This window comes from Gobius niger (genome assembly GCF_951799975.1).
Source record: "Gobius niger genome assembly, chromosome: 1".
NCBI classification, from domain to species: Eukaryota; Metazoa; Chordata; class Actinopteri; order Gobiiformes; family Gobiidae; genus Gobius; species Gobius niger.
In genome coordinates this window covers 73,352,410-73,496,588 of record NC_136852.1, presented here as the reverse complement: position 1 = coordinate 73,496,588, position 144,179 = coordinate 73,352,410, and the positions used below count along the sequence as shown (strand labels likewise).

Genomic DNA, 144,179 nt, shown 5'->3' with positions numbered 1-144,179 from the left:
TAACGCCGTGGCCCCGACCAAGGACGTGGACGGCTTCCATGTGGTGAACGTGGGGCGGATGTGCCTGGACCAGTCCACCATGCTGCCAGCCACGCCCTGGGGCGTGTGGGAGATCATCAAACGCACAGGTGTGGCCCGTGTGAGGCCCGTGTGAGGCCCGTGTGAGGCCCGTGTGAGGCCCGTGTGAGGGATGAACCCCCCCCTGTGTGTTATTCATCAGACCCCCCCCTGACTGTCTCTCCTGTCCTCAGGGATCCCCACACTGGGGAAGAACGTGGTGGTCGCCGGCCGCTCCAAGAACGTGGGCATGCCCATCGCCATGTTACTGCACACAGACGGGACCCACGAGAGGCCCGGAGGTGAGGGGGGGCACGTCAGTGCTGTGGGGGGGCCATGTTGTTGTGAGTTATATTTCACTGTTGTTGTTCGCCTCGGCCGTGGAGCCACAGGCCGTTACATTAAGAACTCTGAGAGGACAGATTTACAACAGAACAACAGAGCAGCAGGTTTCACTGTGTCACTGTGTCAAAGCCTAAAGAACCTCCCGGTTATTATGTTTAAAAGATTCAGGATATAGAACCTTTTTCTCCAAGTGTTCTCTTTCTGATCAGCTGTTCGACAATGTACGAACAAACAAAACAGAATGTGGACAAGTGGGGTTAACGTCCAATTTCTCTAGTGGGAAGAATTAATGTTCTTCCAAAATTTAAATTTCAATGCATACCTTTTTTATATTACTAAATCTTTTTTTATTTATTTTTTTATTTACTAAACTGTACAAAAAGACTCTGAGGATTAAAAAAGCTGTTGTACAAAGGAACTCGATAATGGGATTGCCTCACTTCAGATTCTACTGCTGGTCGTGTAATATCAGATCTTTGTCTTTTATATATTTTTTCTGTACTGTAGACCTTTTGTGCAGCACTTTGGTTTTCTGTTAAGTTTTAAAAAGAACAAACAGAAGTTATGATTGTGAGAGCCGGTTTTATATCTGACCTTTTGTCCAGAATCGTTCCTGTAGTTCAGAACAAAACCGTGCAGGAGGTTCTTGTTTGCACATTAAACATACTGGAGGCCGTTACGTAAACCCAAGTACTGTATTTGCATTCAAACACAAACAAGATGGACGGGAGGCTCTGGCCGTAGCTATGGCGACCTGCCGCCCGCCCTCCCCTCACTCGGCCCGTCTCGGCCCGGGACACGTGGCCAAGGCCCTGTCACTGCACAGAATGAAACCAGATTAATGTCTGACTGTCCTCAAACATGAGCCAGCGCTGCTCAGTGATTCACCTCACACGTCTGCTCAGCTACAGTTACCCCTGAAACCGCGCTCGCCGGGTAAACGCTCCAGTCACCGTCCGGCTGTGAAGAGCCGCCCTTGTTTTTTAAGTTTTAATGGTTTTGTAAAGCCCAATATCACAACAGAAGTGGCCTCACAGCTGCACCAAACATTAAGGCAATAAAACAGAGCAATAAATGTGACAATTTAAAGTTCAGGTGAATCCAGGCAAATATAATGTCCAATAGGAGGTAGCGACGAGCGGCGTGGGCGTCCCCCGTCCTTAGACTCTCCAGCACGGAAAGGAAAAACTCAAAAACCCGGCAGGAGGAAAGAGAAACTTTGGGGAGAACCACAGAAGGAGAGATCCACTCCCATGGACGGACAGGCTATAGAGACCCAGGGCCGAAGGATCCCTCAGCAGACGGGCCAAGATCACAGACCGTCCAGTCCTCAGATTCCAGAATGCAGGGTGACAAATAATTTTTAAAAATCAACAAAAAGTGACAAAAATTAAACAACTCAACAAAAAAGTGGGAAAAACTCAACAAAAAAGTGACAAGAAAAGTCAACGAAACAGTGACAAAAACTTAAAAAAAAACTCAACAAAAAAGAGAAAATCTTAAAAAAAAAAAAAAAGTTACAAAAACTCAACAAAAATCATTAAAAAAAATCAACAAAACACGACAAACTTAAAAAAAGTGACAAAAAAGTGACAAAAAAAAAAAAATCAACAAAAAGTGACAAAAATTAAACAACAAAAAAGTGGGAAAAACTCAACAAAAAAGTAACAAAAAAGTGACAACGAAACAGTGACAAAAACTAAAAAAAAAAATTCTTCAAAAAAATTACAGAAATAAAAAAAACTCTACAAAAACGTGACAAGAAAAGTCAATGAAACAGTGACAAAAACGGAAAAAAAAAATCTACAAAAAAGTGAGAAAAACTAAAAAAAAAAAAAAAAAAAGTTCAACAAAAAAGTTACAAAAACTCAACAAAAATAATTTAAAAAAAAATCAACAAAAAGGTGACAAAAAATATTTTTTTTTAAAATAAACAAAAAGTGACAAAAATTAAACAACTTAACAAAAAACTGGGAAAAAATCAACAAAAAAGTGACAAAAAAGTGACAATGAAACAGTGACAAAATAAAAAAAAAATTCTACACAAAGATTCCAGAATGCAGGTTCCTCCGTTCACCCAGATTCCTCCGTTCGATCTAGACGGGCACTCCCGAGGGGGGGGGACACGAGACACCATGTGAATAGTGATGAACAGACTACAGATAAATTAAATATTGTATCATGATAAGACAAAGTCTGCAGTCAGAAGAAGAGGATAGCGCTCAGTGGACCGTACTTCCCACAGCAGAGTTTCTCCTGAGGCTTCACTTCAGGCTGTGGGTCAGAGCTTTACTTCAGGCTGTGGGTCAGAGCTTTACTTCAGGCTGTGGGTCAGAGCTTTACTTCAGGCTGTGGGTCAGAGCTTTACTTCAGGCTGTGGGTCAGAGCTTCACTTCAGGCTGAGGGTCAGAGCTTTACTTCAGCCTGAGGGTCAGAGCTTTACTTCAGCCTGAGGGTCAGAGCTTTACTTCAGCCTGAGGGTCAGAGCTTTACTTCAGCCTGAGGGTCAGAGCTTTACTTCAGCCTGAGGGTCAGAGCTTTACTTCAGCCTGAGGGTCAGAGCTTTACTTCAGGCTGTGGGTCAGAGCTTTGCTTCAGGCTGAGGGTCAGAGCTTTACTTCAGGCTGAGGGTCAGAGCTTTACTTCAGGCTGAGGGTCAGAGCTTTACTTCAGGCTGTGGGTCAGAGCTTTGCTTCAGGCTGTGGGTCAGAGCTTTACTTCAGGCTGTGGGTCAGAGCTTTACCAAACTGACCTGATCATAAGCTCATTCTCAGAGGTACGTTTTGAGCCTAGTCTTAAATGTAGGGACTGTGTCTGCTTCTTTAACGTGGGCTGAGAGTTTATTCCATAACACCGGAGCTTGGGGCTAAAGACTCTGCCTCCTACAGGGATTTTGGAGACTCGAGGAATCACTAGTTGCCCTGAGTTTTGAGAGCGGAGAGCTCTGGTTGGCTGATATGGAATGACAGCGGAGCTAAACCCTTTATGGATTTAAATGTGAGGAGCAGGATTTTAAATTTTATTCTAAACTCAACAGGAAGCCAATGGAGAGACTTTAGCACAGGTGTAATGTGTTCTCTTCTCTTTGTCCGTGTTAACAATCTTGCCGCTGCATTTTGAACTAGTAGAAAACGTTTCAGGGAGCTTTTAGGGTGTAGTTGTTGTTACAAAGTACAGAGCCTTGTTGAATATACAGCACAGTCTTTAAAAACGGTCTCGTCAGTACCACCTATTTTGGTCTTGCCCATTATTACAACACTTTTGGAATTCTGTTAAAATTGAATTGAAAATCACGCTAAAGCTACAAACAACTTTAAACTGGGACGAATTACTATTTGGCTCATTATATTCTATTGACGCAGATAAAGAGACGCAGCTTTTGTTTGGTATGTTGAGTTTAGTAGCACGGAAATCGATTACAAAAAGATGGTTGAGTTCAATATCCCCGAACGTGGAAGATTGGTATAATCTTACATATGCAATATTTGTTATGGAACGAATTACATTTCATAAAAGACTCCAAATGGACAAGTTCTGGGCAAGATACAAGTTCTCCACTTCGCCCATATTTTGTCGGAGACCTGACTTTGTATGATTCTCTATATCACATGTATAAATAGCACAGTCATATAATTGTTGCATGTACACCTCTTGTTTCTTGTTTTTTCTGTATGGAAAAATTCTGAAAAAAATAAAATTATAAAATAATAATTTAAAAAAAGCGGTCTCGTGTTGTGCTGCAGGCGACGCCACCGTCACCATCTCGCACCGCTACACGCCGAAGGAGCAGCTCCGCCAGCACACTCAGATCGCCGACATCGTCATCGCCGCCGCAGGTTTGGCCACGCTCTGACCACGTTCTGACCACACTCACCAAAGGTTTCCCTGAATCTCACTGTAGGTTTTTCTTTTTTTTTTGTGTAAACTCAGGGATCCCCAACCTGATCACGGCCGACATGATCAAAGAAGGAGCCGCCGTGATCGACGTGGGCATCAACCGGGTTCAGGACCCCGTGACCGGGAAGAGCCGGCTGGTCGGGGACGTCGACTTCGAAGGTGCGTCTTCGTCTCTTACACAGGAGATGGTTTTTATAGTGGAAACAAATGAGCCCCAGCAGATCAGGCGGTAAAGTGAAATATGGCCTAAGTGGAATATTCAGATTCAAGATAAAACTCCCACAGATACAGACGGAAACTCATCATACAAGGGGGCGTGGTCTAAGCAAGGGAGAAGGAAACCTCACGGGATTCACCATTTTTCACCCTTTTCAGCCGCTATTTGGGGATTGTACAATATCGGCTGTTGGCCGATCTAGCGCCGAAAAAAGACGATATCTGCAGGACCAAAAGTGTGGAAACCTCTCGTTGTTTGTTGCCGGGCTCTGCCGTACTCTTCCCTGTCCTCTCCACACAGGGAGTCAGTCAGGTCATAGATACAGACGGCATCTCGTCATAGAAGGGGGCGTGGCTTCGCCGAGGGGGAAAATAGAATCTTTAGAGAAACACAATTTTTCACTCTTTTAAGCCATTTTCTGGTGGAATATGAACTTATTTATCACATACATAAAGTCCAGTGTAATTCTGGCCCATTTGGATATTTTCTCACAGCAGATTGTTCAGTAGAAGTGAAGCAAGCGCTAGCTAACCGTTAGCATTAGCCCGATGCTAACATGTAGCATGAAGTTAGCATTCTCCGTTATTCATGTATTTATGGGCTGTTGAACCACTTTGCTCCTCTCCATGTCTTTGTTTCTTTATTTAGTAGAAACTATATTCATAATTCAGCATTTGTTAAAGTAGTTTTTGAATAAATAGAGAAAGTTTAGATTTTTCTCCAAATTGTTTCCCCCTTAACTGTTTTCTAAACTTTCTCTAATTATTCAAAAACTACTTTAACAAATGCTGAATTATGAATATAGTTTTCTACTAAAGAAAGAAACAAAGACATGGAGAGGAGCTAAGTGGTTCAACAGCCCATAAATACATAAAAAACAGAGAATGCTAACCTGATGCTACATGTTAGCATCGGGCTAATGCTAACGGTTAGCTAGCGCGAGCTACAACTGCCGTTTTTTCACTTCTACAAAACAATCTGCTGTGAGACAATATCCATATGGGCCCGATTTACACTTGACTTTATGTATGTGATAAATAAGTTCATATTCCACCAGAAAATGGCTAAAAAGAGGGAAAAATTGTGTTTCCCAAAAGATTCTATTTTCCCCCTTGGCGAGGCCACGCCCCCTTCTATGACGAGATGCCGTCTGTATCTATGGGGCAGTTGGAGCAGTTTGAAGGGGCGGGGCTTAACACGCACAGATTGTCAGTGAAATAAACCAATCAGCAATTAGGACGTGACGACAGCCGTGTCCAATTCACAAAATATGAACTGAATATAAACTCACACAGAGGCAAAATCCTCGACTTCATGCATTATTAGTTTTGTCTAATGTTAAAGTTAATTGGACTAACAACATGGCGTAACCTTGTCATTTCTCTGTGACGGTCGTGATTGGTTCGGCCTCAGCCAATCAGACACTTGTTTGCCGTGTATGGCCACACCCACCTTCTTTATCTTTATCAGGCTTGTGGCCATGAAGCGCCAGACACTTTCTCGTGACTTTCTCTCTCCCTTCTGGAAGATGCCTCGACATTTGGAAAAATCTGCCAAAAATATCGGTCAAAAATATCGGCCGAGCATATCGGGAAAAACCATAGACTGTAAAAAATAATGGACGTCTCCTGCTCACTCCTCCCCGTTTACCATAATGACCACGGTCGAGGGGGAAGTCATGGAGGATTTACAGACTCCTCCTCCCCAGCTCTGACGAAGCATGTTCCTAAAAAGGGCATAAGGGCGGGATCTTCACCGTAGACTCCGCCCTTGCGTGACGTGTAGCTCGTGCTGCTCCAATGCTAACAGTCCGACCCTCATTAAGTACCAGATTTCAAAAATTCTTCTTCTCCAGCCTGGTTTCATAAATTGTGACTAACCCTGCGTTATCTCAGGAGGAAGATCGAGCCTAGTCTAGTGTTGAAACAATTAGAACCAGGCGTTAAAGTTGTTTTTAAGGCGTCTAAACTCCAATGCTTTCCAATGGGGGCCTAGTGGCAATATGGAGGTACTACAGCAATGGCGGCCCCCAGTGTCGCGGTCATAAAGCAGAGCAGCCGGCGGCCATTGGGAAAAACCTGTATCGGTCGACCTCTAACGTGGATGTTTATTCAGAGCAAAATTGTTCATTAGAAGCGTTAGCCAATGTAGCGTGAAGCTAAAGTTAGCTTTCTGGTTAGCATCGTCCGCTTTGCTCCTCTCCAGGTCTCTGTGTCTTTACTTAATAGAAAAAATCTATTTCAAATTGAGCATTTATTAAAGTAATGGTGGTTGTTTTCCATCTGACTTCTTCAAACATGACCGTATATGGGCAAACCCAAACATACCGTCTGTATCTGTAGCCTACAAATAGAATTTAGACTACTATCCTCATGATGGCGGGATATTTAGAAACAAATCTTGTCACAAAGGTTGAAATGTTGCGCTAACGTTGATCAAAACTGTTCCATAATCAGGTTCAAACCTATAAATGATGATAAATGATCTTTTTTAATAAATCAAACGCATGTAGGAATCCCCTTCATGCTCTACAACTCATTTCCCCTCATTATTAAACTATTAAAGGGGGGGTGTAAAGCAAAATGGACTTTTTCAAGCTTTCCATCATGTTATTATATCACTCCCTCATTAAAAACATGCCTGAAGTGTTGCCTTGGCACATTCACGTATCTTTGAGTCATCTGTAAAAACTCTGATGGCGGCCATTTTAGGGATAGGTTTGCCTGAGTCCTCCTAGGAACGCCCCCACCTCCTGGAGACGCCTCCGAGCTTTCGTCACCAGCCGAGTAACCAACCACTGCTCCTCAGCAGAACCCCCTCCCCACTGATGCCACAGACAGCGTGTGGAGGGGGCGTGTCTAAAGGCTCAGAGGTTCTTAAAGAGACAGAGGCCTAATTCAAGACATTCACTACAGCCATTTTGAGAGAGACATTTTATACAAGGCAGTTATTCTGATTTACTGCATTTACAGACCAACAGAAGGTTTGTCATCATGAAGCAGCTCTGAAGCTCCGAACCCTTACGAGACATTTTACCAAGAAAGTCACTTTTTTGTCATGTTTTTGAAACTTTCTTGATACTTTGTTGTCACTTTTTATGTCCCTTTTTTTGCTACTTTTTCGTCACTTTTCCGTAATTTTTTTGCCACTTTTTGTCATTTTTTTTAAAAACCTTTTTGTTATTTTTTGACACTTTTTTGCTACTTTTTTGTTAATTTTTTGAGACTTTTTGTCATTTTTTTGAGACTTTTTTGTTCTTTTTTTTTATTATACCTTTTCGTCATTTTTTGTAATTTTTTTTTACACTTTTTTTACACAGGCTCAGAGGTTCTTAAAGAGACAGAGGCCTATTTCAAGACATTCACTACAGCCATTTTGAGAGAGACATTTTATACAAGGCAGTTATTCTAATTTACTGCATTTACAGACCAACAGACCATTGTAGTGTGATATAGACTGGTGCTATGGGACTGGCAAAAGCAGAATACCCCCTCTTTAAAGTTGAGCATAAACCTTTAGCAGCTGCCCTAACTCGTTTCTAGCTCTCGCCATACCTCCCGCTCATGGCCGACACTAATACAGCGCTGCTTTGTGGACTTTTGCAGGTGTGCGTCAGAAGGCGGGCTTCATCACCCCCGTGCCCGGAGGGGTGGGGCCCATGACCGTGGCCATGCTGATGAACAACACTGTCAAAGCTGCCAAGAACAGGCTGCCGTGCCTCCCCGAGAGGCTCCGCATGGCCGCCGCGTCCTGAGGGCCGCCGCCGCCACGCGCCTTCTCAATGACATTCCACCCCCCCGCCCCGCCCTCCTCCTCGCACCCCCCGCTCGCCCCGGCAGGAGGACTCCACCACGGGCTCCTCCTGCGCCCACGGCCCGGGGAGGAACGCCACGCGAGGACGGCCATGTTGAAACTGTTACTCACTCGAAGCAGCTCCAAGTGTTACGCAACGTTACTATTTATCATCTGACGGGACCTGTGGAACGAACGACACAGGTGGATTTTACAGATTTATTTATTTCTGCAGGAAGTATTTAAGCGAGCAGAGAGAAGACGCAGACCTGTCGCTTTTTTTAGTTTTTTGTTTTGTTTTTGTTTTTAATGCAGGTGGTTGAGCCTGATTTACTAAGGGCTGCCACGATCAGGTCTGAAGACGTGAAATAGAATACCAGCTTTAAGAAATCACAAATGCCTTTGTAAAGACTTTGAATAAATATTACATTATCTTCTCAGACTGTTGTCCCTGTGTTTTTAATCATAAGCACTTTGGTAAACGTTGGTGATATGAACAACGGGAACCAGACCACACGTATTTCTATTTGCTAAATGCCAGAAGAATGAGAGAGAGAATTTCCTACACGTTTACATACATCTCATTAAAGGAACAGGCCACCGTTTTTACATACTGAGATATGTTCTTACCTGAGCTTTGACGAGTTCTTTAGGACCTGTCTGATCTTCCCCCGTGCCTTCAGTCACGTAAACACAGCGCAGACGGCGTTAGCATTTAGCCTCTCCCTCTCTCCACTATAGCTCCAAAACAGGTCAAGATAGAAGCTACCAAGCTCTTCCACGTTTTCCCTATTTAAGGGGAGACACTACAGGCAAAACTCATTTTTTTCAGTTTTCAGGTTTTGGGTCTAATTGGTCTCTGAACATACAAGCTTTCACCCGGAAACAGAAAATATGCCTAATCTTCACAATAACATGTTTAAATATTGCGCTGATTCAATGTTCCCCCATAGACTTATATGGGAGAACACAATTTCAAGGGCCTTTTTCTCAAAACACATTTTTCTGTCATTGTGGCGACACTATGTCCACGTCAGTCGGACCTAATGACTTCACATTTTACAGCCTCGGACTGAACAATATTTGGAAGATTTTTTCAGAGGGATTTTTTATTATTTAATCCCTTAAGCCCCATTTATTGAGTTTTGAATGTCAAAAAATAAGGCGAAATTTTTTTTTTTTACAAATGTTTCCACTAAAAAACAGATAATTTTGAAACTAAACAAGAAATCCAAAATCCCCTCTGAAAAAGTCTTGGTAACTCATTCATCAATAAAATGAAACCATAAATTTGAATGTAGCTCTATATCCATTATTCAGATTTCGTCGCCGAAAAGATGGGAAATTTGGGGCATTTTTAGGCATAAAACACCTTGTTCTTATATGAAAAGATAAAATTACAGAAAACTTGCCATGTATTTTTTTCTCACATTTATGCCAGTTAATCTACAGCAAAAGCTTCAAATTGATATCTGTAAATATACATTTTTTCCCTATTCACCTGCAGTGTCTCGCCTCACTGTAATAAATAATATAGCAGTTCAACTTAAAATTCTATGTTAACTTTCTGCCATAAAGATTTGAGCTCATTGAAGGAACCGATATTGTTTCAATCAAGTAAAACCAGTAAGTTATAAATGGTTCATAAAGCATTGCTATAAATTGTTTCAACTTAACAGTTTCAGTTTTAACAAACCAACATGTTTTGTTGTGCCAACCATAAACCTGTATTGCTTCTTCATATTAACGCAAGTGTGTGTGTTTTTTAAACTCACGAGGCTAAGTTAAAAACATCTTTGACTTATAATTGAATGTCAAAAGAAAACAATGTTTTGACCTCTATGAACATATCAGGTTAAGTTATTAACAGATTTCAACTCATTCACTGTAGTTGAATGAAACCAAATATATTTGCTACTATAACACAAAATACTATGTTTTTAAACAATGGTACCACTTACAGTCTAATGTTAAAAGAACTCAAATGTTTATGGCAGAAACTTCACAAACAATACTAAGTTAACAGAACATCTACTTATAATTCCTGTTAACAGATAGATACAAGTGACAAGAGACAATTATAGTCAAGGCATTTTAATTTTCCAGTAAAAAAAAATATACAAGTGCTTATAAAGTTACAAATGTTAAAATCTGATGAAACTTACAAATTTTGTTTACACATTTAAGCAAATACATGTATATTTTTTGTATGCTCTTGTGTAGGCCTGTCACAAAAGTTCATATATCTACTTCATATAAATCTACAATAATTTAGCATTTTACCTAAGTAAATGTTAATTGCAACTCGTGTTGAAGATCTCTTAACATGTACTTTCAGAACAACTGCTTACTGAGATTTTGTTTTAGTGGTTATTTTGTGATTGTGACAGGCCTACACTTATGTTGTAGACAAACTTGGAGGCATGGCAGTGCCTCTGATGCCGCTCTGACAAAAACTGTAATGTTGGTGTTAACAAAAATAACTCATTTTAAAATTACTTCTAAAAGTGGCCAATTAAACAGGCCTGTTACATATCAAAAATGGTTCAGAAGAGTGAGCGAGGATGAAAAAAAAAATACAACAGCATTTGCCTATGGTAATGGTTTGTATCTTGTACCTGTGCAGTCCATGTACTCCAGCGGAGCCTGTTCTAGTTTGATTTTCATGATGACCTTTAGCAGAAACGTGACGTTGATTTTCTCACGCTGAAGCACGAGGCTTTCTGTGACCACAACTGCTACAAAGTCCTGATGTGCAACAGCATCCTGCTCCTCTTCATAGATATTAAGCAGTCCAAGTTCCATTCGCTTCATCCAGATGGTTTGAATGGTCCTTAAGAAAGAAAAATCATACTATAAGTGTCAAAACATCAAAGCGTCTTTACCTTTCATGATGATGTGTGAATTATTTATGTCTGGGATTAATATAGTGTAATTTAAAGTGTTTACCATTAACCTTTGCAATACATTGTTCTACATTACTTTTTTACTTGACCATTCAACATCTCTCAGAGCTAGTAGGGCTGATTTACTAAATATTTAAATAAGCTCCAAAATTAGAGGAAACACCCTGTAAATCCTACCCATAGACAATAAATCAATAACCAGAAGGATACGTGTGAAAATAAAAATAGCGACTGGAAAAACAGGACGATATAGTGTGTGTTGGGACAAACACATGGACACATGAATGACAGCACAATACTGTGCGATACCACACATTTGATAACACCGCAGCAGAATGTAATTGGGGGGAAATGTGTCCATGAAATTGTTAGTGTGTACCTTTAACGAACATGTTTCACGATGAAAGCCAGGAACTAACAAATATGCATGTAATTATTTTTGTTGTTAATATTTTAATTTTAGATCAAATTTAGTGTACTCACCGCACACATTCAAAAAACACTGGATGGATCTTCTCGGAGGCAGTGCTGATCCCACCACCTTAGCAGCAGTCCTGTTCCTCTTGTGTTCTGCAAAAACTGACAAATGTTGTTTATGAGCACTAGACACTGAGGAATAAAATGGCATCTACTGCATTTAGAAGTTCCAGAGTTTTAAGGATTGAGATTACTCTACAGAGATTAATAAAGGATAACTTAATTTCCCACTATACTTACATTTTTTACATGACACAAGGAGAAACATCTTCCAGGAATTGCTAGAACATTCGTGAAGCTCTAGCAGTTGGGGAAAGCTTCCTCAAGGCCGTCCAGAAATGAAGCCAGCAGTTCAGTTACAGCCACTCATTGAAATTCAGCTTTTATCTGAGAACAAAATACAAATAATGTATATTAGCAAGCGCGCAAAAAAACAAAACAACAAACAGTAAACAGTTACACCACCTCATCACTGACAAGCTCTCTCTTCCACTGGGCCCAGCATCGGTTTTGTCATGAATGGAGCTGTTTTTACGAATTTCTCTCCATATTCTTCCAGTTTTCCTCCATTTCTTCTTCACAGTCACCTTCTTGAGGCTCCTTTTGAAATATGTTAAGATAAGACCTGACATTAATCTCAAACATACGGCATAAAAAGCACACAATCGAAACTAATACGTTTGCTACATATCCAGGTTGACCCAAATTGTGGAATTTTATAATCCAAGTTTATATGCTAACACATTAAAGTAATTACTTTTTGTCATGTGCCAATAAATAAAACCATGGGTTACTCCCTCAATTTCATTCCCATACTTTATTAGGCATTTTGAAGCACACCAGATGTATTTAAAAGCAGTAAGTATGTATACAATGTATTAGTATAAAAATACATATTAAAACACATTTCCTCTTTCTGCCTTTACTGCTAGCCTGGCATCCAGACTAATCTCCGATGTTTATTAATTAATAAACAGGAGACTAGTCTGGCGACCCTGTCGTAGAAAAGCTACTGCTTGAGGCGGGACTAATGTGGGACAACCGAAGCGCAGAGCAGCCAATGAGAACATAGCGGATGTGACGACAGAAACAGAGACAAGAAATTTGTAGTCATTCGGACATTAATAATGGCGCTCCCTGCCACACAGAGTTCAGTAAATGACTTCTGTCAGCACACACTACACGACTTTTATGCCCGATTTCGCTCTTCTCGAGTCGCGTCTAGTCGAAGGCGGTCACACAGAGTCGGGTCGTGTAGTTTGGGCGACTGTTCAAATCGTGTAGTGTGGGCGGTAGAAAGACGTGACTAGACTTCAGTCGTAGGAAATCAAATATGTTTGATTTTTAAGCCCGATTATGGACGCACGGGAGAAACGTGGGTGATTTTACCCCGAATGTGAATGACAGAGTGATATAAAGACAGAAAAACACCGCCGCGCCTCCTTATTTCACTTCTCTGTTAAACCAGCGGCACAAACAACTCATTTCATGGCCACAGCCCCACACACGAAACAGCACAACTTTATATCACCAAAAGTTCACGACAGCCACCCTTTTCAGCTACATTTCAACCACGAACAGAGTTTAGCGGCACTTACTGTGTTTGGAGACGAACTGTTTAGCTTCACCTCCCCGCTTTCTCCTCCGTCTCCTCCGTTATCTCCTCCATCCTGAGATTGACGCCCGTCTCCTTTTCTTATTAAATCCACTGAAATACGTCCCGCTTCTTCCTCTCGCCAACTTTTATCTCCATTTGACAGGCCAAGTTGAAGGCTTCGTAGTAGCGTTAGCCTGGCGCTGCAGTGTTGTGACATTGTTGACACCGTTGACCAATCGGTACCCGCACACGTTATCCCACGCTCACAAACACAGACCTATCTTTGCGGATTTGGGGTCAGTTTTCGAAGCCGTAGAGAGGACAGACAGTGTTATAAAACATCAGCTGTTTGTCAGAATCGTGTAGTGTGTTCGCTCTTACGATTCTCAGTCGCTAAGTGTGAACCCCAGACGTTCGAAAATCGCACTGAATCCAGTCGTGTAGTGTGGACCCCCCATTCTATATAAAATCGTTTACGACTGGAAAAGTCGTGTAGTGTGTGCTGACCTTAATGTCAGAAAAACTTAAGAATACAAGCATACCGGAGCATAACGTGAAGTCGTTGTGTTGAAAAACTACAAAACAAAGGCGCAACAACGTGACGCCCGTTCAGGGAGCTGCTCTGATTGGTCGGTAGGCTCCATATCGCTGCGTCACTTCCTTTGAAAGCGCGCAATGGAGCGTTGCCAGACCCTCTTCTGTAAAGAAGCGGGGTCTGGTTGGCGAGACTACTTTACTGCACTAGTGCCACCTCTCTCATCCTCCCCTGACAATGCAAGTGAATGTGAATCTATAATTATTATAGTACTGCATTTCCAGACCTTCGTGAACGTGTGTTGTCTCCACCTCATGTTCACGGAGACACGCACGTGTCATAAACACACACTTAGCATTTACTCAGAATGACAACAGAATAATCATTTCATTTTAACAGTGACGCACAGACGTTTGACGAGCATTTAACGTAAAACTGGGCCAAAACGCAGATCATACTGACAGTGGAAGAATCACTTGGTCACGTTCAAACCTCCGTACGGGGCACGGGGCTTTACCAGCCCAGTGACCGAGACGGGTCTGCGGCCAGAGACACTTGCAGTGACCGCAGAGCGTGGCCTGTTCTTGGGCTTGAACTGCGCTAGCTTAGCTTAGCACCGCCGCTCCACAAATCAGAGAAAAGTGGCGCGCAGCGTTGTACAACACAAACAATAACGTAATGCGGAAATTATCGGTAGCAAAGTCATTGCTTGAGCGGTTAAAGTACTTGCTAAACAGTAAACTAACAGCCTTAGTAGTTTACCTTTGCACAGACACGAACTCAGATGAAACCTGTGGCCTGGCTAGCTCAGTAGCTCCCTCTTCCTTGTCTCTCTCCTCGTCTCTCTCCTTTCTGGGAGACTGGCCTGGACTTCGCCTGCTGCCTGCTGGGCTACACGAGAAAATATTACCACGATGAAGCTTTTAGAGCAAATTAAAAACCCCACTCTAAGACAACTTTCTTCAAATAGCCCACCCCTTTTGAAGCTAGCTTTACCACCGCATGGCTTACTTTACAAAAAAAAAAAAAATCCACATATCCATATATGGGCAGGACATTGCTTAGGATGATATTGAACATATATTATATTTGGCTAAAACACAAGTGAAAGATTGTTTCCTTACTTTAGCGCGATCCTCAGCGAAGAAACGTTCACTCCATTTGAAAAAAAAAAACTGTTGAAATGTACCGCAGGACGGACTGATGTGGATCGTTTTCTTCCGCCAGTTTTGTCCAGATTGATTTTTACCAACAACATTTCTTAAGCTGTTACAGTAAGAGTTATTATTAAAAATACGTATTCACTCTCAAAAAAGCTGAATATTATTTTATACTATTTTCTAGCACTATATGTGTGGCGCAGTAATATGGTTGTGGGCAGTGTTGGGAAAGTTCATTTTCTACATGAACTAGTTCAAAGTTCAGTTCACAAGGTTCAAAATGAACTAGTTCGTTCATAGTTCATAATTGTTTAAAGTAAATAGTTCGTTCATAGTTCCAAAAATGAACTAGTTCATAGTTCTTTTTTTTCTTTTCTTTTTTTTGCTGCGAGCTATTATTCAGGCATGAAAACGGATCGGGGTGAAAAAGGTGAGAAGTATATTTCCCCCTTAAAGCAACGATCTTAAGTATTTTGAGATGCATTTTTGCCAACCTTGGGAGAGCTGGAGAAAGTTGACTTCAGCCATGAGTCAAAAATATTATGGCCTCCTCACTTAGTGTTATGCAGCTCTTTCATGTCAGCCTGTCACTGTTTTATGAGTGGATTTTGGATATCTTTGCTAATCATATTTTATTTTATTATTATTATTATTATTATTTTTAGTTTAATTGGAAAATTCTTAGTGGAAAATGAGGCTACAAATATTGAATTGCATGTGTGTTAATTTGGTAAACTAATCATGTGAATAAAATTGTTTTAGGAGCTAATTTGTAGTTAAAAAACTCCACATTGTGGCTTTATGCAAATGAGTGCGCACCGCGGAGCAGAGGGAAAGGGAAACTCGCTTCGTAACCTCACACTGTGGCTGCTGCGGGCACTGTGCGGACGCGCTGGTTACCGGTGTGCCAGGGTCTGTGCCAGGGCCATAAACACCGCCACAGAACTGGACACAGTCGGGCCGTGGCCGCGGGGGCGGAGCGGAGCTAGCGCGAGCTGCACCGTGGACCCGCCAGAGTTTAGACGCTGGTAAACTCTGACGGCGCAGCGGGGTTTTATATTCACCGATATAAGAAATATGGCACCATAATGAACGAACGTAAAAAGAACGGGAAATGCCGTTCACGGACACCAGAATGAACGCGTTCATGGTGTCGTTCATCAGGCAGTAATCCGGTGCGTTCAGTTCACGTTCGCCCAAAATATGAACGCGTTCATGAACTTTCGTTCAATGAACGCGTTCAGGTACATCACTGGTTGTGGGGTTACAAGATCCGGTCTCTTTCTAAAACTTACCAAACTAAGTCAAGTTCATGTAGAAATGTTACTTCAACACACCTCAAAGAGTTTTTCACCTTTGAACTTACTGACATAAGTTAAACATTTAAAACGATCATTGTCATGTGAAAACAAACTACACTCTTACGTTACAATAACAAAATGGGCATACGACTTTTAACAGTGCTTAAATATGGTTACGTGAAGTGTTCCACTACAAAGTATAATTACACAAAATTAAACAATGTGGATTTTCTAAGCGGATAAAAGGGGGAACTATATTGTAAGGCGTAGTAATACCAGGAGTGGTTCGAAATCCGCGCAGTAATCTTTTATCCGCTTAGAAAATCCACATTGTTTAATTGTGTGTAATTATACTTTGTAGTGGAACACTTCACGTAACCATATTTAAATAGGCAAAACGTGGAAGAGCTTGGTAGCTTCTATCTTGACCTGTTTTGGAGCTATAGAGGAGAGAGGGAGAGGCTAAATGCTAACGCCGTCTGCGCTGTGTTTACGTGACTGAAGGCACGGGGGAAGATCAGACAGGTCCTAAAGAACTCGTCAAAGCTCAGGTAAGAACATATCTCAGTGTGGAAAAACGGTGGCCTATTCCTATTCCTTTAATATTCAGTAGCTTTGCCTTTAAACTGTATATTTTGGATCAAAGGTTTTGGATTTCCTTTCACAAACCTCTCACAACAGTTGGATGAGTTTTGGTCCATTCGTCCAAACAGAACTGGTGTAACTGAGACACATTTAGGCCGCCTTGTGTGCCTATGCCCTTTCAGCTGTGCCCAAACATTTAAACTGGACTGAGATCAGGACTTTGTGACGACTTCAAAACATGGACTTAGTTTTCCTGAAGCCACTTTGTAACAGTTTGGCAGTACGTTGGTAAATACGTACTACATGAGTAGGGCTGGGAACCGTTACATGTTTTTACAATACAAGTACTTTAAAGGGGGGGTATCATGCAAAATTGACTTTTTCAAGCTTTACCTCATGTTATTCTATCATTCCCTCATTAAAAACATGCCTGAAGTGTTGCCTTGGCACATTCACGTATTTCTGAGTAATCTGTAAAAACTCTGATGGCGGCCATTTTAGGGATAGGTTTGCCTGAGTCCTCCTAGGAACGCCCCCACCTCCTGGAGACGCCTCCGAGCTTTCGTCACCAGCCGAGTAACCAACCACTGCTCCTCAGCAGAACCCCCTCCCCACTGATGCCACAGACAGCGTGTGGAGGGGGCGTGTCTGAAAGGCTCAGAGGTTCTTAAAGAGACAGAGGCCTATTTCAAGACATTCACTACAACCATTTTGAGAGAGACATTTTATACAAGGCAGTTATTCTAATTTACTGCATTTACAGACCAACAGGAGGTTTGTCATCATTGTAGTGTGATATAGACTCGAGCTATGTGACTGATAAAAACATAATACCCCCTCTTTAACGATACTTTTTCCATAACTATACTAAAATATTTGTCATCTAGAGCCAGAAAAAAGAATAATGTTTGAAAGATCTGCAAATGTGCAATACAGGGTTCATCTCCAATGTGAAGAAATGTGGGGAAAATGGGAATAATTTGAAGAAAAATTGGGGAAAGAACTGGGCAAAAAATTTGAAAAAATGGGGGGAAATAAGGAAAATATGAGCAAAACTTGGGGGAAAAGTTAGGAAAACAAGAGGAAATTGGGGTAAAATGAACAAAAAAAATGGGGGAAATGGGGCAAACATTTATTTGAGCTGAAAAAATAAAACAAAAAATCACTTCCTTTAAAGTGCATATGACACATTAGACACAGTTTTTGCAAAAACATAGTTAACACGATTATATTTAAAGTTTAAAAATGTTTCCTCCCCCAACATGTTCCTCCATGTCCTAATGTGTAGAATGAGCTCAGACCTGTTCACCACAACTGCCTCTAAAATCCTGCACTGTCACTCAGAAAGGTTTATATACAAACTGCAGTTACACGTATGACCTGAGGAGGCAGTAGTGAGCATGAAATGACCAACTTGCATCGAGTCCCTTTAAGGTTTTGCTAAAGATTGTACCCAGCTTTCTTTAGTTTGGCCATATTTGTGTTGTTCATAGTTTCACTTCCTTATTGGAAACCAACAGGAAGTGACATAGAGGAAGGTAAACAAATTTAAATGAGTCAAACCGCTCTTTATTAATGTCACTTCCTGTCAGCGGCTTAAAAATAAAAACTTTTCTGCCCAACATTTCTTCTGTAAAATTGCTGCTTCACTGAATTAAAATGATAATTATGCAACTGATATAAGTATTGTTATAGGTATTATATTTTAAACAAGTATGTAAGTAAGTATCCATCTACAAATACATGAATTAACCTCTTACCACCCGCCTGAACCAAATGCATTCTGTCCTCTTTGGCCATTATATCGGTCTGTGTAACACCTCATTTGAAAGCTAAGACCCACAAAACTGATCTTTTTCCTCGCGTTGTTGCTGTGTTGTGTCACCTTTTGTATGTTTTTTTTTGTTTTTGTTTAGAGCTTAGAGTTTTTGTAATTTTTTTGGTCACATTTTTGTTAAGTTTTTGTCACATTTTTGTTGAATTTTTGTCACTTTTTGGTTGAGTTTTTGTCATTTTTTTTGTTAAGTTTTTATCACATTTTTGTTAAATTTTTGTTAAATTTTTGTCACATTTCTGCTGAATTTTTGTCACATTTTTGTTGACTTTTTGTCATTTTTTTGAGACTTTTTTGTTCTTTTTTTTTTATTATACCTTTTCGTCATTTTTTGTAATTTTTTTTTTTTTACACAGGCTCAGAGGTTCTTAAAGAGACAGAGGCCTATTTCAAGACATTCACTACAGCCATTTTGAGAGAGACATTTTATACAAGGCAGTTATTCTAATTTACTGCATTTACAGACCAACAGAAGGTTTGTCATCATTGTAGTGTGATATAGACTGGTGCTATGGGACTGAAAAAAGCAGAATACCCCCTCTTTAAAGTTGAGCATAAACCTTTAGCAGCTGCCCTAACTCGTTTCTAGCTCTCGCCATACCTCCCGCTCATGGCCGACACTAATGTAGCGCTGCTTTGTGGACTTTTGCAGGTGTGCGTCAGAAGGCGGGCTTCATCACCCCCGTGCCCGGAGGGGTGGGGCCCATGACCGTGGCCATGCTGATGAACAACACTGTCAAAGCTGCCAAGAACAGGCTGCCGTGCCTCCCCGAGAGGCTCCGCATGGCCGCCGCGTCCTGAGGGCCGCCGCCGCCGCCGCCACGCGCCTTCTCAATGACATTCCACCCCCCCGCCCCGCCCTCCTCCTCGCACCCCCCGCTCGCCCCGGCAGGAGGACTCCACCACGGGCTCCTCCTGCGCCCACGGCCCGGGGAGGAGCGCCACGCGAGGACGGCCATGTTGAAACTGTTACTCACTCGAAGCAGCTCCAAGTGTTACGCAACGTTACTATTTATCATCTGACGGGACCTGTGGAACGAACGACACAGGTGGATTTTACAGATTTATTTATTTCTGCAGGAAGTATTTAAGCGAGCAGAGAGAAGACGCAGACCTGTCGCTTTTTTTAGTTTTTTGTTTTGTTTTGTTTTTAATGCAGGTGGTTGAGCCTGATTTACTAAGGGCTGCCACGATCAGGTCTGAAGACGTGAAATAGAATACCAGCTTTAAGAAATCACAAATGCCTTTGTAAAGACTTTGAATAAATATTACATTATCTTCTCAGACTGTTGTCCCTGTGTTTTTAATAATAAGCACTTTGGTAAACGTTGGTGATATGAACAACGAGAACCAGAGAATTTCCTACACGTTAACATACATCTCATTAAAGGAACAGGTCACCGTTTTTCCACACTGAGATATGTTCTTACCTGAGCTTTGACGAGTTCTTTAGGACCTGTCTGATCTTCCCCCGTGCCTTCAGTCACGTAAACACAGCGCAGACGGCGTTAGCATTTAGCCTCTCCCTCTCTCCTCTATAGCTCCAAAACAGGTCAAGATAGAAGCTACCAAGCTCCTCCTCGTTTTCCCTATTTAAGGGGAGACACTACAGGCAAAACTCATTTTTTTCAGTTTTCAGGTTTTGGGTCTAATTGGTCTCTGAACATACAAGCTTTCACCCAGAAACAGAAAATATACCTAATCTTCACAAAAACATGTTTAAATATTGCGCTGATTCAATGTTCCCCCATAGACTTAAATGGGAGAACGCAATTTCAAGGTCCTTTTTCTCAAAACACATTTTTCTGTCATTGTGGCGACACTATGTCCACGTCAGTCGGACCTAAAGACTTCACATTTTCCAGCCTCGGACTGAACAATATTTGGAAGATTTTTTCAGAGGGATTTTTTTATTATTTAACCCCTTAAGCCCCATTTATTGAGTTTTGAATGTCAAAAAATAAGGCGAAAATTATTTTTTTTACAAATGTTTCCACTAAAAAACAGATTATTTTGAAACTAAACAAGAAATCCAAAATCCGCTCTGAAAAAGTCTTGGCAACTCATTCATCAATAACATTAAACCATAAATTTGAATGTAGCTCTATCCATTATTCAGATTTCGTCGCCGAAAAGATGGGAAATTTGGGGCATTTTTAGGCACAAAACACCTTGTTCTTCTATGAAAAGATAAAATTACAGAAAACTTGCCATGTATTTTTTTCTCACATTTATGCCAGTTAATCTACAGCAAAAGCTTCAAATTGATATCTGTAAATATACATTTTTTCCCTATTCACCTGCAGTGTCTCGCCTTAAATATGGTTACGTGAAGTGTTCCACTACAAAGTATAATTACACAAAATTAAACAATGTGGATTTTCTAAGCGGATAAAAGGGGGAACTATATTGTAAGGCGTAGTAATACCAGGAGTGGTTCGAAATCCGCGCAGTAATCTTTTATCCGCTTAGAAAATCCACATTGTTTAATTTTGTGTAATTATACTTTGTAGTGGAACACTTCACGTAACCATATTTAAATAAGGAAAACGTGGAAGAGCTTGGTAGCTTCTATCTTGACCTGTTTTGGAGCTATAGAGGAGAGAGGGAGAGGCTAAATGCTAACGCCGTCTGCGCTGTGTTTACGTGACTGAAGATCAGACAGGTCCTAAAGAACTCGTTAAAGCTCAGGTAAGAACATATCTCAGTGTGGAAAAACGGTGGACTATTCCTTTAATATTCAGTAGCATTGCCTTTAAACTGTATATTTTGGGTCAAACGTTTTGGATTTCCTTTCACAAACTTCTCACAATAGTTGGATGAGTTTTGGTCCATTCGTCCAAACAGAACTGGTGTAGCTGAGACACATTTAGGCCGCCTTGTGTGCCCATGCCCTTTCAGCTCTGCCCAAACAGACTGGACTGAGATCAGGACTTTGTGACGACTTCAAAACATGGACTTAGTTTTCCTGAAGCCACTTAGTAACAGTTTGGCAGTACGTTGGTAAATACGTACTACCTGAGTAGGGCTGGGCACTGTTACATGCTTTTACGATACAAGTACTTTAAAGGGGGGGTGTTATGCAAAATGGACTTTTTCAAGCTTTCCATCCTGTTATTATGTCATTCCCTCATTAAAAACATGCCTGAAGTGTTGCCTTGGCACATTCACGTATTTTTGAGTAATCTGTAAAAACTCTGACGGCGGCCATTTTAGGGATAGGTTTGCCTGAGTTCTCCTAGGAACGCCCCCACCTCCTGGAGACGCCTCCGAGCTTTCGTCACCAGCCGAGTAACCAATCACGAACCCCCTCCCCACTGATGCCACAGACAGCGTGAGGAGGGGGCGTGTCTAAAGGCTCAGAGGTTCTTAAAGAGACAGAGGCCTATTTCAAGACATTCACTACAGCCATTTTGAGAGACATTTTATACAAGGCAGTTATTCTAATTTACTGCATTTACAGACCAACAGAAGGTTTGCTCATCATTGTAGTGAGATATAGACTCGAGCTATGTGACTGAAAAAAACATAATACCCCCTCTTTAACGATACTTTTTCCATAACTATACTAAAATATTTGTCATCTAGAGCCAGAAAAAAGAATAATGTTTGAAAGATCTGCAAATGTGCAATACTGGGTTCATCTCCAATGCGAAGAAATGTGTGAAAATTGGGGAATACTTTGAAGAAAAATTGGGGGAAATTGGGAGAAAATGGAGAAAAAACTGGGGAAAGAACTGGGCAAAAAATTTGGAAAAAATGGGGGGAAATAAGGAAAATATGAGCAATAAAAATATGAGCAAAACTTGGGGGGAAAAGTTAGGAAAACAAGAGGAAATTGGGGTAAAATGAAAAAAAAAATGGGGGAAATGGGGCAAACATTTACGTGAGCTGAAAAAATAAAATAAAAAATCACTTCCTTTAAAGTGCATATGACACATTAGACACAGTTTTTGCTAAAACATAGTTAACACGATTATATTTAAAGGGCCTATAAAGAGTTTAGAAATGTTTCCTCCCCCAACATGTTCCTCCATGTCCTAATGTGTAGAATGAGCTCAGACCTGTTCACCACAACTGCCTCTAAAATCCTGCCCTGTCACTCAGAAAGGTTTATATACAAACTGCAGTTACACGTATGACCTGAGGAGGCAGTAGTGAGCATAAAATGACCAACTTGCATCGAGTCCCTTTAAGGTTTTGCTAAAGATTGTACCCAGCTTTCTTTAGTTTGGCCATGTTTGTGTTGTTCACAGTTTCACTTCCTTATTGGAAACCAACAGGAAGTGACATAGAGGAAGGTAAACAAATTTAAATGAGTCAAACCGCTCTTTATTAATGTCACTTCCTGTCAGCGGCTTAAAAATACAAACTTTTCTGCCCAACATTTCTTCTTTAAAATTGCTGCTTCACTGAATTAAAATGATAATTATGCAACTGATATAAGTATTGCTATAGGTATTATATTTTAAAGAAGTATGTAAGTATGCATCTGCAAATACATGAATTAACCTCTTACCACCCGCCTGAACCAAATGCATTCTGTCCTCTTTGGCCATTATATCGGTCTGTGTAACACCTCATTTGAAAGCTAAGACCCACAAAACTGATCTGAATTTTTGTCATTTTTTTGTTACGTTTTTGTCACATTTTTGTTGAATTTTTGTCACTTTTTGGTTGAATTTTTGTCACATTTTTGCAGAGTTTTTGTCACATTTTTGTTGAATTTTTGTCATTTTTTTGTTAAGTTTTTGTCACATTTTTGTTGAATTTTTGTCACTTTTTGGTTGAATTTTTGTCACATTTTTGTAAAATTTTTGTCACATTTTTGCTGAATTTTTTATCACATTTTTGCTGAATTTTTGTCACATTTTTGTTGATTTTTTGTTGATTTTTTGTCGAATTTTTGTCACATTTTTGTCACATTTTTTGTCAAGTTTTTGTCACATTTTTGTTGAATTTTTGTCAAATTTTGGTTGAGTTTTTGTTACGTTTTGTTGAATTTTTGTCATTTTTTTGTTAAGTTTTTATCACATTTTTGTTGAATTTTTGTCAAATTTTTGTCAAATTTTTGTCACATTTTTGCTGAATTTTTATCACATTTTTGCTGAATTTTTGTCACATTTTTGTTGATTTTTTGTCGAATTTTTGTCACATTTTTGTCACATTTTGGTTGAATTTTTGTCACATTTTTGTCGAATTTTTGTCACTTTTTGTTAAGTTTTTATCACATTTTTGTTGAATTTTTGTCAAAAAATTTTTTTTCCAATTTTTATCACTTTTTGGTTGAATTTTTGTCACATTTTTGTTGAATTTTTGTCACAGTTTTGTTGAATTTTTGTCACATTTTCTTTTTAGTTTTTGTCACTTTTTCGTTGCGTTTACATCCTTGTTTTCTTCTCATTTTTTGTGGCTGTTTTGGTGCTTTTTCCCCAAGAAGCTTTTTGATAAGGGTAAAGCCAAACTGGAGAAAATGGGATCCGTTCAGGTGGGAGTTAAGAGGTTAACAAAGCTGGTTATCATTTAAATAAATAAATGACTGTCAAGCGCATTCAAGGGGAACCAAAAATACCAGATGCGTTGCGTTCTTTCCGGACTCATTTCCGGGACGGACCAAAACAAACGCTGTTAGCGGAAGCGGCTGCGGCTCGTTCCTTTGTGCTTCGTTACATTTGGGAAAGAAGACATGGATGTTGTCGGCAGGTCTCAGGACAGACTGAGCAGAGATGAGAAGCAGAAAAAGAAGAAGAAACGGTCACGATCTTCCTCCTCCTCCTCGTCATCTTCATCCTCCTCTTCATCCCGCGACAGGAGCACGAGACACAGCAAGTCCCAGGGTTCGTGACGGGATTTTTTTTTAAAAATTAAACACCACACATTTTAGTTTGGCCTAAAATGAGGTTAACATATTTGTGTCTATCAAATTTATATTTTAATTGTTTTTTTTAACCCCTTAACTCCCACCTGAACCGAGCACATTTTCTCCAGTTTGGCTTTACCCCAGTCCAACAGCTTCTGGAAAAAAGGTGTGAAAATAGCAACAGAACTAAGACGAAAACAATGATGAAAATGTGACAAAAAGTGAGAAAACATTGACAAATAAGTGACGAAAAATTGACCAAAAAATGACAAAAATTGGTGAAAAAATGCCAAAAATGTCACAAAAATTTGACCAAAAAATGACAAAAATTGATGAAAAAGTGCCAAAAATGTCACAAAAATTTGACAAAAAAATGACAAAAATTGATGAAAAAGTGCCAAAAATGTCACAAAAAATTGACAAAAAAATGTCACACAAAAAATAACAAAAATGTGACAAAAAGTGAAGAAATTTTTTTTTACAAAAAACTTAAAAAAAATGAGTTTAATACCCCAAAAAAATTGTGGAAAAAAAATCTGATGACGTGAGGAAAAGGATCCATTTAGATGAGTTTTGTAGGTCTTAGCTTTCAAATGAGGCGTTACACTGGCCAACAGGATTTGGGTAAAGCTGAACTGGAGAAAATGTTCTCAGTTTAGGCGGGAGTTAAGAGGTTAAAATAAATTAATAGATGTCTTTTGTAAATGTGTTATGGTATTCTTGTATTCTTTACTGATTATCAAGTGATATGCAGCTACAGATCCACTCATATCAAAAGTCATAACAGTTTAATCAATTTCTCACAGACAGAAAAGAACGGCGAAAGAAGCGGAAAAGGAGCTCCTCGTCGTCTTCCTCTTCCTCCTCCTCCAGCTCCTCTTCGTCCAGCGAGGAGGAGCGGAAGAAACGCAAACACCGCAAACACAAGAAGAACAGCAAGAAGAAGAAGAAGGAGAGAAAGAAGCTAAAGAAGGAGAAGAAGAAAGAAAAGAAAGCTAAAAAGAAGAAGAACAAGTCCTCTGGTGCGGTCAGTGCCCTGTCTGCTCAAGGTGGGCCCTTAGCTCTGGTCAAGGGCCCCCAGGCAGGACCCTCGCTTGTGGTGAAGGGCCCCCAGGCAGGACCCTCGCTTGTGGTCAGGGGACCCACGACTGGACCCTCGCCTCTGCTCAGGGGACCCACGACTGGACCCTCGCCTCTGCTCAGGGGCCCCGCGACTGGACCCTCGCCTCTGGAGGTGTGGCAGAGCGAAGACGCCGCGGAGGAGTTTGGGCCAGGTCAGAGGAACGTGGTGGAAATGTCAGAATCTGGAAATGTTAAAGGGATTTTTGACACAGGGCCTCATTTCCTAGTTAATTTCCTAATGTAATTCATGCAGTTGCAAGAGTTTCGTGGCGCTAGGCTAGTGCTAGGCTAGTGCATTTCTATGGTATCAGCTAGCCTGCATTAAAAACAGTGTGACCCGCTCCACAGAGCACCTGAGGCAAATCACTTATAACACCAACGTCAGGCCCGGGGGCCAAATCCGGCGCTCCGGCACAGAACCTGTGGCCCTCAAGATGATTTTGAGAAACACTATTACACAAATCACAGAGCACTTTTAACATTATTAGAGTTAAACGGGAGAAAATAAGGTAGAAATACTGTCAATGCACCCAATGAGGTCATATATTATGTACAAGACTGGCATTTGAAGGAAGTGCACTGGAAAAAGAATAATCGTTTTCAGGAAGAAATGACATAAATCTACTTGAATTAAGAGATTAAATCTAAGGTTTGAGTAGATTTGGTCTGGTCTGAGACGAGATAAAACCTCTAGTAGTCGTTATTCTCTTAATTCAGATAATTTTGTGTCATTTCAAGTGAAAAACAATTATTTGTCTGATTTTAAGTGGGTTTTATTCTTGTTCCATTGGCGCTACAGCATTTGTATCTTAGATTAGTTCAAACCGACTCAAATTCAACATAGAAGAACTTTAATTCAAGCAATTTTAAGTCATTTGTCTCATGATAGTAATTTTTCCAGTGTTGTGCTTTACTTTGGGCTAATAATCAGCGGCTTCGGCCCTCGGTCTGTTTACAATAAAGAAAATCGGCCTTGCCTACCCCTGCCCTTTGTCAAAAAACCTGAAATATCCCTTTAATGATGGTTCCCAAACGTTTCACACCAAGTACCACCTCATTTTATAGTTAAATACGATCAAATCAGAACTGAAATGGGTTTAAAACAAACTATGTCTAAACTATTGACTTTCACATAATATATTGACTATAATTTAAATATATATATATACCATGGTCTGGGTGAATACTTGATTTTGATTGGCTGGAGGGCTGGTGCTATTCTTTTTCCAGTCCCATAGCACCAGTCTATATCACACTACAATGATGACCAAACCTTCTGTTGGTCTGTAAATGCAGTAAATTAGAATAACTGCCTTGTATAAAATGTCTCTCTCAAAATGGCTGTAGTGAATGTCTTGAAATAGGCCTCTGTCTCTTTAAGAACCTCTGAGCCTTTAGACACGCCCCCTCCACACGCTGTCTGTGGCATCAGTGGGGAGGGGGTTCTGCTGAGGAGCAGTGGTTGGTTACTCGGCTGGTGACGAAAGCTCGGAGGCGTCTCCAGGAGGTGGGGGCGTTCCTAGGAGGACTCAGGCAAACCTATCCCTAAAATGGCCGCCATCAGAGTTTTTACAGATTACTCAAAAATACGTGAATGTGCCAAGGCAACACTTCAGGCATGTTTTTAATGAGGGAGTGACAGAATAACATGATGGAAAGCTTGAAAACGTCCATTTTGCATAATACCCCCCCCTTTAATAAATGATTTAAACCTAGTCCGGAAATGATTAGCTCACAGTTGCTCCGTTGAACAACAATGTAATTGACAATAATACATAGTTATATATGTTTCATCATTGCAGCGATGACGGATGAGCAGAAGGCGCGTCTCTCCACGAAGAGGCCTCTGACCAAAGAGGAGTACGAGGCCCGGCAGAGCGTCATCCGCCGCGTGCTGGACCCCGAGACCGGACGAACCAGGTGACCCTGAACGCACCACAAGCTTCTCCAATACGTATAATATTCTCTCACAGCAGGACGTTCTTCATCGTGTTTAATCACGTGTCTGACGGAGGTTTAGATACAGACGGCCTCGCGTCATAGAAGGGGGCGTGGCCTCGCCGAGGGGAAAATAGAATCTTTAGAGAAACACAATTTTTCACTCTTTTTAGCCATTTTCTGGTGGAATATGAACTTATTTATCACATAAAAATAAAGTGAGGTCTAAATTAAAATGCATCGTTACAGTTTTAATTAACATAACAGCTAATTATATTAATTGACCTCCCAACTCAGGTTCTTAACGGCGACCTGACGTCAATAAACGTCACTACACTTGAATACTGACGGCACCTGCCTGCTCACAACACACACACTCTCTACTCATACGGTTTTTCAATATCTATGAGAAAGTTCAAAGCATTTATTTTTTACTACAGTCTCTTTGATGAGACGTCTGCGTTAAACTAAACGCTAAGACGTCCAGCGTATTCTAAGTTGCATTAACCTCCCTACGCTGTTTCAGTGTCACACTGTAGGTGCCTTTCCGCCTCCACTTAAATCACAAGGACAAACTTACGACTTGAAACTAACTTTCGTTGTTCACAGTACAAATTTGGATTATTCTTTTACGCTCTAAGATATATCGTAGCATATACTCACTCAGTTTTCTTGGAGACCTCTCAGTGAAGAAAACCAGACCCTGGAATATCACTTTCTATACCTTATGGTGTGGATAAAGTATAAGAAGAGCGATACCCGACAAGGAACAAGGACCGGAAGCAGACTTAGTCTAAACAAATTTTAACTCGAAGCCAGGCGCTGCGTTTTGTGGATTTATTAAAGATATTACAAAAATGGAAAAAGTAAAACAAGAACACAGCGGTTACAGCCTGTCCGAGAAGGAAGGAAGAAGACCTCCTCTCGGTTTCAACACAACTTCTTATATACTCTCTGACTTTGTCGTCACAACCTCGTGTCTATCATTTAATCAAATTATACACGCGTCACATGTCGAAAACTCGTGATGAGCAGGCCTCATGCTAAAAACATAGGATGTCATTGTTATCTTGTCCTGCATTGATCATGTGCCTTTAGGCATGTGATGGGACTGTGAAAGAACCAATTATTTGGACAAAAAGGGCCTTGTTTTAAGTCACCTGCCTGGCACATGCTCAAGTCACGAGTTGCACACAGTTGTGCCATCAAAAGAAATGCAAAAATTAGATTCAAAGTCTTATATGAATAAGGTAAAATAAAAGTCTAACATTAGTAATCCATGCATATATGTGAATACTTTTTAGTATAACAACATTTTCATTACATTTCTTTCATTCTAAATCTACTTCTGTGTGCTTTGTATCAGTAACCATACACATCCCATATTTAAATTCAAATTTTAGTTAACTTTATTTAAATTTGAATTCACATGTTTAACACCCCCTCCTGGGATGTGTATAAAGACTCGTAGCACCACAGGTTTTAGCAAGAAAACATTACAAAAGCATTTTGCAAAAAATCAGCTATAGAGAAAACACAAAACTATCTAAATGTAGAATATATCAAACATTGAGGTAGAATAGCATCAGCAAACATGTACATGACAAGGCTCTAAACAAGAAACCATAGTGTTTCCAACGTATTAAAAATGACATTCAGTCTACCTCTATAACGTCAGAGATAGAGGAACGACGTAAATCCCGAAACAGCGTTAACGTTGTAGGCACTTCATCATTCCGAAAAACATGTATGACACGCCAATCGGTTGGTACTGCTTTGGAATCAGATCGAAGGCGAAACTGCTGTCCAATACAAGTATACCAGCCCGGGAGATCAGGGCATTGGCGTGAGGTAAAGTGAAGGACCAATTCCGAATGTTTCAGCCACATATCTTTTACTTTTGGGGGCATACGTGTAATTACTCCCAGGTAGGAAGGCAACAAGGACGGGAGGTAACCATTTTGCACATAACACATTTTCTCCCACAAACAAGGGTGTCTTAGCAAACTGCACAAATCAAAAGGCTCACGGGTAATGGATGAGAAAGTCAGTAGCCCATCTTCAGGTGCATTCCTCCGGATAGGTGCCATTACCACGTGAGGTATTGACGTTGGCACAAATAGAGGAGAGAAAGCCGAAGCAGGCACCACTTCTCGCTGAGTACTCACATCCCCGTCCGAACAAACGGGGCCCCTTCTCACAGGCAAGACCTCCGCCAATGGAGGTGCAGGACGAGTCTCATCCGGTGTAGTAGGCCTGGGATAATCCGGCGACGTTGGAGAATAACTTGAAGACCCTGTAGAGTAATCCACAGTGTCATCCAGCATCTCTTGACTGTCGTCCGGCATCTCCTGACCGTCGTCAGGCATCTCCTGACCGTCGTCAGGCATCTCCTGACCGTCGTCCGGGGTAGAAGTATTCCCTCGCGATCCGGAGGCAGTTGTAGTTGGGTCTCTCGGGTCACCGGCGTGAAGTCTCAGCAGTTGTTCCACCCCAGAGTAGTAGGCCACGATGTCCTGCTGCGAGGCCTCAGTTGTGGCTGGCGGTGATCCTCTTGAAGGAAATCCCCCAGGGGAGGAGAGTGAGGAACCGGCGCCAAGTTCATCCTCAGCAGAGTGCATTCCCCCAGTGGCATATCCAGCATTGTGGTCTCCCAATGTTGGAGGCACCAGAGGATACGTACTGTCCGGTAGCCAATCAGTGTTTACAATCAGATTGTTGCCCCCTGTCGGAGGGTATGGGAATCGAGGCAGTAGTCTCAACACTTCCCACTCTCCACGCATATTAACATAATCATTAAGGCTAAAAAACAATTTTGGTTCAGTGTCACTCACAGAAGCATTTTGTCCATCAAAAATAATGCGCGCGTACGTACTGGGTTGTACGTACATGAATACGTTTGGAGCTAAATATGTGAGTCCAGTCGCAGCCCGAGTATTGTCCGCGAAAGCCATGTTAGCTGTGAGGGACAGGCAGAGAAACGAAAGTCATTTATTTGAGAAGATCCTTTGATCTACAGGGATCCAGGAAGGGGCGGGGGATAAAGGCATTATCAACGGTGTCGTCCCGCTACCAGAGTTAGTGACAATGCCTCCTTTTCCTGTAACTTCTACTTCACATTTCTCCTGATATTTAGGATCACACATATCTCTCAAAACATTTTCTATTTCTATACTCGATTTCAACTCTAAATCAGTTGAGTTAGCATAAACAAATGGTTTCTGTGGTATAGTCCTGAGAGTACACTGATGGAGCTCAACATTATCAAAGCTATCGTCTTCCATAGGCCTGGGGGCTGAGGCTCCTTCCTCTTCAGATGCATCCCCCCATAGTGTCCTAAGACTTCCCCCCCTCTGCCATTTCTGGAGTTTTCGACCCCGGTCCTTGTACAAATAGTCCGGATTCTATTTCCCAAGCCTAACCAACGCTCGTTACCCTTCTGCGGGCGTACGAGCTGGGTATCGTTCCGACTGTACTGCGGAACACAGACGTTATTTTAAGTCAGAGTTGACAAACCCTCCGACTGTGCGCGTGTCTGAAGGACGCACGTGAGTCCAGCTTTCACGGAGGAGGGGCTCGCTACTTGCCTCTAGCTACGGCTTAAGTACATACAGTCTGCAGATGAGCATAATCCACAACAAAGATCATCTTATCCTCGCTATCTCAATTTCCCAAACACCTTTTTACCAACTAATGCTTCTGATAAAAAGCCCCGTTTTTCCATTGAAAAACAACTATAACGTGATGGCCACTACCATCACGTATTTAAGACAAAACTAATCAACAATTTTACGCCTGCGTAAATCAATTAGTCGAGCCCCACGTTGGGCGCCATAAAATGCATCGTTACAGTCTTAATTAACATAACAGCTAATTATATTAATTGACCTCCCAACTCAGGTTCTTTACGGCGACCTGACGTCAATAAACGTCACTACACTTGAATACTGACGGCACCTGCCTGCTCACAACACACACACTCTCTACTCATACGGTTTTTCAGTATCTATGAGAAAGTTCAAAGCATTTATTTTTTACTACAGTCTCTTTGATGAGACGTCTGCGTTAAACTAAACGCTAAGACGTCCAGCGTATTCTAAGTTGCATTAACCTCCCTACGCTGTTTCAGTGTCACACTGTAGGTGCCTTTCCGCCTCCACTTAAATCACAAGGACAAACTTACGACTTGAAACTAACTTTCGTTGTTCACAGTACAAATTTGGATTATTCTTTTACGCTCTAAGATATATCGTAGCATATACTCACTCAGTTTTCTTGGAGACCTCTCAGTGAAGAAAACCAGACCCTGGAATATCACTTTCTATACCTTATGGTGTGGATAAAGTATAAGAAGAGCGATACCCGACAAGGAACAAGGACCGGAAGCAGACTTAGTCTAAACAAATTTTAACTCGAAGCCAGGCGCTGCGTTTTGTGGATTTATTAAAGATATTACAAAAATGGAAAAAGTAAAACAAGAACACAGCGGTTACAGCCTGTCCGAGAAGGAAGGAAGAAGACCTCCTCTCGGTTTCAACACAACTTCTTATATACTCTCTGACTTTGTCGTCACAACCTCGTGTTATCATTTAATCAAATTATACACGCGTCACATGTCGAAAACTCGTGATGAGCAGGCCTCATGCTAAAAACATAGGATGTCATTGTTATCTTGTCCTGCATTGATCATGTGCCTTTAGGCATGTGATGGGACTGTGAAAGAACCAATTATTTGGACAAAAAGGGCCTTGTTTTAAGTCACCTGCCTGGCACATGCTCAAGTCACGAGTTGCACACAGTTGTGCCATCAAAAGAAATGCAAAAATTAGATTCAAAGTCTTATATGAATAAGGTAAAATAAAAGTCTAACATTAGTAATCCATGCATATATGTGAATACTTTTTAGTATAACAACATTTTCATTACATTTCTTTCATTCTAAATCTACTTCTGTGTGCTTTGTATCAGTAACCATACACATCCCATATTTAAATTCAAATTTTAGTTAACTTTATTTAAATTTGAATTCACATGTTTAACAAAATCAGGTTCATATAGATGTTTATTCACAGCACAGATTGTTCTGTAGAAGTGAAAAAACGGCAGTCGTAGCAAGCGCTAGCTAACGTTAATATAAGAACAATGTTTTTTTACATTTACACAACTTTTTTTTTTTGTGATTACTCTCTTATACATTAACCCCTTAACTCCCGCCTGAACCGAGTACATTTTCTCCAGTTTGGCTTTACCCCAATCCAAAAGCTTCTGGAAAAAATGTGAGAAAATAGCAACAAAACTGCGACGAAAACAATGATGGAAATGTGACAAAAAAGTGAGAAAAGTTTGACAAAAAAGTGACGAAAAATTAACAAAAATGTGACAAAAATTGGATAAAAAAAATTGATGAAAAATGACAAAAAATGACACAAAAAAGTGATAGAAAATTGACAAAATGTTGACGAAAAAATGACAAAAATGTGACAAAAAATTACAAAAAAATGAGTTACAAAAATGAGTTGAATACCCAACAAAAAAATGATGGAAGAAAAATCTGATGACGTGAGGAAAAAGATCCTCTCGGTTCAGGCGGGAGTTAAGAGGTTAAGAAGGAAGGCTCTGATAACAAAAAAAACTATCAGTATTTGCTCAAAATACAATATATTTGTAACTGAATAATTGTATTGTACAATTCTGTTACCCCTGGCATACTCTGTACTCTGTATATTCATATACTTTTCAATATGAGCGATCGCGATGTCGTCACATCCGTTAGCCGTTGTAGGCATTTTACATTTTCATATTTGATAAACTGTTATGGCAATCTTTGAAGGTAATTTGCCATACTAAGCAGCCTGGGCTGTAGCCTTAGCTTGATGTGTGCTTTTTGGTAAAACAAAAATAAATGGAATGTCCAGACTTACAGGATACTGAAGAGGTTTGGCTTTAATATATTTTAGTCCAAGTTCCACTAGTACACTTCTTGACAGAGATCCATGGTTCCACAGTTTTCCACAGGTTTCCACAGTACATAGCACAGTCAAAAAACTGTTGGGCCTAAAACCCAGGCCAGCTTCCACACCACTAAGGGTTCCCCCACCTGTCCATTTAATGTACTGCATGGCACCTGGCCCCACCCAAACACACAAAACATAAATATAGCTGATGCCTTTAAAACAAAACAACTTAGGAATATCATATTTTAGCAATTTTAAAAGGAAACTAAAACGGCCTTCACAAACCCGGCCCCTAATTATAAGGTAAACTTATAATTACCATAAACAACATAAATACATTACATTTCTGAATGTCCTTCATAGCAGTTCTGGTACTGCGTCATTTTAGTTCATGTCTGCGACCTCATTATAAGGCACAGTTTATCCACTGGTCTTTCAAGTGTACTTGTTTTTGTCTTCACCAGTACTCGTCGGACTAGTCCTTTGTCATCTGTAATTGCTTTTAGTATTCTTCCAAGCAACCAGGAATTTCTTGGTGCGTTTTCATCTAGAATGAGCACAATGTCATCTGTAACAAGATTTTGTCTTGTTTTGATCCATTTTTGTCGCTGTTGAAGGCTCGGCAGGTACTCTCTTACCCACCGCTTCCAAAAGAGGTCTGCCATGTATTGGGTTTGCTTCCATCTACGCCGTGAGTAGGAATCATTGATGCTGAACAGACCTGGAGGCAGTAATGGTTGTTTCTTTAATAGCAGCAGGTGGTTCGGCGTGAGGGGCTCCAAGTCATTTGGATCATCAGAAGGTGTGGTTATTGGTCTGTCATTAATTACAGCTTCAACTTCACAGAAGAGTGTCTGCAGACATTCGTCATCCATAGTTTGTTGTTGAAGGACAGACTTGAGGATTTTTTTTACCAGCTTTACTTGGCTTTCCCATATGCCACCAAAATGTGCTCCAGCAGGAGGGTTAAAGATCCACTGAATCCCTCTGTTTGACAGCATATTTTGTATTTTTTCTTTATCCATTTTACGTAGCGATTCACGTAGCTCTCTTTCAGCTCCCACCATGTTTGTGCCATTATCAGATCGGATAAGCTCCACTTGCCCCCTTCTGCACATGAAACGTCTGAGTCCGTTTATGCATGAATCAGTGTCCATTGAATGAGCAACTTCAATGTGCAGAGCTCGGGTTGTCAAACATGTAAACAACATGCCGTACCTTTTGACGAGGCTTCTTCCTCTTTTTACTTCATACGGTCCAAAGTAATCAAGTCCCACGCTTGTAAAAGGTGGTTTGTCAGGGAGCAGTCTTTCCAATGGAAGATCAGACATTTTTTGCTCTTGGACTTTGGCATGATGTTTTCTGCATGTAACACAATGAGACAGGAGCTTTCTGATTGCTGAGTTTGCAGCAGGAACCCAGTAGCGCTGACGAAGGCGAGAGAGCATGTAATTACGCCCAGAGTGTCCTGTTTTTTCATGTATGTTCCGTAGTAATAGTGATGTAACATGGTGGCGTTTTGGAAGTATAACAGGATGCTTTTCTTCCTCTGGCATTGCAGATCGACCAAGATGCCCGCCTACCCTTAGAACATTGTCCCGCAGAACAGGGTCAAGCTTGTAAATTGAGCTTTTTCTTGACACCTCTGTGTTACCACTTTGCAAAGTAAGGATTTCTTCTTTGAAAGTAGAGAGCTGACTGTAGCGAATAATCTCTTTTTCTGCTCTTTTTAGCTCATCCACAGTTAGAGGCTTGCATAGTTTTCCACCACGTTTCTTTTGAGCTTTAGCTCTGGTTTGTCTTGGAGCAGAGTCTTTTTTCTTCTCGAGCAAATAGTCTTTAACTCTGAGAATCCAAGCAACAGCTCTTCTGAGACGTGTCCAACTTGAATAATGACTGATAAGCTTCTCCACAGAACAGACGTGTATGGATGCCTGTATGGCATTAATTTTCACCTTTCGGACTTCAGTGTCTTCTTCAGAGAGCTTATAGCATTTATCAATGTCCTTCTTTTCATTTACGCCCTTCAGAAATGAAGGACCTTCAAACCAGGTGGGGCTGTTCAGGAATTGCTTTACTGTTAGCCCACGTGATGCAAAATCAGCTGGATTCCTTTTTGTGTCAACATGATTCCACTGACTCACATTTGTTGCATCTTTGATTGTAGCAATTCTGTTAGAAACAAATGTCTTCAATCTCAGTTCATCATTCGCAATATATTTTAACACTGCTGTGCTGTCTGTCCAGAAGGCAGAGGGTAGAAGTTTGAGTGTAAGCTCTCTTCTCAATGTTTTGTCCATATTGACAGCCAGTACAGCTGCTGTTACTTCCATGCGTGGGATAGTGGTTGATTTGAGCGGCGCGACCCTGGACTTCCCCATCATGAATGCACAGTGAACATGTCCCTTTTCATTTGTTAATTTCAAGTAGGACACAGATCCATATCCACTTTCACTGGCATCTGAAAAGTGGTTGAGCTGAGCAGATGTGATCTGTCCAAAGTTTTCAGGTTTTATACATCTTGGTATTTTAAAGTTGCATAGTTCAGACAACTGACTCAGCCAATCAGACCACACATGTGCAAGGTGTGGTGGTATGTCTTCATCCCAGGATAGTTTATCTTTGGATAACCTTTGCAAAATGTTCTTAGCAGGGAGGACTACTGGAGAAAGGAAGCCCAGAGGGTCGTATATTGAGCTCACGATTGACAGGACTCCTCTTCTTGTATCTGGTTTTTGTTTTATACTGACACTGAATGTGAATGTGTCTGAATTTTCACACCAGAGTACCCCTAGAGCTCTTTCGACTGGAAGTGCATCTTTAGTGAGATCGAGAGTCCTTATTTCTTTGGCTCTTTCAAGTTCAGGGATAGTTTGTAGTAGAGCACGACTGTTACTAGTCCATTTGTTGAGAGTAAATCCTCCTGATGCACATAGTTTAGTGAGATTTTATCTGAGTGAGATTGCATCATTCTCACTTTTTACTGATTTCAAGCAGTCGTCCACATAAAAATTTCTCATCACTGTGCCCACAATTTCGGGTGATGAATTTGTCTTATTATCTTCTGCAGTTTTTCGAAGGGCAAAATTGGCGCAACTGGCAGATGAAGTGGCCCCAAAGAGGTGAACAACCATTTTGTATTCTGTGAGTGGCTGTGAGAGGTCCCCTTCTGGCCACCACAGGAATCGCAATAAGTCAGTGTCTTCTTCAGGAACCCTGACTTGATGGTACATTGCTTCAATGTCTGCCATTACTGCCACATTTTCCTCTCTAAAACGAGTGAGTACTCCAACAACCGAGTTAGTGAGGTCCGGACCTTGCATAAGTTCTTTGTTGAGAGATACACCCTGAAAGCTAGCACCACAATCAAATACAACACGAAGTTTTTTCTTTTGCGGATGATATACGCCATGGTGTGGTATATACCAAAGCTTTCCATCTTCTCTGCGTAGCTGTGACTCTTGAACTTTAACAGCATATCCTTTTTTCACCATATCTCCCATGTACTCTGTGTACTCTTTGTGAAATTGACTGTTTTTGCTTAGCTTTTTCTTTAACGTTAGGGCACGTTGAACTGCCGTCTCTCTGTTGTTTGGCATGTTCAAGTCCTTTTCTCTAATTGGCAGTTTGATGTAATAATGTCCATTTTTATGGTGAGCAGAACTTGAAACAGAATGTAAAAACTTCCCATCTTCTGTGGACATTTCAGTTTTTTCATCATAGTCATGTTCAGGAAAGTCTGCCTTATATTGTTGCATCAACATGTTTTCAACATTGGTTAGAGATATTCTGTTGGACATTATCATTTCCTTGTCATCATGATCTCTTATAGGCCCATTCACAATCCAACCCAACATTGTTTTTATAGCATATGGGCCATCATCTTTACTGTTTACCACTTTCCATGGTTCAAAAGCTTCATACACATCGTTACCAATGAGCAGTCCAATTTCCGCATCAATTTGTGGCAAAGTAACTTCTTTGAGGTACTGCCATTTCTCAATGTCTCTTTTGCAGGGTATGTTCTCCCTTTCAACAGGTATGCTTTCTTGTATGTACAGCTTGGGAATAGTGATGTATTTGTTCTCATTAATCCCACTGACTTCCAAATTCTTTATGACACTGCATTCAGTTTGTAATGTTGAGTTAATAGTTTTCAACACAATCATTCCCTTTGTCTTTTGTCCACAAAGGTGTAACTGCTCTGCCAGAGCTTCAGTGCAAAAAGATGCAGAGCTTCCTGAGTCCAAAAATGCATATGTTTGTATTGTTTTGTTCCCTTTTAGTGATTTAACATTGACAGGAAGTATTGAAAGGACACAGTTGTCCCCGGCCCCATCAGAGACAGTTGCAACTTGATTTGCGTTTATCAAAGCCTGAGAGGACCTTTGTTCTGTACCTTTGAGGTCTGTTTGGCAGCCTGCATTCACTTGTTTTCCACCTTTATGTATGTGTAACAGTTTTGGATGCTCCATAGAACACACTGAGCATCTTAGTTTCTTTTTGCAATCTTTTGCCATATGTCCCTGTATTAGGCAACTAAAACAGAGTCCCACCTTTTTCATAAAGTCCAACTTAGTTTGATGCAATTCCCCTCCAAACCTGTAACAGTCTAGTAGGGCATGTCCTTTTTTGCAAAACAAACATGGCTTAGTTAGAGCTACATCTTGAGATTGTGGAACAGGGTGGTTTGTTTGAGTCTGTGGGGAGGTCAAAGTTGTGGCAAAGCTACTTGCATTTGATTTTTCCTTTTTTGACAAATGCTCAGAAAGGACTGGTCTTTTCTCTTGTTTTCCAGCTGGAGTAACTTGTAAGTGTCCAAATACGGGGTCATTCACTATTTTTGCCTCACGTATGATATATGAGACCAGATCCACAAACTTCACCCGCCTTTTGTGTTTTTCTGTTATCTCGTATGCACATGTTCTCCACTTATCTCTTGTCCTGTATGGAAGCTTGGATATAACTGCCCTCATATTGGTTGGGCTATCAAGCTCGTCCATATAGTCCACATCTTGCATTGTGTTCTGGCAAGAAACCAGGAATAATGAGAAACTGTTTAGCGCTTTTGCATCCTCAGCTTTGATATTTGGCCAGTTGTAAAGTTTTTCCAATAAACCAGTGGCAATTGTTAAAGGATGTCCATAATGTTCTTCCAATAGAGACATTGCATGTACATAACCAACGCGTTCAGGCATGTGTTGGCAACTCTTCACTAAAGTTTGTGGTTCTCCCCTTGTGTATTGCTCTAAAAAGTGCAGTTTATCAGTGTTGTTGTTTGTTTTTGAATCAACAACAAGTCTGAATGCCTTAATAAAAGATCTAAAACTGAGCGGGTCACCTGTAAACACAGGTATATCACGTCTGGGGAGTTGTGTTGTTTGTTGTTGTGTTACCAGAGTTTTAGATATTTTGGTTTGTTCTCTCATAATGTTCACAAGCTCTCTTTTGTAGTCAACATCCTCATTGATCAACCTAGAGGTTGTTGTGGGATAAGGCGTTTTGGGCCTGGCACCAGTAGCTTGGATTACTGGCTGAGGCCTGTATTTTGGTGCAGGTGGAGGTGCTGCAGCATTGTCCTCATAGTTTGTTACTGACACCACACTTGCATTTGATTCCAGGTCATCAAAAACATCTTCTGTATCTGCATATGCATACCCCTCGTACACTTTAAGTTTTGCATCTGACATTGCAAGAGCTGTTTGAATCTGAAGTTCCTCCTTTTCTATAGCAAGAGCGGCCTCCTTTAATGCAATTGTTTTCTTATGTTGTATAGCAGCTGCTTGTGCTGCCAAAGCTGCCCTCTTTACCTCCTCTTTTAGTCGTATTGAGGAAGATGTTGAGCAGATGGAGCGCCTGCTTTTGAAGGAAAGTGAGACTGATGGGGCTGTAGGGCGTGGCTCCTTGGATGCCAGCACCAAAGGTAACCCTTCATTGTCCTTGAGCAATACATTCTTTTGTTCCTGGAGAATTAACTCAGTTTGTTGGGGTGCAAGTATAGGTTTGGTGTCTGAAATTATTTCTTTAGTGATAATTTCCTTTTGTTCCATTTGGTTTTGTTCCACATTTTCATTCTTTTCATCCACAGGTTTATTTGACAGAAGCCACGAATGCATTTGCTTCTTGAATTCCACAAGATCTTGAAGTTTTGGTAGAAACCAACTTTCCTGGTCCACTGAGTGTTCATCTTTGTTTAAGTATTTTAGAACAGACAAGTTTATTTGTTTGAACACCACAAGATGTGCTTCAAAGTCTTTAAATCTTTCTTGTATTTCATCATAAGGTGGATCATCGTTCAACAGTTCGTCTGTAACTCTTAATTTTGCTTGCAATTGTTTATACTTGCTTCTCCTTCCATTGATGTAGTAGGTCAACTTTGCCTCGATTGCCTTGTCAGTGAGCTTTGGCTCCCTCTTGTGGACATATCCCGCCACATCCACTTCTGAAGTTGTACCAGCCATTTAACATTTGGGTTAATCCAACAGTCAGAATAATCCAGAATCCAGAGGTGCATCCACACAGCAGAACTCAACGTTGATGGATGGACAGACACTTCTGTGTTCAAAAGAAATGGGATTTAGTCCGATGGTATACCAAGTGCCTCAAACACAGTGGTTGGAAACAAATAGTCCATGACGAAAGCAATCCACAACATCGTTCATAAATGTTCCAGTGGGTACATGGTAATCCTTGAACGTGCAACAGTTTTTTGACCAATTGTTATGGCAATCTTTGAAGGTAATTTGCCATACTAAGCAGCCTGGGCTGTAGCCTTAGCTTGACGTGTGCTTTTTGGTAAAACAAAAATAAATGGAATGTCCAGACTTACAGGATACTGAAGAGGTTTGGCTTTAATATATTTTAGTCCAAGTTCCACTAGTACACTTCTTGACAGAGATCCATAGTTCCACAGTTTTCCACAGGTTTCCACAGCACATAGCACAGTCAAAAAACTGTTGGGCCTAAAACCCAGGCCAGCTTCCACACCACTAAGGGTTCCCCCACCTGTCCATTTAATGTACTGCATGGCACCTGGCCCCACCCAAACACACAAAACATAAATATAGCTGATGCCTTTAAAACAAAACAACTTAGGAATATCATATTTTAGCAATTTTAAAAGGAAACTAAAACGGCCTTCACATAAACATTTTATTAAAATCCTATAATCAGCAAAAACAATGTCCATAAACAGGGCATTGCTTCTCTTGCGCTGTAACAGATCTATCATTTTATAAAACCGAGTTAGAGGCCTGTCTGCATCAGCTGAGCCGACCATTCACCAAAACATTGCGGAAGTAAACAATAGCAGCGATCGCTCCTATGCAATAAAAAAAAAAAATTAGTATAAGCACAATGCTAACATGTAGCATCGTGTTAGCATTCTCCGTTTTTTATGTATTTATGGGCAGTTGAACCTCTTTGCTCCTCTCCATGTCTTTGTATCTTTATTTAGTAGAAAACTATATTCATAATTCAGCGTTAAAGTAGTTTTTGAATAATTAGAGAAAGTTTAGATTTTTTTCTAAATTGTTTTCCTCCTTAACTGTTTTCAAACATTACCATATATGGGCGATTCCAGAGATGCCGTCTGTATCTTTGTTTTTTTTAATGACAGGAGAGGTTTAGTCTCAAGTTTACTAGATCCATTTGAACAGTTCTGTTTCACTAATAACCTCTGTTTTTGCCTCGTGTTTCCAGGCTGGTGAGAGGAGAGGGGGAAATCATTGAAGAAATTGTGAGTCGGGATCGACACAAAGATATCAACAAGGTATGAAGTGTAACGACGTCAACGCACTGGACAAAAAGGCAAACACGGCCTCAAACTTCACCGTTTTGAGTTGACACCACTGATGCACTGAGCTCTGTTTTACCTCTGCACAAATTCTATTGGGGAAAAACTCTGCGCAGTCGCTGCTAAGCATTAAAGGGGCTAGATGCAAGTTGGCTATTTATACTCACTACTGCCACCTCAGGTCTTATGCGTAACTGCAGCTTCTATATTAAGCTCGTGCATGACGGCACTTCAGACCAGTGTTAATTTTGACAACATATTTTCTTTTAGTTTTAGTTTTAGTCTTTTGACGAAAATTTATTTTGATTTTAGTCTAGTTTTAGTCGACTAAAATTGCAAGTAAATTTAGTCGACTAACTTTAAGACTAACTTAGTGGACTTTGCATTGATAATATTCATTATAATCATATTTAATGTTGTTCCTCTGCTTCATGGAGCTGCTCCACATGAACAAAGCTCAGAGCTGATCCTTTAACAGAATTTACATGATCTGAGGCTCTTTCAGACGCTCAACAGAAGTTTGGATGATTTTAGTCTGTCCTTTTCATTTTTATTTAGTCTCATTTTAGTCGACGAAAATATCTGGACATTTTAGTCATAGTTTTAGTCTCATGAAAAACTTTTAATTTAGTTTAGTCCAATTTTAGTCACAAAAATATCACTTTGACTAAAATTAAGACTAAATATTTTAGTCGACGAAATTAACACTGCCTCAGACCAGAAGTAACACCTTTCTGAGTGACAGTGAACAGGTCTGAGCTCATTCTACACATTAGGACATGGAGGAACATGTAGGGGAGGAACATACAGAATTTTAACATTTTTAAACTCCGTATAGTCCCTTTAGGATAAAAACGGTTTCCTGATTCTTTGTTTGTGCTTTAGTGACAGTGGAATAGTTCAACCTACATTTCTCTCCCTCTCCTGGATGTTATTTTAATACGTGTGGGTTTGAGTGCAGTACCTTCTGTCCAGCGATCATGTCACGATCAAATCCCACAAAAACATGTTGTGCTTTGTTAAGGCGAGACACTGCAGGTGAATACGGAAAAAATGTATATTTACAGATATCAATTTGAAGCTTTTGCTGTAGATTAACTGGCATAAATGTGAGAAAAAAGAACAAGGTGTTGTTTGCCTAAAAATGCCCCAAATTTCCCATCTTTTCGGCGACGAAACCTGAATAATGGACAGAGCTACATTCAAATTTATGGTTTCATTTTATTGATGAATGAGTTACCAAGACTTTTTCAGAGGGGATTTTGGATTTCTTGTTTAGTTTTAAAATAAGCTGTTTTTTAGTGGGAAAATGTGTAAAAATTTAATGTTCGCCTTATTTTTTGACATTCAAAACTCAATAAACGGGGCTTAAGGGATTAAATAATAAAAAATCCCTCTGAAAAAATCTTCCAAATATTGTTCAGTCCAAGGTTGACTCGTGTCTTTTCGAACTGTCAAAATGCACATTTCTAGTCTTACTTTTTTATGCTAATTTCTCTGTCATTTATGGGCCAATTCACATGAAACAAAAACTGTCACAAGGGTCAAAATCCTCTCTCATATGAATCTAATTACTCCCTTATTAAACGTGTCCAAAAGTGGAGACAATATTCAAAAACATGTGTATGATGTTGGTAGAACGGACTTTCAGCCATAAGAACAACATGGCAGGTTTATGAATCCAATCACTGTCAAACAATGATTATAAATGTATCATAATAATATAATAATAAAGATTATATTATTATTTTAATTTAGTTTCTCTCCCATTGAGTTGTATCGGCCGCTCCACCTGAAATGGAATTCTCCAACACATTGCAATAAAAACATGACTATAAAGTAGGGCTGAAACAACTAATCGATTAATCGACAACTAATCGATTATTGAAATAGTTGTCAACTATTTTAGTAATCGATTAATCGTTTTCTAGTAAACACAGACTTAAAAAGAGCAAAAATTACATGAACATTTTTTATTTTTGATGGAAACCTACTTTGTTTTTCAACTTAGGGTCTGTAGAGTTTTGTACATTAATAATTTCATAGATATCTGTCTGTGTCTCATCCAATTAATAAAGCAGAACTGGCACTACAAAAACACTTTACAACACAATTTAAGTTTACTCCATCAACATGTCCTCAAGAGATGCCACTTTAGCTTTATGTGATTCAAAATTAATGAAAAAATACAATTTTCATACACCATTCACAGCCAAGCGATTAATCGATTAATCGTAAAAATAATCAGTAGATTAATCGATTGCCAAAATAATCGTTAGTTGCAGCCCTACTATAAAGATAACTATAATTTGCTGCATTAATAAGGGAAGGCCTGAATCACTGCAAAACGATCTTTCCAAATTAGGAGCTAAAACTTTTTTTTTTTTGTCTTACAGCAAGCCACCACAGGAGACGGAAACGCCTTCCAGAGAAGACTCGGCATGAACCGCTAGAGGAGCATCGCCGTGAGCGCAAACTGGACGTGGTCTTCATCGCACAGACGGACTCTGGATTTAAGTTTTGTGAAATAAGCTCCAGATGATGATATTCAAATATTCAAAAGTCCTGCGTAACTTCTATAAAACCTCATAAAAACTCCAGATACATGTTAGAGAATGGTTCTCTTCGCCAACGCTGACCGTCTGTGTGAGTGACCACAGATGTTTCCTCAGGTCCTCAGACTCATACTGTGTTATAAATATACTGTATGAGAAGTCTGGTGGGGAAAGTGCTTATGCAGGAGTTTGTATATAGAACAGATACAAGCGAGGAAAGAACATGCCCTTGTGGAGAGCCGTTGTTTTTTATACATGCGTTTCCAATGACATCACGCATAGTTCTGGCGGCCATTTTGAACACCAAAGTACATCCAGTACAACAACATGTAACGATCTCTCTACTCGGAGTGAAAATGAAAGATGACTGACTGACAGCAGCATTTTTATGACTCGTGATCATCGCTCATGAAGAGACGCACGTTTATATGAAGAAACCAGCAAACGTGGCTCAGACGTGGAGCTACAGCAGGATTTACTAAAGATCTGCTTCACTCTGAACAGAAAACCTTTCTCTGTGATTTTTACAGTTTGTCATGTCCACAGAGTCTCAGTCTGAGTCAGTGTTTAAGCTGCTCAAGACGTTAGCATGCTACCGGTTAGCAACTGTCATCAATCAACTGTCAGTGGCTTCAACACGATAAACACACGTGTGTCTCACATGTATGAACACTGAGGAAATACTACAGTAACAGCTCTGACCTCTGTCACATGTTGTATCCAAGTTTGTGGTTCAGGACATTCTCTTGGAGAGGTCAGAGGTCAGAGCTGAGCTGTTGAACCTACATGCTAGCCAGTAGCATGCTAACATCTTGAGCAACTTAAACACTGACTCACTGGTTTCTTCACATAAACGTGCGTCTCTGGGGCCGTGTTTTTACTCTTATCTTAATGAGTACATAAAATATCGGTATTCAAAATGGCCACCATAACAACAAAAGTCACATGACTGAAATGTATAGCTCTTTAAAAATTTTTTTTTTTTACAGATATTTCAAACCACTATCAGGGCACATGTTTCCTAAAGTATGAAGTATTCTGTGGGACCTTTGACAAAGAACTTGAAAATTTAAATGGGACGATCAAATAACGTCTCTTTTTAACCTCTTCTTAACCTCTTTTTAACCTACCCAAATCTCAAAGCTTCTCGACTTGAATTGAGTGAAGAGGCTACGTTTTAAAGCAGGTGTCTGTGTTTTATGTTTACCTTAAAAGTTTTTAATCCGAGGCTAATCTGTATCACGTCCCGTTACGTTGTGAGAAACATTAAACTGCTACAAAAGACGACGCCCACACATGTTTTTTTTGTTTTATATATTCTTTATACACTGTACATGAAACACAAGAGGATGGATAAATGAACTTATCCAACAGCGATCAGAAACACACCAGTGCGAGGAGGAAAAAGTCCGGGGGGTTCTGGGAGTTTGAGGAGGCAGTTTGACCTCGTGGACCGGTGTAAGGCAGAGAGGGGGGAGTAAGGCCACAGAATGGGAATGGGCAAACTTTACTACTTTACATTCAAATATTCAAATACATGAACCAGCGGCGTCTCCATCCAGGGCCTAAAAACATGATCAAATGGGTTTGCAAGGTTACAAGTTTGGTTGTAGTGCTGGGAAAAAAGAAAAGCAGAAGACCAAAGGGTGAGACGTTACTGATGGAAGTACCGATGTTAAAACCATTTAACCTCTTAACTCCCGCCTGAACCGAGAGGATTTTCTCCAGTTCAGCTTTACCCAAATCCTGTAGGCCAGTGTAACGCCTCATTTGAAAGCTAAGATCTACAAAACTCATCTAAATGGATCTTTTTTTTCCTCACGTCATCAGATTTTTTTTCCATCATTTTTTGGGGGGGTTTTCAACTTCTTTTGGTAACTTTTTTGGTCAAATAGTAAATTCCTTTTTTGTCAATTTTTTGTGACATTTTTGCCACTTTTTCATCATTTTTTGGTCAATTTTTTTGTAAATTTTTCGTCATTGTTTTGTCCCTTTCTGTCATTTCTTTGTCCTTTTTGTCCTTTTTTTTGTCAATTTTTTTGTCACATCTTTTGTCATTTTTTGCCACTTTTTCATCATTTTTTTGTCAAATTTTGGTCAATTTTTTTGTCAGTTTTTTGTCCATTTTTGTCAATTTTTTGTACATTTTTTGTCATTTTTTTGTCCCTTTCTGTCATTTCTTTGTCCTTTTTTGTCAATTTTTTGTCACATTTTTTAGTAATTTTTTTGTCAATTTTTGTGACATTTTTGCCACTTTTTCGTAATTTTTTCGTCAATTTTTTGTCATTGTTTTTTCTCTTTCTGTCATTTTTTTGTCAATTTTTTTGCCACCTTTTCATCATTTTTTGGTCAAATTTTGGTCAATTTTTTGTCTACGTTTTCTCACTTTTTTGTCACATCTTCATCATTGTTTTCCGTCTCAGTTCTGTCGCTATTCTCTCACCTTTTGTCCAGAAGCTTTTGGATTGGGGTAAAGCCAAACTGGAGAAAATGTGCTCGGTTCAGGTGGGACTTAAGGGGTTTAAAAACTCCGGGCCCTTGTTACAAACAGACTCTCACCTCAGCATCAGGAAGGGTTAAAACGTTTTAAAATGTCCAGTTCCTGTTCAGACTTTACGTGGCTGTAGGAGGGAGGCGGGAACACGTGGAGTTGAATAATACCAGCCTGGGGAGTGATTGTCAGCGTTCTGGGGACAGATATTGCACGTTCGCCCTCACGAGCACTCGCCGAGTCTGGGATCGGTCCAGGCAGCGGCGACTTTAACGTGCAGGTTTCCAAATATACAGCGGGAGGTCGGCTCGGCTCTGTTTCCACACGTGTGCAGCAGATCGATAAGAGTGGAGAGGATCTCAGAGCACGTTCATGTACAGCACAGTCCTCACATCTGGGACGCACAGGATCCAGATGTTCAGAGTAATATCAACCTTATCCAGTCACAGTTCTGAGACTGCGGTGAAAATGGTTTGAAAAAAAAAAAAACGGTTAAAATAAGTTAAACATCGTCAAAAGTTTCCAAACACAAAGTTGGATCCCAGAAGTAATGATTGTGTTTCTCCATGTGGTCCTTTGTGTCTGTGTTTAGAAGAATCAGCTGCAGAAAACACAAATATCACCCACTGGCGGAGTCCGGTCAGTCCAATATGTGAGTCTATAATGGCAGGAGCAGATCCTGAAGAAGACACTTGTCTGAGACCCGGCGGTCACGTGTGGTCACATGTGCGGTCACATGTGCGTCCACATGTATGTTACAGTATGTTACAGTATGTACACGGCTCTGAGGCCCCTCACAAGGATCAGCTCCTCCAGCTCTGCACAGACACAGGCTCCGCACGGCCACGTCCGGCTGGTTCACGCCAACTTCCTGTTTGTGAGTTACTGTTTCCTGTCCGTGTTTAAACCTATGGGGAGTTAGTCATGTCTGAAGTAGATGATTTATAACGGCTAAGTGTAACATGTCCCTCAGTTAAAGGAACAGGCCACTGTTTTACACACTGAGACATGTTCTTACCTGAGCTTAGACGAGTTCATGTGGACCTGTCTGGGCTTTGTGCGTGCGCTCAGTCACCAAGGCCGGATTTAAGTAAAAAAAATAAAGTTTTTTCAGGATCCCCCATATACTGAATCAATTAATATTTATATAGCACCTAAACAACCTCTGTACTTACACTATCTGTCTGTTGGATTTCTCTCTTTCTCTTTCTCTCTCTTTTTTTAAATGAAACATGCAGAAGTAATTTCTTAAACATAGGACTATTTAAAAAAAAAATGTCATTTTTTAAATTACAAATATTTGTGAAAAACAAAACAGTTTACCATAATGACCCCAGTTTGAGCTCTGTGGCCCTCGCGGAAGAACCTTTGCTACTGGCAGACCGGTGGGGGTGGACATATGTAAAGGGGGGTCTAACGCTCCCACAGAGATCTTTTTTTATTTTAATGGTGCATTTTGGTGCATTAATAATAAAGAAATGAAATGAAAGATCCGCACAAGCTTTTTTAAAGCTCACGAGTGATGTTTCGGGCTTTAGCCCTTCGACTTCTATGACCCGAAACGTCACTAGGTGAGACTTAACCTCTTACCACCCGCCTAAACCAAATGCATTCTGTCCTCTTCGGCCATTATATAGGCCTGTTTAACGCCTCATTTTGGTCACATTTTTGTTGAATTTTTGTCATTTTTTTGTTGAATTTTTGTCACATTTTGGTTGAATTTTTGTCACATTTTTGTCACTTTTTGGTTAAATATTTGTCAAATTTTTGTTGAATTTTTGTCACATTTTTGTCGACTTTTTGTCACTTTTTTGTTGCGTTTACATCCTTGTTTTCTTCTCATTTTTTGTGGCTGTTTTGGTGCTTTTTTCCCAAGAAGCTTTTTGATTCGGGTAAAGCCAAACTGGATAAAATGGGTTCCGTTCAGGTGGGAGTTAAGAGGTTAAAAAAAGCTTGGGAGCCACACAGTTGTTTATCATTCCTGCTTTTTCTGATCCTGCACACCGACTCAGACCTGTGGATGTGCGTGTTTTTAATGTGTTTTTAATCCTGGTTTAGTCCTGGTTTAGACCCAGATTAGTCCTGGTTTAGTCTCAGGTAAAACATCCTCTGATAAAGCCTTATTACATGTGAATGAGTCTACAAAGAGAGAGGGAACTCATCTGACATGTTTCTCCTTATGCCCAGGGGCCCCTCAAACCTGCTGGGCCCCCGGGCTTAGCCCCTGTGAGCCGCTGCATAAATCCGGCCCTGTCAGTCACGCACAGAAAGAGTTGTTGGCACTTGGCCTCTCCCAGTGTCTTCCTATGGCTCCAAACGGGGGTGAAGTCGGGCACAAAGACCAGACAGGTACGGATGAACTCGTCTAAGATCTCAGAGGAGAAACGGTTCCTTTAAGTCCCAAACCTTCTGCCTTTGGTCACATGTTGTTTCAGGAAGTTGGTGAGAAGTCGTGTGCGGAGCTCGAGTCTGAACCTTCACTTTGGCAAACTCTAAAGTCCCTCCTGGGGGAAGCCTGAGGGACCGGTCAGGCTCTCGCGGCTTCCCTCTTGTGCTATTCGATCCTCTTTGGTCCAGACTGGCCGCCCCGGACCGCCCGGCGCGGCGCCTCAGAGTTTAAAGGGTGGTCTCCGGTTTGTGGAGCGGTGCGTTCAAATCAAAGTAGCAGCTTGGGTTCGCTCGTCTCACACATTTGGCATCGTCCGACAATACTTACAGGAAATACACGAGCGCTTTGGCTAACACCCCCCCGGCCCGCCCCCCGCCCTCAGGGACCACAGACCGCTCTGGTACCACACACACTTGTGCTTCAGCCCCGCAGCGAACCACTGGAATCGTGTGTGTTCCGCTGCACAGGGCCCCGTGGAGGAGGGGCCCCGTGGAGGAGGGGCCCCGTGGAGGAGGGGCCCCGTGGAGGAGGCCCCGCCCCGCAGGCTAACGTTAGCATGAGGTAATCATAAAAACTAGAAAACACCGACAGGAGCAAGATTTACTAAAAACTCAGATACAAAGTAAAAGATAAAGTTAAAGTTTTCATGTTTAATCTTTCATGAGTTAAGACGCGCACACAGAGTCCCAGAGTCCCAGAGTCCCAGAGTCCCAGAGTCCCAGAGTCCCAGAGTCCCAGAGTCCCAGAGTCCCAGAGTCCCAGAGTCCCAGAGTCCCAGAGTCTGTCCCGGACCCCTGAACGCACCACGATTCACCACGATTCAGCACGAGAGGAAACGTGGCTCTGGAGGCGACTGGACCGGGTTTATCCAACTCTGCTGCAGCTCGTCCAGGTCTGCAGGGTTTATAACAGTCCCTCTGTCAGGGCCAGACCCAGGCCAGACCCAGGCCAGACCCAGGCCAGACCCAGGCCAGACACAGGCCAGATCCAGGCCAGACACAGGCCAGACCCAGGCCAGACCCAGGTCAGATCCAGACCAGACTCAGGCCAGACACAGGCCAGACACAGGCCAGACCCAGGTCAGACACAGGCCAGACCCAGGTCAGACACAGGCCAGACCCAGGTCAGACACAGGCCAGACCCAGGTCAGACACAGGCCAGACCCAGGTCAGACACAGGCCAGACACAGGCCAGACCCAGGCCAGACCCAGGCCAGACACAGGCCAGACCCAGGTCAGACACAGGCCAGACACAGGCCAGACCCAGGTCAGACCCAGGCCAGACCCAGGTCAGACACAGGCCAGACCCAGGCCAGACTCAGGCCAGACCCAGGCCAGGCCCAGGCCAGACCCGTCTGCGTCACTGTGGGCGCTCTTTAAGAAAATAAGTCTCAGGGCGGCTGTGGCTGATGGAGCAGAACGAGGATCAGCCTTTTGTGCTTTTGGGTTTAGGATGTTTTACAGGTCTCGCTATTGTGTTGATTCTCTCCCGCGGCGTCGGCGGCTGCAGAGCTCAGGCCTGGGGGGGGGGGGGGTTTAGGGCGGGGCACCGTTAAACCACACCCGGCTGGTGTAGTAAAAAAAAGGTTTAGGTTCTACTGGTATAAAAAAAATAATAGCATTGGAAGAAAGAACCGAGAAGAAAAATAAAATCTTCATGAAAAGATTCGTGAAAAAATGTGGGAAACATTTTTAAAACTTTGGGGGGAAAAAATGTGAAAAATGTGGCAAAATTGAAATAAAGAAATTTTGAAAGAAAAAAAAAAAGTAAAAAAAAAAAATTGGGAAAATTTGGGAAAAAACACGTACAATTTTTTTGGGGAAAAACATGGAAAAAATAGTCAAATTGGGGGAAAAAAATAAGAAGAACAAACAAATGATACAAATGCAAAAGAAATGAAATGAAAGTCAAAGGAAAAAACATTATTAATCTGTTTTATGGTTTTATATGACAAATAATTAAGTATAGGTATCAAAAAAGTATTGTTCAGGGATCTGTATGGAAAACCAAGTATTGTTAAAGTATAAAACAAGGTAACGGTGCCCCGCCCTAACTGGAAAGTGAGGCTCCTCCCCCTCCCAGGGCCCCGTCATGGCCGCCCCGTCATGGCGCCTGAGTCTGCCGCGGGTCCCTGTGGTGGAAAGAGCCTCTCCTGTCCTGCAGCCTCACCGTCCTGGGGTGGGGGGCGGGGGGGGGCGGGGCTCACCTCAGGCTCCCCCACCGTCATTTGGGGCTGAACAGTCCGGACTCGGCCTTGGTGCTGCCGCTGCGGCCCCAGCAGTTGGCCGTGATGCTCATGCTGCGCTGCGTGGCCCCCTGGTGGGCGTGGTGGCCGCCGCGCTCACTGTCCGACTGGCTCTGCGTGCGCTCGGGCCGGTTGTGGCCGTGCACGGCGGCGCTGGTGGGGGAGGTGGGCGCGGGCTGGGACGAGATGGTCCGCAGCAGGTGGTTGCGTTTCCTCAGGAACTCGCTGTTGGCGCCCAGGCCGAAGCTGCTCTTCCTCAGCACCAGGCGCGTGCTGCTGGACTTGACCGGGCGCGAGCGGTGGGAGTACTCCAGCTGGGACAGGTGCGCCGCGTAGCCCTCGGTGATGAACTGTGAGCAGACAATTACTCAAATCAACTCAAGCAGCAAGAGGAGAAGCAGAAAAACCTCTGTGTAGCTAACGCTAGCTAACCGTTACACTAACAGCAGTTGAAGCTACCTGTTGAAGATTGAAAAAAAATGGCCGAAAAAATGACAAGAATGGGACTATACAAAAATGGGACTAAATGTGACAAAAAATGACAAAAATTTTATTAAAAAATAGACGAAAAAATGACAAAAAAATTGATAAAAAAATGGCCGGAAAAAAAAGACAAAAATGGGACAAAAAATATACAAAAATGGGACTAAATGCGACAAAAAATGACAAAAATTTGATTAAAAAATTGCCAAAAAAATGACAAAAAAATGACAAAAATGTGATTAAAATTTGCACACAAAAAAACAAAAAAATACAAAAAAATGACAAAAATGTGACAAAATTGGACAAAAATTTAATTAAAAAATGTACAAAAAAATGACAAAAATTTGATTAAAATTTGACCCAAAAAAATACAAAAATGTGACAAAAAAAGAAAAAAAAAAGAAAAAAAAGTTACAAAAATGAGTTGAATACCCAACAAAAAAATGATGGAAAAAAAATCTGATGACGTGAGGAAAAAGATCCTCTCGGTTCAGACAATTACTCAAATCAACTCAAGCAGGAAGAGGAGAAGCAAAAAAACCTCCGTTGTAGCTAACGCTAGCTAACCGTTAGTGTAACAGCAGTTGAAGTTACCTGTAGTTCATACATCAACCACTAGGCGGAGCTGTTGCTATGCTAATGACATTTAGGACTTTTACATTGCGCATTTATGTATATATTATTATTATCCCAACATTTAAGTACAATTTATAGGGCCATGTAATCAGTAATATTCGATTTAGAATTAATTTAAATTTAGTAATTTTGGTAAGTCTAGTTTAACCCCTTAACTCCCACCTGAACCAAGCACATTTTCTCCAGTTTGGCTTTACCCCAATCCAAAAGCTTCTGGAAAAAAGCTGTGAAAATAGCGACAAAACTGAGACGAAAACAATGATGAAGATGTGACAAAAAAGTGAGAAAACTTTGACAAAAAAGTGACGAAAAAATGACCAAAAAAATGGACAAAAAATGACAAAATGTGACAAAAAATGACAAAAAATGACCCCAAAAAGCAACAAAAAACAGCAAAAAAAAAAAGGAAAAAAATGTACAAAAAGTTGACAAAAAAAGGACAAAAAGGACCAAAAAAATGACAGAAAGGGACAAAACAATGACGAAAAATTGACAAAAAATTGATGAAAAAATGATGAAAAAGTGGCAAAAATGTCACAAAAATGGACAAAAAAATTACGAAAAAATTAGAAAAATGTGACAAAAAATGGACAAAGAAATGACAGAAAGGGACAAAAAAATGACGAAAAATTGACAAAAAAATGACGAAAAAATTATGAAAAAGTGGCAAAAATGTCACAAAAAATTGACAAAAAAGGAATTTACTATTTGACAAAAAAAGTACAAAAAAGTTACAAAAATTAGTTGAAAACCCCCCCAAAAAATGATGGGAAAAATCTGATGACGTGAGGAAAAAGATCCATTTAGATGAGTTTTGTCGATCTTAGCTTTCAAATGAGGCGTTACACTGGCCTACAGGATTTGGGTAAAGCTGAACTGGAGAAAATGCTCTCGCTCGAAAACTATATTCATAATTCAGCATTTGTTAAAGTAGTTTTTGAATAATTAGAGAAAGTTTAGATTTTTCTCCAAATTGTTTTCCCTCTTAACTGTTTTCAAACATGACCATATATGGGCGAGTCCAGGGTCTGTATCTATAGATAAAGGTAAAGTTCCAGAGCAGTTTGACTCATTTCCCATTGACAAAACATGGTCGGCACGGCAACAGTTTAAAATGGTTAGCCTTCATCTATGTCACTTCCTGTCAGTGTCCAATAAGGAACTATGAACATCACTAAAATGGCCAAAATACAGAAAACTGGGCACAATCTTCAACAAAGTCTTAAATATAATTGTGTTACTATGTTTTAGCCTGGACCCACTGGCTGCTGAGCCACAGGAGATACTTTTACTGTTTTTATGTGTGGCTTTTTCTTTTAACATGAACCATCATTCTAGTGTCCGGAATAAACTCAATAATAACAATAGTAATTCGCAAAAAAAAATTCTAGTGTGTCATATACACTTTAAAGGCCCAATACCTCTTTTTTTTTTTTACAGAAATGATTACAAACAATGAAAGAGTGAGCCACTAAATTAAAATGTTAGATATTAGTTGTGCTCCAAACTCGTTTCTAACTTTCCTAACATGTTTGTAGCATCACAGTTCTTCACAGGGACGAGTTTATCGGTGCATTTCACATCTGTCAGGGTCACTTTCAGAGAAATCCTGAGAGTTAAAAAAGCTGATACAGAGTTTTCTATAATCTAAAGAAGACCAGACACCGCTCACCCACTCACACTCTGATACAGACACTGAGGGCCAGATCTTGTGACTGGCGCAGTCCGTGCGCAACTCTAAACGCAACATGGTGCACGCGCGATCTTGCATGTGGTGCAGGTTTAGCGCTCAAGGCTGCGCTGCCAGGGAGAGGGCGTTATTTTAGAAAAAGAGGCGACTGAGGCTGGTTCATTACAGCAGCACTTGGAGCCGCTCTTCTATGGCAACCTTCACATTATGTTCCTCTTACATCCCACTGCCTTGTCTTCTTCCTTAGAATCGATGTCAAATTGAAAACAACAGTGAAATTGCCTTGAAAAGTCTGTTTGAGCGTCAGTTACGCACGGGTTTACTTTGATACAGTAGATCAACGCGCACCTCACACCAAAACAACAACAGTTTTCCATAAATAAACCACACACGCCTTCAAGTGCCACAACACCAGGTCTGATCTGAGTTTTAAGGAGACGTTTCCATCGTGTGTCAGTCTTTACCTCCTGATGATGCTCCTTGTGGAGCCACAGCTCAGTCCAAAAGAAAGAAGCACATTTCACAGGGCGCAGAGCAACTTTTTTTTCTTTTTTCCAATTCAGCCACTCCAAGAATCCTGCAGCTGTGGCGCAAATGTTCCAATACACTACAGTTTTCTTGCAACTGCTACATCACTCTGTAACTCCTCCACAGCCAAGTTTCTGATCATTTAAATCCTTTACATTTCGTAACTTTGCGCATTCGAACGGTGTCCAACGCGAGGCCTCTCTGTCCTGCCCGCTCATCTTGGATCAGCAGTGAGTGGCTGCAGCAGCGGAGGGACAGTTTTATTTATTTATTTTCTTTATTAAACATTGCGCTGCATCATGCATGTTACGCGTTTGCAGGAGAACCCCCCCTCACAACCCACCACCTTCTGCAGGTCTGGGGAAAGCATGGGGAGGGGGCGGCACCACAACATCGCTATGCGAGTCTGTCCCCCGTCCTGTCCTGCCCACTTTTTGCGCCAGGTATGACACTGAAGATATACAAGGAGCGCCACCGTCTGCGTACTCGTCTTCTCTACAGCCTGCGCCATGAACCACAAGATCTGCCCCCCTGTCAGACACTGGGGGGGGTGTCTTTCCAAAATGACAAAATGACAATGTGCACCTGCGGGATTTGAACTATCAACCCTCCGGTCACAAGACGACGCGCTCCACTGTCTGAGCCACTGTCGCCCCAAAGAGCTGAGAATAAGAAGAACCGGGTTCTCCTCAGCTGAGTCTGTGTGAGGTTTGTGTTTGTGATACATTTTAAACCAGTCAGTGATGGAGGTAAAGCTGCTCATCTCTCATCTCCTCCGCTCAGATTTCGATTGTGGTTAACTGTGACTACGATCTAAATGACCCAACACGAGCCAAACAAAGTGAAACCCTGTGAGAGTGAGGGGGGCGTGTGGGTCACCTGGCACTGCTGCTGCATCTTCTTGGTGGGTCGACCCACGATGTAGATGTGTGAGGGGGGCAGGCCGATGGCGGAGTACACGGAGATGTCTTTGGTGGAACCGTAACCGGCGAAGATCTTCATGTGGGTCTGAAATCAGGAAGCAGAGGTTCAAAACGGCTTTACTGTCAGACTGAGGAAAACCATCTGGGTCAGGGTCCTCCATTTTTACTCAACAAAACGTCTTTTATTAAATCTATAATAAATAATCTATAATAAATAAATGTATAATAATTTCCTCAACCAAAAGTGTAAAAAGTGTCTCCACACTGCATGACTTTACTGACCTTTAAGCAAATATACAAAACACCAGACTCGCTCTACTGACCTCCTCAGGTCAGAGCTCAGTTAAAGGAACAGGCCACGGTTTCTACATACTGAGACATGTTCTTACCTGAAGAATGCCCGCAGGCTGCTCTGCTTTATACTACGACACTAGAGGCCATTGCTCCGCCATTGCTGCAGTACCTCCATACCGCCACTAGGCCCCCAAAAGCATTGCACTTTAGACACGTTAAAAACAACTTTAACGCCTGGTTTCTATTTTTTCAACACTAGACTAGGCTCGATCTTCCTCCTGAGATAACGCTGGGTTAGTCACAATCTAAGAAACCAGGCTGGTTTTCGTAAGAAGAATTTTAAAAATCTGGTACTTAATGAGGGTCGGACTGTTAGCATTGGAGCAGCACGAGCTACACGTCACGCAAGGGCGGAGTCTACGGTGAAGATCCCGCCCTTATGCCCTTTTTAGGAACATGCTTCGTCAGAGCTGGGGAGGAGGAGTCTGTAAATCCTCCATGACTCCCCCCTCGACCGTGGTAAACGGGGAGGAGTGAGGAGGAGCTGTCCATTTATATATACAGTCTATGTACCTGAGCTTAGATGAGTTCATGTGTACCTGTCTGGTCTTCACGTGTGTCCTGTGTGCTGTGTTTACGTGACTGAGGACACGGGTGAAGACCAGACAGCTACACATGAACTCGTCTAAGCTCAGAACAGATCTCAGTGTGTTAAAACGGAGGCCTGTCCCTTTAAGACTCTGTTGCTGTAAATCAGGGGGAGGCTGGTTTGTTTGGCGGGGGCCGATTTTCTTCATTGCAAAAAGACCAAGGGCCAAACCTGACAATTTTAGCCCAGAGTAAAGCACCATTTTCCTACGAACGCCGGCATTTCTGTACATTGTGGTCATACCGTTAAACGATGGAAAAAAGTTTAGGTTCTACTGAAATCTAAAGCAGGTACGATTTGTTTTTCCCATCTTTTTTCTCTCCATTTTTTCAATTTCTTGCCCAAAGTTTGCCCTATTTCACCCAATCCTTTTTCTTCTTATTATTTGTCCCCATTTTTTTCCTTGTTTTCACAATTGTTTTTCCTTCTTACTATTTTTTCCTAAATGATTCCCTATTTTTGCCCATTTTTTCCCCCAAAACAATTTTAACCTGATTTTCCCTAATTTTTTGCCATATTTACCCAACATTTTTCCCATGTTTAGAACTTTCCTGTCATTGGAGCTGAACCTGATATTGTAAACGTGCAGATCTTCCACACATTATTATTCTGTTTCCTGGTTCTAGACGACACATATTTTAGTATAGATGTCGGATAAAGCATTGTTCAGATATTGAACGGTACCTGGCCCTGTACACGACCCAACCGGGTGGTTTTTTAGACATTTTTGAAAGATTTGACTGTATTTTGCACATTTTTAGAGTATTCAAACAGGCATTTGACCTCTGATTTGTGTAATAATATCCTCTGTAAATGCTTAAACATGTGCACCTCGGTCAGAGCCTTGAGGAAGTTGGCTTTGTGCCGCAGCGGGTCGTGCACCAGCCCGTCGCAGAAGGACACGATGCCGTGGGGGAAGTTGTGCTGGGACAGCCAGGCCACCACCCTCTGCTTCTGCATGTCCGGGCGCCCCGTCACGTAGATGATCATGTAGCCCAGGTCCTGCCAGTGCCTGAGGTCACGCAGCACAAGCACAGAGGTGAAGGAAATCGCCCCCACAGTGCTGATGATGATGATGGAAGAGCCCGTACCTGACCACGTCCACCGCCCCGGCTCGCACCTTCGGGTCACTGCCCATGATGGACACACTGGCCGCAAACGACCCGTCGATGCTGAACACCACGAACTCTGTCCCGCGAGGAACCACCGTCAGGTAGCTGTCCGCAAACGTGTGGTCCCCCCTGCAGCAAAACACAACGTCGAAACTCAAGAACAGAGAAAGTCGACGGGAAACTGACCAAATACTTTGTTTCCCCACATTTATTGATTATTCTGATTTTGTTTACCACACATCCAGTATTACTTCTCTCAAAGCTCTAGATCTCTCACTGAATTCCATATGTAGATTTGTTTTGACCCCTTAACTCCCACCTGAACCGAGCACATTTTCTCCAGTTTGGCTTTACCCCAATACAAAAGCTTCTGGAAAAAAGGTGTGAAAATAGCAACAGAACTGAGATGAAAACAATGATGGAAATGTGACAAAAAAGTGAGAAAACATTGACAAAAAAGTGACAAAAAATTGACGAAAAATTGACAAAAATTGACAAAAAGTGTGATAAAAATGTGACAAAAAATGACACAAAAAATTATATAAAAAATGACGACAAAATGACAAAAAATTGACAAAAAAATGACAAAAATGTGATAAAAAACTGACAAAAATGACAAAAAATGTGACAAAAAATGAAAAAAAATGAATGAATGAATGAATCCAAAAGCTTCTGGAAAAAAGTTGTGAAAATAGCAACAGAACTGAGATGAAAACAATGATGAAAATGTGACAAAAAGTGAGAAAACTGACAAAAATATCACAAAAAATATACAAAAATTTGACGAAAAAATAAGAAACATTTATGAAAATGTGCTAAAAATGTCACAAAAAATTGACAAAAAATGTCACAAAAAAATGACGAAAATTGACAAAAATGTGATAAAAATTACACAAAAAAGAACACAAAAAATGACGACAAAATGAAAAAAAATGACCAAAATGTGATAAAACTTTGCAAAAAAGTGACGAAAAATTGACGAAAAATGACATAAAAATGACAAAAATTGATGAAAAAGTGCCAAAAATGTCACAAAAATGTCACAAAAAATGTGACAAAAAATGACATAAAAATGATGACAAAATGACAAAAGTGTGACAAAACATTTACAGAAAATGACAAAAATGACCAAAAAGTGACAAAAAATGGACGGAAAAAAGACAAAAAAAAGACAAAAAAAACGACAAAAATGTGACAAAAAATTAAAAAAAAAAGAAGAACAAAAATTACAAAAAAGTTACAAAAATGAGTTGAATACCCCAAAAAATGATAGAGAAAAAAAATCTGCTGACGTGAGGAAAAAGATCCATTTATATGAGTTTTGTAGATCTTAGCTTTCAAACGAGGCGTAACCCGGGTAAAGCTGAAGTAGAGAAAATGGCCGCTGACCTGACGACCATCTTGACGGGGTAGACTCCGATGCCCAGCCGCTTGTCTTCGGGGACGGTGAAGGACACGCGGCCGCTGCTGTTGGTCACCTCCGTGCCGTAGTACAGCCACTCTCCTGAAGGGGGCTGCGACATGATGTGGAGGTCCACCTGAGCGCAGACGGCACAATGAGAACCGGGAAACTCCAACGTACATGATGTTTAACGTGGAGGACGGACCTTCTCTCCGGCCAGAGTCACCATGTCCAGGGGGCCGTACATGAAGCGGCCGCTCAGCACCTGCGGGCTGTCCTCGGTGAACACGGCGTCGTTCACGCGGTGGTTCGCCGTCACGTTCTGTCAGGGGCAACAGGGAGACAGTTACAGGGGCTGGATGCAAGTCGGCCATTTTATACTCACTACTGCCACCTCAGGTCATACGTGTAACTGCAGCTTCTATATTAAGCTCGTGCATGACGGCACTTCTGAGTGACAGTGCAGGATTTTAGAGTCAGGTCTGAGCTCATTCTACACATTAGGACATGGAGGAGCATGTAGGGGGAGGAAAATACTTAGTTTGAACATTTTTTTTACTCCATTAAGTCCCTTTAACCTCTTAACTCCCGCCTGAACCGAGAGGATCTTTTTCCTCACGTCATCATTTTTTTGTCACATTTTTGTCATTTTTTTGTCATTTTTCGTCAATTTTTTGTTATTTTTTGTCAATTTTTCATCACATTTCTTTATCATTTTTTTGTCATTTTTTTGTCACATTTTTGTCACATTTTTGTCATTTTTTTTTGTCATTTTTTGTCCATTTTTCATCACATTTTTTTTAATCATTTTTTTGTCATTTTTTTGTCACATTTTTGTCACATTTTTGTCATTTTTTTGTCGTATTTTCATCACATTTTTTGTCATTTTTTGGTCATTTTTTGTCAATTTTTCATCACATTTTTTGTCATTTTTTTGTCATTTTTTGTCAATTTTTTGTTATTTTTTTGTCAAATTGTCATTTTTTCATCATTTTTTTCTTCAATTTTTCATCACATTTTTGTATTTTTTGTAGCATTTTGTCACATTTTTGTCATTTTTTTTTAAATTTTTCGTCAATTTCTTTTTAATTTTTTTGTCATTTTTTTGTCACATTTTTGTCCCGTTTTTGTAATTTTTTCGCCAATTTTCTGTCAATTTCTTGTGACATTTTCCGTCACTTTTTTGTCAATGTTTTCTCACTTTTTTGTCACATTTCCATCATTGTTTTCGTCTCAGTTTTGTTGCTATTTTCACAGCTTTTTTCCCAGAAGCTTTTGGATTGGGGTAAAGCCAAACTGGAGAAAATGTGCTCGGTTCAGGTGGGAGTTAAGAGGTTAACTACTCGTTAAGTACTTTAACGATACTTGGTTTTCGACACCCATACCTGAACGATCCCTATACTAAAATATTTGTCATATAGAGCCATAAAACAGATTAATAATGTTAATTTATTCCTTTTCCTTTTAATCTCTTTTACATTTGTATCATTTATTTGAGGTGAAACAACCAAGACACTTCCTATATATATTTTCAAATATTTTTTTATGATTTTTTTTTATTTAATTATTTAATTTCCCCCAATTTTTCCCAAATTTTCCATAAATTTTCACTTTTTTTTTCACTTTTTTTTTTCAATTCCGCCCTCAAACTCTCTGTCAGCCCTTTTTGCCCCTAATTTTTTAACTTTTCCCCAATTTTTATTATTTTTTTCCCTCCAATTTCCCCCCAAATTTCTTCCAATTTTTCCACTTTTTCCCCCAACCTGTCTCAGATTTTTTTCTCTTCTAAATTTAGATGACCAACAGCATCAAAACTAAAGATTGTATTACTATTATTACTTTTCGATTCCTGCTTTTATTTTAACATTAAAAGTCTAAAGTTGATTTCGTACGATACGTCTCCTCTAAACTCTACTTCAAACACAAACGGGTAACTTTACGCTTCACTCCAGGACAGGCGTGACCGGAACTCTCCAGAATGAGACAGAAACGTCAGGAAGCACCTGCGACGTCGGCCTCACCCTGATCTTCACGTGCGTCCTCTTGCGGAGCCACTTCTCTCTGGGTTTGGACGGAGTGAACTCGGACACTTCCTTCCCGTCCAGCTCGAGGATGCTGGAGTTCTCGTGCCTCATGACCTGCAGAAAACACAGGTCAGTCACCGGGCGATTATATACACGGCAAAGAATCAACTAACATGACCTGCAAGAGTCCAGTGCATTAACCGCGTGGACGATCTTTTACCCTTTAGATTCTACAAAATGATCCTTCTCCCAAAATAAAAGCTCAAACACTCAGCACCATTTAACCTCTTAACTCCCGCCTGAACCGAGAGGAGCTTTTTCCTCACGTCATCAGATTTTTTTTTCCATCATTTTTTTGTTGGGTTTTCGATTCATTTTTGTCACTTTTTTGGTCAATTTTAATCAAATTTTTGTCCTTTTTTTGTCCTTTTTTGTCACATTTTTGTCATTTTTTTGTCATTTTTTCGTCATTTTTTCGTCATTTTTTCGTCATTTTTTTAAATTAAATTTTTGTCATTTTTTGGTCACATTTTTATCACATTTTTGTCATTTTTTGACAATTTTTTGTCAAATTTTGGTCATTTTTTTCGTATTTTTTTTTAATTTTTGTCACATTTTTGTCATTTTTTGTCACATTTTTGTCATTTTTTCGTAATTTTTTGTCACATTTTTGTCATTTTTTTGTCACATTTTTGTCATTTTTTCGTCATTTTTTCGTCATTTTTTTCATCACATTTTTATCAATTTTTTGTCAACTTTTTGTCATTTTTGTGTCAAATTTTAATCAATTTTTTGTCATTTTTTTGGTCAATTTTTTCATATTTTTGTCACATTTTCGCCATTTTTTTAATCAAATTTTTGTCATTTTCTTGTCACTTTTTTGTCACATTTCCATGTTTTTTTTTCGTCTCAGTTTTGTTGCTATTTCCACAGCTTTTTTCCAAAAGCTTTTGGATTGGGGTAAAGCCCAACTGGAGAAAATGTGCTCGGTTCAGGTGGGAGTTAAGGGGTTAAAGCAGTACTTAGTAACTTGTTTACCTTAATAAACCCTCCCCGTCGTCCCTCTGGGGGTAATACAAGTGTTAAAGGGATGATTGGGGGGTCTTTCATCGCCCCCTGGTGTCTCTGGCCAGAAAACCACAACCACAACCTTACCTGCCTCTGGGTCGGAGTCACCAATACACACTAATGGAATCACGCAGAAGAAGCTAACAGGCTAACGGGCAAAGCTAACTGTGGGCTAGCGCCACTTAAACAGTATTTACAGCCAAGTTTGAGTTAAAACAAATGATCTCAATTGTGTAGACCACAGAGGGACCGCAGAGGGACCGCAGAGGGACCGCAGAGGGACCGCAGAGGGACCGCAGAGGGACCAGGCCGAGGCTGACCTGTCTGAGGAGGAAGGACACCACATCAGTGGACTCCCAGTACGAGGCGTGGAACAGGTGAGGCAGGGCGAACGTGGGGAAGGCCGTCAGCGCGTCCGGGCAGTACAGGGCGAAGTCCAGGCGTTTGGTTCCCCACCAGCGAGCTGCAACTGTGACAGGAGGACACTCAGTGCACGGGACACACACAGACGGGACACACAGAGGACAGAGGGGCGTGTCTAATCATCCCCGACGCCGCAGCCACTGAAGGAAAGATGGACCAGCGTCATCCGACCACTGAGGGAAAGACAGGGGATTAGAAGAGTGAAAGATCTGTGATGCTTCTCTAGAGACGACCAAGAGTGCCCAGAGGTTAATAGAGGACAGATGCTCAACGTTCATGAGAAAACTCAGCTTCTCCTGACACGGTATGTGGTTCCTGCGGGTCAGTGCGACCACGGAAACTTTCTGACCAATACGTGAATGTAAAAAGATCTAATACATGTATCCAGGCTCCTGTCGGACACCTTAGCCTGGATGTAGTAACACATAATGCCAGCAGGGGGCGTTCCAGAAGATTTAACATTATTACATGGTTTAACCTCCAAACCCCCACTTAAACTGAGCACACTTACTCCAGTTTGGCTTTACCCAAATGTAAAATGAACAGCGACGGCAAAAATGGGATTAAAAAAAGTGACAAAAATGTGATAAAAAGTGACAATAATGTGATGAAAAAGTGACAAAAATGTGATGAAAAATTGACAAAAATGTTATAAAAAGTGATAAAAATGTGATGAAAAAGTGACAAAAATGTGATGAAAAAATGACAAAAATGTTATAAAAAGTGACAAAAATGTGATGAAAAAGTGACAAAAATGTGATGAAAAACAAAAACAAAAACATGAAAAAGTGACAAAAAAGTGGGAAAAAAGTGACAAAAATGTGATGAAAAAGTGACAAAAATGTGATGAAAAAGGAACAAAAATGTGATAAAAAAGTGACAAAAATGTGATGAAAAAGGAACAAAAATGTGATAAAAAAGTGACAAAAATGTGATGAAAAAGGAACAAAAATGTGATAAAAAAGTGACAAAAATGAGATGAAAAAGTGACAATAATGTGATGGAAAAGTGACAAAAATGTGATGAAAAAGTGACAAAAATTTGATGAAAAACAAAAAAAAATGATGAAAAAGTGACAAAAATGTGATAAAAAAGTGACAAAAATGAGATAAAAAAATGACAAAAATGTGATGAAAAAGTGACAAAAATGTGATTAAAAAAAGTGACAAAAATGTGATGAAAAAGTGACAAAAATGTGGGGAAAAAGTGACAAAAATGTGATGAAAAAGTGAAAAAAAAAATTGATGAAAAAGTGAAAAAAAATGGATGAAAAAGTGACAAAAATGTGATGAAAAAGTGACAAAAATGTGGGAAAAATGAAAAAAAATGTGATGAAAAAATGAAAAAAAAAATGATGAAAAAGTGACAAAAATGTGATGAAAAAGTGACAAAAATGTGGGAAAAATGAAAAAAAAATGTGATAAAAAAATGAAAAAAAAATGATGAAAAAGTGACAAAAATGTGATGAAAAAGTGACAAAAATCTGATGAAAAATTAAAGAAAAATTGATGAAAAAATTAAAAAAAATGTAATGAAAAAAAAAAGTGAGAAAAACTTGATAAAAAAAGCAATCAAAAGTGATTAAAAAAACAATTTAAAAAGTTATAAAAAAGTGATGTGATGAAAAAGATCTATTTAGATTCTAGTCCAGAAGCGTTTTAGATTTGGGTAAAGCTGACCTGGAGGAAATGCACTGGGTTAAAGCGGGAGGTAAGAGGTTAAACTCCTCTGCAGGTGGTCCTCATGTTTCATTTAGAGAAGCTTTTAATTTATGCTTCATTAGTCTGTGAGTCCTGGAGGATCAAACGCGTGTCTGACCATCACGTCACGTATGTATTTGGAGGCGTGTAAACCTGCCCTCACTCCTACAACCACATACAACGGTCCAGAAGAAGCTGAATTTAACTTTTTAATTCCAGGTGAGTGCTTTTTGAATCAGTGTTAGTTCCCATTGGCCGGGCCGTGGCAGATTTGCTCATGCAGATTGGGAAGCCCCGCCCCCGTCCGTCCGTCCTCCAGAATACCTTGGTCCACCTCAGTCTGAGAGTCCAGAGACACCAGGTCAGATATAGCGTGGTCCAGGCAGTGCTCTTCATCGTCTTCGCCAGCCGGGGGCGCACTCTCCCCGTCCAGCACCGGGTCCAGGGACGGAGTGGGGGACTCGGGGGCGGGGCCGAAGCTGGACTGGACCGGTCTGGCTTTCTTACGGGATTTGGGAGGGTTCCTGAGGCGGAAGGACTTTTGGGAGGTGAGGGCGAGCTGGGACAGCAGGCTGGAGCTTTTGGACTGGGTTATTGGTCTTTCGGCGGCTACAGGGAGAAAACACAGGACAGCAAACAGGAAAACGGACGAGGTTTTAGCCGGACTGTGGCGGCGCGAGGGTCAGTCTGCTGTGGAGGTGGCTCAACCCTGTATAGTAACGCTCTAATACACTTATTTTTGTTATTTTCATTCATAACTGCACTGGTGCTACATTAATTGATAATATTTTCTGAAATGTCCTAAACAATATGACAAGTGGAATACTGATTATTGGCATTAGTGACCACTTGTCTTCTCACTATTTGAAATACTACAAAAAAGTCAGAAAAACAAATGTGAAATTTTGCCTGCTCATGCGCTTCAAAAATATTCATCTTATATTTCTACTGTTTGTTTTCTCTTACAGAAAATCCTGAAGCGCATAATAGTATCTTGGGGTAGGAACATATAAGCTTTCTTGCTTCGGCCGACTCCCTTTGAGTTATTATTTTTTCTTTGGCTTCATGTGACATGAATGTAAATATATTAACCTCTTAACTCCCGCCTGAACCCGCCTGAGAGGATCTTTTTCCTCACGTCATCAGGTTTTTTTTCCATCATTTTTTTGTTGGGTATTCAACGCATTTTTGTAACTTTTTTTGTCAATTTTTGGTCAATTTTTGGTCATTTTTTTGTCAATTTTTATCACATTTATGTCATTTTTTTGGTCAATTTTTGATCACATTTTTGTCAAATTTTTGTCATTTTTTTGTCATTTTTTGTCATTTTTTTGTCACATTTCTGTCATTTTTTTGGTCAATTTTTAATCATTTTTTGGTCATTTTTTTGTCAATTTTTTATCTTTTTTTTGGCACATTTATGTCAATTTTATGTCATTTTTTTGTAATTTTTTTTGTAATTTTTTGGTCCAATTTTTATCACATTAATGTCATTTTTTGTCACATTTCTGTCATTTTTTTGGTCAATTTTTTAATCATTTTTTTTCCTTTTTTGGTCAAATTTTGATCACATTTTTGTCACATTTATGTCAAATTTTTGTCATTTTTTGGTCAATTTTTTGTCATTTTTTTGTCACATTTCTGTCATTTTTTTGTCATTTTTTGGTCATTTTGTGGTCGTTTTTTGGTCCAATTTTTATCACATTTTTGTCATTTTTTTATTTATTTTTTGTCATTTTTTGTCACATTTCTGTCATTTTTGTGGTCAAATTTTAATCAATTTTTAGTAATTTTTTTGTCAATTTTTTATCATTTTTTATGGCACATTTATGTCAATTTTTTGGTCATTTTTTTGGTCATTTTTTGGTCATTTTTTTGGTCATTTTTTTTGGTCATTTTTTGGTCATTTTTTTGGTCATTTTTTTGGTCATTTTTTTGGTCATTTTTTGTCATATTTGTGTCATTTTTTCATCCATTTTTCTTCACTTTTTTGTCAATGTTTTCTCACATTTTTGTCACATTTCCATCATTGTTTTCGTCTCAGTTTTGTTGCCATTTTCACAGCTTTTTTCCAGAAGCTTTTGGACTGGGGTAAAGCCAAACTGGAGAAAACGTGCTCGGTTCAGGTGGGAGTTAAGGGGTTAACGTAAATAATGTAAATAATAGCTCAAATAAATCAAATATCCGGATCTAAAGCAGACTGTTCCCTCCAGGCCGAGCACAGTCCGACAGTTATCGCTACAATATGCGCCGTTTAGAAACCCGGGGAGGCGTCTGGAGTCTGCACAGGCTCACGCTGAAAGAAAGAAGAGAGTGAAAGAGGGGAAAAAGTGCAAAGTGAGAATAAATCTGCCTAAAGCCGCTGCGGATCCTGACGGGATGAAACACACGGACCACGGGGTTCCAGAGCGGGCGGATGCACACACGGCTGAGGTGTTGCATGCTTCAGGAACACCGCGCGGGGTTAAATGCGCTGGCTCTCGCTGCATTTACATCGACACGCTGGACAAAGTGACAGGGTGGAGTTTGTGCGTCCGGCCACAAGGGGGAGACAGACTGTGGGAGGCCGGGAGCGCAGCAGAAGTCGGAGGTGGCCAGTGGGAGGTGAGTGAGAGAGTGAGAGAGAGAGAGAGTTTGGGGTTTCAAAGTCTGATTCAGCTACAATGAAACTTTATTTATGTATTATTTATTAGCATTAGATAGATCTAGGTTGACTTTTTATATTCATCCTATTCAACACAGTCTGGTACTGTTTTCTGTATTGCTCCAATGTCACTAAAGTGGGTCCTACACCGTGATGTTCGGGAGACTCCAGAGGCACCAGCAGCTTCAAGCACCTGTTTTTGTAGCAGCTGTTCTCTTAATCTGATGTGTTTGTCTGGTTTGTCTGAATCATCCACAAATCTCTTAAAGCCGGGGTACCGGGTTTTCACTGCTCAAATTTAGAAATGTTTGGTTTCATTTCTAGCTCTCACAATCCCTCCTGCATATCCAAATTGTTCAAGGAAATTATTAAATGCAAGTTTCCATTGTTCTATTGCTCCATAAACATTTAGACACAGGACTAAGGTCTGTTATTTGCTGTGATTACAACATACTCTTAGGTTACAAAAATTGAATCGAACCCGGGACCTTCGAGCTGTGAAGCTGAGGCTCTAACCGCTGTGCCACCGAGCCGCCCACTTTAAAGAATGGAATGTTTTATCTGTGAGAATCAGTTCTTACATTAAGAGTTGTTGATCTTAGTTTTTCTTAAAAAAAAGAAAAAATGTTCTGTGTCTGAAGCTGAAGAAGATTCAAAGTTTTTCTTTCTTGTTACAAGAAAAAATATCATGTTTTACAGCAAATTTATCTGAACAAGAAATGGCTAGATTTTAATTCCTAAAATAAGATTTTTTTTTCTCAAGAAAACTTTGCTCGGCAAAACATTATTACTTTTTGGGGAAAAAATAAGAACTTATTTCTTAAAGTAAGACATTTTTTACTTGCTTAGAATCCACTTTTTGCAGTGCACAGACTGAGATTAATGTCAGTGATTCAGAGCCTGAGACACAAAACCATCCATGAGTTCATTTATTTATTATTTTACCTTCATGGCACTGAAATACAATTAGCATAATAATTGTTAGTGGTGTAGAAGTGACCACTCCTATTTAAGACGGCCCCTCTCCACCTCAAAGCCATCTGCCCGTGGAGGCCGAGTTATATATACGAGCTCCACACACGACGATCACACAGAACCAGACGGTCTCACTCTGTGTTGTGTTTATTCACTTATGTGTTGTGTTTATTCACTTATGTGTTGTGTTTATTCACTTATGTGTTGTGTTTACTTACAATAGGATAAGTCTGTGTTGTCATCGCAAAATTAATCCCAACAAAATCGTCTGTGAGAGCAACTCGCCTGATCAACCAGATGATGACTTTAACTTGAGAAAATGATGTTACTCTTCTTTACTATTACCCTTTTTATCCGAGCTCAGTGTGAGTGTTCAGAGTGAGAGAGTGAGAGAGTGAGCAGAGTGAGAGAGTGAGAGAGTGAGAGAGTGAGAGAGTGAGCAGAGAGTGAGAGAGTGAGAGAGTGAGTGGAGCCGTGCGAGAGAGAGAACAGGCTGCGATAGGCACTTACTGTTGGCTATGTTGGTGGCTGTGTAACTGTCTGCCATCCCTGAGACCTGGCTGGCAATGCTGACCTCACTGGCCCTCCGCTGGCCCCGGGACAGGGGCCCCGTGATGGGGGACGAGGGGTACGAACTGTCCATGAAGACACCACCATGAGACTGAACAACGTCTGCTATTGGCCCAAACAGAGAGCATGTTAGACACACGGTCAACGAGGACACAGAGGACAGAGAGAGGGCAGAGAGAGAGGACAGAGAGGACAGAGAGAGAGAGGACAGAGAGAGAGGACAGAGAGAGAGAGGAGAGAGAGAGGACAGAGAGAGAGAGGACATGGAGAGAGAGGGCAGAGAGAGAGGACAGAGAGAGAGGGCAGAGAGAGAGGACAGAGAGAGAGAGAGAGAGAGAGAGAGGACAGAGAGAGAGAGAGAGAGAGAGAGAGGACAGAGAGAGGACAGAGAGAGAGGACAGAGAGAGGACAGAGAGAGAGGACATGGAGAGGGCAGAGAGAGAGAGGACAAAGAGGACAGAGAGAGAGAGAGGACAGAGAGAGAGAGAGGACATGGAGAGGACAAAGAGGACAGAGAGAGGGCAGAGAGAGAGGACAGAGAGAGAGGACATGAGAGGACATGGAGAGGACAGAGAGGGGGCAGAGAGAGAGAGGACAAAGAGGACAAAGAGAGAGAGAGGACAGAGAGAGAGAGGACAGAGAGAGAGAGGACAGAGAGGGGGCAGAGAGACGACAGAGAGAGAGAGGACAGAGAGAGAGAGGACAGAGAGGACAAAGAGAGAGAGAGGACAAAGAGGACAGAGAGAGAGGGCAGAGAGAGAGGACATGGAGAGGACAGAGAGAGAGAGGACAGAGAGAGAGAGGACAGAGAGAGAGAGGACAGAGAGAGAGGACAGAGAGAGAGGACAGAGAGAGAGGACAGAGAGAGGACAGAGAGAGAGGACAGAGAGAGAGGACAGAGAGAGAGGACAGAGAGAGAGGACAGAGAGAGAGAGGACAGAGAGAGAGAGGACAGAGAGAGGACGGAGAGAGGACAGAGAGAGAGGACAGAGAGAGAGGACAGAGAGAGAGGACAGAGAGAGAGAGGACAGAGAGAGAGAGGACAGAGAGAGGACAGAGAGAGAGGACAGAGAGAGAGGACAGAGAGAGAGGACAGAGAGAGAGGACAGAGAGAGAGAGGACAGAGAGAGGACGGAGAGAGAGGACAGAGAGAGAGAGGACAGAGAGAGGACGGAGAGAGGACAGAGAGAGAGGACAGAGAGAGAGGACAGAGAGAGAGAGGACAGAGAGAGAGAGGACAGAGAGAGGACAGAGAGAGAGGACAGAGAGAGAGGACAGAGAGAGAGGACAGAGAGAGAGGACAGAGAGAGAGAGGACAGAGAGAGGACGGAGAGAGGACAGAGAGAGGACAGAGAGAGGACAGAGAGAGAGAGAGAGGACAAAGAGGACAGAGAGGACAGAGAGAGAGAGAGAGAGAGAGAGGACAAAGAGGACAGAGAGAGAGAGAGGACAAAGAGGACAAAGAGGACAGAGAGGACAGAGAGAGAGAGAGAGAGGACAAAGAGGACAGAGAGAGAGAGAGGACAAAGAGGACAAAGAGGACAGAGAGGACAGAGAGAGAGAGAGAGAGAGAGGACAGAGAGGACAGAGAGAGAGAGGACAGAGAGAGGACAGAGAAAGGAGTGAGAGAGAGAGGACAGAGAGAGGACAGAGAGAGGACAGAGAAAGGAGTGAGAGAGAGAGGACAGAGAGAGGACAGAGAAAGGAGTGAGAGAGAGAGGACAGAGAGAGGACAGAGAGGACAGAGAGGGGGCAGAGAGAGGACAGAGAGAGAGAGAGAGGACAGAGAGAGAGAGAGGACAGAGGACAGAGAGAGAGAGAGGACAGAGAGAGGACAGAGAGAGGACACAGAGAGAGGACAAAGAGAGAGAGAGAGGACAGAGAAAGGAGTGAGAGACTTGTGTGAAGTCAGCCCCCCCATAGTGTCCGATTTGTTTCAAAATGGTGTCATTCGTTTGTGCTTCGTTTGTGCACATAAAATTAGCGTTTGTGCGCACTTCGTTTTAGAGATATTGATCATTGATTGGTAATTGATCAACCCCCCCCCCCCCCCCCCCTCATAGTGTCCGATTCACTCCAAACTAGCGTCAATGCTCAGCTCTTCGTTTGTGCACATAAAATTAGCGTTAGTGCACACTTCGTTTTTGAGGTATTGATCACAGTGTCTGATTTGCTTCAAAATGGTGTCATTCGTTTGTGCATAGAAAATTAGCGTTTATGTGCATTTTTATGTGCACAAACGAAGAGCTGAAAAATGACGCTAGTTTGGAGTGAATCGGACACTATGGGGGGGCTGACTTCACACAAGTGACAGAGAGACGACACAGAGAGAGAGGACATAGAGGACAGAGAGACGACACAGAGAGAGAGAGGACATAGAGGACAGAGAGACGACACAGAGAGAGAGAGGACATAGAGGACATAGAGGACAGAGAGACGACACAAAGAGAGGACAGAGAGAGAGGGGACAGAGAGACGACAGAGAGAGAGAGAGGACATAGAGGACAGAGAGAGAGAGGACATAGAGGACATAGAGGACAGAGAGACGACACAGAGAGAGAGGACATAGAGGACAGAGAGACGACACAGAGAGAGAGAGGACATAGAGGACAGAGAGAGAGAGGACATAGAGGACATAGAGGACAGAGAGACGACACAAAGAGAGGACAGAGAGAGAGGGGACAGAGAGACGACAGAGAGAGAGAGAGGACATAGAGGACAGAGAGAGAGAGGACATAGAGGACATAGAGGACAGAGAGACGACACAGAGAGAGAGAGGACATAGAGGACAGAGAGAGAGAGGACATAGAGGACATAGAGGACAGAGAGACGACACAGAAACGACACAGAGACAACAGGGACCAACCACAGCGGTTTACAGATGAAAACACAAAATGCAAATGAATCACAAATGTCCAGAAATGAAAAGGTAAAAGTCCGGTGAACAGTTTGACCTGACTTGTGTTTTCACTCCCACCTCAGCAGGCTGGGAGTAAAACAGAGTGAAGGAGGTTTTCCATCTTATCTGGCAACGCTGACTATTGAAATGTTTCCAGTTGAAGAGCATTATTACTGAACATATTATAAAAGAATAAATACAATATATGAGTCATTCCGCCAAATCGTTGCCTTTTGCCTTTTAAAACCGCCCCCCATTTTTGTTTTTTTTAAATTATTTTTCTTGATATTTTTTAAATTGGCACATGTTGAGGTTTGCAAAAATGTATGGGGGCATCTCAGTCTCTCTTTTTCATTTTTTTAATGGATTCTTCCCATCTCTCTTCCTCAGAATAGTAACAGGAATGACAAAATTTGACCAATTTGCCAATAGCAGGCTATTGCTAATGCTAATGCTAATGCTAACTAGCACAGAAGCACAGGCTGTACCCACTGAAACTACATTTATTGTGGATATTGATTAACCTCTTAACTCCCGCCTGAACCGAGAGGATCTTTTTCCTCACGTCAGATTTTTTTTCCATCATTTTTGTAACTTTTTTGTCATATTTTTTTCCTTTTTCATCATTTTTTAAATCAAATTTTGGTCATTTTTTTGTCACATTTTTGCAAGTTTTTTGTCGAATTTTTGTCACATTTTTGTCATGTGTTTGTAATTTTTTTGTCACATTTTGGCCACTTTTTCATAAATTTTTCGTCACTATTTTGTCACATTTTTTGTCATTTTTTTGTCAATTTTTTGTCATTTTTTAGTCACATTTTTGTCACATTTTTGTAAATTTTTTGTCACATTTTGGTCGTTTTTGTAATTTTTTCGTCAATTTTTTGGTCATTTTTTGTCACATTTTTGCCATTTTTTCATCAATTTTTCGTCACTTTTTTGTCACATTTCCATCATTGTTTTCGTCTCAGTTTTGTTGCTATTTTCACAGCTTTTTTCCAGAGAAAATGTGCTCGGTTCAGGTGGGAGTTAAGGGGTTAAATAAGTTAGAAACATACTTGGGTTTACACATTAAACATTGGTAACTGGAATGACGTGACTATTACAAAACAAACATCGTTATAATGTTTTGTAATAGCGCCATTTTGTGGCTGTTTATTTACTTTATTTACTCTACGCAAAAGGCACCGTTTTGGTGGAATGACCCATACATAGTTTGGCAGTGAGAAGGTCTGAGTAACTTTAATTCTTCAAAATGTTACATTTTTTGTGAAACCGATACCTGAACAACACTTTGTCAGTACTTTGTCAGTACCTATGCCCTTTATTCCATAATTGGTTTATCATTTATTTAAGCTGGAACAAACAAGTGACTTTTGGTCGTCCTGTTTCAGGTCCATCTGAACTTGGTATCTGAAGTTTTTTTTAAAACAGAAGGAAAAATCTTCAACCGGACATTTTATATTATGCAGAGTTTCCAACGTTTTTCCAATTCTCTTCGCAGTTTTGTATTTACCTGAGGACAATCTGTGTTTGAATGATTGGTGACTGTGCAGTTAAAGGGATATTTCAGACATAGGGCCTCATTTCCTAGTTATCCAGAGTGTTGCAGTTCTTATGTTTGAAGAGTTTCGCGGCGCTAGGCTAGTGCTAGGCTATTGCATGTCTATGGTATCAGCTAGCCTGCATTAAAACCAGTCTGACCCGCTCCACAGAGCACCTGAGGCAAATCACTTCTAACACCAGACTAACCATATAAATGTCTGTGTCCATAGAATCATGTTTGGAGAATAACTGACCTGCATCACATGAATGATCGCATTTTGAGGGACTATTTTCTAGCAGATCACTCCGCCGCCGCGTAGCTTATACAACCACGAAGCTGATGCTGCTCAAATATAAGTTATTTTAAATGCAAAATGGTTAATCTCCAGAAATCAGCAACACTCTGGGTGACTAGGAAATGAGCCCCTATGTCAAACATCCTGAAATATAGAAGAGACTTGGAATAACGTTGGCAGCTCTGCATAACAAAAAAGGTCACAATTTTGCCATGTTTTTTTGTAATTTTTTTTTGTCCATTTTTTTTTGTCATCTTTTTTTATCATTTTTTTGTTATGTTTTTGTCATTTTTTGTAATTTTTTTGTAAATTTTTTTTTGTCATTTTTTGGTGATTTTTTGTCATTTTTTTGTCTTTTTTTGTCATGTCTTGTTATTTTTTGTCCTTTTTTGGTGATTTTTTGTCATTTTTTTGTTATGTTTTTGTCATTTTTTGTAATTTTTTTGTAATTTTTTTTTTGTCATTTTTTGGTGATTTTTTGTCATTTTTTTGACATTTTTTGTAATTTATTTATTTATTTTTTTGTAATTTTTTTTTTTGTAATTTTTTTGTGATTTTTGTAATTTTTTGTAATTTTTTTGTGATTTGTTGGTGATTTTTTGTGATATTTTTTGTCATTTTTTTGGTCATTTTTTTTTTCATTTTTTGTGATTTTTTGTTGATTTTTTTGTGATTTTTTGTCGATTTTTCTGTCATTTTTTGGTCATTTTTTGTCATTTTTTTTTGGTCAGATTTCCTAATCCCTTTAACTGCACAGTCAACAGACAAAACTCTGATCATTCAAACACAGCTTGTCCTCAGGTAGATACAAAAACCGCTCTAACATCTGAGGGGAAGTAACAGCTTTGGCCCCTGCAGAAGAGAATTGGACGATTCTCGAAACGTCGGCAACTCTGCACAATAAAAAAGGTCCAGTTGAAGATGATTCCTTCTGTTTTGTATCTACCTGGATTGAAGTTTCATTTATTTATCCATTACTCTTTTTACGATACCATCCTGGAGCTGTTTCGTGGATGATCACAGTGTCGGTCTGCGTTTCACAGCAAAGCCAGGTTAAAGTGGATGAAGTCGAACAGACTCTGAGGGACACACAGGCTTCGCTTCAGGCAGAGGTGGAACAAGTCACGGGTCAGAAACAACAGCAGATGTTCTCGGACTCGCCTCGTCCTCCAGCTCCACCAGAGGTTTGTGAAGATTGTCGACTGGGCTGGGCTGTCGAGCTGAGGATGTTCTGCTCATGAGGTCAAAGTGCGACTGGTTTATTAGCACACGAGGCAGAGGGGGCGGGGCCTGTTCGCAAATAAACCGGGCCTACGAGTTTCCAGTTTCCTTTACAACTACAATATGTACAATAGGTTCTCCTCTGGGGCTCGACTAAAAAGAGATTCTTTGTCTTTCCAGTTTAAAGGGAAAAACAAAAATAACTAGGGCTGGGTACTGATTTTTTTTTCTGATACCGGTATTTTAACAATACTTTTTTCCGATACCTATATTAAATTATATATCGTCACATAGAACCATTAGATTAATAATGTTAATTTATTTCTTTTCCTTTTCCTTCCCTTTCATTTCTTTAGCATTTAAGAAAACAGAAACTTTTTTCTTATTTCCCACATTTTCCCCCAATTGTTCTAAATTTTCCCCAATTAAAAAAAAAAAAATCCACTTGTTTTCCTCACATTTTTCTGCTTTTTTCATTTTTTCCAACTTTTTTTCCCTTTACATTTTCCTTCCCTTTCATTTCTTTAGCATTTGTATCATCAGAAACTTCCTTTAATTATTTTTTTTCTTATTTCACCCATTTTTATCCTTTTTTTCACCAAAAAGTGTTTTTCCCAAAAAATTTCAATTTTTTTCCCAATTAAAAAAAAAATCCACTTGTTTTCCTCACATTTTTCTACTTTTTTTCATTTTTTCCAACTTTTTTTCTTTTACATTTTCCTTCCCTTTCATTTCTTCAGCATTTGTATCATCAGAAACTTTTTTCTTATTTCCCACATTTTCAACAATTTTTTTTTTCACAAAAAAAAAGTGTTTTTCCCCCAATTGTTCTAATTTTTCCCCAATTTTGAAAAAAAAAAATTCCACTTGTTTTCTCCACATTTTTCATTTTTCCAACTTGCCTTTCACTTTTTTTTATTTTATTTTTATTTTATTTTGATGACCAACAGCATCAAAACTCGGACATAAAGATTTTATATTAGTTTTTTTGTACCCAGCCCTAAAAATAACCCAGTCCCATCATCCACATTCTAAAATCTCTGCAGTGATGGATGATCCCTGGATGACTGAGAGCCTTCACAAACACCTGCTGAATGTTTCTTTTGGACGGGACAGAGACAGAGAGTTATTGTGTTTGTGAAGTCTCGTCCCGTCCCGCCTGACTCGTGTCCACACCTCTGGCTTTGAGGATTCCCACGGCCCGGGAACAGCAGAGCACGACGCGCCACCACCTCAGTATATTTGTTACTATGAACCTCTTAACTCCCGCCTGAACCGAGAGCATTTTCTCCAGTTCAGCTTTACCCAAATCCTGTAGGCCAGTGTAACGCCTCATTTGAAAGCTGAGACCTACAAAACTCATCTAAATGGATCTTTTTCCTCACGTCATCAGATTTCTTTTCCATCTTTTTTTGGGGGGGGGGGTATTCAACTCATTTTGTAACTTTTTTGTCATTTTTTTAAATCAATTTTTTGTCATTTTTTCGTCACATTTTTGTCTTTTTTTTTTGTCATTTTTTGTTATTTTTTCAGATCATTTTTCAAATCATTTTTTATCACATTTTTGTCAATTTTTTTGTCATTTTTTTTGGTCTTATTTTGTCTTTTTTTGTCATTTTTTTTGTCATTTTTTTTGTCAATTTTTTTGTCAATTTTTTGTGTGTTTTTTGTCAATTTTTTTGTCATTTTTTTGTCATTTTTTTGTCATTTTTTGTCTTTTTTTTGTTATTTTTTCAGATCATTTTTCAAATCATTTTTTATCAAATTTTTTGTCTTTTTTTCTCAATTTTTTTCTCAATTTTTTTCTCATTTTTTTGTGTGTTTTTTGTCATTTTTTTGTTTTTTTGTCATTTTTTTGTCATTTTTTTGTCATTTTTTTGTCATTTTTTGTCGTTTTTTTAAATCAATTTTTTGTCATATTTTGTCATTTTTTTGGTCCTTTTTTTGTCATTTTTTTGGTCATTTTTTGGTCATTTTTTTGGTCATTTTTGGTCATTTTTTCGTCACTTTTTTGGTCTAAGTTTTCTCACTTTTTTCTCACATCTTCATCATTGTTTTCGTCTCAGTTTTGCCGCTATTTTCTCACCTTTTTTCCAGAAGCTTTTGGACTGGGGTAAAGCCAAACTGGAGAAAAAGTGCTCAGTTCAGGTGGGAGTTAAGGGGTTTTAATATAAACGTATCCAGATGGTTTTTCTTTTGACATTGGGCTAAAATCGGGCGGATCATTAATTCTCTGAGTAAATCCAATAATCCAGTGTGACTCATCTGTGACCCTGCATGTTCTCCAGAGCCATGGGAATACAAACGGTCAAAACAAGACAACACTGAACCCCAAGCATGCCCGACACTGAGGGGGGTGTGGGGGGTCAATGGGGGGGGGTACACACAGTCCGGGGTGGTGGGCGTGGCCCGGAGGAAGCCGTCCTGCCAGTTGAGCACGGGCACGGGGATGCACGTCTCACTGATGGTCTCTGGACAGCGCAGGGACAAGGACGGTCCACTGTCCAGCAGCAGGGGCGCGTGGCTCTGCACTGTCTCCACTACGAGCAGCATGGGACGGGGTCAGGGGGGGGGGGGAAAGATCCGGGGACAGGGGTGGGGGGCGAGGGAGACACAAGAACTCATGAAGAAGGGACAAAGATGACGCAATGCCAGTGATCGATCAGGAGAGGATTTTATATTAGGGCGTGTTTGGGAAGAAAATGCTACTTTCCGGCCGTTATTGCAATATAAAATCAACATTTAACCCAACACGGACTCTTTTAAAGCAGACATATCTTGCACGAAGCTAAAAAGCATGCTGACAAATCTGTGACAAATCCACACTTTGAGCCCAGAACACCTTAGGAAGGGTCCAGAGATGGATAATGGGCTTTAAAAAATGTGAAGGAAATACAGATTGGAGCTTCAGCAGGAGGAGAAGAAACACGTTAAAAGGTGAAATGCTACGGCAGGTACGTCATAACATTGTTAAAAGATCAGAAAAGTGGATTTTGCATGATATGTCCCCTTTAACCTGCGAACAACCGCCTGAACCAAGCACGTTTTCTCCAGTTTCGGCTTCACCCAACTCTGAAAGCTTCATGACCTGAGAGTTTACAGCTTATAGGCCAGCGTAACGGCTCATTTGAAAGCGGGGGGGGGCAACGTCCATCATCAAACTCTGGCCCTCAAGATGATTTTGAGAAATATTATGACCCAAATCAGAGATGAAATGCCTGTTAAAGTGCTCTAGAAATGTGAAAAATACTGTCAATTCCTTAAAATGTCTTAGCAGAGCACCCTTTTAGACCATAATCCTAAAAGAATACTCAAAGAATACTAAGAAATGACTTAAATCTACTTGAATTAAGAGATAAAATCTAAAGATCATAAGATTTGTTTTCCATCATTTTTTTTGTTGGGTATTCAACTCATTTTTATAACTTTTTTGTCATTTTTGTTACATTTTTGTCATTTTTTCGTAAATTTTTGTATCACATTTTTTGTAATTTTTTGGTAATTTTTTAATCAATTTTTTGTCATTTTTTTGACACATTTTTGTCATTTTTCGTCAATTTTTTTATCAATATTTTGTCATTTTTTGTCATTTTTTTGTCATATTTTTGTCATTTTTTCTTCCATTTTATGTCAATTTCTTGTGACATTTTTGCCACTTTTTCATACATTTTTTATCAAATTTTTGTCATTTTTTGGTCACATTTTAGTCTTTTTTTTTTGTCAACCGGCCGTCCATCATCAAACTCTGGCCCTCGAGATGATTTTGAGAAATATTATGACCCATATCAGAGATGAAATGCCTGTTAAAGTGCTCTAGAAATGTGAAAAATACTGTCAATTCCTTAAAATGTCTTAGCAGAGCACCCTTTTAGGCTATAATCCTAAAAGAATACTCTAAGAATACTAAGAAATGACTTAAATCTACTTGAATTAAGAGATAAAATCTAAATGAGTGGATTTGGTCTGGCCTTAGGCTGTGTGATTTTAATTTAATGATAATATAAATATATATGTTTCTACTGGAAGCGGGAAAATGGATTTGATTCAGATACGGGCCTTTAACCTCTTAACTCCCGCCTGAACCGAGAGGATCTTTTTCCTCACGTCATCAGATTTGTTTTCCATCATTTTTTTGTTGGGCGTTCAACTCATTTTTGTAACATTTTTGTCATTTTTTATTTTTATTTTTTTATCACATTTTTGTCACATTTTTTTCATCATTTTTTAATCAAATTTTGGCCATTTTTTTGTCGATTTTTTATCACATTTTTGTCATATTTTTGTAAAAAAAAATTGTCACATTTTTCATAAATTTTTCATCACTTTTTTGTAATTTTTTGGTCAAATTTTTTAAATCAAATTTTGGTCATTTTTTGTCACATTTGTGCATTTTTTTTGTCGAATTTTTATCAACTTTTTGTCCCATTTTGGTCATTTTTTCCGTCAATTTTTTGTCAATTTCTTGTGACATTTTTGTGACATTTTTGCCACTTTTTCATCAATTTTTCGTCACTTTTTAGTCACATTTTTGTGAATTTTTTGTCACATTTTGTCACATTTTGGTCGTTATTGTAATTTTATCGTCAATTTTTTGTCAATTTCTTGTGACATTTTTGACACTTTTTCATCAATTTTTTCTCACTTTTTTGTCACATTGCCATCATTGTTTTTGTCTCAGTTTTGTTGCTATTTTCACAGCTTTTTCCAGAAGCTTTTGGACTGGGGTAAGGGGTTAACTGAGACTGACGTCGCCAAAAACATCTCTGTTTTGTCCTCCAGTCCATCCAGTCCTGCACTCCCTGAAGACATTGATGCAAACGTGTGGTGAGCTGACACTGAGAGGACGATACATTTGTCGTCTGAATGCCATATATTTTACATATGGATCCCAAAGGCAGCAAGTACAAAAACAACTGGTCCAAGAATTGAGCCTTGTGGCACACCATCGATTAAAACAAAACAAGGAGGACGCTTAGATGAGTTTCGTAGGTCTTTCAAATGGGCGCTGCTCTGGCCTATAGGCTGTAAACCTCCAGGGCGAGAAGCTTTAAGATTTGGGTAAAGTCGAACTGGAGAAGATGTTCTTGGTTACGGAGGGGGTCAGGGGTAACATCCACATGAGTGATGCTGACAAAGGGGTGTGGTCATGTACTGGGCTTTCAGAGACCGTCTATAGTGTTCTTCCTCTGGAGTGGACCCTGTTTCAGAGAGGTGGTCCGACCGCCTGTTTCAGAGAAGAACAGGTGGTCCCGGGCCTGTCACCTGTTCTCCCGGGCGCTCGCCTTGACTTACCCAGCAGAGCGGAGTTGCCGTCCCCCAGGGGGAAGCGCTGGTAGCGGGGCACGTTGAACGGGGGCAGCAGGTGGAACTTCTTCTCCAGCAGAGGCTCCAGGCGGGAGGCGGAGGGGTCGGCCGGGTGGAACAGGTTGTAGACCTGCTGACAGGCCGGCCGGAGCTGGGCCACTGCGCAGAGCGAGCGGGACATGAGCGGTTACAGGAGCACAAGTTACAACACATTTTCATTTTTGTCACATTTTTCACATTTTTGTCACATTTTTTGTCATTTTTTTGGTCATTTTTTTGTACTTTTTTTGTCAATTTTTTTATCACATTTTGTAATTTTTGTGTCAAATTTTTATCACATTTTTGTTATTTTTTTGTCACATTTTGTCACATTTTTTGTCATTTTTTTGTCACATTTTTGCAATTTTTTTGTTGAATTTTTATCAAATTTTGGTCATTTTTTGTCACATTTTGTCACATTTTTTGTCATTTTTTTGGTCATTTTTTTGTCATTTTTTTGTCACATTTTTTATCACATTTTGTAATTTTTGTGTCAAATTTTTATCACATTTTTGTTATTTTTGTCACATTTTGTCACATTTTTTGTCATTTTTTTTGTCACATTTTTGCAATTTTTTTGTCGAATTTTTATCAAATATTTGTCATTTTTTGTCACATTTTGTCACATTTTTTGTCTTTTTTTTGGGCAAATTTTTATCCAATTTTTATTTTTTGTCAAATTTTTGTCGTTTTTTTTAGTCAAATTTTTGTAATTTTTTTTGTCAAATTTTTATCAAATTTTTATCACATTTTTGTTATTTTTTTGTCACATTTTGTCACATTTTTTGTCATTTTTTTTGTCGAATTTGTGTAATTTTTTTGTCAAATTGTTGTTATTTTTTTGGTCAAATTTTTATCACATTTTTGTTAGTTTTTGTCACATTTTGTCACATTTTTTGTCATTTTTTGGTCAAACTTTTATCACATTTTTGTCATTTTTTTGTCACATTTTTTATAAAATTTTGGTAATTTTTTTGTCACATTTTTGTCATTTTTTCGTCAATTTTTTGTCAATTTCTTGTGACATTTTTTGTGAAATTTGTGCCACTTTTTCATCCATTTTTCGTCACTTTTTTGTCAATGTTTTCTCACTTTTTTGTCACATTTCCATCATTGTTTTTGTCTCAGTTTTGTTGCCATTTTCACAGTTACAACACGGGTCAAAGCTGGACCACGTAACAGCGAGCAGTCTGTGATACAAGCTATGACCTGTAGAGGGCGGCACGTTTACTGTCTTTACTGGATTCACTGAAAATGTCTTTTCTCAAATACGGATTCTGGATCCAACATTATAAATGCTTAAAATCTCCAAAAAGCTGAGACCTTCTTTAAGGCGAGACACTGCAGGTGAATACTGGGAAAAAAAGAAGCTTGGGGACCCTGGCCGAAATTTTAGCAGGGATTTGGGACCAATCACAGTACGAGGAGGGACGGCAAGACACAATATTCGACATATAGTTTATTTATGGATAAAAAATTAATGAAAAAGAGTACAGATCCAACATGACAGCAGCGACTCCCTCTTTGGATCAAGCTTTAGGCCGTGTTCTAAATAGTTTCGCTCTAAAATAGGCCAGTGTAACACCTCATTTGAAAGCTAAGATCTACAAAACTCATCTAAATGGAACTTTTGTCATCAGATTTTTTTTTCCATCATTTTTTGGGGGGGTTTCAACTAAATTGTGTAACTTTTTTGTACATTAGTTGTCACTTTTTAGCACATTTGTCCTTTTGTTGTCAAATTTCTGTCCATTTTTAATAATTTTTTCATCATTTTTTGTCAATTTTTCTTCCGTTTTTTGTCAAAGTTTTCTCACTTTTTTGTCACATTTTTGTCATTTTTTCATATTTTTTTTGCCAATTTTTTGTCCTTTTTTGTCAGTTTTTGTCTAAGTTTTCTCACTTTTTTGTCACATTTTTGTCATTTTTTCGTCATTTTTTTGTCCTTTTTTCTTTTTTTTTGGTCGATTTTTTGTCAAATCTTTGTCACATTTTTGCCACTTTTTCATCATTTTTTCATCATTTTTTCATCATTTTTTGTCAATTTTTTGTGACATTTTTGCCACTTTTTCATAATTTTTTATACATTTTTATTCCATTTTTCATCAGTTTTTTGTCCTTTTTTTGTTGTTTGTTGTTTTTGTTCTTCATCATTGTTTTTGTCTCAGTTCTCTCGCTATTTTCTCACCTTTTTTCCAGAAGCTTTTGGACTGGGGTAAAGCCAAACTGGAGAAAATGTGCTCGGTTCAGGTGGGAGTTAAGGGGTTAAAGAGGAAACGAGCTAAAAAACTGCACTTCGACCTTTTTGTGAAAAATCGATCCTTTCCCCGCCGTGTCTCGCCTAAACGTAAGAGTCACACAAAGACTTCGATATTCCCCAAAGCGAACCCTAACCCCAGTCTGGTCCAGTCCGTCTCTCCACAGGGCTTACCGTCCAGCATAGGAATGACCGTCTTCCTGAGCGCCAGCACCAGCCCCAGAGGAGATCCGAACAGGAAGAAGTCCGTGACCTCGAAGTCCAGCTTCCCCAGAGCGACTCCGTCCAGCATGATGGAGCTGCTGGAGCGGCGAGACACCGTGTCGCTGCGCAGGACGCTGCAGTGGAGGCTGCAGGAGACCACGGCAGGGTTCAGAAGAACATCAGAGTTATTATTTTACTTCACACAGTGGAGGCTGCAGGAGACCACGGCAGGGTTTAGAAGAACATCAGAGTTATTATTTCACTTCACACAGTGGAGGCTGCAGGAGACCACGGCAGGGTTTAGAAGAACATCAGAGTTATTATTTCACTTCACGCAGTGGAGGCTGCAGGAGACCACGGCAGGGTTTAGAAGAACATCAGAGTTATTATTTCACTTCACGCAGTGGAGGCTGCAGGAGACCACGGCAGGGTTTAGAAGAACATCAGAGTTATTATTTCACTTCACACAGTGGAGGCTGCAGGAGACCACGGCAGGGTTTAGAAGAACAGCCCGCTAAAAATAATGAAGGGGTCTCGAAAACACCCCAAGTTATACAAACGTTGGTTCATGCAGTTTATCATAGAATGAAGAATGGACTACAGCCTTTTGGCACAGTTTTAGAACTACAGTCTAAGGTAGTTATCCTCAGAGGTGGGAGTAAGTCACTAAATGCAAGTCTCCAGTCAAGTCCAAGTCGTGAAGGTCCAAGTCCCAAGTAAGTCCAAGTCAGTTGGTCATGGGGTCAAGTCAAGTCAAGTCAAGTCATAGCTTTTGTCAAGTCAAGTCAAGTCAAGTCTTGTTTTAGCCGGCAAGTCGCCTCAAGTCACAAACGCCAGCGTGTCTACCAGAGGTTACATTAACCGAAAATTCTCCGTCATTTACGGAATATTTCTTACTTTGACGGAAAATTTCAAAGGCCGTCCGTCATTTTGAAGGATTGAAAATCAAGCCGTCACGGAAAAAAAAAGACGCAGCTCTGCTGTTTTTCATGGCGCGCGGGGCTCTCTCTCTCTCTCTCTCTCTCTCAAAAGTTTCACACCGCGTCTTGTCTTGGATGAGCTCTTACAAGTTGTATCACTGCCTTGCTCGCTAACTTTCCTGACCCGGGCGCTAACAACAACATGGGGAAGAAAACCACGATGCAAACGCGGTTAAAGGCTAATAATATCCTTCCCATCTGGAGCTGCTCTTCTCACGTACGTCTCAGAACGAGCTCATCTATTTCCCCCTCTCTCTCTCTTTCTCTCCCACGTGTGCGTAGCGGCGGCGCGTAGTGCAGTGATGTGAACCGGTAAACATTGTATATATGCACATAATATGCAGCCTATATATATACACATTTATTTCTTTTTTTTAAAATGCTTATAATGAGAGATTAATTAATGAAGGATAAAAATAGCTCATGACGGATTTTTTTCAAACCTTTCCGTCAAAATGAAGGAGAGAAATTATTCCGAGCGAAACCACTGGTGTCTACTTTTCAAAATGTGTTTAATCTTGAAAATAATAATAAGTGCAATTTGGCTAAAATCTTGGATCTTGGAAAATTTGGATTTAAAGTCTAATTAATATTTAATCACCACAAAACTCAAAATATATATATTTCAAATGCTCCAGTCTATGTGCAAAATTATCAGGACAGGGGGGCCCGACTTACAAAAAATGGAAACAGAGTCTTTTAAACATGCGCTGCTTTTCCCTGCAGTCTGAAACATAAATATAAAATAATATAATATTATTTTTATTGGTCTCTGGCAGTTTTTCTGTCAGTGGTTCCCCTGTAATGCCCCAGCCCCTGTATACTCAGATTCGCCCCTGCTCAAAGTAGACTCCGCGTAGCCTTCAGTCCCGCTGTCACTGGGCTGTGTGCGGATGCAGAAAATAACCACTAATGCTGTAAACGTTGTGTTAACGCCTTAAAACATGGAAAAGCCCCAAGATTCCTGTTGATTAATCAGCTCTGACATGGTGGTTCTGGAGGCTCCGTCTGCGCTGTAGGTCCAGCCCATTGTTTCAAACGTTCTCCTGTCCGTGAATCTCCACCTCTTCACTGTCTTTAGAAAACTTTTAATGCACCAAAGAAACTCGTGGTATTTCCTCCGGCCTTTTTGCGCTGTATTGATCAGGCGCTCCGTGGGGAAACCGAACACATGAGGCTGATTAACATAATGTAAACACAGATGCGCCGCTTTTACGAAATGAATCCTGATCTTTCGACAGTTTCACTCAAATATATAATAAATATAAAGTCACAGCGAGTCATTGGCCTCAAGTCCAAGTTAAAGCAGTACTAAGTAACGTGTTTGCCTTAATAAGTCCTCCCCGTAGTCCCTGTGGGGGGTGATACAAGTGTTTATGGGCTGATTGGAGGGTCTTTCATCGCCCCCTGGTGTCTCTAGCCAGAAAACCATGTTTGCAACTTGACTGCCACCGGTCCGGAGAAAGCAATACACACTAATGGAATCACGAAGAAGAAGCTAACATGCTAACGGGCAAAGCTAACTGCGGGCTAGCGTCACTTTAAACAGTATTTACAGCCAAGTTTGAGTGAAAAAAAATATTTCTATTGTATAATTGGATGCACAGTAACCCTCTCTCCCTTCGCCTTTCCTGTCAGTATTTACTCTCCAAGACAATAAGTTAAAAAATCGTAACTTGCTGCTACACCCGCAGTTGCGCTTATGGCCTCTAGGGGGAAGAGTTACTTAGTACTGCTTTAAGTCTCGAGTCAGAAGTCTCAAGTCCCGAAAATTGCGACTCAAGTCAAGTCCTTAATGCCAGCAGAGGGCACTGTTCCTCCTCATTTGCTCAGGCGATCAGAGCAGCAGAGCTAAAATATAACTTTATTAATAGTTTGCCATAAATCCACTGTTGTTAATAATAAATACGTGCAGAATAACGTGGTCCGTCACCTCCCCGGGGCCGACTCGCTCCTGGAGGACGTTACCTGGACAGGAAGGCCTGGTGCTGTTTGATGGTGTCCAGCTCGTACGTGGACGAGTCGCTCCGTTTGCGAGTCAGGGGCCTCTTCTCCTCCCCGGTCCCGGCTTGGGGGATGTCGATGTTACTGCGGCTCAGGTGTCTGCTGCCCTCTAGTGTCGGGGAGGACGAGCCGCAGTTCACGATGATGCCGGGAGACAGCAGGTCCTGGTCCTGCAGGCACAAACCGGCCCAGGTTTAGCTCCATGTTTTGGACTTACAGAAGGTCTCTTGTGATCAGTAGATAATTAGTAGCTTGGATGTGTCACCAGTGTCCTGTAAAGTCATCATCTGAGGCATAAATGTGGCTTAAAACCGTTCTTTTAGGTCCCTTAGCAATGATATGTTACAAGCAGCTAACCCTAACCCTAGCTTTACTAAAACCCAGAATAAAGTTCTAAAACTAAATGCATCCGTTATCGAAACCTGGGCTAGACTGCTGCCGCCCGGGCATGCTGAAAGGAACAGGCTTTCCTTTAGCTTAGCGGAATTAGCTTAGCCGGCCTATTCATTTCAATGGCTTAGCTTAGCCTAGCCGCAGCCATTCGTTTTACATCAGGATCAGTTAGTGTTGGATATGAAGCCGCTTTTCTCTTCTTTCTCTTATATCAATGACAACTGTGTAGATACATGTGTAGTTCTTATATTTGAAGAGTTTGGCGGCGCTAGGCTAGTGCTAGGCTAGTGCATGTCTATGGTATCAGCTAGCCTGCATTAAAAACAGTGTGACCCGCTCCACAGAGCACCTGAGGCAAATCACTTATAACACCAGACTAACCATATAAATGTCTGTGTCCGTAGAATCATGTCTGGAAAATAACTGACCTGCATCACATGAACGATCGCATTTTGAGGGACTATTTTCTAGCAGATCACTCCGCCGCTGCGTAGCTTATACAACCACGAAGCTGATGCTGCTCAAATATAAGTTATGATTAAATGATTCTATGGACACAAACATTTATATGGTTAGTCTGGTGTTATAAGTGATTTGCCTCAGGTGCTCTGTGGAGCGGGTCACACTGTTTTTAATGCAGGCTAGCTGATACCATAGAAATGCACTAGCCTAGCACTAGCCTAGCACCACGAAACTCTTCAAATATGAGAAGAACTGCATGAACTACAAAAAAAAATATATCTCCAGAAATCAGCAACACTCTGGATAACAAGGAAATGAGGCCCTATGTCAAACATCCTGAAATATCCCTTTAACCATATTAAATAAATGAACTAAACACCACACCAAATAAACTAATTGAGTTGAGTGTTTTGCAGCATATATCATATATAAAAGACGGAGATTTTTGTTGTTGCTGTAGTATAGGTATGGGCGATACCACATTTTTTGGAATCAATACGATACCGACACTTTTAAGGTCATTTTTGTCGATACTGATACCGATACTGGTGATTTCATATGGGTGAATGTATTTCAATCAATATACATCTCTAAAACTGGTTATTTTATATAATTAACTGGTCAATTAAAACTATATTATGCCTGGCTCAGTTCAATCCTTTGCTGTTGTGGAATGTTTTGGCTCAGAACAAAGAAATAAATCATCCTTTTGTGTTGATAATCGCTGCCCCGCCTTCTTTTTACATATGCAAATTAGTATCGATACTTTTTGCCCAATAGCGATACTCACTTTGGTATCGATCCGCCCATCCCTACTGCAGTATCGAAATCAGTATGGAGTTTTATCTGAGTTCACCTCATTTGAAAGCTAAGACCCACAAAACTGATTTTAACTTTTTAATTTCTGTCGTGTTTTCGTCTCTTTTTGTTGCTTTTTTAATTGTGTTATTATGGCTTTTGACGCTACAGACAGTAGAGAGGGCGGTTCCCGTAGGTGCAGGTTCAGGTGGGGGTTAAGAGGTTAAAGTGGCCTCCCACCTGTACGCTGATCACACTGCCGCGCCGGCTACTGTTCTGGCTCTCGTTCACCGGCTGGTTACTGCTGCACAGGGCGTCGAAGCCCAGGATCCCCCCGACACAGTCCCCGACCAGACACACCTGGGGAAACCAACAGCATCAGACAGGGAGGGGTCAGAGACTGGGCCAGGGTTTCTAACTGACCCGGTGTAAAGGTTTTAAACTACCCCCCATTTCAGGCTACCCCCCGGTAATTTGAAATCAGTTTCAAGTTAACCCCGGGGGTAAGATGAACGCGATTTCGAGCCACCCCCCCCCCGATTTCAGATTACCCCCCTCTCAACCGCTTTCTTCATCCATAAAATACCTTACAGGAACCGCGGTTGGAGCCGTAACCTTAAGGATAGTGGAGTTTACGAACTAAAGCTAACCTTACCTTAGCCCTAACCTTAAGGATAGTGGAGTTTACGAACTAAAGCTAACCTTACCTTAGCCCGAAACTTAAGGATAGTGGAGTTTACGAACTAAAGCTAACCTTACCTTAGCCCTAACCTTAAGGATAGTGGAGTTTACGAACTAAAGCTAACCTTACCTTAGCCCGAAACTTAAGGATAGTGGAGTTTACGAACTAAAGCTAACCTTACCTTAGCCCTAAACTTAAGGATAGTGGAGTTTACGAGCTAAAGCTAACCTTACCTTAGCCCTAACCTTAAGGATAGTGGAGTTTACGAACTAAAGCTAACCTTACCTTAGCCCTAACCTTTAGGATTGTGGAGTTTACGAACTAAAGCTAACCTTACCTTAGCCCTAACCTTAAGGATAGTGGAGTTTACGAACTAAAGCTAACCTTACCTTAGCCCTAACCTTAAGGATAGTGGAGTTTACGAACTAAAGCTAACCTTACCTTAGCCCGAAACTTAAGGATAGTGGAGTTTACGAACTAAAGCTAACCTTACCTTAGCCCTAACCTTAAGGATAGTGGAGTTTACGAACTAAAGCTAACCTTACCTTAGCCCTAACTTTAAGGATAGAGGAGTTTACGAACTAAAGCTAACCTTACCTTAGCCCTAAACTTAAGGATAGTGGAGTTTACGAACTAAAGCTAACCTTACCTTAGCCCTAACCTTAAGGATAGTGGAGTTTACGAACTAAAGCTAACCTTACCTTAGCCCTAAACTTAAGGATTGTGGAGTTTATGAACTAAAGCTAACCTTACCTTAGCCCTAAACTTAAGGATTGTGGAGTTTACGAACTAAAGCTAACCTTACCTTAGCCCTAACTTTAAGGATAGTGGAGTTTACGAACTAAAGCTAACCTTACCTTAGCCCTAAACTTAAGGATAGTGGAGTTTACGAACTAAAGCTAACCTTACCTTAGCCCTAAACTTAAGGATAGTGGCGTTTACGAACTAAAGCTAACCTTACCTTAGCCCTAACCTTAAGGATAATGGAGTTTACGAACTAAAGCTAACCTTACCTTAGCCCTAACCTTAAGGATAGTGGAGTTTACGAACTAAAGCTAACCTTACCTTAGCCCTAAACTTAAGGATAGTGGAGTTTACGAACTAAAGCTAACCTTACCGTAGCCCTAAACTTAAGGATAGTGGAGTTTACGAACTAAAGCTAACCTTACAAGATGAAAAGTTACGAGAGTTGTAGCTATTATTTGCAATTAACATCCGGGCATTTTCTATTTAACACAGCCAAACAAACAATACATATTGCGGCGGGGGTAATCTGAAATCAGGGGGGGTAACTTGAAATCAGATTCAGGTTCGATTTCAAGTTACCCCCCGGTAGTCTGAAATCAATTTCAAAGTACCGGGGGGGTAAGGTGAATGGGGGGTAGTTTGAAATCGCTACACCGGCTAAGAACAGGTGAAGGAACATTATTATCAGTCAGAAAGGAGAGAGTGACCCGGCACCTGTCCGGAGAACGCCGCCCCGTCCAGAGACTTGATGAACTCCCCGTACACCTGGTTGGCGCGGGCGATGACCGTGGCCACGGCGTCCTGGTACAGCGGGGAGGAGGTGGCCAGCAGGGGCAGCGCGGCCAGGGGGATGTGGTCCTGACTGCTGGACAGACAGCCCTCGTCGTAACTGTAGGGGCTCAGGCTGAGACACAACGGGACACGCTCAGACACTCACGGGAACGGCTTCAGCTGCACAACTCACTTTAAATACAACTTTTAATCATTATCTGTGTTTTACTGATTACATGTTTCTTTCTAAGAGACATTGTCTGTACTTTAACACACCTTTTCCCCGCGTAAACCACTGTAAATTACTTACTACTTGTGTACAAATGTATTATAATATTACAAGTGTTTATTTGGGTGAAAAATACACATAAAACATAAATAGGAAAATACTATTTTATAAAACATTTTCATATAATTACTAATAATGAGCTTTGATTTTAAAATTAAAGTGTGACAAGACTGAAGCCTAATAAATAATAATAACGGATTACACTTGTATTGCACTTTACAAGCCTGTAAACACTGTAGTCATTATTCATGTACTACTGTTGTAGCCACAATGGTCAGTCTGTCCTGGGGCAGACTGACCATTTTCCATCCACGTGGCTATAATGTGTTGTTTATATCCTGATTTCTTATTATGTCCGTTCCCTCTGCCGGACACATGTCTTTACTTTTTTATTTTGGCGCCGCCTAGTTCTGGATTCTGGTTCCTTTGTGACAAACTGAAAACAAAAACATGTATAATGGTGCGTCCACACCAAACGCGGCCGGCGCCTCCAAAGCGTCAGGTTTACATTTAAAATACATGGAGGACGCGCCTCGAGGGGGCGTCAAGAGGTCCCGCAGCGCCTCACGCGCCTCCAGGGCGTCGAGCGCGGCCGACGCTCGAGTTGGGAAATGTTGAACTTTTTGGAGAAATTTGCGAGCGTCGACCAATCAGGATCTTTTTCCCCACAGTGACGCTGTAGCTGAGCCACCGGGGCAGATGTTCTGCCGGCCCCACAGATGTAAACAAGTCACAAGTCATGGAGGTTTAGCTTCATTGTGAACCGGAGCTACAGCCGCTCTGGGACTTTAACAAAGACACATCAGTGTTTCTTTATCTAAACACCAGGATTAGAGGCGGCGACAAGGAAACGTATTCCAGAGGCTGAATCTGCGCTGGGAATGTGTTTGGGCCTCGAGGAGCCTGTTGTAGCATTAGCACCGGAGAAAGCTAATGCTAAGCTAAACCTCCGGTCCTCACGTGGAAACAAGAAATATGCACAAATAAAGTCAATAAAGAACAAGGATCACACACTGAGCCGGGCTGATGTTGTAGTTTATTACTCACATCATCTACAATTAGCTCCGGGAGGAAACCAGCTTGTTAGCTCAGTTAGCTCAGTTAGCCCAGTTAGCTCAGTTAGCTCAGTTAGCTCAGTTAGCTCAGTTAGCTCTGTTAGCTCTGTTAGCTCAGTTAGCTCAGTTAGCTCAGTTAGCTCACTTAGCTCAGTTAGCTCAGTTAGCTCAGTTAGCCCAGTTAGCTCAGTTAGCCCAGTTAGCCCAGTTAGCTCAGTTAGCTCAGTTAGCTCAGTTAGCTCGCATTGAGCTCCGGTTTTCTCCCATGAAAACAAGCATTATGCACTAACGACATAGAGCAGCTTTCTGACGATCACACACTGAGCCTTCACGCATCTGTGGTTTATTGCAGACTTTTAATCAACAATGAGCTGTAGCAGGTTTATTTCAGGCAAGAGCTACTTCCAAGACGAACAGACTCTGAGCTGACGCCAGAGCGTCTGACTTTAGTAAGAACAAGCGTCCAACGACGGGCTTGGGGCGCGTTTTTGACGCCCAAACACGTTTGGTGTGGACGCAGCATAACTGCACGCATAAGACATTAGCAGCTGTTCCTGTGTTTGTTTTGTTAACACACTGGTATTGGCGCCATTTCAGACTCTATGTATAAATATTTCCTCTCTTTATCTGTTAAATGTTTGAATAAATTAAATCTGACTCCGCACAGGAGGCAGACACTGACTGTTCGTGCTCTACAAGTCGTGGACCAGATAGAATCATCTCACAGGCCAGATCTGGCCCGCAGGCCTTGTGTTTTAGATGTGGTTTAGATGTTTCTTTCAATATTTCAAAATCTACTGTAATTCCTCGCCTGATTTACTTTTAAAATGGGGTGAAGTCTGTCATTAATAACTGGCTTAAAAAAACAAAAGAAAACGTCAAATTAGGCTTTATTCATTATTTCAGTTTTGCTTTTTTCATAATTATCGACATAAAGGGCCGTTCCTGCTGTAACTGCGGCGCCGTGCTGAGTCTTACTTGGAGACCAGGCTGAAGGCGTCGGAGCAGATGGGCGGGCAGGGCACCAGGCGGATGGCGATGCGGCCCAGGGCGGCGGGGTAGTGCACCCTCATCACCGTGTCGAAGGCCGTGGTGATGGTGTTGACGTCGGCCTGTTTGCCGCTCTGCTCGCCGCCGCCCGTGTCCAGGATGTTCCCGCCGTGGAGCACCAGGATCAGCACGTGGATCTTGGACGGCTGCAGGCACTGCTGGGACGCGCTCTCCTGCGGGACACGAGGACGGGGTGAGTTTACGTGAGGGGGGGGGGTCGTCCGAACGGGGGGGGGGGGGGGGGACAGCATGCGGACAGAGGGAGGATCAGACAGGTCGTATCAGGACTCTGGTTCACGAGTCACATGACAGAATGTGGAACAGAGCGGAGGGAACCGGGACAGGACACGCCCACCTGCACTGGGACAACACCACACGGGGGGGGGCAACACTACAGCCCTAACCACGGAACCACTGAACCACTGACCCAGGATCAGCCGAGAGGTGGACACCACACAGGGGGGAGCAGGGGCAACACTCACCCAGGACAACCCTCACCCTGACCCTGAAGCCACTAGGACTGGACTGGCAGGACAAAAAATCACTTTTGGGTCAAGACCAGCCTCAAAAAATCCTGTTCAATGCAATTGTCGAGGCCATTAGTAAAACAATAAACCCTTGAACTAAAACAAGCTAACGCCTCAGAGCCCTCACCACTTTAATATTATTGTTTACAACTTGCTGGAACATTTGTAACATTATTAAAGGAACAGGCCACCGTTTTTCCATACTGAGATCTGTTCTTACCTTAGACGAGTTCATGTGTACCTGTCTGGTCTTCACCCTTTTTATCTGCTTAGATTTATTATTATTTATTATGCAAAATGGACTTTTTCAAGCTTTCCATCATGTTATTATGTCATTCCCTCATTAAAAACATGCCTGAAGTGTTGCCTTGGCACATTCACGTGTTTTTGAGTAATCTGTAAAAACTCTGATGGCGGCCATTTTAGGGATAGGTTTGCCTGAGTCCTCCTAGGAACGCCCCCACCTCCTGGAGACGCCTCCGAGCTTTCGTCACCAGCCGAGTAACCAACCACTGCTCCTCAGCAGAACCCCCTCCCCACTGATGCCACAGACAGCGTGTGGAGGGGGCGTGTCTAAAGGCTCAGAGGTTCTTAAAGAGACAGAGGCCGATTTCAAGACATTCACTACAGCCATTTTGAGAGAGACATTTTATACAAGGCAGTTATTCTAATTTACTGCATTTACAGACCAACAGAAGGTTTGCTCATCATTGTAGTGTGATATATACCCCCTCGTGTAATTATACTTTATTGTGTAACACTTCACGTAACCATATTTAAAGCCACACTGTGTAAGATTTTACCCAAATAATTAAATATAAGCATTTACTTTATGACAGATTACAAAATACCTCATAAATGTACAAACAAACGTGAGCGCCTCAGCTCTCCTAAGACATGACTGTGACTTTACCAGGAGTGGGGACGTCTCCAGCTCGTCTCCACGGAGACCAGAGTCAGCAGAACTTTAGATTTAAACAGGTGAGGTTTTGTGTTGATGGCAACAGTATAGTCCAAAATGTTACGCACTGTGCCTTTAAATAGTGAAAACGTGAAGAGCTTGGTAGCTTCTGTCTTCACCTGGTTTGGAGCTATAGAGGAGGAGAGGCTAAATGCTAACGCCGTCTGTGTTTACGTGACTGAGGACATGCGTGAAGACCAGACAGGGACACATGAACTCGTCTAAACTCAGAACATATCTCAGTATGTGAAAACTGTGGCCTGTTCCTTTAAATAATCTTATAACATAAATAATCTGTTGATGAGGTTCCTCTTGCGACTGCGACACAAATAAACTTCACAAAACCAACACAATGTTCCCACTGTAGATTTAGAAATGACATGATACAACTCAAACCGAGTTAACAGTCCCATAAAGGCAAAAATATTTTAAATCCTTTCAATGGAAACCAGAAGCTGACAACTCCCAACATGCACTTCGTTCATAAATGTGTCTAAAATGTATAAAAATCCAGGCCTGAGGTTCTGTGGTACTGGATGGTGTTACAAAAAACTCTTTTCACTTATATGTAGTAATGTAAGGAGTAATGTAACATCTGAGAGGCCCATTGCTCATTATCTACGAGATAATCTGGGAAAACAGAACTCAAGAAACGCTAACGGGGGAGGAAAAAAGGCGCCTGAAACACCTGCTGGACGACTTGTGTAACTGCATCCAGGTTAGTTCAGTTTCCCAGTGCTCCCGAAGGCCAGTCCAGCCCTGAAGCCTCCACAAAGGCATCGCTGAAACATATTTAAAGTCGAAGTCTGAAACTGCAAGTACCACAGTGTTAGCAATGATCTTTAAAGGTGCATTATGGGAGAGAAAAAAAACTTAGATATTTGTGCGTGATTTATCTTTCTGTGGCCCAGTGACTGTACGGGTGGTAACTTTCCATCACAGTGGCCTCGGCGACGCTCCAGGATCAGTTGTTTTGTAGGTTTTCTGGTCATTAGTGAAAACCTACAAGAAACTCTTACGGTAATTGATCCTGGAGCGTCATGGAGGCCACGGTGATGGGAAGTAAAGGCGCCATGCTGAACACCGGGTCACTAAACGGTTAAATATGCACAAATAAAAGTTTTGTTTCGCACTTAAAAAGTTCCATAACGCAGCTTTAACCTCTTAACTCCCGCCTGAACCGAGAGGATCTTTTTCCTCACGTCATCAGATTTTTTTTCCATCCTTTTTTTGTTGGGTATTCAACTCATTTTTATAACTTTTTTTGTCATTTTTTTGGTCATTTTTGTCATTTTTTCGTCAATTTTTGTATCACATTTTGTCACTTTTTTTTCATTTTTTGGTAATTTTTTTTGTCATTTTTTGTCAAATTTTTATCACTTTTTTGTCACATTTTTTTTTTAATTTTTTGTCAATTGTTTATCAAATTTTTGTCATTGTTTTGCTACATTTTTGTATTTTTTTTGTCAAATTTTGATCATTTTTTTGTCATTTTTTTGGTCATTTTTGGTCAAATTTTTTTCATTTTTTCGTCAATTTTTTTTATCAACTTTTTGTCATTGTTTTGCTACATTTTGGTCTTTTTTTTTTGTCAAATTTTTATCACAATTTTGTCACATTTCCATCATTGTTTTCGTCTCAGTTTTGTTGCTATTTTCACAGCTTTTTTCCAGAAGCTTTTGGATTGGGGTAAAGCCAAACTGGAGAAAATGTGCTTGGTTCAGGTGGGAGTTAAGGGGTTAAACATCGACTTCAAAATGGCCGTTAGACTCCGCCTCTTTCATCCTCAGTGTGGAGCTCGTCTTTCCTTCTTTACCAAATAAAACTCCCGTCTGACTCCTCCTAATCCCACTCCTCCGACGGTCGACAGCAGAGGCGGGAGGACGTCACAAAATGAAAGTCTCCAGTCAAGTCCAAGTCCAAGTCCCAAGGAAGTCCAAGTCAAGACTAGTCTGAGCTGCTTTTCCTTGCAGTCTGGAAGGTAAACAATAACATTTTTTTTATTTTTTGCTTATTCTGATCATTTCTGAGTCGGGGGTTCCCCTGCAGTGCCCCGGGCCCTGTATGCTCGGAGTCGCCCCTGCTCAGAGAAGACTCTGCACAGTCTTCAGGCCTGCTGGGAAGGTCCAGTATAACAACCGTCATTACGAGTTACTGTACTCGAGTAACGTGTAGGCCGGGTAAAGTTACTTTATTTTCGATACTGGTACTTAAACCCGTACTTAGTTTGCAATACTAATACCTGAACTATATTTTTTTATATCTATACTCAATTATCTGTCATATTAATAATGTTAATTTACTCCTTTAACTTCCTTTTGCATTTGTATCATTTGTCTGAAGTCGTTTTATTCTTTTCTTTTTATTTCCCCCATTTTTACCCTATATTTTCTTTTTTTTTTCACAAATTCCATGTTTTTTTATGTTTGTTTTTTTTCAATTTTTCCACAATTTCCCCCCACAAATTTACCACAATTTTTTCCACTTGTTTTTCCCATCTAAAAAATATCTTTTGTCTGACTTTTTTTCTTTCATATTCTGATGAACAACAGCATCAAAATTTGAATATGAAGATTTTATATTTCTTTTCGGTTCTTGCTTTCGATACTTTTATTTGTTTTTATACCAGTAGAGCCTAAACCTTTTGTTTTTATACCAGACTGGTTTGGTTTGATCCACAGCCCGAATTAAGTCTCGTCACAAAAGGCAAGTCCTGAGTCAAGTCTTTCTGGAGCTTTGGTCGAGTAAAACTCAGGTCCTGAAAACTGCGACTTAAGCTGACCTGACTTAAGTCATGTGACTGGAGTGAAGTCATGTGACTGGAGTCGGTCATGTGACTGGAGTCTGGTCATGTGACTGGAGTCTGTCATGTGACTGGAGTCGGTCATGTGACTGGAGTCGGGTCATGTGACTGGAGTCGGTCATGTGACTGGAGTCGGTCATGTGACTGGAGTCGGTCATGTGACTGGAGTCTGGTCATGTGACTGGAGTCGGTCATGTGACTGGAGTCGGATAAACTTCGTAACGTTCACTGTGTCTACTTGTGTTCTAGTATCACTTTTTTGGTTTGTTTTGTCAGACACTGAGGTTAGAGATGTTAAAGATCTTTTACCTTTACATGTTTCAGCGCCATCTGCAGGCCGTCATCAGAAGTATCACCGGCGTGCGGTGACGTGTCACTTATCAGCTGTTCTTACTTCCGAGGCGTGACCAGCCTGACGGTCCCAACAGGTCCGACAGACTGGCCACGCCCCCTGACGGTCCCAACAGGTCCGACAGACTGGCCACGCCCCCTGCCGCCGGGTGGATTCAGGGCGACAGGGGGCGTGGTCATTGGAGGAGGGTGTCCCAGGTGTGGGACAGGAGAAACGCTCCTTCGTCACGGTTGATGGTGTCGGTGCTCCGTTTCCTGATTTCTATGGCTTCTTTCTTCCAATAAATTCAAACGCTGGATAAAAGAACAGCTGATAAGTGACACGTCACCGCACGCCGGTGATACTTCTGATGACGGCCTGCAGATGGCGCTGAAACATGTAAAGGTAAAAGACCTTTAACATCTCTAACCTTAGTGTCTGACAAAACGAACCTAAAAAGTGATGACTGGAGTCGGGTCATGTGACTGGAGTCAGGTCATGTGACTGGAGTCAGGTCATGTGACTGGAGTCGGGTCATGTGACTGGAGTCAGGTCATGTGACTGGAGTCTGGTCATGTGACTGGAGTCGGGTCATGTGACTGGAGTAAAGTCATGTGACTGGAGTCGGGTCATGTGACTGGAGTCTGGTCATGTGACTGGAGTCGGGTCATGTGACTGGAGTCTGGTCATGTGACTGGAGTCTGGTCATGTGACTGGAGTCAGGTCATGTGACTGGAGTCGGGTCATGTGACTGGAGTCTGGTCATGTGACTGGAGTCTGGTCATGTGACTGGAGTCGGGTCATGTGACTGGAGTCGGGTCATGTGATTGGAGTCGGGTCATGTGACTGGAGTCAGGTCATGTGACTGGAGTCGGGTCATGTGACTGGAGTCGGGTCATGTGACTGGAGTGAGGTCATGTGACTGGAGTCAGGTCATGTGACTGGAGTCGGGTCATGTGACTGGAGTCGGGTCATGTGACTGGAGTCGGGTCATGTGACTGGAGTCGGGTCATGTGACTGGAGTCTCCCACCTCTGGTCGACAGCACAGTGTGCAGTTCGTCCCAAACTCCACATGTGCTACAGGACACACAGCTGAACAGGGGAAACAGGGGAGGGGGCGGGGCAGTCGGTCCGGAGCCTCGCCGCTGGGGGGCCCCCGGGGGCCGCTGTGGTTACTTACTGTTACCATGATGGTGGGAATGGGGGAGCTATCGGCCTGGCCAATAAGAGAGCCACGCATCTAAACACAAGAGGACATAGAGGGCTCAGGGACCGGCCGGCTACAGAGGCACACTGACCCAGGGCAGGACCGCGGGCAGTGAGGCAGGGCGTCCTACAGGGGGCGTCCTACAGGGGGCGTCCTACAGGGGGCGTCCTACTGAGGGCGTCCTACAGGGGGCGTCCTACAGAGGGCGTCCTACTGAGGGCGTCCTACTGAGGGCGTCCTACAGGGGGCGTCCTACAGAGGGCGTCCTACTGAGGGCGTCCTACTGAGGGCGTCCTACAGAGGGCGTCCTACAGAGGGCGTCCTACAGGGGGCGTCCTACTGAGGGCGTCCTACTGAGGGCGTCCTACTGAGGGCGTCCTACAGAGGGCGTCCTACTGAGGGCGTCCTACAGAGGGCGTCCTACTGAGGGCGTCCTACAGGGGGCGTCCTACTGAGGGCGTCCTACAGAGGGCGTCCTACTGAGGGCGTCCTACAGAGGGCGTCCTACAGGGGGCGTCCTACAGAGGGCGTCCTACAGAGGGCGTCCTACAGAGGGCGTCCTACAGAGGGCGTCCTACTGAAGGCGTCCTACAGAGGGCGTCCTACTGAGGGCGTCCTACAGGGGGCGTCCTACTGAGGGCGTCCTACTGAGGGCGTCCTACTGAGGGCGTCCTACAGGGGGCGTCCTACTGAGGGCGTCCTACTGAGGGCGTCCTACTGAAGGCGTCCTACAGAGGGCGTCCTACTGAGGGCGTCCTACTGAGGGCGTCCTACTGAGGGCGTCCTACTGAGGGCGTCCTACAGAGGGCGTCCTACTGAAGGCGTCCTACAGAGGGCGTCCTACTGAGGGCGTCCTACAGGGGGCGTCCTACAGGGGGCGTCCTACTGAGGGCGTCCTACAGAGGGCGTCCTACTGAGGGCGTCCTACAGAGGGCGTCCTACTGAGGGCGTCCTACAGGGGGCGTCCTACAGAGGGCGTCCTACTGAGGGCGTCCTACAGAGGGCGTCCTACAGAGGGCGTCCTACAGGGGGCGTCCTACAGGGGGCGTCCTACTGTGGGCGTCCTACTGAGGGCGTCCTACTGAGGGCGTCCTACAGAGGGCGTCCTACAGGGGGCGTCCTACAGAGGGCGTCCTACTGAGGGCGTCCTACTGAGGGCGTCCTACAGGGGGCGTCCTACAGAGGGCGTCCTACTGAGGGCGTCCTACAGAGGGCGTCCTACTGAAGGCGTCCTACAGAGGGCGTCCTACTGAGGGCGTCCTACAGAGGGCGTCCTACAGAGGGCGTCCTACAGAGGGCGTCCTACAGAGGGCGTCCTACAGGGGGCATCCTACTGAGGGCGTCCTACAGAGGGCGTCCTACTGAGGGCGTCCTACAGAGGGCGTCCTACAGAGGGCGTCCTACTGAAGGCGTCCTACAGGGGGCATCCTACTGAGGGCGTCCTACAGAGGGCGTCCTACAGAGGGCGTCCTACAGAGGGCGTCCTACAGAGGGCGTCCTACAGAGGGCGTCCTACAGAGGGCGTCCTACTGAGGGCGTCCTACAGAGGGCGTCCTACAGGGGGCGTCCTACTGAGGGCGTCCTACAGAGGGCGTCCTACTGAAGGCGTCCTACAGAGGGCGTCCTACTGAGGGCGTCCTACAGAGGGCGTCCTACAGAGGGCGTCCTACTGAGGGCGTCCTACTGAGGGCGTCCTACAGAGGGCGTCCTACTGAGGGCGTCCTACAGAGGGCGTCCTACTGAAGGCGTCCTACAGAGGGCGTCCTACTGAGGGCGTCCTACAGAGGGCGTCCTACTGAGGGCGTCCTACAGAGGGCGTCCTACTGAGGGCGTCCTACAGAGGGCGTCCTACTGAAGGCGTCCTACAGAGGGCGTCCTACAGAGGGCGTCCTACTGAGGGCGTCCTACTGAGGGCGTCCTACTGAAGGCGTCCTACTGAGGGCGTCCTACAGAGGGCGTCCTACTGAGGGCGTCCTACTGAGGGCGTCCTACAGAGGGCGTCCTACTGAAGGCGTCCTACAGAGGGCGTCCTACTGAAGGCGTCCTACAGAGGGCGTCCTACAGGGGGCATCCTACTGAGGGCGTCCTACTGAGGGCGTCCTACTGAGGGCGTCCTACTGAGGGCGTCCTACAGAGGGCGTCCTACTGAGGGCGTCCTACAGAGGGCGTCCTAGAGAGGGCGTCCTAGAGAGGGCGTCCTACTGAGGGCGTCCTACAGGGGGCGTCCTACTGAGGGCGTCCTACAGGGGGCGTCCTACAGGGGGCGTCCTACAGGGGGCGTCCTACAGGGGGCGTCCTACTGAGGGCGTCCTACAGAGGGCGTCCTAGAGAGGGCGTCCTAGAGAGGGCGTCCTACTGAGGGCGTCCTACAGGGGGCGTCCTACAGAGGGCGTCCTACAGGGGGCGTCATACTGAGGGCGTCCTACTGAGGGCGTCATACTGAGGGCGTCCTACAGAGGGCGTCCTACTGAGGGCGTCATACTGAGGGCGTCCTACAGAGGGCGTCCTACAGGGGGCGTCCTACAGGGGGCGTCCTACTGAGGGCGTCCTACAGAGGGCGTCCTACTGAGGGCGTCCTACAGAGGGCGTCCTACTGAGGGCGTCCTACTGAGGGCGTCCTACAGGGGGCGTCCTACAGAGGGCGTCCTACTGAGGGCGTCCTACTGAGGGCGTCCTACTGAGGGCGTCCTACAGGGGGCGTCCTACAGGGGCGTCCTACAGGGGGCGTCCTACTGAGGGCGTCATACTGAGGGCGTCCTACAGGGGGCGTCCTACAGGGGGCGTCCTACAGGGGGCGTCCTACAGGGGGCGTCCTACTGAGGGCGTCCTACAGGGGGCGTCCTACAGGGGGCGTCCTACTGAGGGCGTCCTACAGGGGGCGTCCTACAGGGGGCGTCCTACAGGGGGCGTCCTACAGGGGGCGTCCTACAGGGGGCGTCCTACTGAGGGCGTCCTACAGGGGGCGTCCTACTGAGGGCGTCCTACTGAGGGCGTCCTACTGAGGGCGTCCTACTGAGGGCGTCCTACAGGGGGCGTCCTACAGAGGGCGTCCTACTGAGGGCGTCCTACTGAGGGCGTCCTAGAGAGGGCGTCCTACTGAGGGCGTCCTACAGAGGGCGTCCTACAGAGGGCGTCCTACTGAGGGCGTCATACTGAGGGCGTCCTACAGGGGGCGTCCTACAGAGGGCGTCCTACTGAGGGCGTCCTACTGAGGGCGTCCTACTGAGGGCGTCCTACTGAGGGCGTCCTAGAGAGGGCGTCCTACTGAGGGCGTCCTACAGAGGGCGTCCTACAGAGGGCGTCCTACTGAGGGCGTCCTACTGAGGGCGTCCTACAGGGGGCGTCCTACAGAGGGCGTCCTACTGAGGGCGTCCTACTGAGGGCGTCCTAGAGAGGGCGTCCTACTGAGGGCGTCCTACAGAGGGCGTCCTACAGGGGGCGTCCTACTGAGGGCGTCATACTGAGGGCGTCCTACTGAGGGCGTCCTACAGGGGGCGTCCTACTGAGGGCGTCCTACAGAGGGCGTCCTACTGAGGGCGTCCTACAGGGGGCGTCCTACAGAGGGCGTCCTACTGAGGGCGTCCTACTGAGGGCGTCCTACAGGGGGCGTCCTACAGAGGGCGTCCTACTGAGACCCACCTATGCACGGTTAGCAAAGTCTTTGTGGCTCCGAAAGGGAAACAAAATCGTTAATTTGGAGATAAATCAATCTTTTAGATTTGGGTAAAGCTGATCTGGTTAAGCTGGGGGGTAAGAGGTGAACGTTTTTAATTGTAGTGTAAGAAAATGAGCTTTGCCCTTCAGTCATTTATAAAAGCAGAGAATAAAAGAGAATAAAGAGTTGATGATCAAATGACCCGGGACCAGAATTAACACCCATAAAAAGTCTTCATCTTGCACATTTTCTCCAGTTTTTTTCCAGGCTTTACCCAAATCTAAAAGCTTCTTGAACAGAGCGTCAAAATAGTGAGAAAAATGAGCTGCAAACACAGATGAAAACGTGACAAAAAGCAGCGAAAAAGGGATCACAATGTGGCAACAACGCATGAAAACACAAGGAAACATCTTTCTAAAGACGCGTTACACCGGCCTGTCAGTTGAAAGAAGCTTTTAGATTTGGGTAAAGCTGAACAGGAGAAAATGCGCTCTGTTAAAGTGGGGCTTGGGGTAAAGTATCATACTCCGTCTTCATAGTCAGAGCAAAATTATTCACAAGCTAATGAGGATTACAACAGGTGTCTCTGAGCTCTGGAAGGGCTGATATTTAACCTCTTTTTCATCGCCTTTAACCGAGCACATGTTCTCCAGTTTGGCTTTACCCAAATCTAAAAGCAAAGCAACAATGACCCGATGATAAAGCGACAGAAACACACGACTAAAGAGTGATGAAAAAGCAACAAAAACCTGAAAAGAAAGAGCGACTGAAATGTGACATAAATGTGGTGGAATGAGGCGTGAGTCTGGCCTGGAGGCTGCCCGCTCGTCCAGAGGCTTTTAGATTTGGGTAAAGCCGAACAGGAGAAGATGCGCCGGGTTTAAGAGGTTAAACCCCTGCAGTTTGAGTGAACCCACCTCGTCCAGCCGCTCCTCGCTGACGGTGCGCTCGTAGTCCACGGACATTTCCTGGAAGAGTTCACCTGGAGAGAGACAGACGGGCGCGGTCACATGACCCGCGGTCACATGACCCGCGGGGACACAGACAGACGGGCGCGGTCACATGACCCGCAGGGACAGACGGGCGCGGTCACATGACCCGCGGGGACACAGACAGACGGGCGCGGTCACGTGACCCGCGGGGACACAGACAGACGGGCGCGGTCACGTGACCCGCGGGGACACAGACAGACGGGCGCGGTCACATGACCCGCGGGGACAGACGGGCGCGGTCACATGACCCGCGGGGACAGACAGACGGGCGCGGTCACATGACCCGCGGGGACACAGACAGACGGGCGCGGTCACATGACCCGCGGGGACAGACGGGCGCAGTCACGTGACCCGCGGGGACACAGACAGACGGGCGCGGTCACATGACCCGCGGGGACACAGACAGACGGGCGCGGTCACATGACCCGCGGGGACACAGACAGACGGGCGCGGTCACATGACCCGCAGGGACACAGACAGACGGTCACATGACCCGTGGGGACACAGACAGACGGGCGCGGTCACATGACCCGCGGTCACATGACCCACAGAGAGACGGGCGCGGTCACGTGACCCGCGGGGACACAGACAGACGGGCGCGGTCACATGACCCACGGGGACATGACCCGCGGGGACACGTCCTACCTGGAGCGTCCTCCGGGTCGGCCGCGTCCATCTTGTCCATCAGGTCGTTGGAGTTCCATTTGGTGATGGCTTTGGGGAAAACCTCCTCCCCGTCAGACAGATCCTCTGCAACACAAGGCCACACAAACGTTAGAGGGACGGGTCTGTAGTGGAGGCAATTTGAGCCCAGTCAGGTGAAAACAGGCGGAGTTCAGAGGTTTGTGGAGAGAGTGGGACCTCCTGACAACACGGACGTCCATCTGATCCAGACACTCTGAGAAACGTGCTCTGATCTGGGAACCCTGAATACTGAGCTCTTTTACATTTTCTAATTTACTCTTTGTTGATTTGACGGATTTCGTATCTTTGGCCAGTTCCAATCCATAAACCAGGCTTCATTTTGACAACATTCTCGTCTCTCGTCTTAGTCTTTAGGCCAGGAGGAGGCAAGTGTTCCTGGTGGAGGCTGATTTTCTTTATTGTAAACAAACCGAGGGCCGAAGCCGCTGATTATTCGCCCAAAGTAAATGAGATAAATGACTTAAAATTGCTTGAATTAAAATTCTTTTATGTTGAATTTGAGTTGGTTTGAACTAATCCAAGATACAAATGTTAGCGCCAATGGAACAAGAATAAAACCCACTTCAAATCAGACAAATCATTGATTTTAATGTGAAATGACACAAAATTATCTGAATTAAGAGAATTAAGAGAATAACGACTACTAGAGGTTTTATCTCGTCTCAGACCAGACCAAATCTACTGAAACCTTAGATTTAATCTGTTAATTCAAGTAGATTTATGTCATTTCTTCCTTAAAATGACTATTCTTTTCCCAGTGCACTTCAGTGTTGTGCATAATAAATGACCTCTTTGGGTGCATTGACAGTATTTCTACCTTTGTTTCTCCCATTTAACCCCAATAGTGTTAAAAGTACTCTCTAATTTGTGTAATAAGGTTCAAATCATCTTGAGAGCGTTTGGAAACACCAGGAGGCCTGACACTTCTGATGCCGGCCTGCAGAGGGCGCTGAAACACGTAAAGATCTTCACATCTCTAACCCTCATTGGACTTATAATATTTAATATAATCATGTTTAATGTAGATCCTCTGCAGGTGAAAAGCTTTACAGAAATGAACCTTTCACACATTCACTCTCTCTCACTGGAGGACAGGAGGGGGAGGTGTGTTGCCCAAGGACACGATAACAGTGTGACCTTCTGATCATGAGACGACCCGCTCTACCAGCCCTATATGTCGACCCAGTGAACCCGGGTTTAACCCCCTAACTCCCGCCTGAACCGAGCACATTTTCTCCAGTTTTGGCTTTATCCCAGTCCAAAAGCTTCTGGAAAAAAGGTGAGAAAATAGCGACAGAACTGAGACAAAAACAATGATGGAAATGTGACAAAAAAGGGAGAAAACATTGACAAAAAAGTGACGAAAAATTGATGAAAAAGTGGCAAAAATGTCACAAAAATGTCACAAGAAATTGACAAAAAAGTGACAAAAATGACCAAAAATAAAACAAAAATGTAACAAAAAATTGATAAAAAATTTGACCAAAAAATTACAAAAAATGAGACAAAAATGTGATAAGAAATTAACGAAAAAATGACAAAAAATGACAAAAAATGACCAAATTTTGATAAAAAATGGATGAAAAAATTACAAAAAAATGACAAAAAATGACAAAAAATTGATAAAAATGGACGAAAAAATGACAAAAAATGACAAAAAATTACAAAATGTGACAAAAAAAATTACAAAAATGTAATAAAAATTTGACAGAAAAATTAAAACAATTTACGAAAAAAAAGGCCAAAAATTTGATAAAAAATGGATGAAAAAATGACAAAAATGTGACAAAAAAATGACAAAAATGTGATAAAAATTTGACAGAAAAATTAAAAAAATGGACGAAAAAATGACAAAAATATGACACAAAATGTGACAAAAAATGACAAAAAAGTTACAAAAATGAGTAGAATACCCAACCAAAAAATGATGGGATAGAAATCTGATGACGTGAGGAAAAAGCTCCTCTCGGTTCAGGCGGGAGTTAAGAGGTTAAGGTCCACTGAAGCTCCTCCCCCTTTGAAATGATCTGAGGCTCCGTCACTGTAGATGATTTTATTCTTCTTTTCATGTTTGTCATATTTTCGTCTCTTTCTCTTCTTTCTCCCAGGACTGAAGTGTTTTTGTGTCGTCTCTTTATGAACACAGTTTCTGATACTTTCTTGTTTTGTTTCATGTAAATAGAAACTGTGATAGAGCTTTTATATTCTGGAGGTTCCTGTGGGGAAGCGTAAATATCTCTGCGCTGTTTTTATTTAGAAGTTGCTAATGGGGAAAAAACGCTTGGAGACCTTTGCCTTCGACGCTATGAATAACTGCCTCACGGAAACTATAAAAAGAAAAGCTCTAAAAATACAGTACGACAACACTCTGTAGTAGAACATCAATATTAAAGAAGCTGCTCTTTATGTTCTCTCCATATCCAGGCCTGACCCGAGTGAATGTTCCATCTTTAGGTTTTAACCTCTTAACTCCCGCCTGAACCGAGAGGAGCTTTTTCCTCACGTCATCAGATTTTTTTTCCATCATTTTTTTGTTGGGCACTCAACTCATTTTTGTAGCTTTTTTCTCATTTTTTGTCACATTTTTCTCATTTTTTGTCACATTTTTGTCATTTTTTTGTCACATTTTTGTCATTTTTTCGTCAATTTATGTCATTTTTTATCACATTTTTGTCATTTTTTGGTCACATTTTTATCAAATTTTTGTCAATTTTTTGTCACATTTTTGTCATTTTTTGTCACATTTTTGTCACATTTTTATCACATTTTTGTCATTTTTTTGTCACATTTTTGTCATTTTTTGTCACATTTTTATCACATTTTTGTCATTTTTTTCTCACATTTTGTCACATGTTGGTCATTTTTTGTCCATTTTTGTCACATTTTTGTCATTTTTTGTCAATTTGTCATTTTTTCACATTTTTTTGTCAATTTTTAGTCGTTTTTTCGCCCATTTTTGTCAATTTCTTGTGACATTTTTGCCACTTTTTCATCAATTTTTCGTCTTTTTTTTTTCTCTTTTTTTTTGTCATTTTTGGTCACATTTTTGTCACATTTTTGTCATTTTTTTGTCACATTTTGTCATTTTTTTGTCAATTTTTAGTCGTTTTTTCGTCCATTTTTGTCAATTTCTTGTGACATTTTTGCCACTTTTTCATCAAATATTCGTCAATTTTTCATCAATGTTTTCTCCCTTTTTTGTCACATTTCCATCATTGTTTTCGTCTCAGTTTTGTCGCTATTTTCTCACCTTTTTTTCAAAAAGCTTTTGAACTGGGGTAAAGCCAAAACTGGAGAAAATGTGCTCGGTTCCGGTGGGAGTTAAGGGGTTAAGAAAGGACCAAAGCTGGTTTCTGATCCTGTGCAGAGAGTCCCGTTCCCACCAGCAGGGGGCAGCAGCTGGTCACCCTTCTCTGCACTGGTCTGCACTTACCACCTCCACCACATTAACAGCGTCACATACAGAGCCCTGTCCACGCTGCTCAGATACTTTAATAAACAGATCTTCACAGGCCTCCAGATAAATGACGTCAGTATGAGGCCACACCCCCTTTGCTTGGGCCAATCCCGTCGGACCCTGGAGCTCAGCAGGGAAGGGCCCGGCAGGACTTGGATGGGAGACCGTTTGGGGAACACCGGGTAGCTTAGCGAATGTAAGTGAGTGAGTGAGTGGTGGTGGGAGGGGCTGATGGCACAGACTGGTTACCGGGTCTACCCCAGGGCAGCTGTGGCCACAATAGCAGCTCACCACCACCGAGGATGGAGTGAACGAATAGCCGAAAAACCAATGCAATATCATTATTACCTGGATATTTCTGCAAACGCTATAAAAGGAGAGGTCTGGGCAGAGAGGCCAGCTGTGCGTATCCATGGCAACGCACCGCAGTCACATGACCCGCTTTTTTTTTTTCCTCCTGTTTTTGTCCAGTGTTAATTTTCACAACATATTTTAATTTAGTTTTAGTCTTAGTCTTTTGAGGAAAATGTAATTAAATTTTAGTCTAGTTTTAGTCGACTAAATTTAAGACGACTTTAGTCGACTTTTATATTGATAATATTCATTCTAATCATATTTAATGTTGTTCCTCTGCTTCATGGAGCTGCTCCACATGAACAAAGCTCAGAGCTGATCCTTTGGCAGAGAATTTACATGATCCGAGGCTCTTTCAGACGCTCAATAGAAGTTTGGATGATTTTAGTCTCTCCTTTTCATTTTTATTTAGTCTCATTTTAGTCGACTCAAATATCTGGACATTTTAGTCATAGTTTTATTCTCATGAGAAGCTTTTAATTTAGTTTTAGTCCAATTTTAGTCGTCAAAAATATCACTTTGACTAAAATTAAGACTAAATATTTTAGTCGACGAAAGTAACGAAAGTTGTCTCGTTTTCTCCATTTTTTTTCTGTTTCTGATTCGTTTTGCTTTTTTCAGACTTTTTGTCATGTTTTTGTTTTTTTGTTTTCGTTGCTCGGTCGGGGGGGAGGAGGTTAACTGAGGCTTTACCCAAATCTAAAAGCTTCTCGACTGCAGAGTTCACAGACCAGTGTCACGCCTCATTTGAAAGACCTACAAGACTGATGTTCGTGTCACATGTTTGAAGCTTTTTTGTGCGTTTCCGTCACTCTTTTGTGGTGTTTTTGTGTTGCTTGTTTATTGTGTTATTGCTGGTGCTTTGTGTACGAAATGTGTGTCATAAATAAACATGCCTCGTTTCATCCTTGTTTTTTTGTTGCTGTTTTGACACGTTTTTTCAAGAAGCTTTTAGATTTGGGTAAAGCCAAACTGAGGGGATTGTGATTGGTTGAGGTCCTGAGTGTAAACAATATTTCACAACATCAGAAAGAAGAAGCTAACATGCTAACGGGCTAAGCTAACTGCGGGCTAGCATCACTTAAACAGTATTTTCAGTTTTTTCCCATTTTTTTTTATTTTTCCCCCCAAAAAATTCAAGTGTTTTTCCCCCAATTCTTCCCATTTTTCAATTATTTTTTCCCAAATTTTTCCCAAATTCTTCCCACTTTTTTCCCAAATTTTGCCCAATATTTTTACATGTTTTTCCCCCAATGTTCCCAACACTTTCAAATTGTTCCTTTATTTCTTTTCCCAATTTTTCTTTCTTCAATTTTGCCTCACATTTAACCTTTTTTCACCAGATTTTAAAAAAAGAGAAACAATTTCCACTTTTTTCAACTTGTCTTTCAGTTTTTCTTTCTTTTAAGTTTTGATGACCAACAGCACCAAAACTGGAATATAAAGATTTTATATTTATTCAGACTGTTATCATTTACTCAGCCCTAGTTCTGGCCTCACTCAATTTGATAAAAGAAACAAATATATTTATTTTTTATTTTTTATTATTCAACCCCTTAACTCCCGCCTGAACCGAGCACATTTTCTCCAGTTTGGCTTTACCCCAATCCAAAAGCTTCTGGAAAAAAGGTGTGAAAATAGCGACAAAACTGAGATGAAAACAATGATGGAAATGTGACAAAAAAGTGAGAAAACATTGACAAAAAAATGACAAAAAATTGAAGAAAAAATGACAAAATGTGACAAAAAAATGACAAAAATGTAATAAAAATTTGACAGAAAAATTAAAAAAATTAACGAAAAAATGACAAAAATATGACACAAAATGTGACAAAAAATGACAAAAAAGTTACAAAAATGAGTTGAATACCCAACAAAAAAATGATGGAAAAAAAAAATCTGATGACGTGAGGAAAAAGATCCTCTGGGTTAAGGCGGGAGTTAAGAAATTAATGGAACGCAGTGTTTTTGGAAAATATCCCATTATCGAATCATGTTTTTTTTTTTTTATTCTGGGCTGTTGAACCATCGCCTCCATGTCTTTGTGTCTTTATTGTGTAGAAAACTATATCATCATTCAGTTTGTTTAAGTCGTTTTGGAGTAATCGTAAAAAACTGTAGATTTTCCCCCTGATCTGCTTCAAACATGACCACATATGGGCGATTCTGTTATAACAAAGGACATTCACAAACGGCCCCGGGACAGACACAGTTTTCACAGTTATTTCAGTCGAAGTCGACGCTATAAAAAGAACATCCTCAAATAGCGAGTCCGTAGTACATGTATATTTCAGCAGTGGCTCCGCAGGAAGCAGACGCACTCACATGGATTGTGCATGAGCGTGTTATTTATGATGCGGTTTGTTGTGGCCAGAAAAAGAAAGCGCTAAAAATAAGCAACACTGAAATACTTTGTGTGAATAAATGTTTAATAAGTGTCCAGTGCACGGGGTTATTTTGAAATGCGAGTGCAGGGCGTGTGGGCGTCCTCCAGATAAACCTCCAGGCTCTCACCGAAACCTCCAAACCAGGCAAGAAGTAATAACGGACACTGACCTGAACCTAAACATTAAATCAGAAACTACAGCAGGTTATGGAGCTCCACAGTCCCGCCCCTTGCAGTCCTGTTGCTACAATTCACTTCCTGACTATAGAAACTCCGTATCCCAAGAACCATTGCGACATCGCGCCCGCTGGTCAAGGCAACCAGGTTTTCAGCAAACACGGCCAGTTTCTTTTACTTTGCAGACAAAAGTTCTGTATTATTTCTCTATTAACCTCTTAACTCCCGCCTGAACCGAGAGGATCTTTTTCCTCATGTCAGCAGATTTTTTTTTCCATCATTTTTTTGTTGGGTATTCAACTCATTTGTGTAACTTTTTTGTCATTTTTTTGTTCATTTTTTTTTGTCATTTTCTGTCATTTTTTGGTCAATTTTTTAAATCAAATTTTTGTCATTTTTCTGTCAAATTTTTATCACATTTTTGTCACATTTTTATTATTTTTGGCACATTTTTATTATTTTTTGTCACATTTTTATTATTTTTTGTCACATTTTTATTCATTTTTTGTCACATTTTTATATACTTTTTGGTCACATTTTTTATTGTTTTTTGTCACATTTCTGTCATTTTTTGGTCAATTTTTTAAATCAAATTTTTGTCATTTTTCTGTCAAATTTTTGTCACATTTTTATAATTTTTTGTCACATTTTTTTGTTTTTTTGTCACATTTTTTTGTTTTTTTTTGTCACATTTTTTTGTTTTTTTGTCAAATTTTTATTAATTTTTTGTCACATTTTTATTAATTTTTTTGTCACATTTTTATTATTTTTTGTCACATTTTTATTAATTTTTGTCACATTTTTATTAATTTTTTGTCAAATTTTTATTAATTTTTTGTCACATTTTTATTGTTTTTTGTCACATTTTTGATTAGATTTTTTTTTACACTTTTTCCAATAAGCTTTTACATTTGGGTAAAACCAAACTGGAGAGAACGTGCTCTGTCCAGGTGGCAGGTAAGACTTTAATGACAATGGAGAAAAGACGATCAACTGTTTCACTTTTTCAGTATCGGAAGCAAAAGCAGTCGGTGCATCTCGAGTTAAGGCACTTCTGAAAGAACATGCCTTTATTACATGACTTTATTTTTAAATACCACAGAATAAACATTGCACTCATGCATTAGGTCTCGTTTATTGACTGATTTGTTCAAAGTTCCTTCACGTTTGTCGCCACAGTTCATTAAATAAGCCTTGGACACCACAGACTTCAGCGTTTGAACATGTAAAGACTCAAAGATCACTCCAAAATGTGCAGAGACATAGAATAAAACTCGCTCATGTGATTCTCCACAGTGTCTGGATTATTACTGTACTTTATCCCAGGAGACAAAGTCATGATGAGAAAACCCTGAGAGCCTGTCAGGTGCATCAGGTGCACTTTAACCACATGAGGGGGGGGTGGGGGGGGCACAAACAGCAGGACGAGGCCTTTAGAAATACAGCTTTTCAAATACTTTAGCACAAAAACAAACACATTTTACACACACACAGCACAGGCAGCAGACCAGGGGTTCCCAAACCAGGGAGCGGGACCTTAAAGTGGCCCAAATATAATATAATATGAAGAACGACATGACAAACCAATCAGGGAAACTGTAACATGGAACAGATTTATAATTGTAATATTTGTAAATCTGGTTTGGAAACCACTGACAGCAGCTTAAAGTAAACAAAAACAAACATGTGTGAATCTCGTCTAAGTGCACTTTAAAACAGGACATCAGGCGTTAAAGCGACACTGAAGGAAAAACTCAAATACAATGAACATGTTTCAGGTTTTGGCCCAGTTTGTGATCTTATGTACATATGTGTAAGATATATTATATATTATATGTTTTACCCTGGGGAGTAAAGTCATTTAGTCTGAACGACACTAAGAAAACTCCCCGTTCATGAACCTGTTCTCTCACATTCTCCAAATGCATTTCCCTCCAGCTCCAGGAGCAACATCTGCAGCTAAAGAAGCACCGGCACAAACCAACTGTCGCGCAATATTTTGGACGTTTTTGAACTTTTAACCCCAAAAAACAGTATTTCAGTCATAACTCGTACACTGGGGCCCAGCGTGAGGCCCGGCGTGAGGCCCAGCGTGAGGCCCTGCGTGAGGCCCGGCGTGAGGCCCAGCGTGAGGCCCGGCGTGAGGCCCGGCGTGAGGCCCGGCGTGAGGCCCGGCGTGAGGCCCTGCGTGAGGCCCGGCGTGAGGCCCAGCGTGAGGCCCTGCGTGAGGCCCGGCGTGAGGCCCAGCGTGAGGCCCGGCGTGAGGCCCAGCGTGAGGCCCAGCGTGAGGCCCGGCGTGAGGCCCGGCGTGAGGCCCGGCGTGAGGCCCAGCGTGAGGACCTCAGGCCTCTGAGTTTGCAGAGGGTTAATGTGTTAATGTGAGACGGAGACACACGGATGTTTCAGGCTTAAACAGTCAAACCTCTGTCCCGACTGAAGGTGTCACTGACTCACGGAGCAGGCGGGGGTTCATAGACTCCATGTACACATACAGAGCCGGTGCTGGCCCTTCTGGGGCCCTAAGCAACAATCTACATGGGGGCCCTACAGTACGCATCCCATGGTTATTCAACGAAGATCGAATCCATTTACGGTCAAAAAATGTTCCTGTGCAGTAGTGCAGGGCAGAAGTGGAACATAATGACCTGAATTCAGGCCCCGTCCCTCTGTGTGAGAACCACTAACCACTAAGCCTCTGTGAGACTGGGATTTAGGACGACACTAGTCTATTTCCCCACTTTTTAAAATGGTAAATGGCAAATTGTCCCATTCTCTTACCTCTGGTCCCTGACCCGCAGTTTGGGAAACGCTGATGTAAAACTAACTGAAACCTGCACCTGATGGTTATTTCTGTCTGAACACTGAGAATTAACCTTTGAGTCGCCCAACTCGTTTTAGACTCTGCACATTCAGAGAACCAGAGTTACTGTAAGTAGCTGCATGCACGAGAACCATGTGGATTCAACTCATCTTTGAGACAAATAGGCCCGTAACAATGCGTTAATTAATCAGGGAAACAACTCAACTACAATGTAGCTTGACTGAGATGCGGGGCCCTTGTGGCTGCAGGGGCCCTATACAACTTGCATAGTTTGCCTATAGGAAAAACCGGCTCTGTACACATATACACTTAAAGGAACAGGCCACACACTGAGATCTGTTCTCACCTGAGCTTAGACGAGTTGATGTGCACCTGTCTGGTCTTTGTGTGTGCGCTCAGTCATGCAAAACAACCGAAGATGTTGTTAGCATTTGGCCTCTCCCAGTGTATTCCTATGGCTCCAAACATGGGTGAAGTTAGAAGCGACCGAGCTCTTCCATAAAGACCAGACGGGTACGGATCAACTCGTCTAAGCTCAGGTGAGAACATCTCAGGTGGAAGAACTGTGGCCTGTTCCTTTAAACAAAAGGTTTGGACCTTCAGGACTGGCCCAAATCCAAGTCCAAGACATCGAGAAAGGAATTCCTGGCTCTATCCATAAATCATTTATGTCTGAAAATAAACAGAAACGCCATTTTGGCCAGAATAATGTTCTTTTTTATTAGTTTATTGTTTGGAACATACATGAGACTCATGCGTGTTTAGTCGCCTTGGGTCTGGGCTCAGACTGTCATTCACATTGTACATGTTTTAGTGGACGGGGAAACCAGAGGAGGAGGAAAACATGCAAACTCCACACGGACAGGCCTGACCTGGGGACTGAAACTGCTGCGCCACCTCGAGCTGTCACGATAATGATTATATCGACTTATTATTCAATAAATAACAGATACACGACAGATTTTTGGGCTCGATATTTATCATTTATGAGCATTTACCCCAATTTTTGATTTGATTTCTAACTGAAGCAAGTTGAGTTTCATTATATTTCATGTTTATTGCAGCTTGTGTGGTATTTCAGGACATGATGATGCACTTTTAGAACAAGGTTTACTGTTTTTTTACTGAGAGTTGTCAGTATCGTCACAGTCAATAATATCGTTTATCGCGATACTTTCCTGCCTCAATATATCGAACTTCAAATGTGTAGAATTTGCATTTGGAGAAACGGGTCTGAGAAGTTACACGTTCATTCATAAATCAGAGTTGACTTCGTGCTTCGTCGTGTTTCCTGTTTTGGTGAAAGTGACCTGGACCAAAACCTGAGACCGTTAAAAACCCTGTGAACCTGCAGAGCGTCTTTAAGGTCAGACAGACGGCGATGCGTGAGGAGACTCGTGTTAGCCATGCAGTGAAGACGCCCCCGTCCCGAGCGCCCCGTCCCGAGCGCCGCGTCCCGAGCGCCCCGTCCCGAGCGCCGCGTCCCGCTGGAAGCAAAGCAGCGCCACACCCACCTATTTCAAGCGCAGCCCCAAAGCATGCTGGGTATCGGGGAAGCTTAGGAAGTGATCTGCGGTTATAGAGAGCATGCAGAGTCAGGGGAAAGGCGGGACGAATGACACGGGGGGGGGGGCAGGGGGGGGCGGGGTTTACCGTGAGCGTCGAAGAACTCCTCCTCAGAGCTGTCGTCCGAGTCCCGCGCGATGCTCTGCATCCTCCACTCGGACAGGCTGTGGCGGGACGGGCTCACTGCAACAACACAGGGTTCAATCAGTTACAAGAGTTCACCTCTTCACCCCCACCTACACCCAGCATGCTTTATACACCGGCTTTACCCAAATCCAGAAGCTTCTGGACTGGAGGTCACAGCCTATAGGCCACAGTAACGCCTCATTTGAAAGCTAAGACCTACAAAACATCATCTAAACTGATCGCTTTCAACACAGTCACAAACAGTCAAAGCTTTCAAAAAGTTGTTTAAAGCTTCTAGAATTCAAGAATATATAAGCTTAGGAGGAATAAAGTAAGAAAAATAAATAAAAAATAATAATGATGACATGATTTAGTTTCAACTAAATTAACTTAAAACAAATGTATGTAACATATTTGTTGGAATATTGAAATGTGTGTTACTAACTTCAGATACATGTTTATTTCTCTTCTGTTTAACACTTGATATTGTTCATTATTAATGTTTGTGTTTTGTTTTTGTTTTCTCTGGTGGAAGTCTGTAAACTGGGTTAGGGCGTTATACGTTTTCACTTCAGCCTAAACCCTTTCGGTCGTGTTGTCCACAAAGAATTGGAAATGTATTTACGTTTAAAGGAATGAACAGACCGAATAAACTACTACTACTTTCCGTGTGTTATTGCCGTGTTGTCGTCACTTTTCCCACATTCTTATTCATCGCGTTTTTGTCACTTTTTGTTGTGTTTCTGTCCATTTTTTGTCGCTCTTATGATGATGCTAAAACATCAGAAGTCACAAAGTATTTGTGCTTCACCTTTAACACATTGAGCGCCACAAACAATTACGAAACTAGACTCTCGAATGCACCGTATGTGTGATTTTTGGTAGTTCTGTGATGAACAGAAGTGAAATAAATAACAGAGCGGCTTCACATGGAAAGATCGAACAGAGTTTAACATTCCTCTGAGTTTTTAAATGGTTAAAATTGGTCCAAGGACGACTGAGAAACATCCTGTTAAAGTCTTCCATCCAGAACCAGGTTGTTTAAATGCACACGCCATAAAAAGAGATCGAGAACACGCGTGTTTAAAACATGTAACAATGAGATATTTAGGCATTTGCCTCTTCACAAAACGTTAGCGAGGACAGAGGAGTTCATCATGAAGGAGAGAGTTTCATAAAACACGAAATATCTCTGTTTCTAGAAAAAAATCTGTGATGTTGATCCAAACTAGCCTCTGTTTAGCTTTGGATTTCTCAGGAATTGAGGCACGTAGAATTAAACTGTGTTCACCTTCGGAGAGTTTAGAGTCTCGTCTTTCAAACGAGCCACATCCTGTGTCCAAAGCTACAACATAGAATATACTGTGGTGCTACAAATATCATGAAAACGGTCTGGATTGTTGGCTCTACTTGCATAATTAAAACATTCTCCATTCATCCATTTTCTCCCGTTGTATCCGGGTGGTGGAGGCGGCTCTAACAGATGCACAGTCGTCTTTAAGTGTCTCTGCATTGATGTGTCAGGTCTTTGTAAGGGTCAGAGGTCAGACCAGGGCTGATCTAAACTGTGAATGAAGATAAATATGCTTTAAAGAGGGGGTATTATGCTTTTTTCAGCCACATAGCACCAGTCTATAGCACACTACAATGATGACCAAACCTTCTGTTGGTCTGTAAATGCAGTAAATTAGAATAACTGCCTTGTATAAAATTGCTCTTTCAAAATGGCGGTTGCAAATGACTTGAAATAGGCCCCTGTCTCTTTAAGAACCTCTGACCCTTTCCGACACGCCCCCTTCACACGCTGTCTGTGGCATCATCACAACACTCCGCTCGTCTCCACAGTATTGAAACTACGATCGGTGCATTTTATTTTTTATTGTTGGAAAGGAGCTACTGTTTATCACTTTGTGAACAATGGCCACACAGGATATTATTTGGAGACGAACCTTCCACACCGGACGCTTGGAAGGGGCTCTTGCCTGAAAAATAACTGCTGTTTGGAGGCTCTCTCTTTGCATCTGCCATGCCCTATGGATCTCTAACTATACCCCCATGGACGACACCAGGATCTGCAGGAGCCCATACCATTCAAAAGACGGACATTATCTGTGCAGGTGGACAGTGGTTTTTCGAGGTTACCCCGTTAGCTTGTTATAATCGACTACAGCTCATTGTTGATGAAAAGTCTGCAATAAACCACAAATGTGTAAAGCCAGGCTCATTGTGTGATCATCGTAAAGGCTGCTTCGAGTAGTTGCTGCTTTATTGACGTTATTTGTGCATAATATGCTGCCTGTTTTCAATGAATGTTGTGAAGGTGAAGGTTGTTAGCTTGTCGCGGCTAATAGTGCCTTAGCTCCGGGAGAAAACCACTCGGCTACGACTCACTGTAGATGAAATGTGAGCAATAAACTACGAAATCAACAAGCCAGGCTCCGTGTGTGATCGTCATAAAGGCTGCTTCAAGCAGTTGCCTGTTTTAGTGACGTTTTCAATGCATAATATGCTGCTTGTATTCAGTGAATTTTCCCGTTAGCTTATCGCGGCTAGCTTGTTAGCTCCGGGAGAAAACCACTCGGCTATGACCCATTGTAGATGAAATGTGAGCAATAAACTTCCAAATCAACAAGCCAGGCTCCGTGTGTGATCATTGTTAAACGGTTCTTTATGTGTGTGGTGGTTTTATTGACTTTATGTGTGCATATTTCTCGTTTTCACGTGATGACTCGAGGTTTAGCTTAGCATTAGCTTTCTCCGGAGGCTCTGTGCATCATCAAGGCCCAGCGCAGAACCAGACACTGAAATAAGCGTTCTTGTCACCGGTTTTAATCCTGGGTGTTTCGGTAACAGAAACACTGATGTGTGTCTTTGTAAAAGTTTCAGAACTGCTGTAACTCCGGTTCACAACACATGAAGCTAATCCTCCATGATGACTCTGTTTACATCTTAGGGCTAGACACTGCGGGGAGGGGGTTCTGCTGAGGAGCAGTGGTTGGTTACTCGGCTGGTGACGAAAGGTCGGAGGCGTATCCTGGAGGTCGAGGGCGTTTCCTGAAGGAATCAGGCGTTTTATCCCTAAAATGGCCGCCATCAGAGTTTCTACAGATTACTCGAAAATACGTGAATGTGCTAAGGCAACACTTCAGGCATGTTTTTAATGAGGGAATGACTTAATAACATGATGTAAAGCTTGAAAAAGTCAATTTTGCATAATACCCCCCCTTTAACATCTGTAAAAGTTGTGACTTTCCTGTATCTCCTGTAAAGTTTGTGGCTGTGAGAGGCGGCGGAGTCGAACCCTGTCGGTTATTTCGGTGCTTTCTGCGTTTGAGCCTCTCCGTTTCCCGTTTTAACCCAGCGCTGGATGACAAAGAGATCTCAGCCCCCACACGAGCGTTACATAAACACGCGCAGACTCTTGGCTCGCACGCCGCCTCACGGGCACGCTCACGGGCGCGCTCACGGGCACGCTCACGGGCACGCTCACAGATGGACCGTATGCCGGACACTGGAGGGTGAAGAGCAGCGAGAGCCGGGATCCAAAACATAAACAACGCACTGGCAGCGGCGCCGACAGACCGGCCCGGCAGGCTGAAGGACTCGGAGCGTGACCTTCGTCTTCACAGCCTGATCACAAACCTCGGCAAACTCTGAGCAGACGGGTCGGAAGATCTGCCTCAGACCTCGACAAACTCTGAGCAGACGGGTCAGAAGATCTGCCTCAGACCTCGGCAAACTCTGAGCAGACGAATCAGAAGACCTGCCTCAGACCTCGGCAAACTCTGAGCAGACGGGTCGGAAGATCTGCCTCAGACCTCGGCAAACTCTGAGCAGACGGGTCAGAAGATCTGCCTCAGACCACGGAAAACTCTGAGCAGACGGGTCAGAAGATCTGCCTCAGACCTCGGAAAACTCTGAGCAGACGGGTCGGAAGATCTGCCTCAGACCTCGGCAAACTCTGAGCAGACGGGTCAGAAGATCTGCCTCAGACCTCGACAAACTCTGAGCAGACGGGTCGGAAGATCTGCCTCAGACCTCGGCAAACTCTGAGCAGACGGGTTAGAAGATCTGCCTCAGACCTCGGCAAACTCTGAGCAGACGGGTCAGAAGATCTGCCTCAGACCTCGGCAAACTCTGAGCAGACGGGTCAGAAGATCTGCCTCAGACCTCGGCAAACTCTGAGCAGACGGGTCGGAAGATCTGCCTCAGACCTCGGCAAACTCTGAGCAGACGGGTCAGAAGATCTGCCTCAGACCTCGGCAAACTCTGAGCAGACGGGTCGGAAGATCTGCCTCAGACCTCGGCAAACTCTGAGCAGACGGGTCAGAAGATCTGCCTCAGACCTCGGCAAACGCTGAGCAGACGGGTCAGAAGATCTGCCTCAGACCTCGGCAAACTCTGAGCAGACGGGTCAGAAGATCTGCCTCAGACCTCGGCAAACTCTGAGCAGACGAGTAAGAAGATCTGCCTCAGACCTCGGCAAACTCTGAGCAGACGGGTCAGAAGATCTGCCTCAGACCTCGGCAAACTCTGAGCAGACGAGTCAGAAGATCTGCCTCAGACCTCGGCAAACTCTGAGCAGACGGGTCAGAAGATCTGCTTCAGACCTCGGCAAACTCTGAGCAGACGGGTCGGAAGATCTGCCTCAGACCTCGGCAAACTCTGAGCAGACGAGTAAGAAGATCTGCCTCAGACCTCGGCAAACTCTTAGCAGACGGGTCAGAAGATTTGCCTCAGACCTCGGCAAACTCTGAGCAGACGAGTAAGAAGATCTGCCTCAGACCTCGGCAAACTCTGAGCAGACGAGTCAGAAGATCTGCCTCAGACCTCGGCAAACTCTGAGCAGACGGGTCAGAAGATCGGCCTCAGACCTCGGCAAACTCTGAGCAGACGAGTAAGAAGATCTGCCTCAGACCTCGGCAAACTCTGAGCAGACGAGTCAGAAGATCTGCCTCAGACCTCGGCAAACTCTGAGCAGACGGGTCGGAAGATCTGCCTCAGACCTCGGCAAACTCTGAGCAGACGGTTCGGAAGACCTGCCTCAGACCTCGGCAAACTCTGAGCAGACGGGTCAGAAGATCTGCCTCAGACCTCGGCAAACTCTGAGCAGACGGGTCAGAAGATCTGCCTCAGACCTCGGCAAACTCTGAGCAGACGAGTAAGAAGATCTGCCTCAGACCTCGGCAAACTCTGAGCAGACGGGTCGGAAGATCTGCCTCAGACCTCGCACGGTTTCAACAGTCAGACTCATTTGATCCGTCCTGTTGTCACTCAGCAAACTCATAACTAACTGTTTAACCTCTTAACCTCCGCCTTAAGCACATTTTCTCCAGTTTGGCTTTACCCAAATCTAAAAGTTTCCCGACTGGAGCTCACAGCCTCTTGGCCTGAGTAACGCCATGTTTTCATCTCTCTTTTGTTGTTGTTTTTTTGATTTTTTGACGCTCTTTTGTCCCTTTTTTCTGCGTTCTAATCCTCGTTTTCGACGCAATTTTGAACCTTTTGTTCAAGAAGTTTTTAGATTTGGGTAAAGCCAAACCGGAGTAAATGTGCTCGGTTCAGGTGGGAGTTAAAGGAACAGGCCACCGTTTTTACATACTGAGATATGTTCTTACCTGAGCTTTGACGAGTTCTTTAGGACCTGTCTGATCTTCCCCCGTGCCTTCAGTCACGTAAACACAGCGCAGACGGCGTTAGCATTTAGCCTCTCCCTCTCTCCTCTATAGCTCCAAAACAGGTCAAGATAGAAGCTACCAAGCTCTTCCACGTTTTCCCTATTTAAATATGGTTACGTGAAGTGTTCCACTACAAAGTATAATTACACAAAATTAAACAATGTGGATTTTCTAAGAGGATAAAAGGGGGTACTATATTGTAAGGCGTAAATGCTAACGCCGTCTGCGCTGTGTTTACGTGACTGAAGGCACGGGGGAAGATCAGACAGGTCCTGAAGAACTCGTCAAAGCTCAGGTAAGAACATATCTCAGTATGTAAAAACGGTGGCCTGTTCCTTTAACTCCCACCTGAACCGAGCACATTTACTCCGGTTTGGCTTTATCCAAATCCAAAGGCTTCTGGAAGAAAGCTGTGAAAATAGAAACAAAACTGAGACGAAAACAATGATGGAAATGTGACAAAAAAGTGACAAAAAATGACAAAAAAAATGACAAAAAAAGACAAAAATGAGTTGAATACCCAACAAAAAAATGATGGAAAAAAAATCTGATGACGTGAGGAAAAAGATCCTCTCGGTTCAGGCGGGAGTTAAGAGGTTAAGAGGTTAATCTTCCATCTTCCAAACCTATACTGTATAAGCAACACGGGGGGAAATAAGGGAAGTCTAAGTCAGGGCAGTGCAATTCATCGAAATTCGATTACGATTTTGTTTATGACACTAAACGATTACAAAATTAGCATAATCGGGGGAAAAAAGCCAAGTTTTAGTACAACAAAACAATTGTAGTAAAATGTAAACAACAACAACACCTGTATCTACAGTGACTTAAAATCATTCATTAGTTAACTCAATTAAAATGCCACATTAGATCATTTTGAAAGTGTCAGTTAAGCATCAATTCTTCTTAATAAGTCAATGTTTAACTTGTGCCTTTGTTGACGTCAACGACCTCTGCAATAAAAGTGGGAAAACTGTGAAAGTCGACGCTCTGTGATGGATAAACACCCGGACGCCACAACAGTGTTTCCTTAACTTTGCGAAAGGAGTGAAACAGCGCCCCCAATGTGACGCTGGTGGCCAAAAAGTGTACTGCATCCATATTTACCAGTGAAAATGAATGGGAGAGAGTTGGTTTTGAGCAGATGAGGCGCAAAAGTAGGTCACTCTGTGGCCGGCCAACGGGAATCCGGGTTAAAGGAAGTGACTTGGACGTTTCAGATCAAATAAATGATTATTTTCCCTCATTTTATCCCCAAATTTATTCAAAATTTCCCCATTTTTTATTTTTTTCCCCCAAATGTATTTTTTATTTTTGATCTCTAATATTTTACGTAAATGCACCATATTTTTCCCAATTTTTTTTACACAATCTTTCCTTTTTTTTTCTCACAGTTTCCCCCCATTTTTTTCCAAAATGATCGATTATTATTGAACCCAGTGTTGTAAATGTGCGGAACTTCCACACATTATTGCTGTTTTCTGGTATTATTCCAGTATAGGTGTTTTAGTATCGTTTATGGAAGAGAGCAGCTTTACCCAGCCCTCCTGCAGTGTGTTTTGGTTGGTAAAGAGAAAGCAGAGGTTTGGAGGTGTCGCCAGGATTCCCCCGCTCATGTGACGGGCCTGGACACAGCTGCTGGAGGACACACAGGCCCTGCCAACAGCGTCAGCCTCCTGTCGTCAGCACGGGGCTAAAAATAACTCCGAGAAGCACAGGCGGGGGGAGCGAGGGGGGAGCGGGGGTCCACAGCGCTGCCTTCAGACGGAAGGGTGTGCCCTGCACGCGGCCGTGACGTCAAACGCGGAGCTAAAAATAGTGCTGGGGGGGAGAGGGGGGGGGGGGGGGAGAGGGGGGTGAGGCGAGGTGAGCCCGACTCTCATCGACGCGAGCGGCTCAGACTTTAGATCTGAGGCTCATCACGGACTGGGCGGTTTCACTAAAGCACATGTTTGTAATCGAAGCAAAACCACTTCACTCAGACTGGCTTTAACCTCTTAGCCCCCGCCTGAACTGAGCACGTTTTACCCAAATCTAAAAGCCTCTTGTGTCGACATAGCGACGAAAACGAGGATGAAAACGTGACAAAAAAAAGAGCCACAAAGGAGGAAAAAAGTGCGACAAAAATGTGACGAAAACAAGAATAAGCAACGAATAAAAAACAATGAAAACGCTTAAAACAAGAAAAGGTACGATCAGATTTGTCGGCCTTAGCTTTCAAATGAGGCGTCACACTGTTGCTCTCCAGTCAAGAAGCTTTTACAGCTGAACTGGAGAAAATGCACTCAGAACTTTAAGGCGAGACACTGTGGATGAAGAGGAAGATTTTATTATTATTATTATTGGCCTTTATTTAACCAGGATAGTCCCACTGAGATGAAGAATCTCTTTTTCAGGGGAGTCCTGGCCCCAGAGGGGAATCTATTGTACATGTTTTTTAGTGGTAGGGGAAACCGGAGTACCCGGAGGAAACCTACGCAGACACGGGGAGAACGTGCAAACTCCACACAGAAAGGCCCCGTCCTGGTGAGAATCGAACCCGGGACCTTCTAGCTGTGAGGCGTGAGCGCTAACCGCTGCACCACCGTGCCGCCCTATAGCTTAGAGATTTCAGTTGGAAACTTTATTTTATAAATATGAGGAAAATACTTCAGTCCAAGTCTGGAAAGTCTGAAGTCTGTCGGAGCTAAAGTGGAGATGTAAATGGCTCTTGAACAGTGCCCCCCCCCCCCCCTGGAGCCGCCTCCTTAACGTGGTGGAGGGTTCGACCCGAATGATCCTGGAGCTCTGTGGCCCCTGTAGGGTCTCCCAGGGTCAGAAGCTCCTTATGAGAGACCAACAGGTTAGAACCATGAGGCCGTCCTTCTGTGGACCCACCACCTGCAGGGGGCGCCATAGGGGCTGGTGCAGCTCTAAAAGCCGCCCCCACGACCCGGAAACGGACAAGTGGAAGAAGGCGGATGGATCAGTGTAATATCTGAACATGTTATTGTGATGAGGAGGTACATGTTCTGTTTCCAGGTGAAAGCTTGTGTCGTGTCTCCCCGTCATGTGACCTCCGTGTGACCTCCATGTGACCTCCGTGTGACCTCCGTGTGACCTCCGTGTGACCTCCATGTGACCTCCGTGTGACCTCCGTGTGACCTCCGTGTGACCTCCGTGTGACCTCTATGTGACCTCCGTGTGACCTCCGTGTGACCTCTGTGTGACCTCCATGTGACCTCCATGTGACCTCCATGTGACCGCCATGTGACCTCCATGTGACCTCTATGTGACCTTCGTGTGACCTCTCAGCCTCACCTCCTCTCTTGGACGAGCGGGACGACCTGGAGGAGGTGGACCACTGTTTGGTCAGGACCCCCCTGGGCTGCAGCGTGTCTCCGGAGCGGACCACCTCCTCCTCGGCCTCGATGCTGCTCATGGCCTCCTTGGCCTCCTGCTCCTTGTCCGGAGAGGCCTCTCCCCCGTTGGCCTCGGTGGCCTCCTCGGCCTGACAGAACTGGGCCATCTTACAGGCCAGAGCCAGCTGTGTCTCCAGCTCCAGCTGTCGGATGTCCTCCATGGTCAGGCCGTACCACTCGTCCTGCCAGCACCAGGCCTGGCGATGGGCGCGCACCATCACCTTACGGAGGCCTGCGGGGGGCAGCAGAGAGCAGCAGGGTCAGACCAGGAGACTCTGAAGGTTAGAGATGCACCGATACCGATACTGGGGGTGTGAGTGTCTGCGATATCCGATATTAACCGATACCACGAGACTTTTCTCCAGTGTCAGATCAATAAAGTCTGATATGATCAATTATAGTCGTGATTATTATAATCCATCTATTGATAAACATTTACCAGGAAAACTGGACTTTTCAACTCTAAATATGACGGTCACGTACGGCTATTTATGCTACGCTAATATGAACAACTCACATAAATGGATCATCACAAACTGCATTAAATATATGTCAGTTATTCTTTAACAGCATTTAATAAACTGAAACATAAACACTTGGCTGCAGTTTCATTAGGCCTCTTAAGGTGACCTGATCATGGTTTGCCTTGATTACCTTCCGTTAGCATTAGCATGCTGTTGCTAGCCACGGCTACTTGCACAGGGATCGAAATTCACTTATATTTAGTCGGTGAAAGTTGTGTTTTTAAAGCGCTAAGAGCCAGAACAGATATTGGTTCAATATCAGATATTTAATAATAATAATACATCAAACTTGTATAGCGTTTTGTTTGGACACTCAAAGACGCTTTTGTATTTGACGCCGATACCCGATATATAGGATTTTCAGTTATTGGCTCAAATATCTGATACCAGTATCGGTGCATCCTTAGTTTATACCAACGAGCTATTTCACAAAACTGGCTCACTCCGCACGCTCGGCTCATTTGGCTTATTTTGTGTTCATGAGCCGAGATCACCGAGTCTGGTTCAGTTCATTTAGTCTGATCTGAGCCTGATCCGGACCAGAGAACCAGCTTCACTGAGCCAGGTTTATGAAACAGCTCAGATCAGATCAGGGTCTGAGGAACACGGTCATATGTGAAAACTGTGCTGAACTTTGAGGCGTGGTAAGGTGTGATGAGGTGATGTAAGGTGTGGTAAGGTGTGGTAGGTAAGGTGTGATGAGGTGATGTAAGGTGTGGTAAGGTGTGGTAGGCAAGGTGTGGTAAGGTGTGGTAGGTAAGGCGTGGTTAGGTGATGTAAGGTGTGGTAAGGTGTGATGAGGTGATGTAAGGTGTGGTAAGGCGTGGTTAGGTGATGTAAGGTGTGGTAAGGTGTGATGAGGTGATGTAAGGTGTGGTAAGGTGTGATGAGGTGATGTAAGGTGTGATGAGGTGATGTAAGGTGTGGTAAGGTGTGGTAAGGCGTGGTTAGGTGTTGTAAGGTGTGGTAAGGTGTGATGAGGTGATGTAAGGTGTGGTAAGGCGTGGTTAGGTGTTGTAAGGTGTGGTAAGGTGTGATGAGGTGATGTAAGGTGTGGTAAGGCGTGGTAAGGCGTGGTAAGGCGTGGTAAGGCGTGGTAGGTAAGGCGTGGTTAGGTGTGGTAAGGTGTGGTAAGGTGTGATGAGGTGTGGTAGGCAAGGTGTGGTAAGGTGTGGTAAGGTGTGGTAAGGTGTTGTAAGGTGTGATGAGGTGATGTAAGGTGTGGTAAGGCGTGGTAGGTAAGGCGTGGTTAGGTGTGGTAAGGTGTGGTAAGGTGTGATGAGGTGTGGTAGGCAAGGTGTGGTAAGGCGTGGTTAGGTGTTGTAAGGTGTGGTAAGGTGTGATGAGGTGATGTAAGGTGTGGTAAGGCGTGGTAGGTAAGGCGTGGTTAGGTGTGGTAAGGTGTTGTAAGGTGTGGTAAGGCGTGGTAGGTAAGGCGTGGTAGGTAAGGCGTGGTTAGGTGTGGTAAGGTGTGGTAAGGCGTGGTTAGGTGTGGTAAGGTGTGGTAAGGTGTGGTAAGGCGTGGTAGGTAAGGCGTGGTAAGGCGTGGTTAGGTGTGGTAAGGTGTGGTAAGGCGTGGTAGGTAAGGCGTGGTAAGGCGTGGTAAGGTGTGGTTAGGAGTGGTTAGGTGTGGTTAGGAGTGGCAGGTAAGGCGTGGTAAGGCGTGGTAAGGTGTGGTTAGGTGTGGTTAGGAGTGGTTAGGAGTGGTTAGGTGTGGTTAGGAGTGGTAAAGTCTTTAGCAGCTGCTCACCCACGTCATGGATGAAGCGCTCGATCTTGGACTGCATGCCCCAGTACCTGAACTCCACCTTACAGAGTTTGTAGGCACACATGATGGGGCTGGTGCCGGGGTTGTTGTTGTACTCCTCGATCCAGTCGTCCCTGAGAGGACCCCGCTGCGTCTTCAGCGACTTGTACAGCCGCGGGTCCTCCTCCACTTTGTACTCATGAGCGGCGATGGGGTCGGTCACGATGTCAATGGGATCTGCAAACAAAAACATCGTCTGTTTACGTGAAGAGCGACAGCTGCGCATTCCAGAGCTGCAGCGAAACACGACTGGAGAGAAGAGGAGGCCCGAGTCACCGGAGTCACCGCGGAGCCCGAGTCACCGGAGTCACCGGAGTCACCGCGGAGCCCGAGCCGCCCCGTGTTCTCTGACACGCTCCGCCGGGCAGAACACGGATGAGTCATTGATTAAAGGAGGCTGAATGTGGGGCAGTGCATCGCCTGGAAGCAGCCCTTCTGAGCAGGCTCACGTGAAGATGCCATCAGTACAGACACACACACACACACACATCCTCACAATGTCGCATATACAAGAACACATTTTTTTTTTTTTTATGTTTGTTTTGTTTTGTCTTGTTTTGTATTTTTGTGTGTGTCATGTATTTTATTTGTTTCTGTCATGTCTGCAAAATAAACATAAATTAAAAAAAAAAAAAAAAAAAAGAACACACCCACACACACACATACACACACTATCATGTCCTTCTATCTTAGTGAGGACACTCATAGACATAATGTATTACCCAGGCCCTAACCCTAAAGTTAGAGCCCCGAACCCTAATAATGGCTCATTCATACTTCACAAGACGCAAGAACTTCTTGTTCTTGAACCCTGAGCTGCAGAACAAAATGAAGTCACTTTTGCCTTGTCGCCATGAAACTGTCATCAGTTACAAAACGTTTCCATGGCGACAAGGCAAGAGTGACTTCATTTTGTTCTGCAGCTCAGGGTGCAAGAACAAGAAGTTCTTGCGTATTGTGAAGTATGAATGAGCCATAATAACCCTAACCTTGATCCTAATCCTGAACCTAATCTAAACCCAATTCTAACCCTAACCCTAAAACCACATCTTGACTCTCAAACAGTCCTTCAAGGGACAGGAGGGTGTTAGCCAAGCTCACCTCCATCATGGACAATACCTCCCACCCACTGCACGGGACTGTAGAAGAGCTGAGCATCTCTCTCAGTGGCAGACTGAGACACCCTCAGTGCAGGACGGAGCGCTACCGCAAAGCCTTCATCCCCACTGCTGTCAGACTGTACAATAAGACTGTGAAGTAACGCCGACTGTAACAAGTGAATTTCTCCTTTGTGAGATCAATAAAGGTTTATCTTATCTTATCTTATCTTATCTTAAATAAGTGACCCCCACCTAAAATGTCCTCACTCTGTTGGTTAAAAACGCAAACTGGTCCTCACAAAGTTGTAAGTACAAGTACACACACACACACACACACTGGTCCTCACAATGTTGCAAGTACAAGAACACACACACACTGCCACTATTCGAGAGCTGCGTCACCTGGAACATGGCACAGAAAACTCCAATGTGGCAAAATAACGAGTGTTTTTTTTAGGTCAAATAAAGTCATGTATTATTTTTCTGTGGTGGGGAAACTCCACTCAGGAGGCCCCGCCCGGTCTGAGGTCAAATGGGCCTTGTAATTATGACATTGTGGGGACCAGTTTGAGTTTTTACCAGAGTGAGGACATTTTGGGTGGTCCTCACTTACTTGAAGGACTGTTCGAGGGTCAAGATGTGCTTTTAGGGGTTAGGGTTCTGGGTAATACATTATGTCTCTGAGTGTCCTCTCTAAGACAGAACTACAAACATGTGTGTGTGTGTCCATTGCCGGCTCTCACCGATGCTCCTCTGCCTCCTGTCGGCCGCAGACATGTTGAACACATCGGCCTGGTTCCCCGTGTCGGGTTTGTAGTACGTCTCGATGTCGATGGAGAACTTCTCGACGAACGGACAGGTGTATCTGCGGGAGAAGAACAGCGTTAACGACACAAAACTCCAAGCGGCCGGTGGTGCTGGTGGTGCCGGTGGTGCAGACCTGGTGCGCGTGTAGGGGTAGGCGTTCCAGGACTCCTCCTCCACGCGCAGCGCCGCTTTGGGCAGGATGGAGCGGAACCAGCTGGGGATGTGCATGCCGATGTGGTAGACCTTGTGCGTGTACTGGCCGGCGCCGCCCGGGCCGTCGGTGTAGGGCTGGTTCTGCAGGATCTCCACCCCGCTGCCCTCCCCACAGCTCTCCTCCCGGCTCTTCTTCTGCAGGAGGACACCACACATGTCACACATACAGCCGGGATACAGAAGGTCTAAAGACTGGACGTCCATATCAGAAGAAACCGCAGTCACTGAGGTCTGAGGTTTTAGATGCAATTTACTAATGTTCTTTCATACGAGACTTTATTTTGTCCCACACACGCTGATAAAAAAAAAGACATACACATACACATACACATACACATACACATACACATACACATACACATACACATACACAATAAAATATCAGAATAATATTGTTAATGCAGTATTGAAGACTTGTACAGAATATTGTCCTAGAATGCAGTTTCATGTGTCCCTATTTTAGGAGAACGGGGAAAAGATGCAACACTTCAGTCTGAATGACTTAAACCATTAGTTGTGGATAAGGATGCACCAATACCACTTTTTCTAAAACCGATACGAGTACTTTGATTTAAGTACTCGCCGATACTGAATACCGGTACGAGTACAAGGCATTTTCTTCAGCATTCTGACTTTTTCACAGCAGATTGGTTTGTAATTAGTTGATTTGTTCATGTACATTTCCTTAAGTAAAGTAGGCGACACATTTAAGAGCAGTTATATTATAATTGTGCTGATGCCATTTATTTATTCATTTTATTTTCATTCATTATAGTTTTATATTTTTATTGCTCTGTCCATCATAGACAGAAAAGCCCATGTCCTAAAGCTCCCAATGCCTGAGCTTTATTCATTTAAGTGTTTTTATTTAACAATTTGAGATGTTTCTTATTACTGCAGATAAATGGTCTCTTTTCGTCTTTACTTCAGCTCCTGTAGATTTTCTCGTGTGTTTGTAGTAACTTAGCGAGTAGCTACAGCGTTTTCATTGTTCTGCTGCAGCTCATTTTGGCTCAATATAAACATGCTGTATGTCTTTACTTTGGATTTTCTGAGGACTTTTTAATGTTTTTTTTTTGGTAGGGACAGTGCAAGTTAATGAACAAGCCACACCGGATTGTAGCCTTAGGCTAATTTCCATCCGTCGTCCGCCATGCGCACTCTCAAACACACTCTCATACATCCTGGCCTATTGTACATGTTTTTAGTGGTAGGGGAAACCGGAGTACCCGGAGGAAACCTACGCAGACACGGGGAGAACATGCAAACTCCACACAGAAAGGCCCCGTCCTTGGTGGGAACTTTTTAGGACTTTTTAGTCGCTGGGTTAGTTTTTCAGATGAATAAAGCCCTGGGCTTAAAACGTCAGGCCTAAACTGCTAGCCGCGAGTTAGCAACGTTAGCCTGTATGTTGTAAACACTGCAGACGCCGCAGCACGAACAACATTTAGCTCTGGTTAAATCCAGCACAGACTCTGATTTAGAGAGCGCAGTCTGTGATAAAGTCAGATCTATGTGGAATATTCTCCAGTTTGTTGCTTCTTCTCTCCTCAGCTGAGAGCTGCGCCTCGCAGGTGCGCCTCGTAGCTGCGCTGGCCACACGTCAAATGGTATCGGTTTCTGGTATCGGGACCTCATGAATGAGTACGAGTATGAGTACAAGCATGTGGTATCGGCCCGATACCCGATACTGGTATCGGTGCATCCCTAGTTGTGGGGATGTTGCAGAGTTAAAGGGTTAGATCAGGGGTGCCCAAAGAGGGGCCAAATTTGGGGTGCGAGAGCGTGACCTACTTTTGCGCCGCATCTGGTTAATTCTCCCATTCATTCTCAATGTTAAATAAGGATGCAGTACACTTTTTGGCCACCAGCGTCAAATTGGGGGCGCTGTTTCACTGCTTTCACAAAGTTAATGAAACACTGTTGTGGTGTCTCGGTGTTTATGACAGAGCTTTGTAGCATCAACTTTCTCAGTTTTCCAACTTTTAACTTAAAATGTTATTGACGTCAACAACGGCACATGTTAAAAATTGACTTATAAAAAGAATTTATACTGAACTGACAGTTTCAAAATGATCTAATGTAGCATTTACTTTGAGTTAACAAATGAATGAGGTAAAGTCACTATATTGCTGATTATGTTCAACTAATAATTAACATTTGTTTTAATGTAGCATGCTATTTGCTTAGATAGAAAGTAACTTATTATTTGCAGTTATATGTGTTTCACGTGTTATTTTTTTTAAATCATTTTCTATAGTGAATCAGCCTGGAGCGCTCTCTACAGGCAGCAGTTATGACACATCATAAAACAGTGGATATAAGCTTTCGATTTTAACTGACGGCATGCTAGACTCGACTTTTAAAGAGTGAAGGGCGATTTTTCCAACAAATCTAGGAAATTATACAGATGGGAAGCTTCAGCAGTAGAAGAAGAAACCACCAAAGTGAACAGGATTACTCAAACCCACATAAATAAAGCTAACCTCCACCGAGTGCATTTTCTCCAGTTCAGCTTTGCCAGAGTAATGCCTCATTTGAAAGCTAAGACCCACAGAACTCATCTAGAAGGATCTTTTTACCTTTTTTTTTTTTTAACCTGGGATATTCATGTGCTGAATGTCCTCGATTTAAGCACGTCTTATCACAAAGTCCTTGAGTCCACGTGCTGACAGTAACTGAAGTCCAAAGACCAAAGCCCATAAACACTACAGAGAGTCTGACGAATCACTTTCTGTTTGTTCCTCATCAGCGACGTGGAAGGGCCTGGTGGTCACATGTCCGGGCGAGAGGAGGGACGGGGCGGAGGAGAGGAGGACGTCCCAGACTCATTAGGCTGACAGCTTCTTCATTAGCCCCTCAGCTTTCAACGCGAGCTCTCCCACTGACAAAGAGCAGGCGAGCGCCAGAGCCACTGTCAACAAACCCGACAACGAGCACACAAGCCAGGGCAGGGGAGGGAGGGGCCGCCATGTCGGGAACGCACTACAGAGCCGCCATGCTTCAACCTTTGTTTTCGATACTGATACTCAATTATTTGTCCCATAGAACCATAGAACAGATCAATAATGTTCTTTGGACTTTTTCAAACTTTACATCATGTTATTCTGTCATTCCCTCATTAAAAACATGGCTGAAGTGTTGCCTTGGCACATTCACGTGTTTCTGAGTAATCTGTAAAAACTCTGATGGCGGCCATTTTAGGGATAGGTTTGCCTGAGTCCTCCTAGGAACGCCCCCACCTCCTGGAGACGCCTCCGAGCTTTCGTCACCAGCCGAGTAACCAACCACTGCTCCTCAGCAGAACCCCCTTCCCACTGATGCCACAGACAGCGTGTGGAGGGGGCGTGTCGGAAAGGCTCAGAGGTTCTTAAAGAGACAGAGGCCTATTTCAAGACATTCACTACAGCCATTTTGAGAGAGACATTTTATACAAGGCAGTTATTCTAATTTACTGCATTTACAGACCGACAGAAGGTTTGGTCATCATTGCAGTGTGATATAGACTGGTGCTATGTGATTGAAAAAAGCAGAATACCCCCCTCTTTAAGATTTTTCCCTAATTTCTTTTCCCAATTTTTTTTAGTTTTTCCCTCATATTTTTTTTTTCAAAATTCCACTTTTTTTCCACTTGTCTTTCACTTTCTTTGTCTTTTAAATGTTGACGAACAACAGCCTCAAAGCTTGAATATAAAGATTGTATATTTCTTTTTGCTCCTGCTCCTGATCGGCTCCTGCAGTGATGGGACTGAGAGCGGCCGGTCTATCAGCAGAAAGAGGAATGAGCAGATAAGAGCCGCCCGTGTGTGGACAGGTGTGGACAGATACGCCTTTATCTCACCACGGGTTCACATGACACGAGCCTAAGAAGTCACGCGGCGTTTCTGAGAAAGGAGGGACGGCGGCGATATCAGCGTTTGTGGAGCCTGAGGGGCAGAAATGCATACAGGGGCAGGTTTTATTCTCGAGCACGTTTCACACCAACATGGTTCAGGGTGATTTGTGTAGTAGTACTTAGTAGTAGTTGTATTTCACTACAAGTAGCACTGTGTAGTAGTGGGCGGTCCTGTGAGCAAATAATGCTTCCCAGACTGTGACGAAACATAAACAGTTCACAGAAAAGGTTTGTATTAGACTGAAGGTAAGCTAACGTGGCTAATGATATGCTAACGTGGCTAATGTTATACTAACGTGGCTTATGTTATGCTAACGTGGCTAATGTTATACTAACGGTGGCTAATGTTATGCTTCCGTGGCTAATGTTACACTAACGGTGGCTAACGTTATGCTAACGTGGCTAATGTTACACTAACGGTGGCTAATGTTATGCTAACGTGGCTAATGTTACACTATCGGTGGCTAATGTTATGCTAATGTGGCTAATGTTACACTAACGGTGGCTAACGTTATGCTAACGTGGCTAATGTTACACTAACGGTGGCTAACGTTATGCTAACGTGGCTAATGTTATACTATCGGTGGCTAATGTTATGCTAATGTGGCTAATGTTACACTATCGGTGGCTAATGTTATGCTAATGTGGCTAATGTTACACTAACGGTGGCTAATGTTATGCTAACGTGGCTAATGTTACACTAACGGTGGCTAATGTTATGCTAACGTGGCTAATGTTACGCTAACGGTGGCTAATGTTATGCTTCCGTGGCTAATGTTACACTAACGGTGGCTAACGTTATGCTAACGTGGCTAATGTTACACTAACGGTGGCTAACGTTATGCTAACGTGGCTAATGTTATACTATCGGTGGCTAATGTTATGCTAATGTGGCTAATGTTACACTAACGGTGGCTAACGTTATGCTAACGTGGCTAATGTTATACTATCGGTGGCTAATGTTATGCTAACGTGGCTAATGTTACACTAACGGTGGCTAATGTTATGCTAGCGTGGCTAATGTTATACTAACGGTGGCTAATGTTATGCCAACGTGGCTAATGTTATGCTAACGTGGCTAATGTTACACTAACGGTGGCTAATGTTATGCTAACGTGGCTAATGTTATACTAATGGTGGCTAATGTTATGCTAACGTGGTTAATGTTATACTAACGGTGGCTAATGTTATGCTAACGTGGCTAATGTTATACTAACGGTGGCTAATGTTATGCTAACGTGGCTAATGTTATACTAATGGTGGCTAATGTTATGCTAACGTGGTTAATGTTATACTAACGGTGGCTAATGTTATACTAACGGTGGCTAATGTTATACTAACGGTGGCTAATGTTATGCTAACGGTGGCTAACATTATGCTAACGGTGGCTAACATTATGCTAACGGTGGCTAATGTTATGCTAACGGTGGCTAATGCTGTCCATTGTCAAAATCACCTCTTACAACAGAGGTGTGACTCTTCTCTGAGGGCAAACCAGAACCCAGAGTCTGTTCACGTCACAGTGAAGGAGACAGGCCCGTGTTTGGAACATAAATGGGTTGATTGTTTCTTCAGACGTTCAGCGCAGACAGGACGATGTAGTCACTTCCTGCTCTGACTTCCTGTCACCTCTGAAGAGCTGACTCAGAACTCTCTCCGTCAGCTCATGTTAATGCCTCACACTGCTCACTGCGTGCAGGCCAGAGCCTTCAACCCTTCAATCCCATGAAGCTCTGTAGAATTCTAAACGCAGGGCTGCTCTGCAAGTTCAATGAATTAGTATTTTTAATATATCCAGGAGCGTTAAAGGCTCTACTTTTCATCCATTATGACCACGAGCAGTTTGTGATGAAGAGCCCGCTTTATACAGTTCAGGAATGTGACGTCATATCGCTAAGCATTATGGGATTAGCAGCAAGTGTAAACTAATGTAGATTTAAAAGTTAAAATACTGGAGTTATTGTTCACATTAAAACACTTGGACACCACAGTGAGTTAGATGTTTTTACCAGCAGTAACTCAGCAGCTAACGGAGCTGTTCCTCGGCTTTTTTCTCCACTTTTTATACTGTTTTTAGCTAATGTTAGTCAATGGAAATGTATGCTAACAGCTGCAAAGATGGCGGATCTCCATGGTAACTGTGGAATTTCCCGAACTCTATTATGAGCGATCGTACACCGAAAGTCACAGCAATGCTAGAAACAATTAGCCGATAGGAGGCTAATGTTGTAAACATTACCAGCTTCCTGAAAGTTGGGAGAAGTGCTCGTGAACGCATCTGTGTGAAGAATCGTGATGTTTGGAATGAGTTAAAGGGGGGGTATTATGCAAAATGGACTTTTTCAAGCTTTCCATCATGTTATTATGTCATTCCCTCATTAAAAAACATGCCTGAAGTGTTGCCTTGGCACATTCACGTATTTTTGAGTAATCTGTAAAAACTCTGATGGCGGCCATTTTAGGGATAGGTTTGCCTGAGTCCTCCTAGGAACGCCCCCACCTCCTGGAGACGCCTCCGAGCTTTCGTCACCAGCCGAGTAACCAACCACTGCTCCTCAGCAGAACCCCCTCCCCACTGATGCCACAGACAGCGTGTGGAGGGGGCGTGTCTAAAGGCTCAGAGGTTCTTAAAGAGACAGAGGCCTATTTCAAGACATTCACTACAGCCATTTTGAGAGAGACATTTTATACAAGGCAGTTATTCTAATTTACTGCATTTACAGACCAACAGAAGGTTTGCTCATCATTGTAGTGTGATATAGACTGGTGCTATGGGACTGAAAAAAGCAGAATCTTTCAGAAAATTGGACATTTTTACAACCGCTCCTGGAGCCGCCACCTTAGCGTGGGGGAGGGTTTGAGTCTGAATGATCCTGGAGCTCTGTTGCCCCTGTAGGGTCTCCCAGGGCAAACAGGTCCTATAGGTGACGAGTCAGACAAAGAGCGGGTCAGAAGCTCCTTATGAGAGACCAACAGGCCCGGTTAGAACCATGAGGCCGTCCTTCTGTGGACCCACCACCTGCAGGGGGCGCCATAGGAGCTGGTGCAATGTGATTTCCCACGACCCGGAAACGTGGAAGAAAATGGATGGATGTGATTTTTACAAATACAATCACACACGTTATGAAAGATGTTTGCAGAAGCCTAAGCAACAGGATTAAAGAGACTACACCTAACTTTGAATCTTTTAGTCATTTTTTCCACAAACGACAACTTTTGCAACACAACTTTCGGGACAAAAAGAAGCAAATGTCAGACATAGCTCCTTAAAGAGTAGGTGCTTTTATCTGTCATTATACAACAACTGTCCAACAAAGTCTGTCCTTCGACGCCGCTGGGACTGGAGGATTCACCTATTGTACATGTTTTTAGTGGTGGGGAAACCGGAGGAAGCCTACGCAGACACGGGGAGAACACGCAAACTCCAAACAGAAAGGGAATCGAACCCGGGACCTTCGACTAAGTGAAACTACAGCCGGTCCTGAGTAAATGAAGAGCAGGAAGGGCATCCAGCGTACAGAGAGCCAGAGGAGTATTATGGTCTGTTAACGGCAGCCATGTTGTTTACATTCGGGAGGCGTCCGCGTGTCAGGCGTTTGGCGATGAGCAAACAGACGCGAGCGAGCGGGAGAGCGAGCGGCTCCGGGGGAGGGAGAAACGACCCGGGTTGCCGTGGTAACGCGACTGTATCTTTAACCAGCACATTTTCTGCATTTCCTTCCCTCGCGCCGAGCTCTCCTTGATCTCCCCCCCCCCCGCCGCACCGACTTGGACGCGAGCTGACCGCCGCCGCCGCCGCCGCCGCGCACGGCTGATGTCACGTCTCCATGGTAACAGGAGGCTCCGGGGCGAGGGAGGGTGAGGTCAGGGGGAGAGAGGGAGGGAACTGCTGGCCACTCGCTCGAGAAGCACAGGGCATTGTGGGGTTTGGGCACATGTTTGCTGAGCTTTAATAAGGTTGTGTTGGTAGTGAGGCTGTTTGTGGCTGTTTGTGTTGTTGTCGTTTGTGTTGCTCTGTTATTAAAGTGAAATAATAAAGGCAGAACTTTCCTGCTTTTTCAACAACTGCTGGTCATTTATGTGTGTAGGGAAGCCCGGCGCCATACTGACATATGGGGAGGTAAATAGAACTTTTGTGGCTACCACAAAATACCAGGAGTGGTTCGAAATCCGCGCAGTAATCTTCACTTTACTGCGCAGTAATCTTCACTTTACTGCGCAGATGCCAAACTACTCCTGGTATTATTACGCCTTACAATATAGTCCCCCTTTTATCCGCTTAGAAAATCCACATTGTTTATTATACTTTGTAGTGGAACACTTCACGTAACCATATTTAAATAGGGAAAACGTGGAAGAGCTTGGTAGCTTCTGTCTTCACCTGGTTTGGAGATATAGAGGAGAGAGGGAGAGGCTAAATGCTAACGCCGTCTGCGCTGTGTTTACGTGACTGAAGGCACGGGGGAAGATCAGACAGGTCCTAAAGAACTCGTCAAAGCTCAGGTAAGAACATATCTCAGTATGTAAAAACGGTGGCCTGTTCCTTTAACAAATGTAACAATAGTTCTTTGGCTCGCTCCATGTCTTAATGATCATTTCACCCCTCACGTGAGCCCTCCCTCGGGTATTTCAGCACACCTGTAAGTAATTCATTCATAAAAATCGCCCTGATGAAGACATAGCTGTCGAAACGCGTCCATGCAATAATAATAATTTACTTTTTGTGCCTCCATACCTCTTTGACTGCTTTGTGACACGCACAGCCAGTCTCTCCTCTGTTCTCCTGCACTTCGGAAGAGCACCCGTGAGTTTACTACAACCTGTTACACCTACGGGACCCAAAGCGCCGCTCATTTTCTATTCTCAAAGCAGTTACTAACTTGAACGTGCCGACTTGCTGTGAATCGAACGCCGCTTTTCCTCTTTATTTCTGTTTCTCTGGGGTTCGTGACTGACTCTGCACTCGTGTAACATGGCCTTAGCTTTACTCATAGTTGAAATACTGATTCTGTTCATTGTAACTAATATTTGAATCTTTGTTAGAATGATGTGAATGGAGTGATTTCTGTCCCGGGGCCGCTGAGCTCTGTAAGCTGGAGCGATGCTAAGAGTCTGTGTTTATTACTGCATGTTCCGCTAAAGCAGCTTATTCAGCGCCGCACTGTGACGGCTCATCCCATCTCTTGGCTCGCAGTGGCTGAAATGGAAGTAATCGAAAACACACTCTCTCTCTCTCTCTCCGATCCCGACAAACAAACTCTGCGTGTGGAAACGTCTGGAACGAGGGGAGAGATTAAAAGAAATCCCTCCATACGTTCACCTGGCATGTTTACAGGAGCGCGTCAGGCGGAGCACGTGTTTTCCGCGGCCGTGTGGAAATACCGGGTTTTAAAGAAGCTGAAGTGGGATAATCTATCACACACAGGCCCCTTTTGTTCCGACGTCACGCTCCCCGGGAACGTTTCTTCACCGTCGGACAATCACACGCTGGACATGAGGCTTTATGAACTGGATTTGTTTGTGATTTATTTGGTTTTCTTGTTCAGCTCGGGCGGGGCAGACTTCAGGGCTCCGTTAAAGTGACACGACAAAGATCTTTACACGGTGAGAGCGCTCACTCCGTCACAAAGCATTCACCAAAACTGTATCAAAATTGTAAAATACAGAGTGAGCGGCAACTTCCACAAACTATCTTTGATTTTCCCGTCGGTGCAGCTGGAGTTGGGTAAAGAACCGGCTCGGGCTGTGGCTAAAGGTAAATATATCTCTGCTGTCACTGCCCTGTTCCCCTTCTCTTTGTTAAATGAGCTGTACCTGATTATACAAAGACACAGGGTCACTTTGCATTTACAACATCAAAATTCATCACAGAGACTGAGTTTAAACCAGGTTTCACAACTGAAAAAAAAACTGTCACTTCACTGTAAAAAATGCTGACTAGCCTGACATTTTATGACTGTTTAAAAGGCTTTAAAATCAGTGTTTTCTGGCTAAACGTCTGCTTTTACCATATACTAAAGGACAAAACACATTTTATTCCAGTAACAGAAAATGAAAAAATCAAGGATAGCTATGAAAGAGCAAGGACCGTGACGTCGCCCGGCATGATGCAGCCGGGGCCCCACCCTGGAGCCAGACCTGGGGTTGGGGCCCGAACGCGAGCGTCTGGTGGCCGGGCCTCTGCCCACGGGGCCCGGCCGGGCACAGCCCGAAGGGACGACGTGGGCCCGCCCTCCTGTGGACCCACCACCCGCAGAGGGATCCGTAGGGGTCGGGTGCGGAGAGGACTGGGTGGCAGTCAGAGGCCGGGTGCCTCGGCGACCTGGTCCGCATGCGCAGCTTTTGGCGTTCGGGACATGGAACGTCACTTCGCTCTGTTCCCGGTGCGTGTTGGTCTCCTCAGGGCTGCCCTTTGTCACCGGTTCTGTTCATTACTTTTATGGACAGAATTTCTCGGCGCAGCCAGGGGCCGGAGGGTGTCCAGTTTGGGAGCCTCAGAGTCTCATCTCTGCTGTTTGCGGACGATGTTGTTCTGATGGCTTCAACAAACCAGGACCTTCAGCTGCTCTGGGGCGGTTTGCAGCCGAGTGTGTAGCGGCCGGGATGAGGATCAGCACCTCCAAATCTGAGGCCATGGTTCTCCTTCCCCTCTACAGGTCGGTGGGGAGTCCTTACCTCAAGTGGAGGAGTTCCAGTATCTCGGGGTCTTGTTCACGAGTGAGGGGCGGATGGAGCGTGAGATCGACAGACGGATCGGTGCGGCGTCAGCAGTGATGCGGTCGCTGTATCGGTCTGTCGTGGTGAAGAGGGAGCTGAGTCGGGGCAAAGCTCTCGATTTACCGATCGATCTACGTTCCCACCCTCACCTATGGTCATGAGATTTGGGTCAGGACCGAAAGGACAAGATCGAATACAAGCGGCCGAAATGAGTTTCCTTCGCAGGGTGGCTGGGCGCACCCTCCGAGATCGGGTGAGGAGCTCAGTTACCCGGGAGGAGCTCGGAGTAGAGTCGCTGCTCCTTCACGTCGAAAGGAGCCAGCTGAGGTGGCTCGGGCATCTGTTCCGGATGCCTCCTGGTCGCCTCCCGCGGGAGGTGTTCCAGGCATGTCACTTTTTTGTAGAATTTTTGTCATTTTTTAATAGATTATTTGTCATTTTTTTGTCAATTTTTTGTCAATTTTTTGTCAATTTTTTGTCAATTTTTTGTCAATTTTTTTGTCAATTTTTTGTCAATATTTTGTCAATTTTTTGTCAATTTTTTGTTGAATTTTTGTCAATTTTTTGTTGAATTTTTGTCAATTTTTTGTTGAATTTTTGTCAATTTTTTGTTGATTTATTGTCACTTTTTTGTTGAATTTTTGTCACTTTTTTGTTGCACTTTCATCACTTTTTGTCACTTTTTTGACGCTTTTTCAAGAAGCTTTTAGGGTAAAGCTAAACTGGAGAAAATGTGCTCGATTCAGGCGGGAGTTAAGAGGTTTAACCTCCAGCTGAACCGAGCACATTTTCTCCAGTTTGGCTTTAACCAAATCTAAAAGCTTCTTCATAAAAAAAAGGGTCAAAATAGAGACAAAAACAAGGATGAAAATGCAACAAACTCGAGACAAAAACGTGACGAAAAAGCGATGAAAATGAGACAAATATGTGTGGGGAAAACATAAAAAAGCCAAACAAAAAGAACAACAGAAAAGCAAGAAAAAAAAAGAAAAAAAGTGATGAAAATGTGACAATAATAATATGATGATGATGAAACCCAACGAGTGAGTTTTGTAGATCTTAGCTTTCAAATGAGGCGTTAAACTGGCCTATAAGCTGTCGGCTAATGCACTTGGTTAAGGTGGGAGTTAGGCATGTCCTAGTGGGACAAGGCCTCGCGGAAGACCCAGGACACGCTGGTGGGACTTATGTCTCCGAGCTGGCCTGGTGTGGTCTCGGGGTCAGAACATCTGGAGGAGGTGTCGCCTCGGGGTCAGAACAGCTGGAGGAGGTGTGTGTGGATCGGGAAGTTTGGGCATCTCTGCTGAGACTGCTGCCCCCACGACCCGGCCCCGGATAAAGCGGAAGAAAACGGATGGATGGATGGATATCTCTGTTGTTGTCACTGCTGTGTTCAGCTTCTCTTTGTCTAAGACTCTAGTCCTGTCAGTCCTGGTTTAGTCCTGGTTTAGTCCTGGTTTAGTCCTGGTTTAGTCCTGGTTTAGTCCTGGTTTAGTCCTGGTTTAGTTCTGGTTTAGTCCTGGTTTAGTCCTGGTTTAGTTCTGGTTTAGTCCTGGTTTAGTCCTGGTTTAGTCCTGGTTTAGTCCTGGTTTAGTTCTGGTTTAGTCCTGGTTTAGTCCTGGTTTAGTCCTGGTTTAGTCCTGGTTTAGTTCTGGTTTAGTCCTGGTTTAGTCCTGGTTTAGTTCTGGTTTAGTCCTGGTTTAGTCCTGGTTTAGTTCTGGTTTAGTCCTGGTTTAGTCCTGGTTTAGTCCTGGTTTAGTCCTGGTTTAGTTCTGGTTTAGTCCTGGTTTAGTCCTGGTTTAGTCCTGGTTTAGTCCTGGTTTAGTTCTGGTTTAGTCCTGGTTTAGTCCTGGTTTAGTTCTGGTTTAGTCCTGGTTTAGTCCTGGTTTAGTTCTGGTTTAGTCCTGGTTTAGTCCTGGTTTAGTCCTGGTTTAGTCCTGGTTTAGTTCTGGTTTAGTCCTGGTTCAGTCGTGGTTTAGTCCTGGTTTAGTTCTGGTTTAGTCCTGGTTTAGTCCTGGTTTAGTCCTGGTTTAGTTCTGGTTTAGTCCTGGTTCAGTCGTGGTTTAGTCCTGGTTTAGTTCTGGTTTAGTCCTGGTTTAGTCCTGGTTTAGTCCTGGTTTAGTTCTGGTTTAGTCCTGGTTTAGTCCTGGTTTACTCCTGGTTTAGCCCTGGTTTAGTCCTGGTTTAGCTCTGGTTTAGTCCTGGTTTAGCTCTGGTTTAGTCCTGGTTTAGCTCTGGTTTAGTCCTGGTTTAGCTCTGGTTTAGTCCTGGTTTAGCTCTGGTTTAGTCCTGGTTTAGTTCTGGTTTAGTCCTGGTTTAGTCCTGGTTCAGTCCTGGTTCAGTCCTGGTTTCGTCCTGGTTTAGTCCTGGTTTAGTTCTGGTTTAGTCCTGGTTTAGCCCTGGTTTAGTCCCGGCTCAGACCTGCCGGACCGCTGCTCTGGCATCTCCAATAATTACAAAAGTTCGCTTTAAGAAAACGGCTGCATTCGTGCTAATTATCTGCTCACACTCATCTTGCTTTTCTTTAGACTCACTGCAGGTCATATATTTACATCTGCAGTGAAACCAGGCACTGGAAGAATTTTAGGTTTTCGATACTGCCCCCCCCCCCCAGCTTTGGTTTCCTCCCCCTGGAGTCTCACATCGACCGCTCCAGTTTCTGACCTACAGAGCAAAGGAGAAGCTCAACCAAACCCCAGTCCAGTTGATGATTTAATCTGAAGTTTTTTTAGAAGCTTATTTCAGCATATTAGAATAAGCTGTTTCTCCAGCCGGCTCAGTGCATCCCGCCTACACCACGACATGCATACAAGAGCTACGGCGTCCGGCCCGTCCCTGATCTGGCCCCGCCCCTCCCGTGTGAGCTGACCTGGATCATGTAGAGCTGGGCGATGCGGTACTCCTCCACACTCATGGGCATGGGGATGCGGTACTCCTTGATGAGCATGGTGCTGCCGGAGGTCGGAGGGCGCAGGGGCCGGGGGTGCGCGGTCAGGGGCCGAGGGCGAGGCGGGCTCCTAAAGGGCACTCCGGGGGGCGGTGCCGGGACTCCTCATGGATGGTTTCTGCAAAGATCACAGGGGGGGGGGCAGGGTTATCAACATGTGTGCGGCGAGTGAAGGTAACAATATATTCAATTTAAACTTTATTAACCTCTTAACCTCTTACCACCCGCCTTAACTGAGCGCAATTTCTCCAGTTCACAGCCTATGGGCCAGTGTAACGCCTTATTTGAAAGCTAAGACCTACAAAATGGATCTATATTGATCTTTTTCCTGGTGTTGTTGCCGTGTTGTCATCACTTTTTTCACGTTATTTTTCATTGCATTTTTGTCATATTTTTTCACATTTTTTGTAGAATTTTTGTCACTTTTTTGTTGAATTTTTGTCACTTTTTTGTTGAATTTTTGTCCATTTAAAAAAAAAAAATTGTCACTTTTTTGTTGAATTTTTGTCACTTTTTTGTTGATTTTTTGTCAATTTTTTGTTGATTTTTTGTCATTTTTTTATTGAATTTTTGTCACTTTTTTGTTGAATTTTTGTCACTTTTTTGTTGAATTTTTGTCACTTTTTTGTAGAATTTTTGTCACTTTTTTGTTGAATTTTTGTCAATTTTTTGTTGATTTTTTGTCATTTTTTTATTGATTTTTTGTCACTTTTTTGTTGAATTTTTGTCACTTTTTTGTAGAATTTTTGTCACTTTTTTGTTGATTTTTTGTCATTTTTTTGTTGAATTTTTGTCCATTTAAAAAAAAAAAATTGTCACTTTTTTGTTGAATTTTTGTCACTTTTTTGTTGAATTTTTGTCAATTTTTTGTTGATTTTTTGTCATTTTTTTATTGAATTTTTGTCACTTTTTTGTTGAATTTTTGTCACTTTTTTGTTGAATTTTTGTCACTTTTTTGTAGAATTTTTGTCACTTTTTTGTTGAATTTGTGTCAATTTTTTGTTGATTTTTTGTCATTTTTTTATTGAATTTTTGTCACTTTTTTGTTGAATTTTTGTCAATTTTTTGTTGATTTTTTGTCATTTTTTTATTGAATTTTTGTCACTTTTTTGTTGAATTTTTGTCACTTTTTTGTTGAATTTTTGTCACTTTTTTGTAGAATTTTTGTCACTTTTTTGTTGATTTTTTGTCATTTTTTTGTTGAATTTTTGTCACTTTTTTGTTGAATTTTTGTCACTTTTTTGTAGATTTTTTGTCACTTTTTTGTTGAATTTTTGTCACTTTTTTGTAGAATTTTTGTCAATTTTTAGTTGAATTTTTGTCATTTTTTTCTTGAATTTTTGTCCTTTTTGTAAAAAAAAATTTGTCATTTTTTTGTGGAATTTTTGTCATTTTTTTATTGAATTTTTGTCAAATTTTTGTCACTTTTTTGTTGAATTTTTGTCACTTTTTTGTTGCACTTTCATCACTTTTTGTCACTTTTTTGACGCTTTTTCAAGAAGGTTTAGGTGGGAGTTAAGAGGTTTAACCCCCAGCTGAACCAAATCTAAAAGCTTCTTCATAAAAAAAGGGTCAAAATAGAGACAAAAACAAGGATGAAAATGCAACAAACTCGAGACAAAAAGGTGACGAAAAAGTGATGAAAAAGTGACAAATATGTGTGCGGAAAACGCCAAAAAGCCAAACAAAAAGAACAACAGAAAAGCAAGAAAAAATAAGACAAAAAGTGATGAAAATGTGGCAATAATATGATGATAATGAAAGTGAGTTTTGTAGATCTTAGCTTTCAAATGAGGCGTTAAACTGGCCTATAAGCTGTAGGCTAATGCACTTGGTTAAGGTGGGAGTTAAGAAGTTAAGGATGGAAAATGGTCTCAACTTATATGGCACTTTTCCACCTACATACATCAATCAAACTTTATTTACAAAGCACTTACACACACACACACACACACACACGCAATCTTGTACTGCCATCTTAGCGAGGACACTCATAGACATAATGTATTACCCAGACCCGAACCCTAAAACCACATCTTGACCCTCAAACAGTCCTTCAAAACGTGAGGACCACCCAAAATGTCCTCGCATTCCAAAAACGTCCCCACTCAAGCTGGTCCTCACAATGTCGTACTTACAAGAACACACACTCAAAGCTCTTTACAGCAAAGACCCGCTCGCCCATCCCCTCTCATTCATCCACAAATGTACACCGACACTGGGGACAAGGAGGGTGAAGTGTCTTGCCCAAGGACACAATAACAGTGTGCACCTTCAGGAGGCGGGATTCGAACCCCCGAGCTTCCTGAGACGCCCCATCTTTAACCCCTTACCCCCCCCCCCCCCATATGTTCGTGGGTTCAACATCGGCTAATCGTATTTTTCTTCTAGGATTTTGAAATGAGAGAAGTTCCGGTGACACAAAGTCTCACCGCGGGACATTCCAGGTGACGTCGACTGAAGAGAAAACATACCAGCGATACCGAACATGCTTTACTGCAGACACAACACGGCTCAGGAGAAACAAAACAATCAGATGTTCTTCACTATAACCCTCCCATAACTCTTCATCTGTAAAACCTGCTCACAAATCTGAACAAAAACCAGCTCCAGTCGACTGAAGAACAGAAATGTGACAGAAAAGCAACGGGAAAAAAGTGACCAAAACGCAAAATAAAAATAAATGGACAAAAATGAGACAATAATAAATAAACTAAAAAAAAAAAGAAGCTAAATTTAAGTAGGGCTGGTACTGTTAAAACCCCTTAACTCCCACCTGAACCGAGCACATTTTCCCCAGTTTGGCTTTACCCCAGTCCAAAAGCTTGTGGAAAAAAGGTGAGAAAATAGCGACAGAACTGAGACGAAAACAATGATGGAAATGTGACAAAAATGTGAGAAAAGTTAGACAAAAAGCGGACAAAAAATTGTCAAAAAACAGACAAAAAATGGACAAAAATTTGACAAAAAAAATATGAAAAAGTGGCAAAAAATGTGACAAAAATGTGACAAAAAATGACGAAAAATTGTCAAAAAAATTATGAAAAAGTGGCAAAAATGTCACAAAAATGGACAAAAAATGATTTAAAAAAATGGACAAAAATTTGACAACAAAAATATGAAAAAGTGGCAAAAAATGTGACAAAAAATGTGACAAAAAATGTGACAAAAAATGACGAAAAATTGTCAAAAAACGGACAAACAATTTACAAAAAAATTATGAAAAAGTGGCAAAAAATGTGACAAAAATGGACAAAAAATGTGACAAAAAATTGATCAAAAATGGACAAAAATGACGAAAAATGGACAAAAAATTAAGAAAAATGGACAAACAAATGATAAAAATTGGACAAAAAATTGACAAAAATTTGACAACAAAAGGACAAATGTGACAAAAAGTGAAATTTACTATTTGACAAAAAATTTACAAAAAAGTTACAAAAATTAGTTGAAAACCCCCAAAAAATGATGGAAAAAAAAATCTGATGACGTGAGGAAAAAGATCCATTTTAGATGAGTTTTGTAGATCTTATCTTTCAAACGAGGCGTTACACTGGCCTACAGGATTTGGGTAAAGCTGAACTGGAGAAAATCCCCTCGGTTCAGGCGGGAGTTAAGAGGTTAAGTATTGAAAGCAGGAACCGGAAAAAAAACAAACCCTGATTGTTTCAGCTCAAATAAAGCCAGATTTTTCCCTTATTTTGCCCAAGTGTTTTCTCGTTTTCCCAATTTTTCCCCTATTTTTTGCGTATTTTCATGACTAATAAAAACCGCCTTCAGCGCTCGTGTTCTCCCCGCGCCTGTGTCGGTTTCCTCCGGTTTCCCCGACCACTAAAAACATGTACAATAGTC

General features: G+C 42.5%; 3 protein-coding genes across 9 annotated transcripts in view; 2 read left to right on the top strand and 1 right to left on the bottom strand.

The window, feature by feature from the left end:
* The window catches only part of mthfd2 (methylenetetrahydrofolate dehydrogenase (NADP+ dependent) 2, methenyltetrahydrofolate cyclohydrolase), a 20,995-nt gene extending 12,266 nt beyond the window's left edge, over window positions 1–8,729 (top strand). Inside the window, exons 4-8 of the mRNA XM_079552887.1 lie at window positions 1–128; window positions 252–359; window positions 4,146–4,238; window positions 4,333–4,458; window positions 8,122–8,729. The exon at window positions 1–128 is cut by the window's left edge and continues 25 nt beyond it. Of these exons, the coding sequence (XP_079409013.1) occupies window positions 1–128; window positions 252–359; window positions 4,146–4,238; window positions 4,333–4,458; window positions 8,122–8,270 (604 nt within the window). The 3' untranslated portion in view covers window positions 8,271–8,729. The remainder of the gene's footprint in view (window positions 129–251; window positions 360–4,145; window positions 4,239–4,332; window positions 4,459–8,121) is intronic.
* Window positions 8,730–24,316: 15,587 nt separating this feature from the next.
* On the top strand, window positions 24,317–43,929 carry arl6ip4 (ADP-ribosylation factor-like 6 interacting protein 4). The gene is made up of 5 exons (XM_079552965.1): window positions 24,317–24,540; window positions 25,370–25,837; window positions 27,488–27,605; window positions 41,279–41,348; window positions 43,769–43,929. Exons 1-5 carry the CDS (start codon window positions 24,390–24,392, stop codon window positions 43,823–43,825), a joined length of 864 nt encoding a protein of 287 aa, XP_079409091.1. The 5' UTR covers window positions 24,317–24,389; the 3' UTR covers window positions 43,826–43,929.
* Window positions 43,930–50,848: 6,919 nt separating this feature from the next.
* Window positions 50,849–140,361, bottom strand: LOC306959579 (membrane-associated phosphatidylinositol transfer protein 2-like). 7 transcript variants are annotated; one of them, XM_079551728.1, is made up of 25 exons: window positions 140,250–140,361; window positions 126,689–126,903; window positions 126,492–126,613; window positions 124,592–124,825; window positions 122,217–122,549; window positions 113,200–113,295; window positions 102,292–102,396; window positions 101,572–101,636; window positions 96,973–97,032; window positions 91,098–91,342; window positions 88,719–88,908; window positions 86,816–86,935; window positions 84,887–85,092; window positions 81,909–82,084; window positions 79,427–79,597; window positions 76,522–76,674; window positions 68,114–68,278; window positions 62,182–62,330; window positions 60,791–60,907; window positions 58,975–59,091; window positions 58,757–58,905; window positions 57,347–57,496; window positions 57,087–57,267; window positions 55,269–55,397; window positions 50,849–51,402 (listed from the first exon to the last, which is right to left on the bottom strand). In XM_079551728.1, exons 1-25 carry the CDS (start codon window positions 140,325–140,327, stop codon window positions 51,031–51,033), a joined length of 4,098 nt encoding a protein of 1,365 aa, XP_079407854.1. In that variant the 5' UTR covers window positions 140,328–140,361; the 3' UTR covers window positions 50,849–51,030. The 7 variants fall into 7 exon arrangements, with proteins under 7 accessions (XP_079407854.1, XP_079407855.1, XP_079407853.1 ...); XM_079551729.1 differs by having other exon boundaries at window positions 68,114–68,275; XM_079551727.1 differs by lacking the exon at window positions 96,973–97,032 and adding an exon at window positions 64,309–64,593.
* Window positions 140,362–144,179: the final 3,818 nt, after the last annotated feature.

Coding starts and splice junctions, on each gene's coding strand:
- arl6ip4 (XM_079552965.1), top strand. CDS start 24,390: ATGGATGTTGTCGGCAGGTCTCAGGACAGACTGAGCAGAGATGAGAAG. Junction 24,541..25,369: donor GAGACACAGCAAGTCCCAGG/GTTCGTGACGGG, acceptor AATTTCTCACAG/ACAGAAAAGAACGGCGAAAG. Junction 25,838..27,487: donor CGCGGAGGAGTTTGGGCCAG/GTCAGAGGAACG, acceptor TCATCATTGCAG/CGATGACGGATGAGCAGAAG.
- LOC306959579 (XM_079551727.1), bottom strand. CDS start 140,327: ATGCTCATCAAGGAGTACCGCATCCCCATGCCCATGAGTGTGGAGGAG. Junction 85,093..86,815: donor GCAGTGTGATCAGCGTACAG/GTGGGAGGCCAC, acceptor TTGTGCCTGCAG/GACCAGGACCTGCTGTCTCC. Junction 82,085..84,886: donor CACCAGGCCTTCCTGTCCAG/GTAACGTCCTCC, acceptor GGTCTCCTGCAG/CCTCCACTGCAGCGTCCTGC.